This window comes from Perissodus microlepis, chromosome 20, assembly GCF_051167445.1.
Source record: "Perissodus microlepis isolate ML-2025 ecotype Zambia chromosome 20, ASM5116744v1, whole genome shotgun sequence".
Classification (NCBI taxonomy): domain Eukaryota; kingdom Metazoa; phylum Chordata; class Actinopteri; order Cichliformes; family Cichlidae; genus Perissodus; species Perissodus microlepis.
In genome coordinates this window covers 8,016,875-8,123,453 of record NC_140480.1, presented here as the reverse complement: position 1 = coordinate 8,123,453, position 106,579 = coordinate 8,016,875, and the positions used below count along the sequence as shown (strand labels likewise).

The window sequence follows — 106,579 nt, the reverse complement described above, 5'->3', positions numbered from 1 at the left end:
GAACAGAGACGCGGGACCAGGAGAGACACAGACACTGACTGGACACGGGGATATCGCAGACATGGGAGACAGCAACTAAGGATGCACAGAGACATAAACCATAAAAGAGAACTCTAACAAAGAAACCCAAGATTAGAAATGATAAATAGTATAATAAATTCAAAACCCTGGGTCAACGACCCAGGCATCCTAACAGAAGTGTTATTTTTTCCCCTCAATAAAAGTTAATTTGAGGTTCCCCAGTCGGCAGAGAAAATTCAATCATATGGCAGGAAGAGGACGGTGAAAACAGATCAAACTATTCATCATGAGTCTTTAGTATGCTGCAGCGTATGAAAAATCTGTAATCCTGAGCTTCATCTCTCAATTGAAATCCTAGTGAGCCTCAGAGTGATTCTTTCCTGCAGTGTTCAGATATTTGATGTTTGGTAAACTGTGAACTGATGTGCTGTAGGTACACCTTAAGCTTTTGAAAAATGAGGTTTGCAGTAGTGTTGGATGGGAATAATGCTAATAAAAAGCCAGAGAGGCAGACAATAACCACTGAGTAATTTTAGAGGCTTGTTTATAATCAATAAAACACAATACAAAGAATTACAACGCATTAAAAAGACAACTGCCTCAATGAACCCAGTAGTACCTTGGACCCAGAAGCAGGGTTGGGATATCATCACTTAACAACCAAAGCAATGAAACTCCGATATGCCTTTTTTATACCACATGAAAATTTATACTGGTTTGATAGCAGACAATATAACATGGAGACACAGGGATACACAAGCTGGCCTTGAGATAATCTCTCCAGCCTGTCCTGAGTCTGCCCTGGGGCCTCCTACTGGAAGGACATCGTCAAAACACCTCATTTAGGAGACATCCAGGAACTATCCCGGTCTGATGCCTAAACTGGCTGTTGAACTACGTCAGTAGCCAGTTGAGGTGGTTCAGGCATCTGACCAGGATGCCTCCTGGCTCCTTTTCATGTAGAGAAGTAGCAGCTCCAGTATCAGTCCCTCCCAAGTGACTGAGCTCTCCACTCTGTCTCTAAGGGAGAGGAAGCTCATTTCCACAGCTTTCCAACCTCTGAGAGCTTGTGACCATAGATGAGGGTTGGAGTATAGATCGGCTGGTAAATCATCAGCTTTGCATCTTTCTCGTATGCCATAACAGATCACTACAGCATGTGGATAGCAGCTAGCAGTGCATCAATCCCTCTGTCAGTCTCCTGTTCCACTCTCTCTTCACTTGTGAACAAGACTCTGACATATTTAAACTCCTCCACTTGGAAGACCAACTCATTATATATCCAGAATGGGACCTCCACCCTTTTCCAGCTGAGAACCGGAATCAGAACTGGAGGTGCTAACTCTCCTTCCTGCCACTTTACATTCAGTTGCGACCTACCTCAGTGCAAGCTGGAGGTCACCACAGCAGAAACCCTCTGCTGCTCGACTGTGTCTGGCGGAGTCCAACACCCAAAAGTGTCCCAGAGGTGCTCTAAAAGACAGGATTGAAGAGGAGATCGTCTAAACTTAAATAAGCTGTAGTATTTTTATGACTAGAGTCTCATAAGTTTTAGATCACACCTTATACAGTGGAGTCCTCACACACTTTTTTCGTCAGGGAATAGTTATAACGGCATTTGTGGTTTATTCATGCTTTCCCCTTCTAATTAAGCGGTTTCAATGACATAATTGTTGAAGTTAAGCTTTAAAGGAACTCTCACTTTTTAGGTACCTCCCACTGTTTGTTATCTCTGAGGCTTTGTGTCAGAGTTTAATATCATGCAATGCCAATTAGTGAGAACCCAATTCTTTGTTGCACAAAAGCTGTTTAACTACTTTATGCTCCTTATTTCTTACTTTCTTTCTTTCTGTCATTGCTGCTAAAAGACACTGCAGTCAGGCTATCGAGCTAACGTGATGATCTTGCCATGCTGAGATAATAAAAAAGTATTATTATGACACTAATTGGAAATTATTCCTTTGGATAGGGCTCATTAAAAGCGGTAGGCTGCCACAAAGGTTCATACAGGAGGTGTTGGTGTTTGGTTGGGTCTGGATCAAATTTTCTGGCCCATCAAACTTTGAAAGGAAATGGCTGTTATGAGGTATTGTTAAGCTGTTACAAATCTCTCATCTGGAATTCAATTTTAGAATTGAAAGCTGCTTTCACCTTTATGTGGTGAGCGTAATATGACACATATGCACAAGGACGCACACTCTTCTCTCTCCGTGACAGGATGCAACCAGCAAAAGAGCGACTTTGAGAGAATTATAGAAGAAGACAGAAAGACCCTTTGGATGTCTTGAAATGAATCATTCTTTTCTCCATTTGCTGAGGTCATATGGCAGAAATGATGGTCTCATGGGTCACAAATGAAGTGGGCGGCTCTGGTTAATAAGCGGCCCAGATCACTCTGAAATGCGGGATAATGTGGGAGATGGGAATTTATATGAGAAATTTGTAGGACCCTTATCTCCGGCTTCCCTCGTAATCAAACTGAAATTGTTTGGTAGCTTTACTAAGTCATCATGTTTACAAAAGCAAGAGACTGTATTGTCCAAAATTACCAGTTCAGAATAATTACTTCCTTCCTCACAGGCTCACACCTTTAATTCATCTTGGGTGTTACTTTGTCATTCGCCATGAGACATGCGGTTATTTTGTCATCAGCTGACAGTTGTGTTTCACTGGTGACTTCACTGTTGACAAAAGTAAATGGGTGAGCTCACTGCTATTCATCACAACAACCTCTTTCTGTTATAATTTCATGCATTTGCTCTTTGCTATCTTTCCATCTACCAGCCTTTGGATAAGATAAATATAGTCCGTGAGTGCGTGACAGAGAAAAAGAATATATATATATGAATAAAGTGAGTGAATGGATGTGATGGCCATTTCTGATAATCATCATCTAGCTTCTCTTTCATGTTATTCACAGTGCTCCACATGGGCTCAGTAACTAATGAACAGCGTTCCCTGATGTACGAGGAGTGACATCATTCACTCCTGTTGTGGCTAATTTTAGGCTCTGTGAGGGTCTGCTGTTCAGATGGCAGCGTGTTTGTGTTTGAAATTTGATGTTTAAAAGATGTCGGTGTTTGTTTGTCTCTGATGGAAATGTTCTATTGGAACGTCGCAGTGCTCGCTGGCTTGTATATTTTGTTGTATAGCTGCCTTTTAACTGCCTTTTAAGTTTCAGTCAAATTCAGTTAAGTCAAAAATGTGTTCCTTAAAAACTGTCAAACAAAATTTGTGCTTTTGAACCATTGCCGAAACTTTACGCATGTAGTTAATCTGCAGGCATAACTGCAGGTGAGGACTGTGCTAGAGATTTAGTTGCTGCAATCTGGTGAATTTTTGTGGGATTTTGCAGGATTCAAAGCCCATCATTAAGACCTGGTCTTAACAGCTACACCCGCATTTTTTCTTCTCTTTTTCCCTTTCTCTGGCTCTTTTCTTTCTCTCTCGCTAAGGCTTCTGCAGGTGTGCCAGTTTACGACGGGATTAACGATTTAACAACAGCTCTGTTTCACCCGTCAAATCTGCTGTGCCTGTGAGGAAATCAGGTAGGACCATTAGTAAGAATTTAAACAAGGAAGCCATTTTTTTTATACTTCAAATCCTAGTCAAAAATAAATAACTAGTATATAACTAATACCCAGGGCATATAATACCAATATGCTCTGGTTTTTGGCTGACCACTTTGTGGAGTGATATCAGCGGTGTTGCAGAAATTCTTTAAAAAGACTTTATGTTCCCTCCTAACAACAGTGGTACTCCTTCTTCTTCTACACGACTGAGCTGTTAACCTTCACATGTATTATTCAACATTTTCTGGCCTTTGAATATCTTTATCTTCAGCCAGTTATCTGACGGAGCACCAAATTCCTGACCAAAGGCTGCATTTTAATGTTAATCTCCATGGACTTCTTGTTCCCTTGTTATTATCGCATTATCCCTCTTATTATCTTGCTGTGGATTTATATTCTAGTTCTTGTCTGTCTCTCTGTATCAGCATTTCTGTTCACAAAGAGTGCGTTCCTCAGACCCTGGCCTTTGTCTGAGTGTGTCATTGTGTTCATATATTTAGGGGAAATGTCTGGGACGTTGGCCGGTGTGTCAGTGGGTCTGCATGTGTGTACATGTGTGCATTTAAACAGAAGTAAATAGTGATGACTCTCGTATGGCTCTCGGCCTTACATAAGCCTATTTTGCCCCCCGAGAGGATTCTCACCTTCTTGCTCGTCTTCTCTCTTTTTACTCTTTATCCTGCTAACCCACCCACTCATCCCTTTAGCGCACAGACTTCAGCAAAGAGTTTTACCCATGCTTAAGGGTTTTTGGCCGAGACTTTAATCATGTCTGGCACAAGTTCACAGTCTTCACCAGTGTCGATACCCATCCCCGGTACCTTTGCATCTATTTGTCTCTCCTCTTTCGTCTCCCTGTGCTCTATCGCTTTCTGTCCCAATCGCTCAGCTGATCCATCTGGCATCCATTCTTCCCCTTTGGGTCACTTTCTTATCCCCTTTGCACACATTCATATTCTCCCATCCTCCCTAAAACCCCATTCAGTCTACCCTCGCCTCTATCTCCTTACACTCCCACCCAGCATTTACTGTACCTTCTTCCTTTCCCCCCAGCGCTCCCATTCAATCCCTTCATCCAGCTGCCTTTCTGTTGTTGTTTTTAGTTCATTTGTTTTAAGGATTGTGTGAATCCGAACTCGTGTCTATTCGTCATTTATTTATAGCTTGGCATGTATGTAGCCTTTGTATGTATCCTATTAAAGGATATTCCCTCAATTTTCCATATTTTGTTTTCCTGTCTTTCACTGTCTTCCATATGTCTTCTGTCAAAATTGTTCAACAAATCACTTTAACTTGTCTGTCCTTCAATTTCAAAGCCAAGCATTAAATATTGTTTTTGTTACTGAGGAAAATGACAAACAAAATATTCAATGAAAGACACAAAAGGACCAAAAAAAAAGTAAAATGTTAGTTTGTTGCTAAAATAAAGAAAAGCAAAAAACCTTCACAGCTGAGAGGTAATGTAATTCAGTTTTTAAAGCTTTAAAAGCTTTAACAGATATGCAGAACATTTAACAAGTCAAACGTACAGTGAGTCCCAATCTTGTTAATTTAGTTAGGTTTAGTTAAGCTCGTGTAACTGTAAGGACGGGCGTGGCAGTCAGAGAAAATGAAGAGAAAAAATTATACATCCAGTTGTGAATATTAATACACTGAACATAAAATACAAAAACATTTTAGATTTTTGGGGTGTGTACTCAAGATCTTAACCTTCCTAATAACAAAGATTTTTCCTTTAATCTTTTAGTGAAGTCTTTCAGTTTAATGAAACTGTTCTGTCTCATTTCTGCTGTGTGCCTTGTGTTTTCTCCTCCAACACCTATTTCTCGCTATTTATTTATTTTATTAAATGAATGAAACCCAAAGATTTTTCCACAGTCACGCATACATCTACACAAACCTTTGTTCCTGTATTAAATCAGCACACAGTGCGGTGAAGCCTCTTAGAGGATGGCAGTTGTATCTGGAGATAAAGCAGGAAAGGCACACAGATACAAAAAAAAAAAAAGGAAAAAAGCTATGGATGATAATAGGAGCAGACAGAACAGGGATCAAGGGATGAGAGCCAAGGACAGGAGAGTGAGAGAGAAAGTGAAGGAGAAAGTGGCATGAGAGAAGACAGAACAGAGGGAAACATAAAAGACAAGGACAGGACAGAGACAGAGAGGAAAGTGAATTAACAGAGAGGGAAGGGAAAAGGAGAATGTCACCTAATGTGTGTGTTTGTGGTGTGTATTCAGACATTAACTGCTTTCTACTGTTTATTGCTGTTGCACCTCATCTTCCACATCATGTTCATTTGTCTTCAGTTTCCAGTAGCGGCCTATTTTATAACAATAATAGGAGTCAGTTTCTGTGTGTGTGTGCGAGTGTATGTGTATATATAGGTATGTTTATCTGTTAGCGTGTGAGACATCTCGGCTGACTGCTCCCAAGGTTCCTACATGTGCGTCTGTTGTGCCATGCAACTTATCAGCATTTAAGCGTCCTTGAGTTAAACTGAAGAACATACACATATTAACACACATCCAGACAATCGCTCTTAAAGAATGTGACACACAAAGAAAGTAGAGACGACAAGTATGTGTGTGAGGACATTCAATGACCAAACCCATAAATACACTTTGTTGAAAAAAACAAAACAACATTGGCATAAAATCAAACACACACACACACACACACACACACACACACACACACACACACACACACACACACTTGTTTCCCACGGAGTAGACGAGTGTATTTAGTCTGTGAGCGCCAGACTTATCTTTGTCCTGTCCTAAAAGAGGTATGCTGTGACACTGTGGGTACAGCACACACACACACACACACACACACACACACACACACACACACACACACACACACACACACACACACACATAAAGAAAGACTTGGGCACTTGGCCTCTGAAAAGGTCAAAGAGACCTTACACAGGAAGCAGTGATATGGAAACTAATAGCAGCACTCCTCAACAAGATCTGGAAACGTACACACACATACAGTTTTACTGTTTGTGCATTTCAGAGGTCAAGAAAATTTTTTGTCAGAAGTGATGAAGAATTATATGCCTTATAGGTCTTGCACATGTGCTGGTTTACCAGTACTGGCTACAACTGTGTGATTTCCAAACTTCAGACTTTCACCATCAGTTTTATTGAAATCTGTTGCTGTATAAAAACTGTCTTTTACCATAAAACAGTAAGGTGTTATAACTTAAATGCATAGTGTCCAATGTGCTTTTGATTTCTCATGCATCTGCACATTCACATCATATGATTTACATGGGGTTCACATAGTATATAGCAACATCACATACTGAGCATTTAACATATTGTAGATGCAAGTAGTGGTATGTAACTCATTAATCCACCTTCCCATAAGAGTTCAGGTCTTATAATTGCTGCTCCATGGAAGTGTGGTGCGCAGTGGCATGCTCCACCTTACAAAGACCCATTCATCGCCGCTTGCAGCTTTAATGGTGATTGTGACCAATTTTCACAGAAATTTATGTGCAGGGATTTCATGAATGAGGTTTTTTTTAACCGTTAACCCTCTACACATTTGGAAATTGGTGCCACATGGTATAAATTTTCATTGAAAGAAGTGCTGAAACATTTTTATAGATGCAGATGTGTCTTTGCTTAAATTTGGGACCAATCCGGGGAGCCAAGCGATATGCAACCATGGGTTCAGTTTGACAGAAAAGGTATGACTCTTGCATACAAAACAGACTTTTCACACCCAAATAGCTAAATTGTCTTATTTTATCTTGTTTTTTAAAAAAAATTTTTATACATGTAGGTGTAGAAATGTTGTACATGGCTGTGGGCCTCACCTTGATTTGTCATTACAATGAAAGAAGGTTACTTACAGTTTGAATACTGGTAACTGTGTTACTGAAAAGGTCATAGCTGCATAGAGAGCTGTAAACCCCGAGCATCAAAAGAAAGTTTGGATGATATGCTCGTATGCTCTTCCTTCCTCTGACTCTCACTTAATATTGAGTTTTGTTGATTTCTATCTCACTCACGATGTCCAAGCAAATCAAAGAGATCAGGAGAGGAAAGCAACTCAAGGCTACGAGAAGAGAGGAAAGATGTACCAGGTGAAAAAAAGGCCTTAGGAAAGACTGCCTTAAGATCATGTTGCACTGCCAGTAAGGTCAGTCCTACTTTGAGGTAGAAGGAAAGAAGGAAGTTAAATGTCAAAAAATCACAAAAACAGCACAAAATTAAGGTGTGCAAAAGAAGTCTGCAAATACTGCCGTGTAGTATTTGTCTCTACAAGACAAATACAATTATCCATGTGCAAAGTGACAAAATGAAGAGTTTTACTCGCAGATGTCTCCTTTGATTAAAAAAAAGGGTCAGAGTAGCACAAACCACGTAAATTTAAAAAAAATGAAAAAGCTCCTTGCCAAGTATGGACATCATGTGTCTGTAAAACACATTCCGCATCTTTTACTTATTTATAGTTAAAAATAAAAACAGCGTTCAAATGAAAATAACTTTTGAGCCTGTAAAATACATGTATAATTAATGAAAGACTTAAGACAATGGGTCTAGGAAAACAAAAGTTCAAAGAAGAAATATTTAGAGAAAAACAGAAGCAAATTTTCTTCTGAAATTTTTAGAACGTTATTCGATTTGAAGTCAAAATGCACTAATAAGGACTTTGGAAAACAGATAGTCTAAGGAAGGCAAGTAGTCAGTAGTGGAAGGAAAAAGATGGCGCCAGTGATGGATGGATAGGAGTGGTAGAGATAAAGAGGCGTACCGTGATGGAAAGAGCCAACCAGTTTAACAGAGCTGGAAAAGTCAGATAACCAAAGCAGAACTCGCTAAGAGAGGAGTGATTATATATGTGGGTCAGTTATAGTTGGTACATTTAAAAAAAACAAAACAGTACATATAGTGTTACAATTGGACAATGATTGTGGTAAATGATTCCAGTAAACAGAAAATAAACAGTGATGTCCTGTGTTGGAGTTTATTCTTATGTTCAACCATCCATCAACCCTGACCTCCTCCCTATGTAATTCTACGTATAATACCAATACCTGTCTTTTTTTCTTTGCCACTGTAATTATTGCATGATTTAAGCTAAACTTAAACTCTGTTGATCCCTGAGAGACTTTCCTGAAGAGGGTAACATGTAAGAAACGAGGTGTTAGACTACACACTGCAGAGAAAACTTGACAGAGTACCAATAAAGAAAAATGAGAAAGCAAGAGGAGAGGAGCTGGTGACTGGGGGGGGAAGGGTGACGTTTAGATACAGTAGCTACCAATTTCACTGCTTGGACAGGCAGTTTATCTAATTAAAGGGGCCCTGTGCAGTGAACTATGGCGGGAATGAAGGATGATCAGTCAAGTGTGTTTACCTTTGGACAATTCTGAATTCCTGTCATTACTTAAAGGTCTGGACAAAGGCACAATGAGAGGGTTAGAAATAAAATGAGGCTGGCACATGTGATGTGAATCTTTTTTCTGATTTTGTGCAGCAGTAATGCATTTTTCTGAAATTGATGAATCTCACAAGCATTTGTTTTTTTTTCCTTCTCCTTTTTCCATATATCTTTCACCTGTCTGCTCCTCCTGTTTATGGGAGCTCCTCCATTCATGGGACTGTGCCACCGCATTCCAAAGCCATTCACCTCTAAATATTGTCTCAGCTCTGGCGCTTTGGACCTAATGTGCTCTGGCAGTGTGTATTTTCCCCTAAGCTTCATTGTCATTCAGTCCTGTCCTGGCTCTCGGTTCTGGTAACTTGGTTGACCCCCAATCCTGGGAGAATCGCCCAGAACTCTGGAATTCATAAGGGAGCACAGGGAACACTTTGTCCTCTCTTTCTCTTCTTATCATCCTTCCATTTTAATTTTTCCCAGCTTCTTCTTCTGTCTCTCTGTTCTGTACACTTCTCTTTCACAGCTCACTCTTTCAGAGCTCAGAGAGAGAGAGAGAGAGAGAGAAATCTGTGGGCTCAAATGTCAAAAAGTCAAGGGTTTCCCAGCCAAGCAATTACACAGACTGCAGGACAACAGTACCACACACAGCAACACACACACATACACGAAGGTTTACATCAACATCAAACAAGCATGCAGTCTAACCCCACCCCCCCAAAAAATACAATTTCCATATGTCTAACCATGCGCATACTTTCCTGTTGGCCACCTGTCACTCATACGGAGGCCTGCAATACTCACACACACACATGCAGTGCAGCGGTCAGGTGGTTTTCCCATCAAAGCTGCTGTGTGCTCTCCAGAGCAGTAAAATGATTTTTAGGTCCACTGTTAGCAGACTTTGATGGGTCTAACACACCAGTGCGTTCTGGTTCATTCTATCTGCCTACAAAGGCTCTGACAGACGGCTGGTCGACTGTTGTTTAGCACTGCAGATGCACCTGCTTGATATGTATGAGAATGCACACACAGACACAGACACACACACACACACACTTGTCAAGAGCTATTTTATAATGTACACTTACAGATTACAGGAGAATACCTCAGTGTTCTCAGTGTTTTTTCCTTGCGTTCTTTAAAAACACCCTGGCCTCTTCAGAGAAGACATAAAAAAGGCCACAAATTCTCTGAAAATAAATGGTTAGATAGGTTTAAAAGCCACCATATGAAAACAATTGCAGCTGTTGCTGAAATGACTGATTGTTCAAGTCTTCAATGGCAAGAAAACAACTCTTCCGTAAGAAACTGAAGGCCAGTTTACTGTCAGATAAAATTAACATGACACTACGTCTGAATATTTTCTTTTTACTCTGCTGATATGATCGATTCATACTTCTATATCGCTTGTCATCATCTAGATATGTTACTAACTCTTTAACTGATTGTTACTCATGAACCTGGTGATACTATAATGGTTCATGTAGATCCTCATCAAGTTATTAATTTATTTATTTCAGTTTGTTCAGTGCTTTGCTTCATGAAACATACCAAACATGCGACATCACCCTAGTTATAACATTCTGTTAACCAGTGGTGGGCAAGTTACTTTGAAAAAGTAATTAATTATAGTTACTAGTTACTTTTTCAAAAAAGTAACTGAGTTAGTAACTGAGTTACAATATTCTAAAAGTAATTAATTACTTGAAAAGTAACTATTGCGTTACTTTAAAAAAACATTTAACCCTCTGGGGTCCAGGGTATAATTGGCCATTTTTAACTACTTTTGATTTTCCCTCCACATTTTACCTTTAAAAACTATTTACTTTGCCTTGTTTGGTATCATTCTTTTCAGCACAACCTCACGTGTCTGAATTTACAGTTATGCTTTCATTTTGACATACTGTATTAACACAATTGATCTAAAATCAGACAAAAAACATAAAATCAGAGTAGAAAAAGTTATATTTTTTACTGTAACAACCACAAACATGTTTAATGAATCATATTTCATAACTTTAAATGCAAATATAAATTGTCAATTTTAAAATCATATGCACAAGTTTTGCAAACAACAAAGTTATTTGCATCCATTTACCTTTTACCTTGATTTTTTTAAATAACCATTTCAAACTATTTACAGAACAATCAGGTGTTCTGCATTCAATAAGATGCCACACAAATTATTTGTGCCACTCCAAAAAAAAATTTCTGTCCACCATAAAGGAGAACATCACAGCCTGATGCCTGCAGGTCTGACAGCAGCAGGTGTATCACTCCTGTTTCTACCTGGAGACAGGAGTCGCTTCATTGTTCTGACACACAACACAAAACTATCCACAACACTACACACTAACTACACAAGACAACACATTAACTACACACCCCAAACACGCTAAACGTCACAAATCTTTCACATCTCAAAACTCTCTCTCTCCTTTTCTGCTGTCCTTCGCTCTCTCTCTCTCCGTCACTCCTAAAACTTCCCCTGTTTTTTTTTTGTTTTTTTGCTCATAAGCAGAGAGTGCTTGCTAGCGCTGTCCTTAGACAGTAAACGTGACGAAACTATTGAGGAAAAAACGCTGCATATATATTGTTTATCATGACTCTGGTTTTACGTGGCCTATCAACACAATTTAAAAGCTGGTATATATCACCTTGTTGCTTTGTCTTTAAGTGGTCATGTGATTGGCTTACCACGACTACTTTAGTCTTCCTCAGTCAAACAGCAGCACTTATGCGATTGTTTTGCCCCCTTAGCTCCAGGTGTTGTGCTAGAAAGTGATCGTGATTACCGTCCGCGGGAGCGCGTGCAGCTGCTTAAAACTGTAGCGTCCAGATTACTTACGTAGACAGCTACTTCCATGCAACTGATATAATAGCTGAACACAGCTTCAACCGTCTGTTTGTTGAAAAATAGTAACGGACAGCATTTGCTTGTTTGTAACTGTAACGGCGTTGCAATGATAGGAATAGTAATTAGTTAGATTACTCGTTACTGAAAAAAGTAACACCATTAGTAACGCTGTTATTCCCATCACTGGTGCTAACATGCAAACTCAGACGGGGAACAGCAGTAACGTTATGGTATTGATTTTGCATTTTAAGCATGTTAGCGTGCTAATGTTATCATTTAGCTGTTGTTTGGCTCACATTAATAGCTAATTGTGTGTATATATATATATATATATATATATATATATATATATACTACACAACACCTCACCCTAAGAAAAGAATCACTGAAGTTATAAATATGGTCAATCTTAGTGTCTGCTGGTGTCAAGACGAGTTTTATATAAGTATACAGTGTAAAAAAGAAGTACATCCTGAACTTTTATAATATAACTTCTATTTTCCTCAGTCCTAAATATAGTCAGTTACTTTATTTTTCTTAATAATCTAAAAAATCAATTTCCATTTACACATGTTGGCTCAACTACTGTAAAAGCTTTCTATGATCTATTTTTAAATTTGGTTAAAGCTGGAAAATTTTTTATGCCCCTTGCCTATCAAATGTAATCCAGCCATTAGATGTGATGGTTAATATTTTGATGAAGCACGGTCTCATGTTAGATATACATAAATATATATATGAGACCCTCTGAGATATCTTTTGGCTAAGTATGGAGCTACAGGAGTCTTTTGGAGAGCAGAATCTATCAGCTCTTCTCATCCTCATGACATGAATCATTAATGGGGTGTGTGTATCTGCCTTCACCTCTGCCTGGTCAGTATTTAGTGTGTGTGTGTGTGTGTGTGTGTGTGTGTGTAGGAGGGATACATACATTGGGGTCTTTGAAGTGTAAAGTAACAGGCCTTTTTAACTTTTGGATGTGAAATATTTATTTGGGCAAGAGTGCTGCTTTGGGAGAACGGGGCAGAAAAAGAAGAGAAAAGAGAGACAAACTTAAACAAATAAGCAAAGATCCATTAATGAATTGCATTAAAACAGTTTGTTCATGTTCTGTTATGTATGTGCTATATTCTTTCTCATTGCCAGAATTATTTTAAACATTGTGACAGGTTTTAAGAATTTAAAATTACACTGGAATTCACTTATTTGTTAGACCAGCTTTCTGTATTTCCTGTATTTCCCTAAGAATGAATTCTAATTATTCACATTGGAAGAATTTTTTCACTCTTCAGTAGTCTCAGACTTAAACCTTCAACTTAGAATCTATTTCCTTTTTTCAATCGTTGTCATGAAGTCACTGTATTTGTTTTTTTTTTTTTTATTCCAGTTTGGTTCATTTGTTCTTTGGTCTTTCTTTTAATTTTAATTTGAAGAATTAAAAAGCACTTTTTTTGCTTTTGTCAATTTTTATTTTTTATTTGTTTGAATAAAGTGTCACAAAGATGACCGATTCACAATATCATCTATCCATAGATACACGTACAATTCAGGGTCACAGGAGGCTGTGGACTATCTGATCTATGACTGGGCTAGAGACACGCTACAGCCTGCACAGGCTGACAGTGCATCACACAGGTAATATCAGCACCTTTCAATAAAATCAAATATAAACTTCAGATTCAAGACACGGTTATATGAGCTGGTTTTAATAACAATGAAGAGTATGTATTCATATTGAATTGCAGTTAATCTTGAGATGCTTCTCTAAATGTACATGTCTTTGGTGAATTTCCATTGTCAATGCTGCTCCCCTCCCTCCAGTCTAATTGAAAGCGAGTATTAAAAACTAAACCCAGCGATTAGAGGACATGACAAAAGACACAGGAGGCTGAGACCTTTATAGAGAGCCATGTGTACTTTCCGGCGCATGTTTATAAATGCATGCGTCTGTGTGTTTGAGCACACATGAGTCTCAGTGTGCATGTTTGTCTCTGTTCTGCAGGCCAGACGTCAGTATTGACAAAGGGCTGACCTGGGAGGAGACTGACTTCGTTAAAACAGGCCTTGAACAGACAGAGAATAGAGACTGAGGGATAGAGGAAGGGAGGGGGGGAATGGTGCAAGGGCAACCTTTGGTGGGGGGTAAGAGAAAGGGAGGGTAGAAAAGGGAGGGAACGGTGCAAATGAGGGAAACGTGACTTTTCAGCATTTTGGAAAATTCTGTAAAGAGTAAATATTGGCTTGGAGGTGTGTAGCAGTGAAAAATAGGACTGAGGATAGATTGATAGAGGAGTAAATGAAACAAACAAGTGGAGGCAGAGGGGGGGATTAGGGAGGTAGTGGGAAGCAGTGGGAGAAGGGGAGCTAGAGAGGAGGCAGGTGAAGTCAAAATATGAACGTAAATGGTTAAACAAGGAGGAAGAAGGAGGGCAAAAAAAGGGTGGGGTGAATGAGAGCCAAAGGTGAGAAGATTGGGATGGAGAAAGCAATTTTAGATAAAGGCAGGAGAAACCTAAAGAAAAACCACAATCTTCTCTGAGTAAACGTTAGCTGTGACCAAGGAAAGGGTCAAGCACGAGTCTGTGTGTGAGTCTGAGAACGAGAGAATGAAAGAGTAAGAGACAGAAACACAAAGACACAGGAGAATTCGCTTTACTTTGCACATCTGTTTCTGTATGAAAGAAAAGGCTTGGCGGGGGAGAAAGGGGCTGAAGCTGATATGTGCGCGAGAGTGGGCTGCTGTAGAAGGAATCAATAACTGATAAATAAATTATAAGCCACAAATTTCAAAAGGCACCGGCAAAAACTAATGATCCAAGCAAACAAATGATTTGAGCTAGAAGAGGGAAAAGATGAGCGGGAGGGCTGATCTTCAGTGTGTGTGTGTCTGTTTGTGTATCTTTTGTTGCAGTGGAAAAAAAATATGGGGGACTCTGTTGTGGTGGTATTGATGATGTCTGACATCCTATATCAATTAATGTGGAACTCAAAAACATGCAGCTGCTGGTATGATCAAAAGGCAGGAAAGGAAGCAGGGAATTAAAGAAGTCCAAAAAGAGGTTAAAAATGTCAGTGAAGGAAAATTTTAGCAGAGAAACCAGACAGCAAGAAAATGCTGCTAATTAATTGTTATTGAAAACAGTAAGTTGCTGTAAAAGCTCATGTCTTTGGTACAATACTGTATCTTTTCTCTGGCAAATGTACATTTTTATGGTTAAGTAAAAATTAAACTGTTTGATGTGCTTAAACCTTGGTTGTTCTGTCAGTGTGATGTGATTTCCAGTCAGATCCCAAACAGTGCAAAGCTTTAGCTAGGAACAGTCCAACATGACTGAGACTCTTGTAGTGATTAGTTAAGTCTGGCTAGTGTTCATCTTCAGGGTCAGACACTGAATTCATGCTCCATAGGTGAGGAGACGCAGATTATTGTAGTAACAATCAAATAACAGCATGACTATTATCCCACTAAACAGCTGACAGCATTATTTTGTACAGCTTTTATTCATAAACGGCACAATATATAGTACTGTGCTGTTTACACATGAAGATAATGCTACTGTAGTTTACAGTAGGCACACTGTAAAATCACAGTAAAACGCTACCAGATCTTTACTGTAACTTAGCAGGGAGAATTGTTACTGTGTATTTGCACTATATTTTCAGTCATCTATCTTATGGGTACATTTATTTGTTAAACACCATTAATTGTGAGATATTTTTTTATAGTTTTGGTATAGAAAGGAACAATTACCAGGGCAGGTTTCATCCTGTACAGGCCATCTGCTGTCTTACTAAACGACACAAACAAGATTTTTTTATTGCAGAACCAAGTGGACTCAAACCTCGGGTGTGCATGAGGAGAAACAGTTACAGTTTTGTACATGCTATTAGTTCCTTGCACAATAGCAAACATGTTTTTAAATATCTACACAAAATTATAAATGGCACAGTTATAATTGTTCTTTAAATCAAAATTTCACTTGAGTTTTGTATGATCCGTTTTCAAGGGAAACTGCAAACTAACATGGATGAAAAGACAAGAAACAAACAAACAAACAAAAACTTGAAATGAAACATGGTTAACAAAAATTCCTGCCCAAATCTTTACATCCATATCTTTCTGGCCTCATAAAGCATATGTTATAAAGATTTTAAAGGAGTTTAATATTGTGTACTTTCAAAGAAATGAGGTCAACATTTGCCCCACAGTGACACTGACCTTCAACCCTCATGAAACCCTCAGCAAAATATCTTCGCTTATCTAAATTTTTTTCATTTGATCTAATTTACTATTTATTTATTTTTTTTTACAAAATTTTGTCATTAGATTATGACTGATTGAATTATGAGGCAACAGTGATCTTTGACTAGCAGGTTTTAACCCTATAATGCCAAATGTATCATATTTGATACAGGAGTTTATGTGAGTTTTTGAGACTTCTGCATCATCACTGTGATTTGTTTTTCTCTGAAAACCCAAAATAAATTGTACAATCCATTTCTACGCAATAAACTAAAAAAAAAAAAAATACAGGATGTAGCAACGACAAAATTATATGAAACAAATTAAAAATCGTAAATGCAAATTATAAATATACAATGCGATAAACACCAAAAGAATTTCTATAAATTATTTAATGGGTCAGCCTTTACAGGGTTAATTAGTTCATCCTGTAGTCCAAGTAAATGTTTTTATTAAATGTGACGAACTGAATCTGTTAATGGTGTTCAAGCGATGTACTTACCTGAAAACAAACAAGTCTTTGCTGCCAATTAATCCTATAAAGGTATTGATGAAATGCTGGCTGGTGTTTAAGATTTAATGTATAAAATGAACTGTTGTCCAGGCTGCTGGTTTCTGTCTAAAAAGTAGAAACACTTAGTTAAACTCAGCGCAGCTGCATTAAAACTGATTACAGTAGAAAGACAAAATCAGCATCAGCTAAACGGGGGCACATCTGTTGATACCACATCATTATAATCTTTAGCATTTGTCAGTTTTCTGTGATTGCATTGCCTCATTATCACATCACACTCTGTTGTGTTTTGTTGTCTAATTTGTTTCATTTTATTTGACAAACCGATTTGCAGATTTGCATTTGAGTACCCACAAAAACATGTGTATACACACTTATTCCCCCAGTGTGGACTCTCTAAGGACCTGCCATGTGTGTATTACATGTGTGTGATAATGAAAGCTGCTGACTGGCAGTTGTGATTGGCTATGTAAGCAGCCTCTAGAGATGGCTGTCCGAATGGTGCCAGCTAGACGCCAGACAGACTGCACAGCGTGTTTGTGTGTGTGTTGTGTGAGGGTGTTTGCATGCAGTTGTGCGTAGATGAATGTATCATCAGCAGGTGTTTGTGTGTGTGTGTTAATGAGAGTGTGTATTTTTGTGCATACTTTATGTGTGGGCTTGTGTCTCCAGGTGTAAGTGGGAATGTCCATATTGCCAGTGTCTACATAACTAATACAGACGTAGACACACACACACACACACACACACACACACACACACACACACACACACTGATACCATGCTGCATCCAACTGTCTGGAGCCTGATTATAAATACAGTGAATTAGTCCATGTTTTTTTGTCAGTATGTCCCATGAGATGTAGGTTTCCACTCAGGATGTTTTCCCTTTCTCTTTCCTCTCTGGTTTTCACCTTGATATAATATTAAAACAGGGCTTTAGTGAGGAGTGTGGTTGTTGTATAAGTACATCATTAACTTTAAGTGTAGACTCAATGGTTAACAAAAAAAAGAGTATTATTTAGTTTCTCTTCCTCTTCTATATTTATCATTGTGTGGAGATTCTTTCCACTAACAATTTAGCGATTAGACAACACCGACTTGTGCATCTTCCATAAGTGTTAGACAGCGAGGACTGGAGATAACGAAAAATTCCCAAGGGTTTAAGTGATGGCGGTGGCTGATTTGCACAATCGTGTTGAGATTTAAAATGAGCCTGGGCTCGTTATTACCAGAATTTAACCAAATATTTTTAAAAGCCTTCTGAGAGAGCATATTTGGGTTTATTTTAACTTAATCTCATCATCTGAAATCATGACATGAGCCACAACATAACAAGGATTGAGGATTTGATTATTAGGGTGTCATTGTTGAATTGAAAAGCTTTGACCAGTTCTTAATTTTCCGCCCACAAAAGAGCAACAAATTCGCAAAAGAGCAGTGCACTCATGGGTGAGATGTTTAAGATTGTGTGACCCCCGCGAGGGAACTTCAAACTGAAATGAAATCCAAGTTTTAAGTGCATCCGTATCTCCTCTCGCCCTCATCCTTATCACTACTACATCAGGCAAAAACTTTGCAGGATCACTTAGACGCACAAACACAAAGATCCGGCTCAACCTTTGAGGATAAGGTGTGCAGGATAACAACGGTGAGAAAAAGACACTGTGGCTCGTTGACAGAGCAAGGGCGACTTTACCTCTGGACTGTGGCAGAGGGAGTGGCATTAAAAGAAAGAGGAGGGTGTGAGTGTGACAGGGAGAGCTTTGCTTTCACGCTTTGCTGAGCAATGAAAGAGTATCTGTCACAGAGAACACGCCAAAAGACAGAGTGCAAAAGTTAGGCAAAATAAAAGAGACACACAACAGAGGAAGGGAAAGCAGGGGATAGGGGAACAGACAGAGAAAGAGTTGGCTGAAAGCAGCTTCTGTCTTCTGTCCCACCCCCTGACTGTCTTCCCCTCCTCTCTGCCCGGACGGGGAAAAGGAAAAAAGAAAAAGAGTGCAGGGAGAGAAAGACGGAGAGGGAGCTCAGCCACGCTCGCTCTATAGCGCAGGACTCAGGAATTCCAGGACCTTTGGAGTTGTGAGCTCACACACACACACTATCACACACACGTGCTGCTTTTCTCGTGGTGATACAAATCGAAACAAGACTGAGAAAGGGAGGAAAAAAGGAAAGGCTGACAGCAACAAAAATTAAAAATTAGCTATTTCCTGTGGACTATCTGACCATGATGGCACCTGCCAAGGGGAACGTGGCTCGGAGGGACTGAGGACTGAAACGGGACACAGCCAGAGGAAGCTGCTGATGAAGGTGAGGTTTTCATGAAATGGCACAATCCCTGAAACTGAAACATCTCCCTTTGTCCTTTAGACAGAGTCACTGTTTATATGACTACAAGTAAAGTATTTACTCTAGAGACTCTGATTTAATGATAATCTGATATAGGTGGGATTATTGTTTTTATTGTACTGCTATTTTTTATTCATTTTTAAAAATTAATTAATAAGTAATAGCTAAAAGATACTTTAAACTACTGTTAAGTACTGAAGCTGGGGAATGCCCTGTGTAGGTGTTTGTACTGGAACAGATCTGAATGCGTGGCCACTCTGCTGTATTTGTGATTTCATATCTGTGTTAATCATTAGGGTGAGTTCCATGAGTAACACAATAATGCTGCTTGATGGTGCGTGCGTGTGCGTGTGTATGTTTGGACATATTGTTTTCAGAGGAAGTGAGAAGGTTTTTTTGGGCATGTCTTTAATTGGATTTGATCAGTGGGCGATTCATCTGAGCATGAATCAGGAGAGGAAAAGAGTTTTCACGCATGTGGGAGTGTCTGTGTGTTTTGGATGTTTTATTTCCTGACGGTCCATCAGTGGAAGTGGGGGATTTCGACTGAATTATTATTGCTTTTGCAGGAAATCTGGCAGCACTTATCAGTAACATTGAAGTTTCTGTTTCAAATTGAGAACATGATATGGTCTGATAAGGCCTTTGTGCAAAGTTTAAAGCTTTGTGGTGGAATAATAGTGACTGGAAATCACTGCTGCCATTGGTGCTTTTACACCTGCTGTCCCCTCTGACCTTCATCCCACCATACTCTTCTGCTTTTGTCCTCTAATCTCATTGACTTCTACCTTTTTTGGGTTTTTTGCAGTTTTCTACTCAAATCCCGCAAATAACAGGCCAATTCACTCTCATCCTTTCTTCCACCTCTCTCTTCTTTCTTTATCTTTGTCTTTTTAACTACACCGTAAAAAAAAAAATCCTAAAAAAACAGTGATATTCCGGCAGCTGGGGTGCCAAAATAATACCAGAAAATAACAGAAAATAACTTTCTCATGAAAATACGGTTATTTTCAGTAATGACAATACAGTTTGTTGCCCTAATTTTACATGGGATTTTGCCTTTTTCAAGTGCTTTTAAACATTAAATTAGGAACAATTTAATGTGATTAAACAATGAAATTACCTATAAACAAGGTCAATGAATGCATCAATATGAATAATAATACTTAAATGTACAGAAATATACAGTTAACAGTTGGTTTAAATAATAATGGATTGCATTCATATAGCGCTTTTTGAGACCCTGAAAGCGCTTTACAATTCCACTTTATAATTCCCCTTTATAATTCCCCTCTGGCCATCACCAGTAGGTGAAGTGTCTTGCCCAAGGACACAATGACCGAGAGTGTCCGAGCCGGGGCTCGAACCGACAACCTTCTGATTACAAGGCGAACTGCCAACTCTTGATCCACGATCGCCCTAAATAACATTAATAATAATAATAATAATTTGATGTAAACAAAGTTTATAAGAATCATTTTATATATTTTTCCATAGCATTACATTTGAATTTAACAGTTCAATCTTTCAAATAACGGACAAATATTTGTGAAATTATGATGCATTTGTGAATGTATTCTAACAGTCTAAATATGCATATGTACAGACAGATACATTTAGAAAACAAGAAAATTATGTTTTATTACATTTACATTGATTTTATGTTAATTTACATTTGACATGTAAAATCACAGTCTATTCATGTGAACTTAATGATATTCTCAGTACAAAACTGTAAAATACACAGTAAACTACTTTTATATTACAATTTTTTTTTACAGTGTATTCATCTGCCTTCATAAAGCTTGTTTTATGTAACTGCAGAGGCCTACTTTTTAGTATTCTTTCTCACTCAGTATCCTTGGTATTTTGCGTGTGAGCGGATGTATACGTGTTTTCAAGCTCACAGGTGTGCATTTTGTCTGTCATTTTACCTATTCAGTCCTATAATCCGTGGTGTCACGGGTCTTTATAAGCCCTCCACCTCTCATCTTTTACCTGCATACTAACCCTTCCATTACCATACCATTAAGTCTACACATTACACCTTAATTTACCTTTTCAGTCTTCGTCCAACTAAGAGCTAAGTGATCATTTTTGAACTTGTACACACATTGTTCTTGTGTTTTTGTGATGTCTAAGTCAATAAGCAGTAGTTTAGTTATAGCTTAGCCAACAAGTGTGTCTTGTTTAAACAGAGGCCTCGAGTTGATGCAGGTTGAGTTAAAAAGATGTTTTATGACAGAGAACCTGTTTAGCCGTCTTTGCTTCCATGAAGGAAAAGAGTATAAAGCCCCCTTTTCTCTCTTATGGGAAGTGGACATTGAACTCAAAGATAGCACCCACTCGCTTACGTAAAAGCGCTTGCCTAATGCGTGAACCAAAAAAAAGTTTTTTTTTTCACTTCCATGTTTGCTTCCATGTGTGCATTATGCAGTTTGGTGCGCGTTAATGTTGGTGTGCTGAGCCGCCAATGTTGTTCACATGATCGACTCTGGGAAGGTGTGAAAATATGAAACCTCTATGGATTTAAATAAATTATGTTGTTTGCAGCTGGGGTAAAGTTTTGCATATGTCTTCTGCATACTGGTAGTCTAAAGGGAAAATGCTTTACAGAAACTTTTTCATTGTGGTTGAGGATGATACAACAGTGAATTGTTTCGGGATGTGTTATGTGAGGGAAGCAAGGGTGCCAGACATTTCAAGCCTCCTTCTCGTCTCTGCCTGAGGTTAGCTATCCCTTTCTTAATATACTAAACTCTCTAAATAAACTGATCAGGTTGCATTGTTAATTGGTAATTGCATTGGTAATTCAGGCATGGGAGAAGAATTTGCCGAAGTACTGAAATATTTATGTTTATGATGGACAAAAACTGTCCATTTGGGCAGTGGTTGAAAACCAGTCACTCAATGCATTAGTCAGAAATCTCTGATTTGCACTCAGTTATTTGTTTATCAGTGTGATAACATATACTATGGTGAAAGCAGATATGGAGTGATACTTTTGTGACTAGGCCTTTCACTTTAAGGAACATACAGCAGTCTAGTGTTTGTGGTTTACCAGTGTGTAATATAGGTCCAGTGTTGTGGTGAATTAAGTAAGTACACTGTGCATGCCTACAGGGGTTTTTAAGTGATCATCCAGTGTCAGATATGCTTAAATATTGTGTGTTCTCCTGTTAGAAAAGAAATGTTTTAAACAGTAAAGATCCAACCAGACTGAATACAAAAGCTTGAAAAACTAAGTACATGCATGCTGCCTGTCTTCTTATTCAAACATCACGTCAACCAAAAGAAAAAAAGAAGAAAAGGAGTGTTTGAGTCATCACAATGAACGGCCAAGTCCAATTCAGCTTAGAAAATTATGGATCCGCTTCCATAGTATCCATTGTGTGTTCAAAGACATTATTGGAGTGCAAAAATAGCTTGTTGAAGTCCAAAGGCAGTTATGCTTTGCTTTGGTGGCTTGTCTTGATATTGAGCAGAAACATTTCCATAGTTGACAAAATCTTAATAAAGTGTTGGACAAAAGAGCTTTCCATTCAAAACAAAGGAAACTGGTTCTGTATTGAATTTGTTAAAGACTGTGATTGGTTATTAAGCTGTTAGCTGAATCTGATGAAACATTTGTCTGACTAAGACAGACAGAGGCAGACTCAGTGAAGAATCTCTGAAACACCATCTCTGCTCGCAAACTAAATGTCCTGCTGGAAAATGTAGTTCTCAAACGTCCTCTCTGTTTGCACAGAGTAGATTTAAATCTGTGCAATTTAGACTCTTTCACTTAGGCTGACTGTAAACTGTATACAGAAAACTTACAGACTAAAAACAGATATACTAATAGAGATAAAAGCTTGGAAAATCTTATGGAAAAAAACTAATAATCATAATAATAAACTAATAATGATTTAACATCAGAGTGCACAAAATGTATTTAACCTAGAGTTCAAGGTGGGTTTGCTGATTGTCTGCTGATGAATTGACCACCAAGGTAACTGATGGTTAAGGTGGTTATACACTGATCAATTGCCACACCTTAAAACCCATTAACCCCTATCTCAACCCTTGCTGAACAGAAAAACACATTAACCTTGCTCTTAACCTTGTGCTAAGCTGGAAATATCTACCAGGTCAGCGGAAAGTAGGTAATAAATGTATAAAGCAAAAATATAAGGATTAAGATAAGTTACAATACCTATAGGATATGTCTGTGTAGGCCATTGCTTTCATAGATCCTGTTATTCTGGCCTGTTATTCTATCACGTGTTCTCTTAATGTGTATGAAGTAAGAAGAAAACTGGACAGACCTGATGAGTCTAGGTGTGTGAGAAAGACAGAGAGGCCAGGCAGCGATGTCTTTGTTTGAAATATTCAATGAATGCCTCTGCTCTCTTGAAATATTGACTTTTTTCCCATATAGCCAGAGGGGACAGGCAGGAGAAGAGGTTGTTGTCCCATTCAAATAAAAAGCAAAAGGCTGTTAGCATCAAACTTTTATCAGCTTTTCCTTTTATTATTTATTTTATGTTTTCCTTTTCAAACCTTCTAATTAAACACGATACCAGCCCTTAATCTGAATGCAGCAGCTAATGAAGGGTGTAATCTGTGCATGTGTGTGAGAAAGTGGGAAAGAGAAAGTCAGTGTTTAGCTCTTAATTCAATTTGCTGTTAGCAAATATGGACATGTACAATATGTGGAAATTTGTGTCCTTTTTGTGTGTGCATATTAATGTGTGCTGTGTGTCTGTGATGCATTTGTGAAAATGAGCATATTACAAAAATTGATTCTAAGTGTTACTCTGTCTCCTGATCTTCTCACACGTCTGAAAATCGCTCTTTTTTTCTACATCAGCAAACATTTAGTCTGCGACTTACAACACTGCTGAGGAAAGAGCTCAAAATCTCCTTTAACGGAAACAGCCGTTGTAGTATGCTGCAAGTTAGTTAGAGTCCTTCAAGTATATGGTAAACCATATAATATTACACAGTGTGCTTTAGAAATGGATTAGTGTTACAGTTATGAGAGTATGAATGCCTATGTACACGACTTATTGTCGGCTGCAAATGTCGTTAAAGTTTAATATCACAGTTTACCCAGTCAAATGAAATATGTGCGTTATAACACATAGACAAGAGATTTGCAAAAAAATATGGAAATTGTGTAAGATGATCAAACTCGTGTTTTAAGGGTGTCATTTGATATGTGTGGCTAGCCTGGACCTTAACGGATGGCTGGATAACAAATGGGTTGAGCTTGAGGTCAGCGAGGATAGTTTCCCTAATTCATCACTTTGTTAAAAAGGTAGATAAAGCATGTAGGTACCTGATGTTCTTGAATGAAGCTCAACCTTTCAAGGTGGAGTGATCCTAAAAGATAAGACATTGTGCACAAACACTCAACACACAGCATTTGTTTAACAACTATAAGCTAAAGGAGAAAAAAAGACAGTAGCGCCAATATGAAAGGATCGACTTAGAAAAGTAAAGTAAGTCTAAATAAGGTTAATTAAGATCAGAATGGAGTTAATTAGGTTTGTCTGTGTGCACAGATGTTGTAGATACAGGGTGGTTAATGGGGCCGTGGCTCTATGTCATCAGATAAAAGGAGCTCACTTATACACCCCGATGGCCTAAAGTAAAGGTTAGACTGGGGACAGCACGGTCAACTCACAATCAGTAGACCGCTCAAGACAAAATGATGTATGATCCAGCCATATGTTTTTCTATTGACAGTTATAAGGACTAAGAAGTTAAAAATCAAAGAATCAAAGCTCTTCGGTGCAATCGATTTGTTAAAAATGTGTCCGTAGGTTGATTGAGTAACATATTTTTCATTTAGATTCCACTGGGTTAATGGTTTAATATGCTGTACTGCTTTCCTCTGTCAGATTGTTGCACTTAGTTCTGCAGAGTAACGGACTCCGAATTACAGAATTACATTTTTATACTAGTCAAATAGTTGAGTATCAGTCATTGCACCATTTTGTCAATGAGCGCAGGAGAAAACCTGCATTAGTCGAACACCATCGGATCCAGTCTGCCTCAAACACTGAATATACAACATTTTAACTGAACAATATAAGCTCGTAATGTATTTTAAAACCCAACATCATTCCCTCTAAACCTTCTTCCAGAGTTACCTTTCCTTCTTTTATGGCCTTATCCTCTGATTCCCCTTCTTGTACACAAAAATACACACACACACAAATACTTGCTGTCCCTCCTAATTTCTTCTTTTTCACCACATGCTCCAGCCCATCTATCGGTGTTGCAGAAGAGCCTCTTGTTTGCCAGACTAACCTGTAATTGCTCTCTTGATTTGTGTAGCTGTGTGTACGCATGCATGTGAGAGAGTGTGTGGGTCTGGACTCCAGTCCTGTCCTGTCCTGTCACCTTGAGCAGTCATGCAATTTGGAAGGTGAGGTGGAATTAGTCAGCTTTACACAGGAAGACAGGAAAATAACGAGTTTCTCACCATCCCTGTCACACATGCATTATCACACACACACACACACACACACACACACACACACACACACACACACACACACACACACACACACACACACACACACACCCTTACAGTTTCAGGAACTCTTTCTCTCTCCATACATACACACACACACACACACTTTGGAGTGTCCCAGTGGAGTGCTCGAGGGGCTTATGCAGAGGATTTTGCTGTTCTGCAGTGTGCCTGTCAGATAAGGGAAGGAGATGCAGGCGTGCCTTGTGACACAAGACGGAGCGTGAGCAGTACAGCCTCTTCTCTCCTTCCCCTTTCCTCTTTAACCTGTCACTCAACTACCTGCCACACTCTGCTGCCACTGGTGATGATACCACACGCAGGAACCGTCTGGCATCTCATTTAGTAAACTCATGAAAAACACACACACACACACACACACATAGGAGGGGATTCTCCTGAGTTCCCTATTTTATCTGTGTCTGATTGGCTGATTTGGTTTTGGGGAATGACTGCACAGCAATCACCAGACTGACATATAACCACACCTATATTTTAACATTGTAAACAATCCTAATGACCATACTTGATGATAAAAGACAGACATTTAATTTTCACAAGACTATTTTTGGCTTTTTTTAATCTCTTTGTCATTCCAATGATTATTTCATCATCAGCCTCTTGCTCCTTTGTACTCGCTCTTCTCTTCCATGCATTCTCTCATACACCCATACTGTTTCAGGTTTATTTTACCCTTTCTCCTATATCTACCCTTCCTTCTTTACCCTTTCTCTCAGCCCCCCTTCTTCTCACCACCTGTAATCCTGCTTAACGCTATTCTGAAGCTGCTTGGGATTGCAAATACAGTGTCATAAAGACATACCAAGTTTGCATATCTGTTGCAAGGATCTGTTTATGCCACTGTTTTGGGAGAGGCTAGTTGCCAGTGGTGATGTTGGTACATTAATCCACTCCATGGATGGCAATAAATTTGCGCACTGTCACTATTACATTATCATCCCTATATTTCTTTTTATTCTTCATCACTCCGTTCTTGGATTTCCCCAAAATCCTCAGTTCTCGGTCTCCGACCCAACAATGAGAGGAAGGTTGTTATGTTTTATGAGGATTATAACTGCAGGATTAATCAAGAAATAGTTATTTTTGTTATCTTGAATAGAACTTGAAAAGATTAAGGATATTGGTTTTACTACAGATCAGTCTGCCTTGGATCAGTCTATTCTTGGCTTATTGTTTTTACACTTTTTAATAAAACTACGAAGATATGAAACAGCTGGGAGGCTTGCAGTGAAGGGTAGATGTAGTGCATCTATTCTGTCACTCGGCTCATTCATCTACTTACACACTGGGGACAGTGAGTGACTATGAAAGATACTGGGCTGACCATTGGGAGCAATTTAGGATTCAGTATGTTCCCCATGGACACTTAGACATGTATACAGCAGGGACTCTAATTGAACTGCTGGTACTGAGATTAGTGGACAATCTGCTCTACCTGAACTAGAGACGGAATATATTTGCTATGTAATTAACATTTTTTTGGATAATATTCAAAAGCAGGATATATTTCTGTGTTTGGTAGACATGTACAACCCCCCCACTCCCACCCCACCCTTGTCTCTGTTGGGATTTAGTGCCCAGTCTTTCATTGAACAACTGCAATTATATATACTGTAGGCTCGGTGGGAAGGTCTTGCACGTGCTCTACAGACATCAAAATATATCACCGTTCACCTCTCATAGTCTCAGCTTTCTCAGGTTCTCACAGTTTTCTCAGTGCGCAGCAAGACGCACGCTGATCTAGTCTGTTTATTCTAGCTTCGTACCCTCTTCATATTCCATGGAAACCCTCCTTTCTACCGATGCCTTGTCCTGTCTCAACTCGTCAACCCACCAACGCCCCCATGTCTACCATCACCACCCTCTTTACCAGCACCATCCCCCCAGCCCAAGCCTCTTGGCAGCTCCTCCAGGCAGGCTAATTGACTCACTCCCAGGAGGGGGGGGGGGGATCATGCCACATTTCTAATTTGGCTTCCCCTCCTCCAGATAAAAGCTGCATACATCCATTCTTCTAAACCCCCCTCGCTTAAAGCCCTCAGTCTCTATCAGTGTACCTTATCTCTTCTCTTCAATTCCCTTTATCTCTAAATTTTTGTATGTATTTATCCCTTTTACAGTTATGTGAGTTTAACTGAAAGACAAAAAATGAAACGAAATAAAAATATATATACCGTATATTCTTTTTTTGTTTCATTCATTTTTCTTTTAGCTAGCTGTCTGATCACTAACAGCCTAAAATACAGATATTATAGACAACTGAATACATAAAAGGGCAGATCGAGACACACACACACACACACACACTCATAGAGCACAGCACCCCGCCTTTGCTCACCATGGGGTTCACCTTCAGAGAGCCTCCATCTTCACAAACTGCACCTGGGGACTTTGATGGGCGTGTTTCAGTGTGTGAGTGTGTGCATGCACATGTGTGCCTACAAACCAAGCTTTACCCGGCTAACATGCAGACTGATGGAGAACAAAGATGCTTTCTGATTTCCAAAATCTGTAGAAATAATAAAAACGTCTTTGATTTCTACATTAGAGAACATAGCAACATATTAAATGTCGCGTTATTTATCATACAGTGCATTGGTTGTGCATCCAAAGCTCACGCTTTTGTTGTGTGTGCATACTCATTGCACATAGCAGAAGTGCTATGTGACCTGTTTGGTTTAGAGTAAGAGCTGTAGCTGTCAGTGAAATGGTGTTTTCAGATGTACATAAATTTTCTTTCAGGTACTTTAGCTGGATGGTTGGAGTCAGCTTGTGCTGTGGAAAGGACATTTGACAAGAAGAGAATTGTTACCTACAGTGCAATATGTGGAAAGAGTTTATGCCTGCTCTACATATTTTCAGAAGAGTGGAAAATGCATTCCTGCTCCCAAATAACAAGGGAGATTTGGATGGGCTAATACTTTCGTACTTTTTCTCCTGCTATGCTTTTTTCTCTACACCTAAAGTTGCATGAGAGGCATATTTTTTTTTTCCTCCACATATTTACTATAACATACAAATAATGAACACCCGACAAACATAGTTCCCATTCAGGAGTTGTAATGGGCTGAAGCAGAACGATGTTATGCCATTCTCCTTCACCCCAGAAGCAGAATGGGCCGAAGCTTTTGTTGTGAAATAGTTATTATGTCATAACAAGTATTTTATTATCTTTATGGCTTGACAACTATAGTAAAAAGAAAGTGGGAACCATTTAACAGTTGTTTTTTTCAGTAATTTTGCCCTGTTTCAGGTAAGTTGTGAACTTATATGTAGTGGGAAGTGGTAGTTTGTGTCACTAATGACCAAACAAAGAGTTCACTAGAATTTTTAAAGGTCATCTGCTTGAGACAACTGGTACATAGATCCATAAAACCTAATGGTGCGCACATACATAGTAGAATCTATGTCACTACTATGTTGCTGTCTAAGGAGCTTGGAAAGAAAAGCGTCTGGACTTCTTTAAGTTGCTTGAAAAACCAAATGTGAACCCGAGCAGTGCAAAGCAATAAGAGGTAACCAACCAAAATTGTATTGTATTCTTTGCTTTGACGTTACTACCAGAAATGCAACTGATTGCTGTTCTTTTTATTATTGTGCCCAGTTACAATATCGCCTTTCCTCCAGGTTAACAACAGGGGTGTCACCAGAACCAATCCTTCCACTACCCTTTCAATGCCCAAATTTTGATAACGTGACAGTACTTATTTTACTTTGGTATTGTACAAAGACAGCTATTCTTCCAGAACTGAAGGGGGCAGCATACAGCTACAAGTGTTCTAGTCGATCCTTATATAGAAAAGAAGAAGAATAAAGGCCACAAACATAGGAAAACCCTACAAATGGAATATAAAAAGCCCACATGTAAGATGGCAGCTAGTGCAGTTGTTGTGAAGGGAAGAAATACTTCAATTTAGCGAAGCACATGTAAGTCTGACATCCAAGTCTGTTCGAATAATTCAAGCTGAATAAGTTTAATTCACAGTAACATCATCCAAAGTATTATCATTCTTATTTTATCCTGAAATGCCTCAAAAAAGAAACCTCAAATTCAGCCAGTCTGTATTCAGAGTAACAAAACAATTCGAATGTGCTTGTGCAAAGCCATGCAATAAAGATATAAAATACCATGAAATAAGGAATCAGTTTCTCTTTTACTGCATGAAAGTGCAGAACCTGAGATATTTCCAGAAGAAATGTTTGTAACAAAAACTATCATTATTTTACTTCCTAGTTGGTTTATTTACTCTGTTTTCTTCTATATAATCATCTCACATCATTACTAGGCAGATGTTGATTGGTTTGGTTATGTAAGAATAATGAAAACACGCTGATAGTATCAGGGTTTACGACATCCCTTGATATGTGGGTATGCTTTAAAGAACTAGTAAAGCATTATCACCTGCTCATGCTAGAAGGAAAAAATGTTTACGGCTGCTCTGAAGAATTACTTGACCTCTAGACACCTGGCAAATCATCGTGTGAAACGGGTGTGAACATCTCCGGAAAGTTTCAGGAAACTGTCAGAATTAGCCCCAAGTTAGAATATAGGAAAGGTGTGGGGGAGTAGCTTTCTCATCCCATTGGACAATCCAATATCCTTTCTGTAGGAAAATACCATTGCCTTCAGGGACACTGATAAGGAGGTTGGACATCTGGTGGAGCTTGCAGGAGGACAGCTTTTTTTCTCGCTTAGAAAGGACAATTAAGGTACTTTAGCAAGGACTTGTAAAGGGATTCTTGGTAAGTCCAGCTTGAGGGAGAGCCCCAGGCAGCCCTGTAACACAGTATTTTATATCCCAATAGGACTTGCATAACCCCTTTACTGACTTAACTTAATTTATAGCTAATATGGTTTAAAATAACTTTGCACCAACAAAATGATACAACCTATAACAGCTGGGTCGTTTGCCAGAAAAAAGCATATACGGAGGTGGGCTGAGATGGGCGCTCGTTGTGTGTCTCAGTAAAGCTTTTGTCCTTTTCTATACTCACATATCTTCTGTCGCTGCGATGTGTCATTAAACATCCCACATGAATAATGAATAAATGCACATTTAAATGAGATAGAAATTCACAGTCTGGACAGTCATTAATGTGACCACTAACTATAAAATGGAAGAGAGTTGGCCGGTGCTTTATGTGTGGGTGAGGCAGCTTCAAACAGGAAAGCCTTTCATGCTTCAAATCCCATATGTTTATATACTGCTCACTGCATCCCTCATTAGCAATGATCTAGTGTGTGTGTGTGTCTGTGTGTGTGTGTGCGCATCTTTAATGAGCATCTATATGAATTTTCATGTTGATAAAAGAGGAAGATTCTCTTATTGCATATATGCATTAAATTGCCCAAATAAACTTACCCAAATGCATCTTCAATGCATGTCTTTGTGATATAGCACGGTGTTTTACTAATTACTGGAACTTACAGGAAAAAGTTTCCCTATCCTACATGATCATATTTTTCTTAATTAAATTATATATATATATATATATATATATATATATATATATATATATATATATATATATATATATATATATATATATATGTATATATATTTGTGTGGAAGGTTAAGGTTGAACCACATAGTCTAATCAGGACAGAAGTCCTGTTACATAAAAAAGGCTCTCAACCTTTTCTTGAGAAAAGAAAAGAGAAAGAGGAGAAAATGAGGTGGAAGATGTGAGTACGAGCGAGGATAGAACAGTGACAGATTAGTGTGAAACTTGCTGTAGCAGGTTGTCTGCTGCTTGACGTAAAGATGATAAACCACATTATTCTCAAGGAAAATTCCTTGTTTAGGACAGAACCTTGTAGGTGCTTCTTCTCCATGAAAGTCAGGAAAGGTTTTCTTCTGTTCTTTACTGAAAAGACCTTTTCCTCACTCTGTATTTTCTTAATTCCTTGCCTTTTCTCATCTACCCTCTCATGATTTTTATCTCTTCTCTTACTGTTTCAGTTTCAGTCTTTGCATCCCAAAAAGAAATGGAATGGGAAAGAGGGAAAGACCGATGAATGATGTAAGGAGGGTAATGAGGCGGGTAAAAACTGGGGCAACTGTTTGCTGATAGGGTCAGAGTAAGAGGTCATAAAAGTGATACCTGCCTGAGGGCAACATAAACACACCCTGTCCATCCTATTTAACTCTCTTTTTTTTTTATCTTTTTTTCTCATTTATATCACTTATTTGCCTTTCAGTGAATGCAAAAGTGTAGTTCATATGGTGAATGTATGTTAGAAAATTTAGTTTCATTTTTACTCCAGTTAAAAAAGTCTAACTAATTGTGTGTTCTTGTAAATTCCTTTGCGTGTGGTTTTGACAAAAAGCCAGGGACTTATGTAGTGACTGTCGTCCTACAGGGGGTTTAGTCTGTGTGCAGAAAATATAATTGGAAGGGGTTTGTGGGGGAGAGCAAGCAGTGACATGTTGGTTTCACCTACACACCTGGACACACATTCATGCTGCAGACAAGTACTTTCAATGGACTCTTATGAATCTATGTGTGTTTAAAGTAGAAAAACATCTCAGAGTGTGAGAACCCCGTGCTTAACATGTACAGTCAACATGTGTGTGCTTTTTATTAAGAAGTTCAAAATCTTTGTTTAACTCACATGTAAAGATAACATAACTAAGATAACCAGCATTGATTTTGAGTAGAACTTTTTTCTGTTTTTGTCATGATTGTAATATAATAATAATAAAATAGTGGTTGTACACATGCACGCCCACACTCACTCACTCACAGACACAGTACCTGTTATTAACATGTGTAATATAATGCATAATGTAATATATGCAGTGTGGTTACTTTACAGACAACGCTAAAACATTGGTCCCTTGTTAAAAGTTTCAATTATTGCTAGCAAACTCCTGAAAAACACTGACCACTTAGCTACCACGATTTTGTTTTCCCAATTCAGAGCAGTTGTTGTACAACTTGCAGGGATCATTGATCTTCTTACTTATGTTGGAAAAATGACAATTTAGCAGCAGTAACTTGAAATATGATTTTAACCAATTTTAACCATCTCTCACATTATTGCAAAGGAATGCTGGTTTTTCACTTGTACTGTGGATGGAGGTTTGGACATTGGCTGGGTCACTGCAACACCTTGATCTTTTTTTCAGCCATTCTGCTGCGGATTTGCTGCTGTGCTTGGGATCATTATTCTGTTGAATGACCCAATTTTTGCCAAGCTTTAGCTGTCAGACAGGCGACCTCTTTGACTCTATAATACTTTACTAGTACAGAGGAGCTCATGGTTGACTCAGTAACTTCAAGGTGCCCAGGTACTGCGGCTACAATACAACTTCTAATCATCACCTCTCAACATTTTGCTTGACAGTCAGTGTGAGCTTTTTAGAGATGTGACCCTTTTTCCTGCCAACCTTTTAAAACAACTCATAGTCTTTTTGGTATTGTGCTGTCCTGAACTTCAACGTGCTGCATGAACTTTAACTGCTAATTAGTCTTTTAATTCCTGTGGAAGCAGCAAAGGTTTACCTAGTTTTTCACACAACTCCATTGAATCCTGTGAAAACCTTTTTCAAGTGACTGTACATTCATGTGAAATCATAGCACCCAGTATTGGATGGACATGGTTTTTCTTTTACAACCAATGGTCTATTGGTTTTCCAAGAGCATATACTCAAACTCTGCCGCTAAACATTCACTTCCACACAGCAGTCCCATGATAACATACACCGTAAAAAAAAAAAAATCCTAAAAAAACAGTGATATTCCGGCAGCTGGGGCGCCAAAATAATACCAGAAAATAACAGAAAATAACTTTCTCATGAAAATACGGTTATTTTCAGTAATGACAATACAGTTTGTTGCCCTAATTTTACATGGGATTTTGCCTTTTTCAAGTGCTTTTAAACATTAAATTAGGAACATTTTAATGTGATTAAACAATGAAATTACCTATAAACAAGGTCAATGAATGCGGCAATATGAATAATAATACTTAAATGTACAGAAATATACAGTTAACAGTTGGTTTAAATAATAATGGATTGCATTCATATAGCGCTTTTTGAGACCCTGAAAGCGCTTTACAGTTCCACTTTATAATTCCCCTCTGGCCATCACCAGTAGGTGAAGTGTCTTGCCCAAGGACACAACAACCGAGAGTGTCCGAGCCAGGGCTCGAACCGGCAACCTTCTGATTACAAGGCGAACTGCCAACTCTTGAGCCACGATCGCCCTAAATAACAATAATAATAATAATCATTTGATGTAAAAAAAAGTTTATAAGAATCATTTTATATATTTTTCTATAGCATTACATTTGAATTTAACAGTTCAATCTTTCAAATAACGGACAAATATTTGTGAAATTATGATGCATTTGTGAATGTATTCTAACAATCTAAATATGCATATGTACAGACAAATACATTTAAAAAACAAGAAAATTAAGTTTTATTACATTTACAGTGATTTTACGTTAATTTACATTTGACATGTAAAATCACAGTCTATTTATGTAAATTTAATGATATTCTAGAAGAACAGTACAAAACTGTAAAATACACAGTAAAATACTTTTATATTAAATTTTTTTTTTTACAGTGTAGTTTGAGAACAGCATATGCATGTGTGTGTGTGTGCGCATGTCCGGGCAAGTGGGTGTGCACAATTCCAAGTTATTTGTGTTTTGACAGGGGTGTTTTTTTGACAACCATTCAGCCGATCAACTTCAAGTAAAATGACAGGAAGCCAAGTATGTGGAGTATCTCGTTTGCGCTAATTCGAATGAGGGATGATCCCATTAATGGGTTTTCCCCCTAATCGGAGTGTGATTTCATCTGAAGACTGATGAACTAACAACTTGAATCTTGTTAGTTTGGATCTTATGGCAAAATCAATGAGCAGCAGTAGTCAAGCCTGCTATCTGATGTTGAAGAAAACACAACCAGGGCCAACAAGATAAGTTTTTTATGATAACAGACCAAAATAAATGGATCAGAAAAAAGAAAGTACAGAGATCTGCTGAATCCAAGCCCGTATTTAGTTTCTGGCCTTTTGTCCTCCTCTCTGCTCTTCTTTCCATCCTGACATGAAATAGTCATTAGATGTAGTGGTAATTCAGCCCAGCCGTCTTTCCACATTAGCTAATGTGCATCAGATAAGTCAGAAGGGTGTAGGTGTGTGTGTGTGGTGTGTGTTCATGTATACAGTATTTGGAACCCTGTATATGCAGGTCTGTGTGCGTCAGCATTCAAAGTGTGGTTCTGTCAAGACTACAGCTTTAGCACTTGTGTGTTTCTACGTCAGACAGTTTGCATGACATGGTTTTCTGTTCTGTTGTTGACAGGTGCTAAATAATAAAAGCGCCAAGAACAAGTACGAATGACGGAAAAGGCAAAGAAATACACGAAGAAGAGACACGGAGAGGCAAGAATAGAAAATAGAGATGAGAAGAAAAAAGTGAGAGAAGGCTGGAGATGTTGCTTTTAAATGCAGTTGCATAATCATCATGGCTGCCTTTCATATCCTGCATCCATTTAAAGCATTTGTCATGTGCACCATTAGAAATAAGGGTTCAAAATATGTAAAATGCGGCTCTTGAAAATGAACAGTAAAGGTAGTATGGACAAATGTCCATATCATATCAGCATATCAGCAGCACAGGTCACGAGGAACATCATAATGATGTGGAAAAACTGCAATGTTGGCAAATAGTGGAGAAGAAGAGTGAGGATCACAGGGATAGTATGCTTCTCGACCAGTTAACAAACAACCCTTTGACACTGACATTAGTTTTCCAAAGAAATATAGGAAAATTAAGCTAATGGAGACAAATGCAGTTCCTCTACTGGCCACTTGGGGCCAACAGAACAAGAGCTCGTAGACCTTACCTATTCTACTTTGTCTCTTTGAAGTAGACCTTTAAACCATGTTTGTACCTTTGGTGGCTTTTGAATTTGGTTTTCTTTTTTTAATTGCAGTTACCTAACATATATTATGACTTGGTGGATTGCACCCATACTGTTAATACTAATGGAGCTTGCATCGGCTGACAATTTGGTAGACCCCTCTCTGTTCTGCATGTGGTCACTTCTGGCTGCACAAAAACCCAGAGAGGCTAGAGAGAGTTGCACAAAGACATTTATAGCCTGTTGTATATACTGTAGGTGGTTAAAAAGCAAATCTCTGGCCTGAAAGTCCAAACCTCTCATTCACATTATAATATTCTACTTCTCTGATACTTTTCCTCCCTCCTTATCTCTCCCTACCTAATGAAAGCATTTTTTTTTTCATTCCTTCTCAGCTGCTGCTGATGAGAGGTGCCAAGCAGCAGGAGCAGCAGAGTTCTTGTAATTATGGATAAGAGAGGAGTTTGTGAGAAGTGGAGGGAAGCCAGCACTGAAGGGCATAACTAATGGTTTGTTGGTATTGTGTGACTATTGTGAAAAAGGTAATTTCCCTCTTTGAAACATGAACTCCTGCCATAGAGAGAGGGAGAGAGTAGTGTGTGCAGCTTAAACTGGAAGAGAGACACAAAAGAGAGAGGGGGACATCACAAGGTGACATCACCTGTCAGGTTTCTGCGTGTCGCCTCTGTGCCTGTGTCCTTAATTGTGTGTGTACAATACATTTATGGGTGCATTTGTATAATAGTATAATAGTCCAGTATGCTGTCGAGTCGAGTATGCTTTCAAATAATTGTGATTTCATATTAGCAGTTTCGTGTCTAACTCAACCAAAGATTCACCTGTATCTGATGAAATGCAACTGCTCTGCTCAGCATTAAGCAGAGGGCACAATGACAGTGTGTCAACAGAAAGTGTCAGTTATCTACCAGTGTTGCATTTCATGGATTTAAGCAGATCTAAGACAGCTGTACTCTGGGGCCCCTTAGTAACTCTATACGCAACACACACATGATCTCAGAGGCACACACCTGGGCACGGTGAATCCTATCCCAAGGGCAGCTTAGAGTGGGAGAAGGAGGCCAAGATGAAGTACCGGAAGGGTTAAGTGTTACTGAGAAACTTAAAAGCTACCACACTGAAGTGCTACTGTTTATAGTCTCAAGATTGTTGATTACAGATGAATAACGGTGCTAAAGGTGGACACTTTTTCCAGCTTCTTATTAGAATTAACGTCAGTAATTTACCCTCTACAGTTAGATAAATAATTTTACAATTTTTTATAATTTGAAGTCAGTTCGCCGATTCACATTTGGCTGGTGATGTCAAAAGAACTCCTAAATGAATAAAAAACAGCAGCAAGCAAGAAACCAAAAAAATCAAGCCACATATCTGCCTTCTTCATGAATGATAGGAGGGTTAGATAAATCAATACATCCTACCCTTTCCAAGGCCATGTAAAAGGAGCTTCTGAAATCATTTTGATTTCTCACAGTTGGCCAGGAAGAACTCTGAGATATGGGATTTACTGGAGGTTGGCAGTGAAGCATTGTGTAGACAGAATGATTGCTATGTATGCATCTACAGTGTGTGTGTGTCAGGATGGGTGAGTAGGCTTTGGCCTGAGGCGCAGTTTGGACAATTAAAAGAATTCCTGACTGCATTCTTTCTCCCATAAAAAACTCCCATACTCACCACTACGCAGTATCTCTCTCTCCTCCTCCCTTACGCTGGCCCTCATTGTTGCTCTCTTATTCACATAGTTACTCTCTGTCAGTGTTTTCATGTACTTGTTTCATACTCTCTTTAAATATATTATTTTACTGTACTATTTTACATTTACAAAATACTTTAAAAAAACTGGAAAATTTGAATAAAACCAACATCCATTACCCTGCAACTCCTTAAACCTTATATTTAACTGAAAATAGTAAAACGGCTCCATATTACATTGAAGTCAGAAATATATGCTGAATTTGACTTAACAAGTTTGACCAAGGGCACATTTGTCACTGTGTAGTATTATTTCTTCTTTTAACAATCCTCTGTAAGTGTTTGGGAACTCAAGAGGCAAGAGGGGCGTACCACGAAGTGAGAATAATGAATTAGTGACGTATGTTGCAGTTACAGTCAAAGTTTTGAATGTCACTAGCACAGTTGTCTCTAAACCTTGTTAAATCACCATGGTTATGCCGAACACATTACCTGGTTAGGCCCAAGTTATGTAGTTTATTGCCATTGTAGGTTACAGAAGCACAAACTGCCCATTGTATCATCACTTTCTATCTAACATGTGTGGTGAACACACTAGGAGTAACTCAGGATTTGGGATTCTTGCCCAGGAATACTTTAGCATGCAGACTGGAGCAGGGATTGAACCACCATTCTTCTGATTAACAGATGACCTGCTGTACCTCCTGAGCCACAGCAGCTCCAAAATGCATGGATATCTTTTCATATTTGGTCCTGATCCGCTGCCTATACCAATGACAAATGACACTGCTGGGATTGCAGCAACACAGATTGCAAAAATAAATAAATAATTCAAATTGCTCAGTTTCACCACAACATTTTCCCTCATAGTACTTTATGTTTCATTTAATTTGGGCTTGGAATGAGTTGCTAATTTTCACTACTTGCTTTACCTCTCTTCCTCTCGTTCTGTTTGACAAAAGGATGAAGGGACAGAAAGAGAGAGTTAGTGACAGTACTGTGCAGTTCCTTCCACCGTATGTGTGTGTCACTTCATTATGACACCATCAGCTTATTACCTCCCTGCTGCTTTCCTCCCCCAGCGTGTTTCGTGCATTCCTCAGCGACTATAGATGTTAGCTTGTGTTTACAGTGTGTATGCATGAATTTAACATGTGATTTCAGATTATTTCTCAATGAAAGCCCAAGGTGACTTTATCTTTACACAGCATATTCCCAAACTGCTGACGGCAGATACCCCGTGTTGTTGCTGGAATCCATTAATGCTCCACTGCCATGTGAATACCCCAGCATGCAACACTGGCTGACTTAATGTACCAAACACATGCATCAAATCTGCTTTTGCTGTAACTTCTTCTTTTTCTGCAAGATTTCAGACATGTTGACACTTATGGAAATGAAGTGAGCTGAAGATAAGGGGATTTCCGTCCCATCCCATCTGTCATCTTTCTAAGTGGTCTCGAATCCCTGCTTGCAGTGACGGATTATATACTAGTACCTCTGAGAGGATAATGAGCAGGAATGTGACAGAGGCCGTTCACAGGTTTCACTTTTTACTGCTTATATTGAGAAAACTATCATTGGAATGGCTATATTCCCAAGAGTGCCGTGAAAAGATATGTGAACAGCTGTTGGGATGAATTGCTGAAATGTGTTACTGTTGACTGGTTTTACAATCGCAATTCTAAAATTTCCACACCATTCCTGGTTCTTTGGAAACGAATCTGTAAATCACAAGAGCTCTTCAATTAATTTATTCCTAAGCTTTATTTTCTGATATTTATTTACTCTCGTAAAGACTTTTTAGTTAAAGAAAAAAAAAACCCAAAAATGCAAAAAGTCTTCTTCTGCCCGGTAACCTTTAATTCTTCACCCTCCTGAGTCAGGTCTGACATATTGGAGCTTCTTTGCAGACGACTATGCTTCACGTTGTCACTATAGGAAATGAAATGAGCCAGAGCTGCTTTGGATTTGTTACAAATCCCATCTGCCATCCCTTTTAAGCATTTTCAAATCCAAGGCTGTTCATCCTTACTAAAGCAATTACATTTTTAGGATTTTATTGCTAGTGTTTTGACAGTAGTGGATGTACAGCATCTTCAAAGTAGCTTCTTAACAAGTGCTGCACCTGTTTGGTTTCACTGCCAGAGGATATTTTGTGGTTTATTAACCAATTAAATGTCATAAAACGTCTTGAAAAGTGTGCAAATACTGACATACTGGTAAGGATGCAACATGTGAATGTGATTGTTACATATGGCTGAAGTTATGTTCTTTTATTTAGTCATTCATTTATTTATTTATTACAAAGGAACATTTTGAAGATTTTATAATTCATACTCTCCATTTTCTCTGTTGTCACTGTCTGTGGACACTGCAGTAATGTATACACCACAAATACTGCCCAGTATGCAGTATTTATTTCACTCTCACTTCTTGGTCAAATATGAAACAGGATATTTTAATTCAGTGTGAAGTCAGTTGCATTTGCAGTTGATGAGATACAATCGGTGGATGTGTTCAATGTGTTTCAGACTCATTTCTCCAAAATGGCCACAAGCACGGTGGACCTTCAGTTAGCCTACCTCACTGTGATATTCTTCTAAAGGAATATTAAAAGTGAGGGCAGCAAAGGACAAGCCTCTATCCGCCCCTTCATGTTTCAATTAGCCTTCTTGATCATGTTTACAGAAAATGTGAAATCAAAGGGAAACAGTTTCATGTTCCTCTGACAGAGGTTTCCTTCTAGTCTCAGGATTTAAATTGCTAACTCAGAAATTGAAACTGCACCGCTAACCTTTTGACCCACTCCTTTCCTTTACTCTCCATCTCCTTCCTTAATATATTATTAAGCTCACATGATGCTTTTCAGAAAATGAGTAAAACTTGTGATACTGGTGTTCCATGTTTTGCTCCAGAGTCAAAGTGAATTATTTTGGAGTCTCTCCTCACTGTTGTCTGATCCACCCAAAATCAGGAGCATAAGCCACAGCGAGGCTTAGCTGGCAGACCGAGACGATTAATTGGCTAATTAACTCCATGAAGCCCCAATCAAAGAGCCAATTAACATGGGACACATGCAGTTTGGCATGGCCAATTAGTGCCAGTGTTCGTAATGAACTCGTTATGTATGAAACTGTTAAGTGTGTTAATGAATTAGGCAGGGTGAATGAGGGGAGCAGTGAGGACCGAGTAATCACACATTTTATTTCTCAAGTATCTCCCTGTGAAGCAGATACTGCTGAGGCTTCTGTGTATGCATGTGCAGCTTTTAGATTTGTGTGTACTCGGTACAATGTGCAGATTATAATACAAAATATATGCTTTGCTGCTCAGATGTGAGTCTTAAGAGCCACATTCACTGAGGGAAATTAGTACTACTTGTAGTTTTTTTGTAAGCTTATCTTTGTGTTTTCATCTGAATTGTAATTATATGACAGTTGGAGAATGATCTAAATATATTTAGATCGTTAAAAGTTAAATTATGTTTTTGTATGGCTCACCAAATGATACGCAGGGAGGCATGGCTCCCTTCAAGCTAGAGCTAGAGCTCCTGCACCAATTTTTCAGTAGGTGCTTATTTGAAGAAGATTCGCCAAATGGGGTATTGCTATGTTTGCAACAGGGAAGTGAACTGAAGTTTGTAAGTATGAAGCCTTTAAGTGTCACTGTGCATGCATGATTGCAGTAATCAGGGATGACTCAGCCGCACTGGAGTAGGAACAAGACAGCAACTTTCTGACGACTAGGAAAAATTGGTCATTGCCCGGTGGTTGCATTGCGTTTACTTTCTAGTGGTAACTGGAGACCAGTTACCACTAGAAAGTATAGTTGCAGCGACAAACTGCTCGGTCAGATGATCTGAACTGTAATGGTCATTGAACAGAGTGACTAAAATTTCACTTTTTCAACAAATAAACCCACAAAATCAAATTATAAAACTGAAATTAAATTAAATTAAGAGACACAAAGTTTTGTAAGTGTGCAGTAAAAACTATTTAATGGTCCAGTAGAGGGGATCAGAGGGAGGTTTCTGCTCTGTGAATCTCATGTTGAACTACTTATATTAAAACCTGAGAGAAATTCCTCTGCTCTGCTCTGACCTCTTTGTGTCTTTTTTTTTTTTTAGCTCATTAGTTTAAAGATGGCGTGGCTGACATAATTATTCAGCCATACCAGGTTATGCTGGGGTTTATTATTTCAGTGCTTGGCACTCAGTGTTTGGAATAAACACTGCACTGGCATTACTGTCATTGGGGCACACACACAAAAAAGGGTCTGCAAAGTACAGCGGTATTTTTAACACAAAGAATAAAAAGAGTTCACTATGTGGAGTTTCATTCGCAGGTGTCATCTGTCAGCCAATCCCGGCCAATCGTTTCATTCAAAAGAAAGCAAAAGTGCTTTTTTAACATATAAAACCAGCAGCACACTTTCAGACCACTGCAGTAGTTGTTTATCAATGTATCACAAGTGCACTACAAGTGTTTTTGATACTGTGCGATTTTCACTTGCCAACAACAAAGGCAATAAACTCTCAAACACAGCAGTAAAGCAGGAAAGCATGAACTGGGAATAGATTATATTACCTTATATAGCAGCTGGTAAAATATAGTAGGAATCCAGACATTCACAATATACAGTAACATGTCACAGACTGTTACCTTAACTGATGTAGTTATGTGGTGCTCCAAGTGGGACTCTGATATTTGGCAGCCTGAGAGCGCCACAATTGAAGAGGAGTGAGATGTGTAGTCAGGAGGGCAGAAAGTGGAAAAATAAAATGATTTATGAGCCGGAACTATTATTCTTTCCCTGGTTATTCCTCGGAGTCTCCCGTCTTTCCTCTTTCCAGCTGTTTTCTCTTTCTCAAAGTTTTTCTACTGTTTTTATCATCTAGTCCTCTCCTCTCATTCCTCCATGTTGTCGTCAGAGCCCACCTCTGTTTAGAGAGCGTGTGTTGTTTGGCTAACCTAATTAACTATGTGTGGCCTTTAGCCACACATACTCTCTGGTGAGCATAGATAGTAGTTCCATTATATCACCCGTCAGCCACTGTAAAACGGGCATGGGAAATTAAATTACAGATAAGAGGAATAATCTGTTTTTATGACAAGTTTCCATGCAGAGGAAATAATCATTCATAATAAGGATTGTCTTTATGTAATGCTATCTGGCCTTCATTTCGAGGAATTGATTAATTGCACCAGTTTGCCGTAAGTTTGGGGACTAACAGGTTGTTTCAGATTTAAAGATACTATTTTTTAAAACTTTTGCCTCAGTAGTCTTTTCAAAGATAACAACAGACTGACATAAAGTAAGACTTCAGATTGACTTTTAAAGTGATATTTATATCCATTCAGATCAGAAAGTAACAGAGTTAACTGGAAGATCTTGCTTCCTCTTTTCCTTGAATTCTGTCCATGTGGATTCAGTTCAGTGTCTTATGAAGTAGATGGGGCATAAAAGCAGTGCGGCCCGTGTTTCACGTCTACAGCCTTTTGTTATTCAAGATGGATATTTTAACTAAATTACTTCTAAGCTCTGAAAACCTTCTGTCTTTAACAAATCTTTGTTGCAGGTGTGGTGTGTTTATCTGGCTTTGGACAGAGCGCAGATCCGAGTGGCTGTCAGTTTCCACAGATCTTATGGTGTCTGATGCATTCTCCATCTGAGGGAGTGAGCGGATCCGCTGGCCAGAAGCTGCACGCAGGGAAATCCGTGGCAATATGAAAGGCAGAAATAATTAACCACAGTGGATACGGGCTGCATTTGCAGTTAGTTTAATTTATACTTATTTCATTTCATTTTATTGTATGAACTCTTTTAGTGGAAAAGACAGGAAAGGGAGAAGATAAAAAAAAGTCACCAACGATGGAAAGTTGATCTTTCGGGGCGGAGGAGAAGCAGGCAGAGGAAGAGTAAGAGGGAGTGCAAGAAGAAGGAAAAAATGAGAATGACAAGGAGGGGAAAAAATGAAATGATTTGTGAAGAAGAGGAAGACACAGAGATTCAGGACATTTTAGAGGACACGTAAGAGATTCAAGAAAAAGGAAAAGGGGAGTCAAACCTACTCTGATCTTCTCTAGATGGCATCATGCTCTTGTGGTAGTGGACCGTTGCCAGACTCTGCATGTGTCTGTGTGTGGTTTTCCTACCCACTGTACAACTTATTCACAACTTTGCTCCTTCATTTTTTCCTCTAACCATTATTGGACAAGTCCTGACCACATATTTACAGTTTTGAAAGGCACCACCTATTTTACAATCTTTCCTTAAACATAATGGTGGAGAAGCAATTTGCGGGCGAATTGCTGTGCTGACCAACGTGCTCGCTATCAGTTCGCTGTGGTGGCCTTGACACGTGGGACATCACTCATGGGGCATCTCCTTTTATGAATTAGTCTTAGATTTAGAATAAGCCCACCATGTGACGGTTTTGCTAAAGTTACACTCGTGAGATGCACAAAAGGGTGGGGAAAACATGAACATGCTAGCATGCTTGAAAACTTTCTTGTTTATTGGATACTCATTGAGCCAAACCGCTTATATGTAACTGTTTTACATCTTTAAAAATAGAAATAAAGACTAAAGCCACTAAAAACATTTACAAATGAGACAGACCCTAGCAAGCAAGCTAATCACACAATCGCACAGCGCTGCATTACATGAAAAAGTTTGCGGTAAATGAAAGAATGTATATGTTGGCTCATTATTTCTATCTTGAAAATTCACAATTTTTATTTCAAGGGCTTTGACCAAGCCTTGGTAAACCACAGGCAATGTTCTTTCAATATCCTAAAACACTCAGCATATGCAAGGGTTATGTGAGGTTGCATCCAACACACACACACGCAGAATGAACACACACTGTCATAACATCGTCTAAAAGCCTGAGTGGAAAATTGAAATTTACCACTTCTGGGCTCGTGCCAGTTATCTATCATGTGGAAAAATCTGAAAAGGGAAATTAATGTAACATATTGTGCATCGCATTTCATCCTCTGTAAGCTTACCTACGTCAAGCGGCTTTGAGATCGTAACCCCCTAGTTACTGGTTGTCAGCACAGAGTCTTTTAGGAACCTGTGTTGAATATTATATGTTACATTAAATATTTTCTTTGGGGAAGTTTATCCTAATCACTTTAATTTAAATCACTCCTAAAATTCATCACATCAGATTGTGGTTTTGGAGAGAACAGAAGCTCGGAATATGATAAATGGTCAAAGCACAGATGCCAAAGGGGAAAGTGAGTGTAGTGTAGAAAATACTGAAGCAAACAGAGGAGCGTGCAGCAAGAAAGAAAGCAGGACAGAGAAAATATCAGAGGGAGAATCCCACTAATGAAGAACAGATGTTTGAGATGACAGACACAGCCCACTCCTGCTGCAATCACACTAGAGAAACCATTTGTTGGAGAACATGGCACAGCAAAAAGTTCTGCACTGAACTTAAGATCTTGTTGCATTTGAAGACAAGGAAGAGGTCTGCAACCACCTGCAGTTAGTTGCCAATTTTTGTGCATCAACACAGCATTAAAGCAGCAATAAGACTGAATCAGTCTGCTGTCAGTCTGATGCCAGAAGCAGCTGAATGGGGTCTGTTAACATGCCAATTACATACAATCTGTTATATATAAATGATAATTAGAAATCTGTAAGTATCAAAATTAACTATGTACAGCCAGAGCCCAACCGGAGACTCGTAACTGAAAGAGAAATTCATAAGTATCTCCACAAAAGTGACAAAGTTGCTGCAGGATGGCAATTAAACTGCAAAAATGACAACTGCTCGTCAACCTTCCTCTTATAAAGAAAAATAGCCTGAATACAGTATAGTGGGCAACCAGCTGACTTGAGTCCCCTTTTGCAAAAAGAAAGATTTGCAGACTTGTTTTGATTGCAATGTTTTGGTAACCTGTGTTCAGAAATTAGACAGCAATATTTGCAAACCGTTTGAGTCAGACTGTGATTATTTATACTCCTACCAGATGACCTGTGCACTTGGGAATGCAAGGCGTGCTTCACGCTCAACCTCTGGCAACCAACTTGCCAAAGGGTCCACAGTATCAAGCCAAATGAAGAGTGTCAAATGAGGCCTGAGACTAGGAGCATCCTCATTGGATTTCCTATATTGAGACCGTCATCACGGTGCTCTGCTGAGGTGTTTGACGAAGAACATGAGGAGGATAGGATCTGAACTGTGGCGTTGCCAGTATATCATTTTGAGCTGGTTTAGAGGCCATTAATGCAATTTTTGCTCACCTCCTGGACCACTAATCAGATTTGTCTCTCTGCAACATCATCCATGCTGTAAAAGTAAAAATGGATTTCAGGCATCACAGTTATGACACAGCTGGAGTGCAAGGGACTTCCACTGAGAGATCCAGAAATAGTAGCAACAATGAAAATGGTCCGAGGTGGATAAAAATCTATCCCCACAATGTAAATAATGAACCGTAGCACTGATCTGTAACCTTAAGACCTGTCCACATGTCCATCAGAATTTTTTAAAAACAAAACTTTGTCTATTTTTAAAGGTAGACACTTTTTTAAGGAAACTGAAAACTGAGCTTGCAGAAAAACAGCTTGAAGCATGAAGCTATTTGGAAACTGTGTTGACACGAAGAAACTGACGCTTTTGAACTCAGTGAAGTGACCACCAAACCTTCGCTTCCTGATTGGGTCTTAGGTCACACCACTCTGTAACCAAGTAAACAGCCTTCTGCTTCTTGTTTGCAGCCAGTCTTACATGATTAATGATTTGAAATTGATCTTTGATCTTGAAAATTATTTCTGAAACCGCGCTGCAAGATAGAGATCATTTTTCTTCAAACATGTGATTTTAAAAGTGTGGATGTAGCCGCTAACTTCACTTAAACCTACAAGCAAAGCTCAACATCACTTTCCAATGCTGTCCCCACAAGTTTGAAAATGATCTTGACACTAAAAACAACCCATCTCCCATACACGCAGACACACATTCCTCTTTATCCACGTCATCTGCTCTATCTCTTATGTGTTTAATTCAGATCGTGTGCATCGTATTGGAAGAGAGATATAGCCAACAAATTGTAGCCAACATGGCAACTCATATTTAAGCAAAAGCACATGAGACGAAGATGTACTGTTATGTTTTTTATGGGAGCGGGTGTGCTGCGGTCGCAGGAGGGAGGCTGCAGGCTGTGTAGTTAATATGCTCGGGAGTAGTCGCTTCAGCCAAGTTGGCTGCAGTGTGTTGGTGAAAATGGCTTTGTGGTTTCATTTATACAGAAAAGGGGATAACGTACCATGTGAGGCACTACTGAAAGGTCTTGTGTCGTGTCCAGGTGTCCTTACTTGTGTTTCCTCCCAAATAAAAAATCCTTTTTTTTTGATAAAATTATTTCACTGAAACCTTTAAAAACTGCTAACATCTGGGTGTTCCATAAATGATCCACTCAACAAAATTCAGCGAGAGCTGCACACAGAACTCAACTTTGATAGAATACTGACACTATGAAAGGATGGGACTAAATCAGAGACAGATGGCCTCCAGAGACCCTGCAGCTGCTGGATGAAACGAAGTCTCTGTATAGGTTCTGAAGGAGTGTCTTCCAAGTTTTATGTTTACTTCCAACCTGACTGAACTGATTATTTCAAAAGAAATGTGAAATTCGTCTATTTAAAAGCTAAAATAAAGGACTGTGCGTGTGTTTGTCGGATGTTTATTACGTGTGACCCATCCTGATGGTGACAGTAAAGCTGTTTGCTGACTTGAAGAGTCAGTGTGTCCTGTCCCAGTGTGGTCGTAACACCACATTGAGTCCAGACCTAGATTTTGATTGGTTTCTGCCATGTTTTTCCCTCTGGTCTGCAGATTTTTGCATTTCCATTTCTTTTATATTTGCCATACAGATTCACGTTTAAATCCAAGCTTTTGACTGACTTAAAAAAAACACTCACGTTCAATGCACGTGTTTATATTGACTTCACTCACTTGTTGAGAAATGCAAGAGGGAAATAGAAATAGTCAAAACAAGGTCGTGCAGCAGATTAGGCAGGGTGTAATGTTGCCGTCCTGGCATGTTTGTGGAAAATTATGAAGTAATACAGCTCTTAAATCTTATGATTGACTGCTGTGTTCTGTGCAATAATTGAGATGGTTTATGCTGTTCTTGCCACTAACACTTATATTCAGGATGCCAACTCTAAATCATGCCACATCCACTTTATTTCTAGCATTGATTCTTAAAGGTCATTTGGTGTCATTACTTTACTATTAAGATGTGTTTCTTGTGTTGAAAAGATGTCAGGAAAAGTGAATTAAACAGTGAGGATTGTAGTCTGAACCAGAGGACTTCTAGTTATGAAAAGTTATGACATGTGTATGACATGTGTAAAGGTAGGACCTTTGAAATCAAACACATCATTGGCGAAACTTTATGCTTACCTATTTTTGCAGCAAGATGACTCTACAGAGGATTTTGCTGGAAGAAATATTCTTTTTATAGGATTTAAGCATTGCCTCCCTCTGTACCTTTCTCCTCTCCTCCTTCCCTGTTTAAACAGCTTTGTTTTTTTTCTCCTTGACACGTTGGCTCTGAAAAGAGGGGAGGAGTAGCAGGAGGGACAGAAAGAAGGGGAGGAAGGAGAAGATTTTCAGCCAAAACAGAGAGAAATGACAGTTTGTTTGGTTAGGGCAGCCTATTACTTAGAACACACTAATCTTCCTCCACTTGGCTGGCTACCTGGAACCTCAAACAGGAGGCATGGAGGGAGCCTGCAGACAGATGCTGTGGTGTAGAAATAATTTCATTATATACTTGTATATTTAACCCACTTTAGCACCATAAATAGAATAAACTAGCAGGTTCTGCTTGAAATAGAAACAGCAAGGGTATTTCCATAAATTTTAGTCTTAAAATAGCTGGGACACATGAATGAGGCAGGAAATATTTGACTTATTTTATAATCAAAGGAACACAAAGATGACAAGATAACAGACACGAGCAGAAGCACCACATTTGTAACTTTCCTGAACTCAGAGTTGCTATGTGATGCTTCAGTAAAGCCTCCTGTTAGCCAGCTGTGACCGGACAGCTTGAAGTGATATGCTTGTCCAACGCAGAACATGTTTTTCTATCTTTATCTAAGTTTGGCATACGATGAAAATGAAAGTTGGTGAACACTTTTTTCTAGGATATATGGATTCCAGATTTTATTTTTGGTGTGTTTAGACATCAGTGGGTGATCATGTGGTTCCTTTTTTGGGGGGGGAGCGGGTATGTTAATGACAGCTGTTACCCCTGCAATAATGAGGTGATTTCCTGTTCCCCCGGTAACCCAAAATCACACCTCATGTCCTCTACTGCTGTACAGTGTGTCTGTGTGTTTGTCAAACTGGTTGACAGACTTCTATTTGCCCTGCTTCGTGTCTGGAATAAATATGGACTCAATAGTTCCTTTAACAGCCTTGCCACTCAGCTGCACGATGATAAAAATCTTTTGTTCTCTGTTCAGGATCTGTACAAGGTCTTAAAATTTGAGGGGCATTCAAATCCTAAACATGTGGAAAATTTTCTGCAAATTCTCATTATGACTTTGTTAAATTCTTGGTTGTGTGAGAAGTTGTCATTGCCAGTCAACAGAATAAAAAGATGGTGTGCTGAACATAATAAAGAAGAAAAGGTTACTTACTTTTTTGTACTTTATTTCTCTACAATCAGACATCAAGTGTGTCCACCCCATTCTATTCCTAGCGTGCCAAATGCTGGCGACACACAAAGTGTCCTTTGGTGTTTAAGCAGCTGCAGTGAGTGGGATTCAAAGACCAAAAGCTATAAAAGAGCAAGTGTCTGCTTAAGGGAGCAGAGGGATAATAATTTGTAAATCAAATTCATGCATGAGAAAGCAGTTTGGGCAAAGACAACATGCTGCACTCTAAAGGAACATTAATGCCAAGTGGCGCAAGTGAGGTTGACACACAGATTTAAAAATCACTGCAAATACTTTAACTCTATTGCTGTCAGATGTTATTAGTACCAATTATTTGCTGAAGATCTTCTCTTATGAAATAGCACAAAGAGCATGAGGGGAGTTTTTGAAAGTTTAGGGATGAATTAAACCATGATCCTGTTGGCTTACTGTAGACTTGCTGATGGAATTTCTGTAGAGTAGAAAAGAACTGTATCATCTGCATACATTAAAGAGCAGCTAAAAAACATTGTGAGGCAGAGCATTGTGTTCACCGCTGCAAAAGAAAGTTTCTTAGGATGGTAACAGTGTTTTCACATTTTGATTTTTCAAACTTCTGCTCGGTGTTATGCAAGTTTTTTTGGTGCCCATATTTAATGCACTACTAGATACTTTGTGTGTCAGATTGTAACCCCTAACATGTATGTATGAGGTTAGCAATATAACTGCAGTTTCTCTTGTGCTGCCAGGGAAGCTTTCTGGCAGTGCAATGTTTGCTAAGTACATTTTTGGATTTGAAGTTATTTATTTTAGTAGATACATGTTTTCCTTTGCAGACGTTAACTGCTGTCTTCCTGAATTAGAACTTGGTCTCAAAAACTCAGAGAAACCCAGTATTACTGCTGCGTATTTTTCTGTAACCATTCTGACCTGCAGTAAGACAGTAATTAACTGCCTTGAAATGTTCACATGATATTACTTACAGTACCATGAAATAAAATAGTCTGAAACTGAAATGTTTTAGGTTTTGAAGATTAAGAGCTCTGCTGTACAAGTAAAGTTTGTATTCAACATCACAGAAAAATATCCTTCGATTGCCTGCAGCATAAACTGCGCCTTGGCTGTGCATTTGAACAAACAGCTGCCTGTGTTAATGGGTGGCGGTCTGGTGCAAGATCATGCCCTTGTCAGTGCATTAGTGGTCGACCTACAGAGTTGTGTTCGCTCTAGGATGGATATCACCAAGGAAACTCGTGTGTCATGACATGTTTCTACCTTCAGCAGTGAAAAGCCCTGCAGTGCGGGAGAGGTGGACATTTTAAAATGTAACACAACAGGCGCACAAGTCTGCAGCAAGTCTCTCCTTTTTTATTTTATTTACATACTTTCTTAATTTTTCAATTTGATGAATGATTATCATGTATTTGTCTTTATATTTCCACATACGTTATGGGTGGCCTTAATAATAATTGTATAACTATTACATTTCATTTAACCTTCCACTCATCCATTCCTGCATCTCCCACCCACTCCTTTATTCATTCAACACACTTTTTTTCTCCCCCTCTAACTATCCTCAATTACTGGTTGATGGTGGGGATTTCTCTTCCCTGACAGACACAGACAGCTGTCAGTGCACCTGAGAAATAAGTGTATATGCGTGTTTTTGTCTAATTGTTTGTTTTGTGAGCAGCTGTTTTGACTGCCTAATTTACAGAAAAGTGAAATTTTGATTATGAAAAGCTGAAGCCCTTCAATGTTGCCCTCTGGCCCTCTGCGTCTGGCATGTCAAGTTTTGTGAAAGTTAAGGGTTTGTTCACAGTGTATTGCATGTAAGGTACTGAAAATGGGTTGTAATGCATTTGTATATATATATATATATTTTTTTTCTGACTTTAATCTCAGAATTCTGACTTTTTTCTCAGAATTCTGAGAAAAAAAGTCAGAATTCTGAATTTTTTCTCAGAAAAGAAGGAAAAAAAAGATGTGCCCACTTTTTTTTTCCAGTGGCCCTAATCCTCTTCCGTATATAATAGCATGTAGCATGCATAATCTTGAAATCGGGAAATTGGATTATGAATAGTAAACTCACTCAGCTACTCAGAATGTGGTTAATTATAATACACTTCATTAAAAAAGGGATTTTGTAAGGTATAACCAAGCTGTAGGATTATTGTTGCTTCCAAAACGGCAGTAGCAATAGCAATACATGATATATGACAGAGACATTTCTTCATTGTGTTTATATATGTATTTAGTGGCACTGAAGAAAAATTTCAAGCTTTAATAAAAATTCTGAAAAGCAAAACTGTCACACAGTAGCAAAAATAGGACTAATAAGACATTATTAAAATTTGTGGGATGACCAGAATTATTGCAATTGAGACAGCAGTAAAACTACAGTAAGACTGAGTAAGTCTGCTATCAGTTTATGATTGAATAGGGTCAGTTACATGAATCCTGTTTCTAATAATATGGCAAATAATTGTGATAAATCAAGAAAAATGCAAATCTGTTGCAGTCTATAAGAAAGAGAAATCTGCATAGACCACTTTTATTCAGAATTCAGGCAAAACTTCATAGATTTAAAACAAAAATCCAGAAATTTCCCCACAGATGGAAACAGACTTAACATAAAAATGATGCAGGTGCTTAGCAACCTTTCTTTTATGCAGAAATAATCAGAATAAACCAGTTTAAGTCAGAGATGAGTCTTGCCCATCAGTGCAGAGTAACTCAGCATTATATGTCTTGAGTTATTTGCGGACCTTTGACAATTTGTCTGTGACTGACAAACTGAGGGACTTGTACAATCATGATTAAAAGTGATCACCAAGACGGTGTTGGAACCAGCTGGTTGCCCGTCTACTCGAATCAATTTGCAGAATGCAGATAAATATGATTCGATCAGTGGATGAGTACTGTCTGTCCAGTGATTCAGGTTTCTGTCCTATTTTCACTGTAGTGTGACTGAATAAATACTTTTTATTGGAAGTTATATTCACCCATTGAAAATGGCATTCATACAGTACTTTGTTCCACTTATACATATTAAATTGAGCACCTTTGTCAGCTGGTGCCATTAAATCTGTTCATTACTAAGCTTGTTAGATTTTCCCTGGGGCGGGGCAAATGTGCACACTGTCACACTAATAACTGCACATTCTAGTGTTTCAACATCCCCTCAAGAAAGTGTGTCTTTTCATACGGCTGCGTTTATGTGAGTGTGTGATAAATCCTCGAAGATGCTGAGAGTGGCCTGTCTGGGTGGATCAGTGCCCATCAGGATCAGGAATCATTTCACTGGATCTGCTCACTGCTATCACGGCTCAGGTCCTAACGAGGCAGCACAGCAGTATTGCAGTACTATCTGCGTGCCACATTTCCTTCAGCCTGTATGTCAGCAAAACTGTCTCTGCAATCCAAAACCCTCTAAGTCTCAATTTGTGTCAACGACAGCTTGTCAATTGGAAAACTTTTGTAATAAAAAGACATGTCTGTGGGACGATATTACAGATTCCAGATCTGCTGCAAGCACTGGTGCATTTAATCACTACAGGTATCTGAGAAAATATTCTTCATTTTAATGAGCAACTGCTGGCCTACAGATTTGCTTTAAATCCTAATATATACATGTAACATCCACTAACATATTTGGCACTATGTGAAATGTGCGCTAAAAGCAGAATTCGCTGATCTTATCTGCCGCAGTGACTCATTAGAAGCAACATTTTCTGTACTAGAAAAAGTCTGCATCAGACTCGAGGAACAGGTTGAGTTGAATGACAAAAGGAGGAGGTATGTGTATGAGATGTATATGAATGGACCATGCGACAGGCATGATATGAGAAATATATTCAAAATATTAAAGGCAGAATTTCAAAGCTTCTGTGTAAATAAAAAATAACTTGTGACATCATTTTATAGCATGCAGGCACTGATACATGTGCGGGCTTCTAAAAAATGTGTGTTTGACTGTCTGCGTGCGGGCTGAAGTTTCAAGGCTGTCTTTAAGTAGGTGATTTCCCCGTTTTTTGTCTTTTATCTTTTATCCAATCTTCACTGTGATCTGTAGAATTTTCCTCCGAAATAGTAACAGTGCACCGACAGCACCACTTTGATTAAAGTGGAGCTCAGAATTACAGGGCCCTTTGTAGAACATCTGGCTCAGAAGCACCCTGTGCCTGTAAATATGACACTGTTCTGTAACATTCGTCTGTATTTAATAAAAAAAACTAGTACCTTTAGTCCGATTTTGTGCACCGATGTCTTAGTGAGTATGCTGATTCATCATAATACAGTATTTCAACTGTCAGAGTGACAATCCAATAACAGGGTGCACAACCCAAAACTTATAATTACATTAAAAAAAGAATACATCAACTGAGACATGTGCCCTCAGTGCAGAATAGCAACTGTCACAATCAATGTTGACTGAAAATTATTTTAATATATATTTTTTTTATCTTTTTGTCCAAAACTAGTTGAACTAGACCTTCATTATCTCCCGATTAGTCATTGAGATTTAATAGTGGTGGGAACTAGTGCAGAAATGTGCATTCCACTGAGAAGTAGTTGATGAGCTGTCAAGCTGTGTGTGTGTGTGTAAATCTATATTTGTGTGAAAAAGACAAAGCCTTGGTCATGCAAGGTGCTGTAATCCACTCGGTGACCTCCAGAGCCTGCTCGCTATGTGAATGTGTGTGTGTGAAAATGTGTCACCAGAGCCCTGCTTATGTTTGATGGTGGTCTTATCCACCCGATGACCCTCTGAACCAGATGGTGTGTGACTGCATGCCTGTGAGAGTGTGTGTATGTGTATGTGTATGTGTGTGTGTGTGTCCCACCTCTGAGCCTCCTGGCACTCCAGTCAGTCCCCACACTCACCAGTCCTCCAACGCCACACACCCCACTTCCCGCCCTCCTTCATCCTTTCAGTTGGGTGTGATCACATCAAAGCAAAAAAGGGAGGATTACAGGTTTGTGCCCCAAAGGAAGCTAGCATCTCTCTAACTGTAACTCTCTCTCGTTCTCGCTCTCGTTCTCTCTCTCTTTCATTCCTGCCACTTTCCCAGTGGGGCCCCTGTAATCCCTACGGTGTCAGAAGGTCAGGGGACCGTGTCATGGATAACCCACTGGGGCACATATAATACAGCCAATGCTATATAGATAGTTAGCTAACATGAACATAAAGACAGGTCCAAATTTTTTTATTATCTCTTTTTCCCCTAGGCTCTATTGTTCATTTTTTTTTATTTTATCATCTTTGTTTTATTTCAAGTCGTAGTAAAAACCATAATTCCCGGCAAGAATGGGAGTTCGCTGCTGTTTAGAAACACTTGTATATGGCTACAAGTGTTTCTGAACAGTAGACAAATGGTTCAACTCCTGCTTTTAAACATAAATTCACACATACGCAAACACACACATGCAAATAGATAAGATCGGTATGGCGATACAACTGGCAGAATGGACTCGACAGTTGTAATGATGCTAATAGTGCACTTAGTCCTGGCATTTGTTTTATGTTGGGTCAGTGTGCGACACGCACATAGCCTTCAAAACACAAAGAGAAAAAGCAAAGCTCTTGGTTGGGATCAGTGCTATTTTATGCTCTACTTTTGCAGCCGTGGCATCTCGGCCCTCATATTTATGCATCTGTTGAGCAAATGTTTATGATGCGACGCCGCTAGCAGGTGTCACTCTAGTCTCAGATCAGTTTTCAGGGTACAGTTGGTCCACTGTGGATGTAGGCCAATTGAAACTATTGTTTCCTGTTACTCTTGAAGAGTCTATTGGACCGTGCATCTGTCCTCAAGGATTTTCATAACATTCCACATCAGGGTGCAGCAGCAGTGTAATGCACTTGAGCATATTTGTCTCAGTTTCCAGATAAATTGAAAGAGTTGTTTAGGAGAATGGATGTATGGTCACTGGTCGCAGTGAATGCCAAAAAGTGCGGGAAGCTTTATTCTGGGTTCCTCACCCATCTTCATCTATAAGTAGGAAAGGAGCCTCTGCTGAAACAATTCTCCAGTCTCGATTTCAGATAAACACTCGACCATCTGTTAACCGGTCATGTAGCCTTATTGCAACTCTGTGTGACAATTTAGTGACAATTCACCAGATGCATTAAGATTTTTCAAAAGCCATGTCCAGCTGACTGAACTAAAATGAGTTACTTGGCAGTGCTTGCCTTCTCTTTTGAGAAACAGGAAGCTGCTCAAACTGGACACAGCTATAAGATACCCTGTAAAGCCCAGGACCAGTGAAGTTCACTGCTGCATTAAAACATGTATGCATTTTATTGTTAAGATTGTTGAAATTATCACAAGTTTCAATATTTGGCCAAGTAATTTCCTTCCAACAGCAACCCACTGCTTCCCTCAGCACTCATGCTAATGGGTGCACCTTTTAAAGTCAGTATGGCGTCATGAACTTCAATGAAGTGTAGAAGCACTGGCAGATTTTCTTTGTTTCTGGCTGGTTTCTTTACAGTTTCCTTCAGAAATCCTTCCTCAGAAATGTTTCATCACTACATTAATATTAGTAGCGTGGATGCCTCATGCCATTAAATAATCTGGCTACCTTGCAGACTTATTCTGGGGTTTGGCCTTAAGGACAAGAAGCCAGACTCTAGCCTGGCTGTACTTTTTTTCAGGCACCAGAAGTTGTAGGTAGCAGAGCCTTAGGCAGCTTCTGTTGTTCCACATCAGTATTAGTGCTGTTCTCACAGCTGAGTAACGTGTTTCCATAAAGAAACTACATCTACAAACTACAATCTTCTACAATATAAAGGTGATATATATGCAGGCTTAAGCAATTTCTTCTTATTTTTTCAGGACTGATGTAATTCAAAGTGTTAGCTTTTGGTGGTCATGGTTTATCATGCCGTCCATCATAAATACGGTGCTTTATATAACACAGAGACATGGTAAAGTTAATTAATCATCCTAAGAAACCAGGAGTCTGTGGATCCATTTCTGTAATCTTAGAAAAAGATAAATATTTTTGTGTCATAAAATATGCACTGAGCATATTTCAAAAACACTGTAAATGATTCTGATTCATCAAATTAACAAATCTTTCATGAGGGCGAGGATTAGAAATAATGTGTCATCAGGACTTTTTCTGCAACTGTCGCTCTATGAATAACTATGTATGAAAGGAACATCTGTCAAAGTATAATTAATTATTTCATTATAGTCAAATTAGAAATCATGCCCACATCATGCACACTGCTTAAATGGTCTTAAATACATACAATAGCCTAATTAAGTCTTAGGCTCTCCAGTCTGATTACACAACATGAAACTAACACAACCAAATCCCACCCTCAGTTTATGAAACTCAATCCAGTTAACACACTTTAGCTCAGCAAACCCTGTTTTTGTAACAAACCATTGAATCTAAATTACTGCCTGTATCTATATTTTTATATTTTAATAAGCATCGTGTCATGAAGAAGCATTTTTTAATTATTTATGATTTCATAGTTTGTCACACTTGTTTCAGATCATCAAACAAATGTTACTATTAGACAATGATAACCTGAGTAAATACAAAACACTTTTTAGATGATTACGTTTATTAAGTGTAAAACCTGCAAAGCCAGAACTGCAGTCGAGCATTTGAGATAACTGGTAAGGAGTTCATGTTTGGATCAATTAGAGCGAGTTATAGGAGGTCCTGAAGAAGCAAAGCAGCCCAGACCACCACACTACCACCACCCTGCTATGATGTTGTTTATATGAAATGCTGTGTTTTACACCAGATGTAACTGGACTCAAACTTTCTAAAAAGTTCAACTTTTATCTTGTCAGCCCACAGAATATTTTCCTAAAAGTCTTGGGGATTATCAAGAAGGGTTTTTTTTGGCAAATGTGACATTAACCTTTGTGTTGTTTTTGGTCAGCAGTGGTTTTTCTCCTTTGAGCCCAGTCTCTTTCTTATCACTGAATCATGTAGACTACACTAACTGAGGCAAGTGAGGCCTGCAGTGCTTTAGATGTTGCTCTTGGTGCCACTGTTCACAGTTTAAAAGCTGCATTTTGTATTTCATCTGGTTATCTTTGCCTAATAGTAAAGCTTCTTTGATCTGGAACGTTTAAGTGTGACAAATATGCAAAAAAACGTAGATCTCCGAATGGGGCAAATACTTGTTCACAGCACTGCAGAGCACAATGAAGACCCCTGCGTGGGAGACACTTGTCTGATGGTGATCCCGGGCAATCTAAAAATCATTTCAGTTCAGTGACTTGTAATAAAACAAAGATTCACTAAGACGCTATTAGGAAACTGAGCCCTCATCTTCAATAGCTCACAAGCTTCAGCTGGGACAAAAGCCTTTGTTGGGACACAGAGCTCACTGCACAGCCTGTAGAGACATCAGACTAGTTTATGATAGACGGGTCAGCAGGGGGCGGGCGGTGGGCTGAAAACATACATATAGCTTTAATTGTACTCATGGCAGTGTGCATGAAAGTCTTTAAAGCGCTGAAGATAAGTGTGCATTGTTTGTAAAACTGCGAGCAATCAGGGAGACAAGACACACACACAAACTTCAGTGAACCCCTAATGTGAGACCCATGACCTGGTGAAAGGGGTTTTCTAGGTGTGTGAGAGAGTGTATGAGTGTGTGTGGGTCAGGGTTGCCAGGCACAGTATGCCACCTGCGACTGGAATGAAGGCTAAAGGAGTGGGACAACAGAGAAGAAGATGCACAACACAATGTGACTGAGTGCTACACTTTCAGTAGACAGGCCCTACAGAGTGCTTTACATCTTATGAGTGAAATATCTTACTGTTGGGCCAAAAAACCTCCTACATTAGAAGTTGAAAAAATAAATAAATAAATGGTACCCTCTGCAACTGTCCTGCCCACCTAGTTAGCAAGGCATCAGTTTGAACTGCCTTGGTAAAAACTTCTCTCGTTAAAACTTTTCATTTATTTATTTGTTTATTAGAATTTCCATTAGCTCAGCTCTAAAGTGTAGCTACTCTTACTGAGATTGACTTTAACAGCAGTAAATTAAATTTGAATTGAATTCCAAACTTGAAGTTTCAGTGGCTTCTTGAAGGAAACATTTGATGCAGATAGAAGTCATATACTGTAATCAGTCAGTGTGAACTGTATTTCCAGCTAGCCAGTAGTAACTTGAAGTCTTGTATGTCCTTGTTGAAAATCCTGTATGTCAGGATTTCACTTATCACAAAAGAGCTATGGTTTATTCTTACCATTAACTTAGCTCAACAGTCAATTGAACTACATTTAACTACGTACTCACATCTTTTATTGCTATCAAACATCCAAATTGTCAAAAGTGAAACTCTGTGAGCTTTCAGGTTCTTGAAAGGAGGCTATGAAAGCTCTGTGATTAACTTAATACCGTAAAAAGCCTTGACCAAACTCCAACAACGCTCTGGTCCTGCCTCGGAGTATTTGGGATGTACTGTCCGTTCTGTTTGAATGGACGGACGAAAACATCGTCCTGGAGGAGTTGTTGCAGTTGAATGGATGCTTTTATACTTTTTTCCCCGTGAAAATGTATCAAAGGAATACATTGTAGCTTACCATATAGAGACTGACCCCAGAGAGCGAGAGAGAGAGAGAGAAGACAAGGCTTCTGAGCCCACCATCACATCAAAGACTGTCACTAAAGATTTTATGCAAAATATACATTTTTGGTCCATCTGTAAACCTAAAACATGTGTAAGCTGTTTGAAAAAAAGAAGCATATTTATGAATTTGTGTGTTCAAAAGGCCGGGCATCATGAATGGTTGACCAAAGCTTCAACTCTGATATGTGTCTGAATGATGTAAACCCTCATGTTCTATAAATGTGTGCCAATTACCCTCTTACCAGCTTCAGCGTACGTGTTCTCCGCATCAGCCTGAGTCACTCTTATGTATCTGGAAATCTCTGTTTCTCTGTGTGTTTATAGTGACTTTAACTGATCTCTTATCTAAATGCATCAGTAAACCAAGTCATGAGTCATTCACTGTAAGTGTCAAGTCACGTCTCACAGCACATATAACCCTGTTTCAAGGCTCACCTGAGCTCTCACATAATCTGCATGTTTATGTGCATGTAACAACACCAGGAACGCACCAAACCAAACAGTTTTTAATAGAATGTCAGAAAATGCAACGCAACGCAAAAGCAATGTGAAAAGAAGAAAATCTGACTGGTTTATTGGGATAACAGCTGGTAGCATGAATTCTTAAGGCTCATACCATTAGACCTGTAGCTCTCAAACCGTGGACTGGGCCACACTGGTGTTGCAGAGAGCCATTCAGGTTGGGTGTCGATGGCTAGGCAAAAAAATGGTAAAATTCAGTTGAATAAGTATGTACTTTTGTATGAAAACTGGTTTAGCCAACTATATTTAAGCAAAATTTTAACATCAGTTCTATTTCTTTATTTGGTACTTTGGTAAATTATCAGGTGGGTGGCGAGGCTTTTGGCTTCTGAAGCATTGCGTGTCAGAAAAAGTCTGAGAACAGCTGCATTAGAACAGCTGTAGAATAAGTGGAAGCAGTTTAACCTGAAACAGTGGAAAAAATGTTGAATGGTAATGATGGACTCTGAAAAAGAAAACGTTTCAGCCAGGTCCCATCACAGATACACAGTAGCATATCCACACACACTACGGACAGCTCAGTATGTGTCTCTGCCCCCTTTGACGCCCCTCCTTTAACCTCCCACCTTTTCTTCAACCCCTCCCTCTCTCTCTCTCTCTCATCCTTTCCCTCTATCTCTCTCTCCCTCCCTTAAATTAAGTCCATTATCCCAGCCCGCTCTGCCTCTGAGCAAGTCTACTCTGCTCAGCTGCTGCGAAAACTCCGTGTATGTGTGAACTCCTTGCATGCATGTGTTAAGAAGAGTTTTATGTGTGTGTACAGGCTTGTGTGTTTTTGTAAGTAGAGCTGAAGTGCAGCCGTTCATCAGTGGAGCTGACTGCAGGCAGGGGGAATACTCAGATCTCGCTTTGCTGCTTTTTAACTTCACTTACTTACTTTTTGGACTTTTTGAAGACTCACTGGACATATTTTGCACCATAGTGGAACTCTGCTGTTATTCTCTTTCTGTTCATGCACCATTCCCATAACTGGAAATAAAGGATTTTTTTCAATTTTTTAATCAGATTTCTTAAAATAATTTTTCAGGTATTTCCACCTGTTTAGCTGATCTCAGCTCTCACTTTCTGGACTGGTCAGTAACTGTTTTTTCATTACTCCATAACTTGTCTTATCTTTCTTGCTTAAATCAGATATGAAAAATCTTGGGAATGGGTTTTTGGAAGCACGCAACAAAAACTGAAAAGGTTTGTGTTCAGTGATTTCTGCATATAAGTAGAGGAAAGACTATGAGAAAGTAAAATGAAACAGAACAGTGTGGTAACAATGGATACTGTCTGCGCTGCCAGAGGCATGTTGGGCTCAGGTGGATGCTGATCCCGACCTGGAATGTTCTGAACTCCTGTGGAATTTGGTTCCCCTGGAAACGGATAGGCAGGTAAGTTAATTTGGACTCTGTTCCAGTAAGATCACCATTTAAGTCCGTAAAGTCAATAAAATTAGTTCAGTTTAGTGAAAGACACTTCCAACCACAAACGGACTTAACTTGTAGATGAAGTGATAATGAAATCATGACTCCTGCTGTGCCGTTAAGTTCCCGGTTCCCTGAGCCTGCTGTGCCTGTGACATGACCACGTGCAGCACTGCTAATCCCGCACCACTTCAAACTAAAATATCTTTCTAAAAGTCATGCTGATGACATGTGGGATTTCTCTCAGAGTGTTTACTTGAAATCTGCTCTGTTGTTTCATTTGAGAGAGTCAACTGAGTTGTCTTTCCCCTGGGAACAGTTTGGAGCAGATCCAGTCAGGAGACCAGAGGCTGCTCTGTAAGGTCTCGCCTTACTGCTGCTTCAGGGCTTAACACAGCCAAATGGATAGCTACCAGGGACCAGCAGGCTGCCCTCGCCTTAGTGACTCCTTCATTATCTCTTATTTCAGAGTTTCTTCCATGAGATGAGAGATTTAAGCTGCATGACCGCAAGGCAATTTTCCCACAGTAATTAAGCAGATTTCTTTCTTCAGTAGTATCACTCCAATCACCTCTTCTCATCCCGGCGATACAGGCAGAATTGGTGAAAGACTGAAAAGTTATCCATCCTCACAAATGAGACTGGTATGAGCATGAGCATAATTAGTGAGGACAGCAAACACCCAATTAGCAAGTTTTAGTGACTCCAGTTTCAATATTTATTTTTCCCTTCACACTCTGAATAATAAGAATAGTCAAACTGAATAAATGCTAGCCATGGGGTTTGTAGACTGGGAAGTTTTCCATTTGTGATGCTGGGCCAAATGGCTCAGGACCAGCGGACTGCCACAGCATCTCCAGCTCCTTCATTCACTTACACTCTTTTAAAGGGACCAGAGGACTCTGCTTCAGACTGTTTCGCTTTTCTTTCTCAATATGTTTCAGCTTAAATCCCATAAAGACCGGTGCTCACTTTTGGCTTAAAGCTAAGGCTTACTTTGTTTCTGTTGAGTGTGTGTGTGTGTGTGTGTGTGTGTGTGAAGCTTCACTTTGCTTCTATGACTAGCATTGCCCAAAGACTTAAAACACTTCAAATAAGAATGAACTTCTGAGATGCTTATTAAATTCTTTTGTAGCCTTCATATGACTCAGGCTTGTGCCCTTTTTTCCTATGTACTTTAAAAGTTTTTCAACTCAACTTTTAGTTTTAATTTTTTTACATTTATGGGCCATTTATATCATAATTATAGCAGAAAACCGTCATTTCAACTTACTGCTTTCTCACTATAGGTGGTCTGTCTTTATGAATGTTTATTTTTATAGTTATCAAGGGAAATGAAGCGCTGCGCACCTCGTTGTCCTTCCCAGAAAAAGCAAAACGCTGTCATGCTTCAGACCAAAGCGCTGTCACAGCTGTATTCATGGTTAAAGTCACAGTTTTGCATGACTCTTGTAGAATTTGTTTGTTAAAGTCTGCAGCATTTACATTAGGCAACGCCTCCCTGCATCACCTGCCCCGTTCACACATCTAAGACTTTATGCTTCCGTGCTTCTTTTCATTCTTGGAAATGGGGCAAAAACTGGCAAGCCAAAGTTTTTCAGTCAGAACTGAATCAAAACACAACTGTGCTTTAAAAAGTATTCTTTAAGTGCCAAGGTGGTAACTTAGATTGGAGGTCCACGATTTGACATGCTCACTATACTATGCTACTATATATTGTACAGATGCATTTGGTCCCTGGATGGGTTCACTCTAACCATCACGTTTACACCCTGAATACCGTTTCCTTACTAGTGACTTAGCTGTCACTAGTTAATATTTATCCTTTTAATCCGAGAAAAATAATGTGACACAGACTATTAGTGCTTTGCGTTCTGACACGTATTATGATCACTTCATCAATACATGAGTCAAATTTATTGCAAAACAATTTCTGAATTTGATTAAAACAGCAGTAAATAACAAGAAGGAAAACAGCTGGTGGCATAACATTTGTGCTTCCAGCTTCAATTCTTTTCAGATGTGTTTTATTATGTCAAAATGACATGTTTCAATGAGAATGCAGTTAACTCTTTTATGTGGTCATATGATTTCAAAACTATAGACTTTATAGTATTTCTGGAAAAACATCTTGGTTTCTTTGGAAAAGACTTATCTGTTCACCTTACCAGCCCTCTTCTTAACCTTCTTCTCGCTCTTTGCGTCCATCCTTACTCTTCTCTACTGTCTTCTCTCTTGCATTCCTTCCCTTCCTCTGATTTACTTCCACTATTTCACAATTCAGCAGTACACATAATTATAAATAGCCATAGATTAAAGGAGCTGCATTGTCAGTGATAATGGGAGAGAAGCAGATCTTTCTCTGGACTGACTTTTAATAAAGGCTTTTGTGTGCCAACATATGTTTTCCATATATATTTTAGCTTTCCTGCAGTCAGTGCTCCACAGAAAACCAATCAAATTAGATAGTATAGATGGGAGGGGGACTCATCACCGTGATGATAAGCAAGTATCTCTTTTACACTGAGCCAAGTTTTTTCTTACACCTGACCGAGTTGGGGAGCTAAAAATCATAAAATAAGATGGAACTATGGAAAAATACATGGAACTCCAATGCTGTTCTCCTGCCGTATTCCTCATTCATATGTAAAACACATTTTGTAAGAGACAGAGAATTCAAGTGAGAGCTTTGAATTACATACGAACTTTTAAAAAAAAATCTTACTGTATTCTCTTTCACCCCGTCGCTCGTCCCATCTGTCGCCCCCTTAGCAAATTAACTGGTGCAAAAGCCACCAGTTACCTGCTGTTACAGCTATTTTGCTCTGTAAAGCTCTCCCTCCCCTCCTCACCCTCTCCACTTATTCTTCATCATCATCCATCCATCCCTCCCGCTTTTCATTTCTCACTTGCAGGGAGGCTTAGACTTATTGCTCACAGGCCAGGGAACTCTTTTTTTCCCCTAGGGGAGAAACAATTGGCTCCTTTCTCTCCATCACCTCCTGCCTCACTTGTTTTCTTCTCCATTCCTCCCTCCCTACCTCTGCTGCATTCTCCTTTTTTGTAAGACTGCATGCATGCAGGCTGGTTGCAGGGTTGAAGTGCAGAAATGTCTATATCCTGTTGTTTTGTTCACTCCTTTCCACGTTCTCTCTTTTGTTGTCTTTCCCTGCCTTTTCAATTCTCCCCTCCCCTTTCTCCCTCCTTTTAGACTTCTAATTCTCCTTTCCTCTCCCTTTCATTCACATTGCCTTACTGCTTCATCCACAATTCATCTTTCAACTCTTTTCACACATTTTCCTTGCTCTGCTCCTGTTGTGATTCCCCTCTCTTAACCGGCCTCTCAACAACTTCTTGTCTTCTGTCTCTACATCATTTTGTCATCTCTTCATTCTTCCCTCTGTAATGTTTTTATTTGTCTTTGCTTCCTTTTCACCTACCTGTCTCTTCATATATCTGACCCTCATTGTTTCCCCCTCTGGCTCGGCTTGCTCTTGATCTCCACTGTGACCTGTGGCAGTGGTGGTCTACAGGTTAAACTGCAGATATCCATTTATTCATTACTGCATACAATACAGTAAAGTTGCACTCTAACCCCGCTCTGAAAAAGCCGTTTCACCCTGGAGGCGGGCCGCTTTGACAGGACAGCCTGCCCCCCCCCCCCCCCACGCAGATCCCCCCCCACCCAGAAGCTCTCTCTCTCTCTCTCTCTCTCTCTCTCTCTCTCTCTCTCTGTCTTTCTCTTTACTTTTAATCCATTCCCTCTTGGCATGCTGCTGCTCCATGTCTATTGAAGCTGAACTGAATGCAAGTGTCAGCGGCCCCAATGGCTTTTTTTTTTTATTAAGATCCATTATGGAACATGCAAGGACTTTGTGTTTGCCTCTGCATGTGCATGCGTGTGTGTGTGTGTGTGCTGAGAAGGGCTAGTTTTTTAGATGGGGATATATTCTCCTACATCCTTGTATATGAATACATACAAACGTTTGTGTGTGTGTGTGTGCCTGCTCACAGGGCTGTGATGTGATGTGATGAAGAGGAACAATAATAGACTCTTCAACTCATGAAGCCAGAGTTATAGGATGCACACAAACACTGAAACACACAGCTCGGGGTGTCTCGGAGGAACAATGGGACCAGTCGTTCCTTTTATAGCAGCCAACAGGAGTGTGAGGGTTTCACTGCTCCTCTTGTCGCTTCCAGGGAGTGTGACGTGAATTGCGCGCGTGTGCGTGCTCGCTTCTGTTCTTGTGTCACATAGCTGCAGCTGATGAGAGTGCTGACGTCCTTCCCCTTGAAATACTGCAGCATCTTTGCAGTTCAGTGCAGAAACTTGAGCGTGCATAGACATGCAGCCTTGTGCTTCGGCCTTTCTGTTTCACAGACCTCAGCACAGTTTGGTGCTCTTGTGATCACTTCTTTAATGCTAGCTGGGAAACTTTGCACTCAGCGAACAGCTGTGAAATCACCCAAGACCTCTTCAATTCGAAAACAGCGAGTTAAAGTAGCAGATAGCAGGCTGTGCTGGGATCTAGCCTTGCATGTGTGCTTTTGTCCATTCACAAATGTGCGTGTGTTTAGATACTGGAGGGTATGTGAGAGTTTATGTTCCTGTTAAGCTCTGTCTTGTTGTGTTGTGGCCTGGGAGCCATGAGCTTATGAGAGCTCTCCTGTCTCTACGCTTCAATAGCTCCATTATTCATAAAACTCTGTGCCAACAGCGCGGACGGGTCTATGTCTGTATAGTGTATGTGTGTTTTCTCATCTTATGTATATTGTGCTTTAAAGTGATTCTTTAGTTTTCAGTGATAACCAGGAATTTGAAATTAATAAGAAAGTTGTTCCAGCTTAGAGCAAAGTGAGTATTTAAAAGCTTGGCATGATTTAAATATGGCTGAGATGATGTTGGTGATGACAGGCCTCACTCTGTTCACACAGTCATCCTCGCGGAACGTAGACACAACACCTCTACGTACACTGAGGTCAGTGGCATCCCACTACAACTAATGGCTGACAAATCTCAGATAGATTCTGATGTTAAACTTCTGCCTGCATCTGCAAGCCACTTTACAATCCAAAATCAAACCATTTGTGTCTGACAATCAGTATCATGTCTGTTGTTGCAGATGCCTAGTCTATTCTTCCCGCCTTATTGTTTCTGTAGTCGTAGAAAGGTGAGGAGGGCTGTGTACAGCGCCATGCTGGCAAATCTAAATTACTCCAGGGAGAAATACTGCTTCTTCTTTTTCTTAGTTGCTCTGACTGATATCTTTTTCTCTCTTGGATCATCTTTTGTAGTTATTAGTGGAAAACAAATGTTGTATTCATTTATAGTGCATTACAAAGTCAGCTGATTTGGCTCTAGTTGAAAACATATGGCTAGCAATAGACTGCAGTTTAAATATATCCACAAATCTTTTTTGGCCTTACCCCTCATTTAAAGTATCCCAAGCAAAGAAAGACACTGTTATTTTACGTCTAATATTGCCCCAGTCAAGACAGGGAGATCTAGTCTGCAGTAAAGAGCAGATTATTATTGAACAGCTGATTATATTGCCAAGACACAAGAGGGGTTTTTATAGAGGGTGACAGATGAAGGGAAGTGATAGAGGTAATTGTTAGAAGGAGGAAAATAAGTAAAGATTGAAAATGAAAAGAGGGGAAAAGCCAACTGTCTGCCTGTTACTGAGTGCCAACTGTGAGGTGCAATATAATAAAGGAGACTGTTTCTACTGAAAGGCTTTATTGTTCCTGCTGCCTGCAGAGTCCAAAGTACTGAAAGAGAGGTGTGTGTTCACTGCGCACTTTTTTTCCCTTTTTTTTTTTTTGCAGCACAACATTCATATAGATGTAGGACTACAAGCCACTGACCTCCCTCATGCTTTGGCATTGACAGTGCCGTGAGATGTTATTGGGGAATTTTCTGAAACAATAGCAAGTCTGTCTCATTAATTTCCACAAATCCAATACATCAGGAGACCGAGAAAAAAAAAAACATTATAGAAGCCATGTGTAAACCAGATTGGGGAAAAAGCAACACTGTAAATCTCTAAATAACTTGTAATTTCATTTATCTATTACTGTGTAAGTCAATATTGATACCAGAAGCCAACAGTCGCTCATTTTGTGAGGCTGGATTCGCTCACAAGTGACACTGTTGTAAGAACTGATGTGCTCATCCATTCATCCATCTTTATCACTGTCGGCTCATTAGTTCCTCACAATGAAGAGATCTCATTCAGTGACACTGTCTGCCAGTGTGGAGGGAGCGAGGAAGAGTGTGAGCAAGCAAGCGAGTGTGTGAGTGCTGGATGCGTATATGTGTGTGTGAGCTGGCAGGGCCACAGACATGGAGAGTTTACGCTTGGCTTGGCAGTGCGCAAAGCATATCTCTATCTCGCACACACAGTATTCGTCACACAAGGTCAGAGATTATGTGTGTGTGTGTGTGTGTGTGTGTGTGCGCGCGCGCACTTTGGATACTGTCCCTGAGTCTTGCTGTAATGTGAAGAGATTATAGTGTTGCCATAATGGAGGCTGGCATTAACATAGCCTGGCAGGAGCATCAATCTGAGTCTGACTAAAAATACCTCAGACAGCAGTGTGTGTGTGTGTGTGTGTGTGTGTGTGTGTGTGTGTGTGTGTGTGTGTGTGTTTGTGCATGGGGGCATCCCTGGCATAAGCACACGTGTGCTAGCAGTGCACATTTCTAAATTTGTTACTTCTCTGTCTTTATTTTCAGGTCTATGTGTCCATGTTTAATGTTTATGGCCCATCTTTGATGTGAGAGTTCAGCTTGATCATCCTTCAGAGTCCCAAGAGAACGACGTTACGCTGATTATTGAGACTCTAAAAAGAGAAAACAAAGGAAGAGAAAAAAATAGAAGCCAACACTTTTTTAAGGATCCTTCCAATAAATCCTTAAAAGGCCGGTCCCTGCTTCTGTCACACAGATTCTGAAGACTGAATCAGAACCAGGACACAACTATAGCTTCTATTAATAAATTAAAACTTAAATAAATAAATTGACAGACTCCGCTTTTGAAAGAAAGGAGTTTGCTTCACGTTTGCCAAGATGATGACTATGATGATGATGGTGGTGGCCACGATGGTCACCTGCAGCTCTCTGTTCCTGCTGGGGCTGGCCGCTGCCCATGCATCCTCCAGCACCGTGACCCGCACCTCCTCTTCAGCTTCTTCTTCTTCCTCCTCCTCTTCATCATCCACCTCACCGCGCATGAAGTTATCATATAAAGGTAAGAACAAAAGCTTTGAGGATAAAAGTTCTGGTTCTTTCTAAAAAAAAAAAAAAAGGCAATTTCTCTCTTCCACTGCCCGTAATAGTTAGAAAAGTATCTACACAAACCACACGCACACACACACCCCACTTTCTCTGTTTCATGTAATATTCAGCTTTATCCTTTTGAAAGTATATGCAGCTGAACAGTAGCCAACTGTAATTTGTGGCTGCTGTGATTCACAGCCATAGACACACACACACAACTTAAACACAAACACACACACACAACTTAAACACGCAGTAGCACGGTTTTGTGTTTCATCTTGGGTATTGTATGTTAGAAGAAGGCAGCTCAATGCCCAACACAGCCACATAAACCAAGCTGGTAATTACAGCCTGAATGAACTGGCCAAGGCCATGAAGCTGACTGCAGACCGTTTGCACAGCTGAGACATGTACCCGCCTGAATTTGGGCTGAAGGTAACTTGAAGCATTTATTATGAGAAGACTTAAGACTATTCTAGTTTTATTTGAAACACAAATGACAAATGAGTGTCAACAGTGAGAGTTTCTTGGTTCCTAATTAGGCTGTAGGCGGTTATTAAAATACTACTTTGACATAAAAGTAGAGTCCTATAAACAATTTTAGCCACTTTAGCAATGAAGCTAAATTGCTGATGCCTTTCTGTGTGTTTGGTAATGTTGCTTTTGTTAGGATTTTAGCTAACATAAACATAATATGTTAAACATTAAAAACAAGCATGCTCTATTGTTTCACAATGACATGCTGTACAGCTGATCTATCTGAGAATATATTAATTAATACTACTACTTTTTGTTTTTAGTTAGCAATGTAGCATTAAATAGCATTTTTGACTGCTGCTTTTTATTGAGTAGAAAGCATTATTACTTGTTTAAAGGATGAAGTAACCATTACTTAACTCAACTACTTAAAGTAGATTTGGGCTGTCAAATAATATTTTCTTGACAGATATTCTGTACCAGCACTCAAGAAAGGAGCAGTAAAATATTAAACACCAATACACTTGGATCTCAAAGTAAAAGTAACTGCATTTAGCAGAAGGCAGGTATCATACGCATGTTTTTAACACACTATGTCCTCAAGCCCAGGGTTATTGCCACCACAGTATGGTGGGGCTGAATAAAAGTCCCTGATGTCATGCTGGCGGCTATTGGGTGGCGTCAAAGACTTAATTAAAGTTATAAATTCACATTAGAACAATGGCAGACTAATAAAAGACATTTTAATGTCGAAGTGAAGAGGGCTTTGGTCTTGTTTTCTTAAGCTCCCAGTTTGAGCTGAGCACGTAGGGGAGGATGTAGTCCCTTTATTTCTTAGTTTCCTCAAGCCAAGAACACAGTTTTTAATTCTTTTTTTTTTTTCCATCAAGCTTGGGGTGACTATTATAGTTTAAATTTACAAATACAAGCTAAATTTTCCTGGGCACTGTTCCTCTAGAACTTTTTCTTGCCAGTTTGGAAATGGTAAAGACATTCAGTTTTTCCAGTGAAACTAATATAGTGTCATTACTGTCAGAGGATTTCATCCTGCTCGTTTCACAAGTCACTGGCCTTAGGACACAGCTCAGAAATATACTGAAATACATAAGATGTTGAGGGTTTTTTTTTTTTTAGCAGCGTGACTTGTGGAAGCCCTGTAGCCAACTAACTGATGTGGATCTGAAGACGCTGATGACAGCTTTGAACACAAAGATTTTATGATTCTTTACTTACTTTCTGAAGAACATAATTAATAAAAAAGTTTACTTCACTATACAGCAAAAAAGACAAGTAAAGACCAAAAGACTGGTCCAAAACTAAAGCCCCTGCAAAGTTATCCGAGTTATCTCATTTCTGTATGTCAACACATAAGCACATTTCTCCATAAATACAGGCAAACACATTGGCACCTACACACTAACACAAATGCATAGGCGGGTTCTCCCATACTTAATATCTTTATCTTTAAGTTATGTGGAAATCATCGACTCATATCAGTGTTTGACTGAGGTCCACCCTGTAAATCTACATTTTCAGAGTTGCAGCAGTTCCACGGAGTGCGACGGTTTGAGCTGGAGCGTTCCTGCTGCTTTAGCGCCCTGCTGTTGGATGAAGAGAGGGGTCGACTGTTTGTGGGAGCCAAGAACTTCCTGCTGTCTCTGTCGTTGGACAACATCGCCAAACAAGAACACAAGGTTGGCCAGAAACAACCCCCAAAACCAAACTTGTACAGCTGTAAAACATGTGGGAGTGTGAGCGGTCTGTTGATCAAAACTAAGTTACTGCTGCTGAGATTTCAACATTGTCAACTCTGTGTTTTAACGGTTATGAGTAGATTTAATTTTAGATTCTCATGTGCACAAGGCTTTTTAAAAAGTTATCCATAAAATAAAGAACTGTTTTATAAACACAGCATTTTCCCTGGTAATACACAAACCATTACCAGAAGAGATAAATCTGAACAACTCCAAATACATTTGCCATGAAAATATTTTGTGGCCTTTTGTTAACTATCTTAGGTGATTATACTGGCAGCAGATGAAAGTGAGTCATTTTTACAACCACTGCAACATTGTTTACTTTCTAAGAATCATTTATTTTTTTGACTCACAAAGTTAGTCACCTGTGGTTTGTATTCTTGCATTCCTGAAGGAAATATTCAGAAGTGTGGAAACATTTTTACAAACACACCCTTTAGAAAATAACATCCGTGCACATATGAGTCTACTTAAGTGTCTGACCTGAGGGGAAAAGAGAAGTGTTGTAGCCATAGAGGAAGGTAGAAAATCAAAGAGCTGGACGGAGATAAGAAAAAAACATTTATGCAAAAGAGGTTATGATTCATATCAAAAAGGTACACTTTGTGAGGCCTTTGCCTTTGGAGTATAATCAGAGCTGCAAAAAGACTTGAGTATACAGTACACACACTGGCAAAAGAACTGAAATGTATAGACACTATAGTTACACACAAAAAAAGCCCACAAAAAACATCTGTCCACAGCTGCTTGGAGTAAATTGCAAGTTTCTATCTGTTAGATATGAAACCTCTGTTGGTTTTAGGTAGATGAGGGAGTTTGATTTATGAGCTGGGTGTGCAGATTCACTGTAGCTCTCCCTGTTTTTTTTTGGGTTTTTTGCAATGTTGCTGAGTGGCTGCAGGATAAAATAGGTTAGAAAGAAAGAGATGGATCAGACTGTTCTTACACTTGATGGTTTAAGTCCTGATATTATGAGGAAATGCATCTCTGGTACACTCTAAATAGTCTAATTTAGCCAAATTAAAAATCCAGAGTAAATTTACAAGATGGACTGATCTTTGACTGCCTGTTTCAGATCTATTGGCCTGCCCCTGTTGACTGGAGGGAGGAGTGTAACTGGGCTGGCAAAGACATCACTGTAAGTGATCACACCACACGTCACCTTAGCCCTGTGATTTCATGTTTTCATTTTTACCAGAGAAATAAAAATTGATGTGGGTACTGTGATATCACCTGGTAAAGCCCTGTTTTCAAGCCTTCCAATAAATGTTTTTGCTGTCACCAGCTTGGTTGAAAAAAGGAAGGGCGGGTCTGACTGTGAAACCACGCGCTCATTCACTAATGACTTGTGATTGACAGCTAGTTAACCAATGAGCTTGTAGTTTCATACCAAAGATAATCCATAATTCTGAAGCATAGAATGACTGAGATTTGCAAGGTAGACTTCATTTTTTATTCAGTATAACACAAAACAAGTGACCGGGAACATAAACAAGGCAGGAAATTGTTTACAGAGGTAAAGACAGAGAGCTGTTTCCAGATAGGCTTCAATGGGGCTGGAAGTCCTTTTGCAACCACAGCTATCACCATCCAGAAGCCTCAGATAGAACGATAGAAAGTTTTTAAGAACACCAGGTATTGGCTTTATTGGCCCGACCCCACAGCTACGCCTGTGTTTTATCTTGTCTGTGATCTCTGCTTTGATTTATAAAAGTTTACAGCTGATACAGTTCAGATGTGGAACCTGAAAGTTTTTAGAAGTGTGTTGTCATCATCCTATGCAATAATACACACTGCATTATTATTATTATTATTATTATTATTATTATTATTATTATTATTATTATTATTATTATTACTCAAGGAATATTTAACTACAACCTGTTAGCTAAACTGAGTTTTTATGACACATAATGCATCATAACATCCACTTTAACCATGTCCCATTTTACATACAGTTCAATAAGCATTGCTACTGAGCTCCAAGTGCAGAATGTAAGCGTCCACTCCTACCCAGCCTAACACAATGCTACCTTTTAATCCACTCGAGTCATGGGAGTCATCACAAGACAGAAACACCACATTTAAACAGATAACATGTAATAATAGGTGCAGCACTCCTACTTTTGGACCTGCCATGTGGTGAGATTACTTCCTCCAAATTTGTTTCTTTGGGCCCTATTTGAATGATATCCACACAGTCTGATGTAGAGCTCACACTCAGTGTTTACACACACACTGTCTAACCAGACAGGTTTGGGATCAATGCAAACATTTCATTTTTTAAATGTCACTTAAATATTAAACTTTGTATTGCACTGGGTTAGGGAATCAGAGAAACTCAGTTGGAAACACAGTTCTTGCTGAAGATCTTTGATATATTCACTATGAGAGCAACTCACTGGGTTCTTCCTCACTGGAAGAATATGTGCAGCAGAAAATAACAGTTGCATACCTTTGCTTTGACGATATGATGCAATGCAGTGAGGTCACAGAAATCTAAATATTGACCCGTTGCTTGTAAAAATGTGGCTCGTTACATTAGGTTCAATTGGATGTTTATTATCTATATGAGGATGGACGGACTGAGTGAGGTTAATAAAGAGCATCTTGGACATGACCTGCAGCAGTAACAATAAGATGCAGATTAACAGGAAATGAAGCAAAACCCTGATTGTTAAAGTGTTTCTATTTGGATGATTTGATCTGATTCTGATTCCGTTCTGAGATGACTGCATGCACAAAGTCTCCATGACTGAACTCATGACCTGCTGCAGAGCTCACAGCAGAGTTTTCCAAAAGATACGCCACCATCAAGTTCCCTTGACTTATTATTTAAGTGCCAAAAAAAGATTTTCTATGTAATGTTCTGCATGTGGATGTAGTGTGGGCAGGGGGGGCTTGGCTTCACTGACCAACATGTAGAGGCCACCAAGAACCTATAGACCACCCAAGATTACAATTAGATAACTGTACAGGTCAGCGTGTGTGTAGGTACTTCGTGGCTTTAACTGTTTAAAACAGTAACATCACATCTGCTTATGCAGATCTACCATAAATGTGTCTATTTATAGTGTATTTATACTCAAGTGTTTGACAGTGTCTGTGTGTACATTTATCCCTGTATGTGTAAGTTTCCAGTGTGTGTGTCTAATGTCTGTGAATGTGTCTTTATGTGTGTGTAAAACAAACCCGTCATCAGTGTGATTATACAGCTGTAGCAGACAGACAACGGGCTCCATTCATACAAAAATCCAGGCTCTAATTTCACCTGACCAGGAGTCTGTGTGTGTGTGTGTCTGTCTGTGCATGAGTGTGTTCAGTTTTCTGTATGCATATGTCCTGTTCGAAAGTGCGAGTAACTGTGGAGACTGTGAGTGATGAAGAGAATTAATGTAATGAAGAAGATAATGAGTTATTGTGGGAGAAAGAAAGTGATAAGACAAAAGTTCAAAGAAAATGACAGATTTTGCATTAAAGTAGTTTTTTTACTCACATTTCTATCCTTTGAAATGTTATTTTTATCCTCTTTTATCCTTTTCTGTGTGAAAACTCACCCAAACCTCCAACACGCACTATTGACCCTAATTACAGAGAAATGTGTTTTCTATAGGAAGAGGTCAAAAGCTCTCCCTGCCACTTGATCTCTTCCCTCCATTCATTTTCCATGTTTGGTCCTTTCTTCATATTCCCTGTCCTCATCTAATATTGTTATTTACAACCCTCCAGTCCTTCAAACAGTAAAACCACCTTGCATGTGCCAGCACACTAAGACAAACACAGACACATGCAGATAAACAGAATTAGAGCGGGGCAGTAAACAGTTGACAGTTTACCCAGACACTTGGTCTGACTCAGCACTCTGAGGCGTCACTGTAAGACCGGAGTCATATTCAGAACCGCAGAAGTGATAGATTGTGTTTATGCTGTCATTTCAGTACCCACTTGGTAACTTTCAGTGCCTTCCAAGACCCATTAATAAATCAATGGGTAGGAATTAATAATAAAAATCCTTTTCTTTATTTCATAAGTATATCATTCAAAGCAATTTCTTATGTAAAATGCTCTGTGGAAGATGCATTAATCACAATTGTAAATCAAAATAGATTTTTTTTAAAGGTATCTGAGAAGCTGCATGTTGCACAATGAGTTCTGGGACATTATGAATTAGATTATGAATGAAGTCCAATAGCTCAATGGGAAGAATTAATTTAAAAAGGAGAACTCTTACAAATACTCATGTTAGTATTTCTGGAAGACACAAACTGAATTGTGTTAATCTTTAACTACTGAGAGAAGAAGCTCAGTGACCACCAAGTATGTCTGAAACCACCAAAGAACATTTTCTTTTCCAGCATTGCGTAGACGATCAGTGTGCAGGAATTCACACACAAACAATGGTGAAAAGAATTGGAAACAAATGGAAAGAAGGCACCCTCTTATGTATATCACTTAGAGAGTCGGATTCCAGAAATCAGTCCATTTTTAGGAGAAATGTGGCCTGCCAGTATCCCCTGATACTGCATTTTCCCGTTTAACAGAGATGATCAAAGGCATTCCTATGTTATTACACTGTGATATGTTGTGTATCTAATGAACATCACCATTCCCATCAAGTCAAACCCTCTCTGCCATTAACTTTATTAAAGCTTCCTGCATCTCTTGGAATCTTTGCTTTTACACACATTCAAACAGTTTGTTCTGGTTTTAACCAAATGGAAAATACAAGCTTCCAGCAGCTTTTATAACAGCCTAGTTGTTTTTTAAAGTTAAGTGACCTCCAGACACCATGTCATGTCTTAGATGGAGTGCATCTAGGCACCCTGGTAACTTAGCCAGTGGAACGAGCTAGCCAAATAGCTTTGGTGCCTCAGCCTAACCAAACAACAAGTGAAAGCAAAACATAAAAATGGTCTCACAGTCAACACTCCAGTCTCAGTGAAAAGTCAGTGATGTTTCTACTTCCACACTCTTCCTGATCTCTCTGATCGTATTATGGATTTTCTTTGTATTTCAAAAGCAAACTACCCTGTATATATATTTAAGTAATCCTTACTTGAAGTGTTTCAGATGTCGAGGACAAATGACAAAATCTGATTTAGTACAAGGACATGCTGGTAGATTTCATTTTATGCACCTGACAAACACAAAAATAGCCACTGAACCAGAACACGTTACACTTCACATAAAATGCTCAAAGAAGCATAGTTTATATGATAGCAATCGATATGGAGCCAAATACCATAAACAGAGCACAGATAGTGGCTAAAATACTACATTAATGCTGTAGATCAGGTTAATCATCTACAGAAGGAACAAAGAGAAACAGAGAAAAAGACATCTACAGCAGAACAATGCAGCATTATAAAACGTGAAGGCAAGACTTGGAGCTCAAGCTGCTGTGAGGTCACAGCCCTCATTTTGCTCACTGTTTCAACTAATGAGTCAGTGGCATGTCAAAGGTTGTCCAGGGAACCCGCTAACCCCCCCCCCCCCCCCCCCCCCACACACACACACCCAACCCTTCCACACACCCAAACCCTTCTGTATGTATGCACACACACACACACACACACACTGATCAGACAATGAGAAAAAGTGATTGCTGTCATCATTTCACCTCATTCTTTTTGTATCTTTTCAGGGTCGCTCATGCATCTTTTCCCTACCCTCCTGATCTCTCTCCTTTGTCACATCAAAGACTTTTCTCTGTCAGCCTCCTGCTCTGCTGAGTGCCTCACCTTTCTCTGCCCCCTGACACACACACACATATCTATAACCTTCAGTGGTTTAGAACAAAGGCTTGCCATTCAGCCTTTAAAACCTACCAGGGGATTAGAGATGGAGTTGTTGTGTGAATACACAAGTTTACTTGTTGTAGTGTATACACGCACACATAAAGGTGGTTAACCAATCGATTGGCTGACTAAACTGTTGCCGTGCACAGGAGACCTGGAAAACAGCAGGCCAAACAATTCACTTTCTATGAACGCTTACACAGAAACTGATATTCTGCATATTTACTCCAAAAATGATTAATTTGTCTTTTAATTGTCCAAATGATCCAGGCTCTGAGCTGTTTGCATTATGACTGTCTGCTGTTGACAGTGAGATTCATGTCTTTCCAAACCTTTAGATCCACCAATACTCACAACAATCGACAGACAGATGTTACAGTGACCTGTCTGGGGAGAAGTAGACAAGCGCAAAATGGAAAGATAAAAGCTTAGATGTGTGCTACAGTGTGTGAATATATAAGAAATAAACAATGTACTGATGACATGTTGTTTTGAACACTTTCGTAATCACAATACAGAAAATCATTTATAAAAATTCATATTCAATATAAATCTGTGGTGTGAGATTCTCATGATAATGGCAATAATTGTAGTATCCACAGCAGTCCACATATAGTATCATCTCTTTATGGGCTAATCACCTCAAAGCGTGGTGTTTGAAGACAGGAAGAAAAATGTACCATCCATTATCTTAGTATACAGCAAATCTTTTTTTCCAGCACTCTCTTGAGATCCATCTCAGTGTAACCTGATTCTGAGATGAACAGATGTGTCTATGAATCAATAACATGTTCGCTTGTTATTAGAAAGAAGCCAGGATAATGGAAATAAGAAGACATAGAACAAAGATTAAAATGGTTTGAAAAGATATAAGTCTGGCAAAAATAAAATCGATAATGAAATATAAGTTTATCTTATTTCTTTATGTAACTATTCTGCATTCTTCTCTATAAATGTATAAATATAAGTCAAAGAAACTTGACAGCAAGGTTATTATAGAGATTGGTGATATTATAGCAGTTTAGGAAACATGGTTAAATTATGTGTGGATATTCATTTGACCATTTGATTGTTAGTCAATCGTATTAACCAGGACACACATGATATCAAACCTGTGAGTAGGAGGTGGATCTGGGGACATCATAGACTAAATGGCAGACAGGTATTTACTGTATTTAAAGGTAAACACTACCACTATGTCAGGCTTGGAAAAAAGGGCATTGTATTTCATGCAAGAATTGTGTTTCAGTAGTGTACCTAACACTCTGTCTCAGAATTTGTAGAGTGCCAATCACAAAACATTTTCCTTCCTAAAGCTTCCTAAAGATCAGCCTTTAAGTTAATAATAAGTACTATATGTGTGTGTGTCTTTCAGTCTGACTGTGTGAACTACGTGAAGATTGTACACCACTACAACCGCACCCACTTATACGCCTGTGGAACGGGTGCTTTCCACCCCACCTGTGCCTTTGTCGAGGTGGGACACAGGATGGAGGTGAGGAATGTACAAAACACAACCTACACGACACTCACTATGCAACAGTGTAACAAGAAAGTCTAAAAATATTATACAATGTCTTTATCTGTTCTCATCTGCTGAAAATAAGATGTTTCAAACACAGAAACTCCAGTCCTCTGCCAACCAATTTAGTCTCTATTCAGTGTACCTGTCGACAGACCCTTAAAATATGGTCTTAAGTGTATAAAGAATTTGGCATTTACATCTACTTTACAACAAGTCTCAAAAATAAAATTAAACCCCCAATTTATAGAAGGACTATGCAAATATAATCACACTGTAAAATCCCTTCCCTCCTGTGTCCATCAGGACCACGTGTTCAGGATTGACCCCTCTGAAGTGGAGGACGGGAAAGGAAAGAGTCCGTATGATCCTCGACACAACGCTGCATCTGTGCTCGTCGGTAATTGAACCCATGCAAACTAATATGAGATGACTGAATAAGAACGTTCATTTAATGGGTCTTGAAATTGGGCTGATTTGACGTACTACAAATATATTATCCAAACAGTCGTTGACTAATTCTGTCTCCTAGGTGATGAGCTGTATGCAGGCGTGGCCACAGATTTAATGGGAAGGGACTTCACCATCTTCAGAAGCCTGGGGAAACGCCCCTCTATCCGCACTGAACAGCATGATTCAAGATGGCTTAATGGTGCACTTTTGTCTTTTTTTTTTTTATCAGATTATGTGTTGAGACGACTCACATGAAGAATTACACTGTGTTGATAGGAAAGGCTATTTTTGACTAATTTTTTTCTTTGATTTTCTTTACCAGAACCAAAGTTTGTTGGGTCCTTTTGGGTCCCTGAAAGTGAGAACCCAGATGACGATAAGGTCTTTTTCTTCTTCCGGGAGACAGCGGTTGAGGCTCAAGGGTTGGGAAAATCTACCTACTCCAGAATCGGACAGCTGTGCAGGGTAAAGTCCAGCAGCAATTCCAGCTGGATTGTTGACAAATATAAATAAAATAGCCTCTTAAATTTATCTTGGCTATTTTTTCTCCAATCAGAATGACATGGGCGGTCAGCGAAGCCTGGTGAACAAGTGGACAACATTTCTGAAGACCCGTCTGATCTGCTCGGTACCAGGAGCTGATGGCAGCGACACGTACTTCGATGAGCTGCGTAAGTACAGCTGTGCAAACTGTCAGTAGTACAAGTACGGTACTGTGTGAACTATTTTAAGATGAAAATTGTGCTGATGATATAACATAAATGAAGTAAACAAAGCTTTCACTCGACATCCTCCTCCTGTTAGGTTGTTTGCCACTTTCACCAAAAGACTTTGGTCATTACTAACGTTTTGTTTTTCCTGTCACCGCTTCTAAGATATTGTGCATTATAATCTGGTAGTCTCACTTTTCAGTAGACAGAGAACAGAAAAGCAAAAAAAAAAAGTGCTGATTTTCCTTTTTGGATTTTTATCCAGAAGGACATTCTGCGGGCAAATGGAGAAAAGGTTCTGGAAAGCATAATAAAAAAAGAAAAAGGATTTCTGACCTCAATTGTAGATTACCATTCAGTCTAACATTCCTGCAGACTTGGAGCAAGCATGAGTGACAGATTAATTGGTAATAGATTCTGGCCTGATCGAAAGCCAATGTTTTTGCTGTGGGTTTAGAGAAAGTTAGAGGCTCGTCTCTGGTAACTCTTCATATGACAAAAACCTATAATGTGTTTTCAGGAGATGAAATCCAGAAGTGAGAGTAAATTTATAAAGCATATCAAATGACAAAGAAGCCACAATTTTCCTGTAAACCTATATGAATTTCCACCGAGAAGTTATACTTTTCATTATATATATGTATGTATGTGTATATTTTTAAATGCCTTTTCTAAAGACTGTCCTGTACACCTTGCACACCAAGCACACATTCCCAGTTTTGTGGTCTGTTTAAACCTTCCATATCTTCCTCTGACATGACGGTGCCACTGTTGCCCTGCATTGCTGCCTGGTCTTTCAACCCCTATCCTTTGGCTCCAGGATGATATTTATGAGTTTGGAGCATAGACGCCAATTTCTAACCACATTTTGCAGTTGTAATAAAATGAATGTCTGGTGAAATATAGTGTGATTCTATGAGGGATCCTTGGACTTAGAGGACAAATGTAAATCATGTTTGTTCCTCTGGAAAAAATGACCCTTTTTTGAACCCATCCTCAGAGCAGTGTCCAGTACTGACCCATACCCATAAGAAGTTATAAAATGCAAGTCAAGCTGATGAGTATCCTAAGAGCAATGTTAGGCACATTTTTTGCCTTTTAAAGCTATCTGTGAATACAAAATGGACATAGCTGTGATGTTTGGTAGTTTGGCACTCCTTATCCTGTTCATAATAAATTTAGCATTAACCCGCAGTGCAAAAACTAATTGTGGAAGTTATTCCATCAGAGAATAGACACTAACAGTGGGTCTGTCATGAAGATCAGAAGAGCTCAGTATCACTTTAGCACAAAGTCATAGTTTTTATCAGAGACCTGACATTCAAACATGATTTACAGTCGACATTCAGAATTTTTCTGTTGTAATTTTTAAAATCAGCAATAGTGCTTTAAAATCTAAACAATAAAGCATTTAGGAACCTTTTTATGGGGTTTTCACCTGTATAATGAGTCAGCTAGGTGTAATAAAAAGACATGCAGAGACTGGATTTTCAACCTGTTTATGAGGTTAATGTCAGGCCAGTTATTTAGCTAACTATACCTGAGATGACCAGAGATTTCTTTCAAATAAAAAACAAGTTGCTTTTGGTTTGTTTCACTCTATCTGGAATTCAGGATTTACTTTTACCAAAATGAGAAATTACTTATACGTATTACTGAAATTATTATTGGAATATATTTTTAAAAGAATGAGCTATTTGTTGTTATGCAACGTCTCCCCGAACCTGTAGTCATGTGGTTTGCTGAGCAGCTGCACGAGTTTCAGCTCTCAAGATGTTTCCGATAGAGCTTTCTAGGCTGTATCTGTGGGCTATAATATGATCTGTCTTTGTGCTTATCTCATGACATAGTGAAAGGAAAAGTAAGTGGTTTAGGCTAAAGTCTAAATTACCCTTTGGCCACATCTGTCCATCAGATTCCCTCATGAACTTTCAGTCTCTTGTCTTGACCTTGACTATATCCATGTAAAAATAAATAATTGTTAATCTGAAGTTTTTGTTCTATTAAAATATGTGCACCATGTTATGTCTTTAGAAGCAGGAATTGGAAGCACATTTTGTGGCTCAAGACTAAGAAATACGCTCTCGTTTTTTATGGAGATCTCAAACCTGACAAGTGAAGCAAAAACTTAATGAAACTCAGTTTGTTTAAAAGATTTTTATAAGCTGCATGAACCTGTGGTGGATTTTGTTCCATGTCATGACCCTCAGTTATCAGTAACATGTCTCGTTAAGGTTCTTAGACATGGCCAAAGGGTTTTGTTTATCTTTCACTCAACCTTTGACCGTTAGTCTACTGCCACCTGACCAGTGTGTGTGTGTGTGTGTGCATGGCCGTCCACCCTTAGGCGATGTTTTCCTGCTGCAGACGAGGGACAGAAAGAACCCTCTGGTTTACACCGTCTTCTCCACTTCCAGGTCAGAATCTGTTCATATTACGTGTGTGCGTTTGTGCATGTCTGTGTGTGAGGAGAGACGTTTTTGTGTATTTTGCGTGTTTTTGTTGCATCTAACCCAACTCCCTCTGTCCACCAGCAGCAGTGTATTTAAAGGCTCAGCTGTGTGTCTCTACTCCATGAATGACATCCGGAGGGCCTTCCTGGGGCCATTTGCTCACAAAGAGGGGCCCAACTACCAGTGGGTCCCCTTCCAGGGAAAAGTGCCCTATCCCCGCCCCGGAATGGTATGTCAGTAATCATAAAAGCGCATCAGCGTCACAGTATCTAGAGTTTCCAGCAGTGCAGATGGAAATGTATATTTTAGATTACGTTAATGTTTAGTTATTACTTAAAATCTGATTTTAAGTACAAAACATATATGCATCCTATAATATATAACACATTGCCATAGATATAATGACCCAATAAATTAATAATGCTAGACCATCACATACAGTGGAATATTCTTTAGTATGTCTTCAGTGTTGAATTTGTTGCCTCAAACTAAAACTCAAAACAAAACAAAAAAGTTGTAAAAAAAATGGCCTCATAGTCACATTGAGGCAGTATTCACTATTAAATATTGTTTTCTTCCAAACCCCCCTTTCCTTTCAATCAATATGTGCTCATTATGGGCCTTTACATTCAGCTAAGCACACAAGTGTAGCATCAGCAGGATTTGTTATGCAGAGCTTCAGCTGTTACTGCTGCTGGAGAACAATCCCTATTGTATGAATGCAGAATACTAATTGTATTTGGCCTACAGAAAACCCTCCCTCACGCCATCATTACCTCGCTGGATTGTAAAATTAGCAGAACAAATCAGATTTTAAGAACGCGATCATGCTTTCAAGTACATTTATGCAAAAAGTGCACATAATGCACATTCTGATTTAAAATGCATAACCCACAAAAAAACAACAAAAAAACAGTGTGGCTCAATGTAGTGCAAATTAGTAAAAAGAAAAACATGGAATTGTATGAGAATAGACGCTGCATGATGCTAAATTGAGTTTTCAGCATTTAGAAAATCCAGGACTGGAATTTTAATTAAAGAGAGTGGCTGGACTCTGACCTGGTGTAAATCTCTTTTAAGTCCTTGAGACCCATCACACCATAATCACCTCTCTGTTGAACTGTGCTTTGTGTACTTCAGGTCAGCTAAAGTGCTGAGAAGTTCGGCATTTAATTTCAGTTTACATCCAGAAAGACAAAACAAGTTTACTCATCAAATATCAGTCATTGTGCAATGACCGAGTCCAAACATAGTAAATAGGAGAGCACTGACTCAGAGTCGGCTGTTTTTTGCAGAGCTTTACAGCACCCGCATGCATGCACGTTCACGCATTCAGGTCCTGAGAGAAATTGTGTACTCACAGTAGTTTCACTGTAGTAGTAGTTTTTTTAAATCCTCTTTTTATTTGTATCCCCACTGATGTTCAGTGAAGTGCACTAACCTCAATGTAAACTTTTTAAGTTCCCAAAATACTAATTCGATTTTTTCTGCCCTTCTTTAGTGCCCCAGCAAGACATTCGGCAGCTTTGAGTCAACAAAGGGTTTCCCAGATGATGTGATTCAGTTCGCACGTCACCACCCTCTAATGTACAACCCGGTCTACCCTATGAGCCGAAGGCCCATCTTCATCAGGACCAATGTGGACTACAGCTTTACACAGATCGCTGTGGACAGAGTCAATGCTGCTGATGGACAGTACGATGTCATGTTCATTGGCACAGGTGAATGAGCAGTGGTCATTTCTAACTCTAGGGTTAAACAGGAAAATGATGAAATTAGTTATTAAGCGGTTGTGTGTGTGAAATTTCAGATAAAGGGACAGTACTAAAGGTGATCAGTGTCCCCAAGGAGAGCTGGAACAACATGGAGGAACTTTTACTGGAGGAGTTGGAAGTTTTCAAAGTAAGAAAACTGTGCCAACAACAATACATGAAAGTACATGTATTTAGCACATTTAGTCATCATGACATGTTGTATTCTTACAAGCATTAAATCTCAATGAAGTGTTGAAATGAATGGATCATTCAAACTTGCATGCCTTTTATTAACTGTACTGTACTCCCTGGACATGACCTAAAGAGGAAAACAAAGGATAGTTTGAAAGAACATTGTATACATATGCATGTATACATCCATTGAATTTTGTATTATTGTAGTATATTTACCTTACCATATAAAGCACCTTAAAGTTTTGATTTGGTGCTATATAAATAAAATTTAACTACATACCGATAATTTTGGTCAAATCTAAAAAGTATGTTATTTAGTTTGGTACATCTCTTCTCCTTCCCAGGACGCCTCATCTATCATCAACATGCAGATCTCCTCAAAACGGGTATGCTTGTTTAATTCTTAAAAGCCCCAAAATCATGTTTTTAAGAGTATGTCAAACAGTGCAGCACTGTATTATCTTTAGTCAATTATTTCCTCTTCATAGTGGAAATGGTTGACATATCTAGACTTAGAAATTAATCGACCTGTTTATCTGCACAGCAATATATTTATATGCCCCAAAAGAGCAATATAGTATGTGAGGCTGTACTAAATCAGAATGGTGATGATGGATAATGCACAATATAACCAAAGAGAGCCAACATAAATTGCCATAATGGACACATGGATGGTATTTCTGGCACATAAGCTTTTGTGCTGTTTCAGAATAAAGCGTGTTTTAAATGCTTCTCTTTGCTTGCTTTGTTTTCACAGCAACAGCTGTATGTCGGCTCTGACACAGGCCTTGCCCAGATTCCACTTCACCGCTGCAGTGTATACGGGAAGGCCTGCGCTGAGTGTTGCCTGGCCAGAGACCCGTACTGTGCCTGGGATGGAACTTCCTGTACTCGCTACCTGCCAAACACAAAGAGGTCTTTGACATTAACATGACCTATAACAGATTATCTTTACTTAAAAGAAAAAAGTGAATTTGCAAATACTGTCGCGCAATAAAACATTCCTTTTCTTAAACTAAAATGTCAAACTTGTTACAGACGTTTTCGCCGCCAGGATGTAAGAAATGGAGACCCTAACACTCTGTGCTCAGGAGGTACAATTCTTTCATCATTTCCATATCTACAACAATGATTTTTGTAGACATGTTAGGAAAACTGGTGTTAATCCTATTTGTTAAGACTAAACTATGCAAGCTGTAGTCTGATGCTTCTTGGACTCATTGAGAAGCTTGCCATCTGAAATCTTACAGTCCTTATGCCAAATAATCTAAAATATCCCCCGCTTTCACCCCTGGTGACCTCTGTCCGCTCAGGCCACAATACCAGCATTTTGTTGCTGTCTTGCTGCCACAAAACTGAATCAGGCTAATTGCTCAAACTGAAGGAGCTCCTGAGTAATGCGATTACATCATTTGGCATGCAAGCTGTGTTGTGTAAAACTAATGAAGGTCAGAGTAATTGTCTGTGTTGAGATCGGCACTACCCCAAAGTACCATAAAATGCTGATCAGGAGTCTGTTTGGCAGTTTGTAGACCATTGTTTCACCAGTAATCTGTGTAATTCTCTCCCCACCTCTGGCCTTGATATAGGCTGACTTTTAAGTCTTTGAGTACTTTTGTGCAATTTTATGGCTGTGGTTAAGATTTAGGGTCATATCACTCATTTTAGAAAACTATATGTCTGCCTGTCTGTTTTTTCTAGTAACATTTCTGGATTCACCATCCTATCCTTCCAGGTTCCTCTGTCTTATTCTAACCTGGACATGTTTTGTTATTAGCGAGCACATGTGCTGCTCTACATTGACTCATTTTGTGTTTGTCTCTGCTGCCCCCTGTAGATCATCATAAGCATCGTATTGCAGAGAAGAAGCTGTATGGTGTAGAGGGAAGTAGCACTTTCTTAGAGTGCGTCCCCAAATCCCTTCAGGCCAGAATCACCTGGACCTTCCAGAAACATCCACAGAATCGACGAGAAGAGGTGAGAGGAATGGCTGACACTGGCCAGAGATGATGATCGAGAAGTCATTAAAGTATACTGTGGCATTTATAGGTCATGAAAATGTTTTGTGTGTGTTTGCATCATCAGATCAGATCAGAAATCAAATTCTTTCGTTTATAATTACTTTAGCAAACAACAGCTTTGCAGCTTTAGAGCTTATTTCTTTTCATGATTTAAGTTGATTTTTTCTTGCTTATAGGTCCGTCTAGACGATCGCATACTCCAGACAGACAGAGGTCTTCTGATTCGCCGTGTCCTGAAAAGAGATATTGGCATCTACCAGTGCCATGCAATGGAGCATGGCTTCACCCAAACTTTACTAGGCATCACCTTAGAACTTGTACCTTCCACACCTTCATTTGTCTCCAATCTACCCTCCGATGCCCCTGTTCGATTAGACCCCCGCAGCGGAGGCGGACCCCCAATGACCAATCAAAAGCTTTGGTACCGGGACTTCATGCAGCTGGTGGACCATCCGAACCTAAACACGGTTGACCAGATTTGCGAGCAGGTTTGGGCACGCAGGAACACCGGTGGTGACCAGGTGGGTAAGGACATTGCACCTCTGCGTCCTGCTGTCCGCCCACCTAATAAGAAATGGAAGCATCTTCAGGAGATAAGGAAGGGGAGAAACCGTCGGACCCACGATGGGAAACCAAACCCACGTGCGCCACGCAGTGCAGGGGAGTAACGATGTGGAGAAAGAAACGGAGGGAGAAAAGAATGACTGAAACAAGAAGAAAGCAGGAGAACGACAGAGACTGAGAAACCAAGAACTCCTGGAGGTGTTCACGCATACAGATACATCCACATACGCACACACTTACACACATGGACACACACAGCACCTCCTCTATTGTGTATATTTATCTATGGATGCCCCCACTATATGGTAGTCCAATCCCCGAGTCCTCATCCCACTGGCCAGTCCCTGCATGTGCTGCCTTACTGCTCTAACTGATTCTGCACGATCCCTTTATAGTTCCACTAGATTAGTGAGTTTACTAGCAGATACATGGGAGTAAACACACCTTTATGTGTGAGCAATAAACTCACTTACCTGTCATGGGTTCATAGCAAAGGATTTCCACATCTCAAAAAATCCAATTACACATTGCGTGTAGTTAGTGCGTCACAGTGTGCACACTGTTTTAAAGGACTGAACCACAGAAACAAATGTAAGCCCAAAAGTTTTGGATTAACTCCTAACAGCTTTTCTGCCCTGAAGATTTCATGCCAGCGTAGCAAAAGTGTGGACTCTTGTTTTATGCACAATGGGACCGAACGGAGCAACTGGAACATACAAAAAAGTAACTGGAAACACATTACTATTTAAGTTCAATTGCACAGGCAGTTAAAAAAAAAAGTAACATTTGAAACTTGTTCATAGAAATGAACAACTTCCTGTGGTGTTGTACACAGCAAGTGCATTCATATTAATGTCACTTTTCCATGGTTTTGCGCATATTACATAAAGCAGTCACAAAAGATCCTGTGGAGCAGATCATCACAGCAAATAACTGGTTATGTTATATTTTGCTGTTTAAAAAAAATATCTTTTGCAGTTTCCTCGGGCAATTTGAGGCATGTCACAGCAAACTAAATTCAACAATGCAAAGCAGGTGGTCATAGTTAGAGAGCAGGCATATGTGGCCTGATGTGATTACATATATTGTTTTACATACTGGCTTGAACCACTGTAGAAAGAGTAGAGGAAAATCTACTCGAATTCCATGAAATGACAAAAAGATGTTTACAGTACAAAGACACAGGTGGAGCACAAAGAAATCAGTTTGAAAGCAAATAATAACCTAAATAAGTATGTCTAAAACTAACCTGGTATCTGTTATGTGTAAAAATACAAGAAATACAGTAGGAAGAGCTCTGACATAATCCAAAACCTCACTCCAAAGATTAAAAATCAGCTGATTTCAACATTTTGTGCGCAAACATTAAGACGAAATGATGACGGGTGTTTTTTGGGTGAGGAGCATTAATATGGCAAGCAGGATGAAGAGGAAAAGGAAAGATATTAGTGGACTCCAAGTATGACAACCTGTGTTTCTGGGCTACGTTGCGGTATATATATTAGCATGATATTTATGAGTGAGTCTATAATTTTAATTTTAATTTTTTTTTTTTTTGGTATTCGAAGCGGTACTTCTTTTGTTTTACACTGTTCTTGCATATATTGTTTGTTTTTAAATAGTTATGCAAAGATTTAAATTAAGCGAGTCACAGATTCTTCGTCTAGCATGGTTATAAAAACCACAACGCATTTTCACTGCAACAGAAAAGAAAAACAACTCTATCTGACTTCATACACTGTTGTAATCACTTCTCAGTTTGGTGTTCCGGTCATTAGTATCACTGATTTCTGCTGCTTAATTATGTCATCCCTACATAATGGACAATTAGTACTATAAGGTCTTCCTTCTCATGTCTTAGTCTAATCTCTCGCTGTGTACTGTCTGTATAGAAGTCTTTGTTTGTTGGTTGTCTGTGCTAACATTGTGTGTGTAGCCCTGCCCCTAGTGTCCATTGTGTGTACAGGCTTAGGTGAAGCCTACCTGTGGTACCATACTTTAATGTATCATAGTCTATCCACATGAAAGAAACTGGCTGGCCTTGTAAAATAAAACATGCTTTTTATTTGCGTTCAGTCTGTTTTTCATGATGAATATGTGGTCTGTTTATGTTTCATGGCATAAACTAGACCTGTGAGTGGACTTTTGATGTTTGGATTCATTGTTGCTGTTATTTATATACCTTCTTTATAGAGATGTAATTAACTCGTTAAACTGAACTGAACCGACTGACGGCTGTAAAAGGGACACTCTGCATTTTGACACCACGTCCAGGTAGAGAGGGGTTACTGCATTAAAATAAGTAAACTGATTTTCATTGCAGGAGCATGCTGTTAGTCTCTGCATGTGCCAACGCCTGCTTTTTAATCACAGAACTACTTAAGTTGTGCTAATATTAACTCTATAGGGGTTTTCCTTCTTACAAAACTGCATTTTTTTACACTGGTAGTGATGTCAAACTGCCTGAGTATTCCTTTTAACCCAGCTGTTGTTTTGTGCTTGAAATTGCATGACCAATGTTAGTGGCTAATGCATTTGACAATGGTGTGGTGGCAAGAAAGAGATGGAGAGAAAGAAAGCACAATGTTGAATATTATTATTATTATTCGTATGTATTTATGTGCAAAGATAAGCTGATATGTTGTGGTGGATTTTTATTTTTCCTATACATGTAGATTTACATCTGTGTTGTTTGTGTTTTGCTTAAAATTACTCATCCCCAACAATTTTGTACATTACAGCCAATGGAGAAGCTCTTCCTTAAAGACAGTGTCCACTTAGAGTCTTTGATGTTCACACAGTCCTCCAATCAAATAGTCCTGTTGGATTCCATGTCATGTGACGCACCCCTGTTCAACAGCTCACAAGGAGAAGCTTGTATGTGTGTGTGTGTGAGGGTGGGTGAATTGTGTGCTTCTGTTTTATGCGTGTGTGTGTCCGTGTGTGAGTCTCGGGGGGAAAAGCAAAGCTCTGTATATAATGGCAAAGGAACAGCTGTGTGTAGAGTGGTCTGTAGATGAAAGTTCAAAGGTCGAAGGCCAAAGTAACGTGGTGCACTGTAATACTCCCAGTTATTTGTGAAATGTCTTGTCAAGTTTTTTTTCATTAACACAATAAAAATATGCAGTTACTTCCAGATTTGCTTGTAATCTCTCCTGTTCAACTATCAGAATGAACTGATTTCATGAGGTTACATAAATATGAAAAAACAGGAAGTTAGCTGCACATAAAATAGTAACTAAATGCACTTCACACTACAAAAACATTAAACTCAGTACCTCAGAATGATGGTCCAATAAAAATGATGACAATTTTAAAGAACAGAAAAAAGGAAACAACTAAATTTCAAACACTGATTTTTAGTCTCCTTGCAGGTTAAAGAAGCATAAATATTACATTTTTAAGTGACTTACTTGTTTTATATGTTTTACAGAGAGATACATTTAGATCAATCTTTTATTAAATTTAGTTTATTTCAACTTTTAATTTACCAGGACTGGAGTGTCATCTGTGTTTTGACCACATGGTGGCAGTGTAAGAACGCTCTGCTGTAAAACTGAGAATCCACATAGAGGGCTGGACATTGGAAAGGCTGAATGGTGATGTTTTATATAGTAAAACTGATAGATGTGTAACATTAACAGTGTTAATCATTCCTAGAAATCGGAAGCAGAAACACATCATTTGGATTTCCAGCTGCCAAAAAGTGAACTATAGCACTCAATAAAAACACACCAACAACAAGCTGCTAATTGTTGTCTTACTACTATTAAGCCCACTGTCTGTCCTGTTATTGCTGATGAAAATTGTTACTTGTTCAGATAATCAGTGGTGTTAGTGCAAACAAACACAAATACACATTTAGCACAGGCATGTAGAGTAGAGATAGCAGCAGATAGCTGCTTTGGATGATTGACCTCTCTTTTTGTAGCTCTCCCTATTTAACTGTTTAACTGCATCTACATCTTTGACATGTAGACCCACATTCTTCATCCTGAAATCGTCACGGCAGGCCGCTTAGCAATGGGAACATGAACACACATGCACACTGGGACTTACAACACAGCGCACACAAAGAAACGAGCAAGACCACGACCATTCCTTTATGCATGAAAAACATTCACATATGTTCAAGTTTTCAGACGCTTACACACACAAATGGAGTATGCGGTCACCAGTCATAAACACATAGGAAGGCAAATTGGGTCCATATTACTCAAACTGGCAACCCATTAGTTCCCCAGTGCTCTCAATGAGCTGCATTATTCTGCAAGTGTTAAAATGGGTCTGCTGTGCTCTGTGGAGTTATAATTGAGGTATACTGATTTTACTGGTTACTATTTACCACTCTGTTCCTATTTATGTGTTCCCTGACTCGTATGTTGAGTCAGGGTTGAGATTAAAGAGCGAGGATATTTTGAAAGAAAAGAAGTCAATTGTTGGTTCACTAATGAAGCAACAGGGGTTTAATGATAAGAACGTGGATTAAACATACACACAGTTACCTGTCTTCTTAAACGGAGGAACCTTTGTAGGGTGCAGTGGTCAGTACTTACGTGCATGTGTATGTACACTGTATGTTTCTAACTGTGTATCTTTATCAAGATACCGATCTGTATGTGTCTGTATCAATCATTGGCTCTGGGTCGTTCTCTAGTTAACAAAAGGTATGAGCCAGTGATCTGTTAACACATAGTAAACAACTTTTTGCTAAAATTTGTTACCAGCAGCCTATTAAAATGTCATAATTTGTTCTCATTTAGTTAAATCCACGAACAATGTCAAAGATAGGACAGTTTAAGTGACATAAAACAGTATTTTTATAACAACAACGTGATTCCCAAAGAGCTATTAGGTGAAAGCTTAGCATATCATAGCATGCTGTGGAGTGTGTCTTTAAACGTTTTGAGGAAATTGGTCTTCTGATGAGGCTTCAGTGAACAGTAGTTGAAGCAACTGAAGGGCTGGATGGATCTCGCAGGTCTTTTGTCAGGTCTTTGCTAGATTATTTCTTAAGTACAAGTACTTCGTCACTCTACTTAAGTAAAATGTTCAGGTATCTGTACTTTACTTGTGTATTTATTTTTTGGACAGCTTTTTACTTTTATTCCTTTACATTTTTAAACAAATATCTGTACTTTCTACTACTTCAAAGCAGGCTTTTGGTTTAAAACAGTTGTTTCAAGTTATTTTTTCATGTCATTGTGGGCCCGCATATATCAAACCAGTCTGAGCCTGAGTTACACATGAAAAGCAGTGCTATTCATGTTTTAATCACCAGGGGATGTCGCATTTAAGGAGACCAACGAGGCAAAATCAAGTGACACAGTAAGGGGTTAAAGTGTTTTTATGTTTTTTTTAGCAGAACACTGTGATGAATGCAGATGTTCATGAATTGTGGTTGCGAAACCTCAGGATCTAGCTAGCACTACATAATTGGAGTGAGAAGCATAAAGGGAGTCATGTTTTAAGTAGCAGGTAATTTCAAATGCAGCGTTTCTATCAGCTTAACAAACATCAGCAAACACAAACTTTGCGTGCAGTTTGTCGCACAGTGTGTTGCTAGCTAAAGGTCCAGCTGCTGTTTTTCACAGGGAGAGAAAAAAAGAGAGCAAACTTCACTCAGAGATGGAGAAAGATAAGAAAGACAGGATAAATCATATTTATAAGGCAAGGACTGCTCAGTGCTATATGCAACACTGGAATTTTAAACCTTCAACTAACTCCTCAAGTCAGTACGAGCAATATTAATTACCCCACATGCTGAATTCCACGTTAACCCCTTCCCTACTCATTTTCTGTTCAAAGGCAAAGTCACCCTCTACCATTTTGGCAACAGAAAATAGAGGATTTTTAAGAAAGGTTTTCTTCTTTTTTTCTGCTGATGTTCTATTTAACTGATTCAAGCTGAGTAACTTTATTACAATTAAAATTTAAAGATGTAAAGTATGTATTCTGATTTACATAGCACAAGGTTCAGGTAGCTTTCCACAAAAATAGCAGAAACATCGAGTTTAATTCATTGCAAAAGTCAAAACCAGCACAGGTTTTTGGAGCCACAGGCAGACGATGAGAGGTGAACCAGGTTTAGAAGTTTTATTACACAAGAGAAGGTGTTGCAGCCAAAGGCAGACAGGTGAACATCCACAAGTGAGTTGTTCTTTCCCACAGAGAAGGATTGTTTTCTTTGGGCACACCAGAGGGAATCTAAGACAGATGGAGAAAAACAATGAATGAAGACAGTTTTCTAAAATGACACTAGTTACTGCAGTGAGTAAAAATCTCTTAGTCTAAGTCTAAGAGTACTGCACTGGACAAAAAGAAGCAAGTAAAAGTGGACATGCCATCACTGTCAATAAAATTATATAGCTAGGGTAGCTTCTGTTTCACCCACATTCATTGATGATGATTTCTCATTCTAAATAGAAAATATGAGTTGACATGAATGTAGCTTTTAACTGAATTCGTATCACTATAAACATGCATTACATTTTAGTGACAGACCACAAAAACAGTCTCCAATCTGATATCCCGTGTTTATTCTGCACAAAAACAGGAAGATTTACAGTATATGAATGAGAAAACTTTAATGTAAAAGCAATTAGTTAGCATTATGTCCAGATGCATAGAGTAGAAGTGTGAGTTTTTAATTGCTTTAGGTAAAATGTACTGCCTTTGTGTTGTTAAGAGACTGAAAATAAACACTGTGCACTTTTCTCTGCTTATCTCGTTTGCTATAATATTGTGGTCACATTACTGAACCTTTCCTTTAGATTTTATAACTAAAGTGCCACTCTTTAAAATTTTTGTTTTATATTGAAAACTGTGATTATTTATTCTTAAACACCACAATGGGTACTAATTGGCAATTAGGTTGCTGTTAAAAGTCACATTTTAATGTGTACTTGATTGATTTAAGGTGTGTAAATGTGAAAAGGACTGAATATTTTTTGCAAACAACATATTCCATTGATAATTTTTGCAAGGCAATGTAAACATGACTTTAAGATCAGGGGCTGAGCCCTCCCGAAAAGTTTGATCCTAGAGGTTCCCCCCTGCTCTGTACACAGACACAGGATATCAAGACTTTTTTTTTTTTTCCAAAAAAGTGAGCTGATAGATTTGCAGAGATTTTTAGTAATAACTAGTCAATAATGAACACAACTTGTGCAGAAGAAAATGGCTAGTAGAATTGTCCTTTACTTTCTTACTTTGAGTACATTTCAGAGCCTTTACTTTTTCACTTGTACTTGAGTAAAGAAGTTTAATCAGTACTTCAGCTTTTGGAGTATTTTTAAAGGCAAGTATCTGTACTACTTAAATACAGAATTTCTGCTTAAGTGCTCCAGATCCAGACAGTCGTCCGTAAAATGCGGTGGAGGCACTGCGGCTCTGCGGTTTGGGGCTGCAGTTCAGCCAGTGGTGTTGGAGATCTTGTCAAAATTGAAGAAAAGTGCCGTCAGATTTTGATCCACCGTGCAACACGGTGCATACCATCTGGGAACTGTTTGATTGGAAACAGCTTCATATTTTATCATGGCAAAGATCCCAAATGCACTGCCAATGCAGTAAAAGCATACCTAGATGCAAAAAACACACAATTGAACACTATCAGTCATGGATTGGACCTCAACATTATTGAAGCAGTTTGGGATCAGCTCAACAGAGAACAGAACAAAAGGAGGAAAGATCCAAAGAAGAGCTTTGAATGTCCTTTGAAACGCCTGAAAAACTATTCCTGAAGACTAATTAAAGAAATTACAAGAAAGCTATATAGCAAATATTAACTTTCAAGCTTGTTAGAGCTATCCAAGCTCTGTTTTTTACTCATATACTATTATTCCATTTATATTTTCATGATTCAATAAATCGCTGCACCTGTTTCCCATTTTCCCAGAAAAATCTAAAAGAAGGGGTGACTCAGTACTTTCACACAGAACTGTATTTTCATATATAGCTATACAGAGAGCATCTTGATGGAATGAATGGAAGCTGGCACACAGTGACCTACAGGAAACATGATATCACTGAGACTCCTACACACACGCAAACTAATGCCCCCTATATTCACTATGTTTTCATTCAATTTGTCCCACCAATAAATAAGTATAGAAAAGGCGTTGTCATTCAATACTAAAAAGAGTTGAATCCTGTACATTAATGATCTCATAACATATTTTAAATAATAATAAAAAAAACAATATTTTGATCTAAAAGTAAGGCAGTGGATATAAGACACAACTCTGCAGTGTTGATGGAGAAATATTTAAATATATTGGAAAGTTTTTGGACTTGCAACAGTGTAGCAAATGGATATATCCATGGCAGCTTGTATTGAAAGAGGAGAGCATACACAAAGACACTGCGCTCCAGTACTGGGAAACATCCAGAGACATAATCAATAGCTTGCATCAACAAAATTTCAGAAACTTCCCACCATTCTGTTTTCTTTTAAGCTTTGCTTCCTTCCTCCACTCTGTTATCCATTTCAGAGTTAGTCGGGGAGGGTCTGGAGCTGTCTTAGGGCGAGAGGCTGGGTAAACTCTGGAAGGGTCACCAGTCTGTCGCCATTCATACTCTCACTCACGGACAATTAAAAATCAGCAATTAACCTAACCCCACTAACTGCATGTCTTCAGCCTATGGGTGGAAGCTAGAGTATCTGGAGAAAGACCCCAGCCTGGTAGCAGACTTGAACTAGGACCCTTCTTGCTGTGAGGAATCAGTGCTTATCACTGCACCACCGTGCTGTAAAACTTTACACCCTTCAGAAGTATAATGTTAAGATAATCTTTATTAATACGTTAACATTATTACGATCATGTGATCACTGTGTCTGGTTCTGTTGAAGGCTTTAATATAGTTTACATTAAATGCAGCAGTAAAATCATGTTGTATCACTAAAATCTTTATATTCTTTATAAAAAACATCAAACTTAGTTTAGAATATTGAGTACATAATTAATTGTAAACCTGGATAACCTTTTACTTTAAGCCTTTCATACTTTCACAAACAAAAGAGAGACACAGAGTTGTGTGCTACTAATAAAATCTCTTTTTGTTAGGATGTGTGCTGCCGAGATTCCTCCATTGAAATTTTATTTGTAAATTAAAAAAAACAAATTACCTTTAGAAAAAATATCTAAAAAATTGAGTTAATATAAACATAACTCTTTGGAAATCTGCGGTTAAACAGAACTTTAACTTCAAGGATATACAGGTAAGGTAAACAAAAACAAAAAACAAACAGTATGCTTACCAGCCACTTTGTTAGGTACACCAGTTCAGCTGGTTGTTAGCACAGATCATCAGTCAGTCACATGGCGTCAACTCAACGCATCTGGTTATGTAAACATGTCCAAGATAACCTGCTGCAGTTCAGAGCTGAATCTGGCAGGTAGTGCCAGACGGTCAGATCTGAGTATGTCAGTTTTTAATGAAAATGGTCAGAGAAAGACTTGTGTTGAACACACAACACATGGAAACTTGAAGCAGATGAGCTGCAGCAGCAGAAGACCACACCAGGTGTCACGCCTGTCAGCTAAGAACAGGAAACTGAAGCTACAGTTCACACAAGCTCACTAAAATTATACAACATAAGTCTGATGATCTTGAGTTCGGCTGTGACATTCAGACGGTAGGGTCAAAACTTGGTGTAAATAACATGAAATCATGGATCCATCCTGTCTTCTATCACTGACTCAGGCTAGTGGTAATGAAGATGAGAGCTTTAGGTGGATTCGTTGGAGGATGTGACACAACGTAAGGCTGCCTCTAATGCTTGATTTGCTTGTTCAGATAGTTCATTATTCTTTGGGTGAAACCCTGAAGTCAAGCTATCCTTGTCATGAAGGCGGAACACATGCTGCACAGGCAGACTGGTAGTCTCCACAGCTGCAGGCGTTTAGGAAGGGGTAAATAAATAGCAGGGCTTCCACTTGGTCTGGTTCGTCTGCTTGGCTCAATCAAGGCCTCCCACAAGGGAAATGATGGTTTCTGAGGAAGCTGGAACATCCCTAAGAGAAAACTGCTGAAAGACGGTGTCAGACTTAACAGAAGAAGCTAGGGACAAAACTCAGCTAGCCTGACAGGAGCTTGACCTTTTAGTGGTTTGGATGCAAGCTCCTATAACGAGTTCACTCCACCAAAGGTTGTTTGGCCTCTTCCAACCAGTGCCTCTACTCTTTTAATGCTAACGCAATGGGTTGTTGGGTCTATGGCAGAGATTATCCCTTAACACGAGAAAATCTCTCTCTTAGTAACTCAACAAGACATAACCACAATTCCTGCGCAGAGAAGAGACAAAGGTAAGGCAACAACAAAAACCAGAGCATACAGCAGTACTGACAATGAAGCCAACAGCACTGTTGCCAGTTCAACGATCAGGCATCAACTGAGGGGTTTCCTACATCTTGAATAGCAGGCAGTCAGTCATAGGATTGCCACAGGTGAGTTCGTTATCTCAAGCAAAGGTGAGAAAAAGGAAGGAAAGAAATAAACACACACTCACAGAGGGAAAGAAGAGAGACCATGATGAGCAGAGTTACGTAGAAATGAATCTGAAGGACCATGTTATTACAGCATAGGGCAGCCCTGGTGATGTCCAGCGTCACACAGGGAATCAGTCTGACATTTTACCAGCAATGCAAACCAAACTCTTGTTCCCGTTGTACAGTGATTGACTGGCCTGGAACAGTGGGCCTGATATTCCATGCTTCCTAAGCATTCCTCAAAAAACACCCACAGGGACACTTTCATTTGCATTTCCATGTCCACAACCAAGACCTCCTCCCACACACAGACACACACACGCACAAACACACACACAGTAAAACTCACTGACAAGTATAATGATTAATGAGCCTAATTAAAAGTAATTACCTTGGTGATTAGCCTTAACAAGTTAAAAAGCCTGTTGGCACAACCGAGACATGGTTCCCACTAAATAACCATAGTCACTCATTCAAATGCACACACACCGACTTCGAGCCAGTGCCAGATTTGTGGTGATGGAAACCTACCACCCTGACAACACAAACAAACAGCAAATTGTTTCTACAGAACACAAGTGGCTCAGACACGAGACAGAACGACTTCATACAAAAGCAAAGACGCCCTTTTGAAAAGGATTGATTCTATTACAAGATTAAGATTGAGATCTATTAATACTGATTCTATTTAAGATTAAGATTACAGAAAATGCTTCCAAATGCTTGTTTGACCTGAAATGCTGACCGTTGGCCAAAAGTACGGGCTACTCTGCTTGGACATAATTATACATCATGTTTTGACCTAGAACCAGTCAGAGCATGTCTTTTCATTTTGAAGAATACTGAACTCCAAAAACACAAATGTAATCTAATACTGGGAGTGTGTTACTTAGTGTTTGCAGCATGTATTGTGTGTAAGTTGAGAGCAGACCATGAAAATCAGGCTATTTCTAAGCTCTGTTAAAAAAAAAGTATATGGACTCGTGCATATGTCCTGCCAAAATCAAATATCCCATGAGCAAAATCAGGTTATTTAATCATCTATGCCAGTGAAGGGTTAGCTGTGTCCCTGAAACACACCTCATTTGACCAACTATTTACTTTATAAAGGGAAAATGGGGGTTAAGTGAAAAGTTCATACCGCGTACCTTACTGGTGAAATAGGTGGTTTGCCGGTACTTTCCAAAGTGACACACAACTATATATTTTCCAAAGAAAAAAACTCTATAATTAAGAAGACTACTTGGTTAGAGATGTTAAAGAGGTCCATATCTAGATAGAGGGGAGACCAAATTAAAAATGATATTTCCATAGTCAGACTCTCTTGGATGCGGAATTCTTTCATCCCAATGTTACTCTAAGATAGGAAAACCCTCATTTCTATTCCAAACTAGGTGTCAAATCTCTTTTCACTGATGCTTTCTATGTTCTGTGCTAGCGTCCTGCTGATGCTCCACTGCATATGGACAAAACAAAACTTATTGTGACTACATTGATTCTGACTGAAATGATGTTTGTGTAAATCTATTACATTCCAGGTGTTTGATCGTAGACCAAAGTGTTGGATCAGTTTTGAACTGAAGGTGGTGCTAGAGGAAGTTCTGCTCGTGATAATGAAAGAAAAAGAAAAGCAACATTCAGTCATTTGCAGGGTATAGCTGAAATAAGCTACCAAGGTCACTAAAAGGCAGTAGGTAGTACAAGAGTTAAAAGGAGGGGAAAAAAGAAGACAATCAAAATATTCTTTGAAACAAAGCTTGACAATAACACATCACAGAAGAGAAACACTAAGCGGACGGTGTATTAGTGTATGTATCTAAATATGGAATTATATGTTCCAGAAAACTATATAACATAAAAATAGCAATAAGTCAACAACTAGCATGCACTGACACATAACACAAAGCTGCACACAAATCTCTGGATGACAAATATCTCTACAAGTACTTATAGGAAGCAACATGTCCTGTTGATCAAGGTGTGACTGTCCCTACAGGAAGGAAGCAGCTGAATGACCGCTGCGTTCTATACAAGACACTTCCCTTGACAGACGCACGTATATAAACATGGATAATGGATTAAACTTACATACACAAAGCACATGGCAGTTGAACACACAGCTGAACTTCATTGAAATGTAAAAGAAAACACATCTGCATGGACTGTAAGGCTTTTGAAAGAGGAAAAACAAGGGACAAGAGGAAAACAAGCAGATAAGCTTATTTAATCACTATATGAATCCTTATTTAGATAATTATCCAATATGTTTTGATGAAAACATTACAGCAGTGAATTGTGTACTGAATTATATGCGAGGGGGTGGAAAAATAATGCAGGGTTTTTCTTCTTCTTCTCTTCATCACCATATCTGCTCTCTTACCAGGTACAGTTGTTGTAGCAATCAAACACACACAACTGCCCAGTGCTCTGAGACTGTTCATTACCTTTGACATAATAAGGACAATCTGGAAAGGACAAAATCCTAATGCAGCACTGATCCCAAACAGGAAAAAGAGCAGGAAGTAGACTGAAAGTGGTATGTCTGTTATTCACCGGAGTTTCCAGATTTATTCAAACATTTGCCACGAACATGTGTGTTGTTGTACTGTTTACTTCCACTTTAAATAACCAGGTGTTTGTTCTTCTCTGAGATGTGTTTTGCGTAACTACAGTATTACTTTGTCGCCGATCCAATCAGTTTCCAATGCCTAACAGATGACTCTCCTTGCCAACCCACATGAAAACACGTTCTTTTTATCCGTGCAGCAAACATCTGTTCAAGGGTCAAAAACAAAAACAAAAATCTTGCTAATATCAGGAAATTAAAAAGCCCAAACATCATCATGTATATCTCTTAATGACAGGCTGCGTTATACAGTGATGATACAAAAGCCCTGTCATCTGCTTGGTAAACAGTTCAAATGAAGTGCTAACCTCAGTGATGACTCATAAACGCTGATGCACTATAAATCATGTTCAGGATCAGGTATGCAAGGGGTGGGTGAATATTCTGAGTCTGGATTCTGGACTATTAATAATCTGTTTTGCTTTAAGTCTACACGTCCAGACATGAGCTCAGCGCGGAGCAGGAACGGGCCACAGTGTCACTACACCCCAGATGCAGCCAAGTTAGCGCCTCACCACCACAGAGGTGAAGCAAATTGCTCTGTCTCTCATATTTTCTTTCAATACCAGCAGATAAACTGAAATGGTGCAGTAGTAAATCTATCCTATGCTTCCTTACTCATCTTACCCAGGTCCATAACTTCAAGTCTATCACCACAATCAGGACAACGTTTACACCCTCCCTCTCCTCGCCTTTGCCACTGACCCAGACAGCATATCTACAGCAGCAACTGTTAATATAAAGTCTTATGCTTTACTATTGAAGTATTAGACTTTTAGACTATTAGACCTTTCACCCAAACACAAATCCACTAATCTATTCCTCCTGCCTAGTGACCAGATTTGAATGGATGTTTTATTTTGTTTATTAGTAAGTTGAAGTTGTTAGTTAGAATTCACTTGCCTTATTTGTACTCTTCAGAAGTCATTAAGCCTTTATAATCCATCTGTGCTTCCAGGAGCTAAGAAATTCTCACAATTTACAGACACGTAGACTGTTCATAAAGTGTGACTAAGAAAGTGGGTGGAAACGTCAGCATCTAATATGATGTTTTTCATATTTCATTGATCTCTTTCAAAAGAGATGTTGGTCTCAGTGAGATTTCCAGAAGAAGTCAAATTCAACATCAAATAAATGTGTCACAGCGAATTATGATTAACTTGATTCCAGCAGCAGAATGAATCCAGACGTCTCCATATCGGGGATAGTCTTAAAGTCAAGAGGTTTGTCGTGGGTTTCCTGTCACTCATCAAAGACACAAACAAAACGATTCAAAAGATTCTTGCTTCCTTGCGCTTCTCTCCAAGTTCACTAACATAAGACAAAAGAAACTGCTGGGATTGAATTTAACAGTCCTAGTTTATCTTCAAGACAGTAAAATCTGATTATTATTTTTTTTTTTACACCAAACACAACCTTTTATTAAATTCGGAAAGATCTGAGTAATTAAACTGGAGCACATGCTCATGGGAAAGGTTTTCAGTTAGGGAGGTGCATTTAATGGAAGTTTTTAGCAAGTGATGACAGACTAATCCACAGCATCTATTTCCACAGGAAGTTAAACTTGATATTAGTTATAAATATGGGGGAAAAACATTAAAAAAATGTTGCTTGGGATTGAGTTAACAACTTGAACTACATTATTCATTAAACAGAAAATCGATCAACTCTGTGTTTTTCAGCCAGATGTTCCTTACCCCCTTGTTCTATAGGATACATTTTTGGTGACCCTGCAACAAACCTATTATTTGTCTTATTAACTTTGAAGCTGCAATCAAGTCTTGTCATCTTAAATCTTAAAAAGGAAAAAAAACTTCTCAGCGAACAGATTATGTGTCTGGAGGATTTTTTTTAGAGCTCTGTTCTTTTTCAAATGAAACTTAAGTCCGCACGGATTAAAAAAAAAAACGATTTCCACACTATTTTAATTAAGCATCCTTTCAAGTTGCATCAGTGACTTCTTTTGTGGTTTTATGAAGTATGCAAGCCTAAGGACGTTCTTTGGTTATGTGAAACATCAAGGAGGGTCAGTGAGAGATAAATGAACCTGGACTGTGTACTGAAAGATAAGTAATATATAGTCCAGCTGAGAGTGGGCCACGGTGTTTAAGTGCGTCCAGGGACTGCGTTTCCTGTAACACCGTGGGATAATGACATTAATGAGTAATGGTTCTGTTGTATACAGAGTCCCATTCCCATTCTGCTAAAGGCTTTGACACAAAATAATCTTTTATTTTGAATGTCTTTTATTTCTTTCCTTCGGGATGACTGAGACCAAACATAAAAGACTGATGCTCAAGCTTGGCTTCATTTCTCATGAGTCTTCCTTCTTCCCTTGGCCATTTCCCTTGTTTGCCCTTGATCATCACTTTCTTTTCAAAAATTTACTATCAAGTGTACCCCACACACATACTATTATGTTTTCCTCCTCCGTTTCCTTTGTGTACTATTTCTTTCCTGCTTGTTGCTTTGATACAATTAGGATGATATGTGCATATCCACAGTCCACTGGTTTACAGTTAAGAAAAAATAGCAGTCATGTATGCATGTTGGGAAAGATCCTGACATGTGGAAGTTAAGGACAACGTGACCAACCAAAATTTCATTTGGCTTTGTTCTGTTTTCATAGTTGCTTTAAGTTGAGCTGTAAAAAAGTAGTCTGTTAAGAGCTTCCCTTGCAAAAAGAAAAAAGAAAATGAAAAGTGGTTATTCTAAAAATGGGATTTTATCAAAATGTTCAAAAAACGAGTCAGAAAAAATATTAGAAACATCCTTTTAAATTGACACATATGAATGAAAGCTCCCCATTTCACAATAACTACCATGGTAGTAACAGGAAAAAATGATTTAGAATGAAGACAGATGTCATCCACTTCAGCGTACTACAAATACATGTGGATTTTTAGACTTGTTTTTTTAAAGTGTTGCTGATGTCAAGTCCCCAGGGCAGCCTGGTTTTGCTGCTGATGGGTGATATTTTACTTTAGAGGAAAGTTCTACAAAAACCAGAATGTTCCAAAATGAAATATCACTTCACCATCTATCCAGCACAGCCGGCCCCGTCTCTGTGGATTAATCTTCATCAGTCAAAATGGAGCCTCCACATCTATAGCCAGCTCCCTGTAGATTGCTTGAGCATGCCAGTACTTCATACACACACACACACACACACCTGTGTCTCTTTATGATTTCCTCTCAGAATGTAATCACTACCAGCCTAATCTAAAGCTCACAAAAGCTTCTCATCTGCTTTTAGCAAAGTGCAATCAGCATACATTTTCTAGTGAGAGCCAATACATCTAATGCAGATAGCTCTGTTTGAAGATATTGTATTATATCCTTACTGCAAAGGTATGTTTTGCACAAAACGCAGAACATAATAATGAAATAAGTAAGTCAGTAAAATATGGCTCTCCAAAGACAAATACCGGAAAGCTCAACGGTAGTGAATCTGCCCACATGTGAAACATGGTGCTGTTATGAAAGAAGGATAAGACAGCAGGGATGCAGATAATCTGAAATAATACAGGCACCATAGTAAATGTGTACTGATCTTTTCAAAATCACTTTTTTGTAAACAGGTTGCTAAACTTGGAAGCAAAACGTGGATTCGAGGCAGAACAAAATCACAATGAAGCCAAAAATTAAAATGAAATTAAATTGTTTAATATATCATTTAATATGATGTTATAGAAATAATGGCAGTATTGGGCAGGTCATGCTCTGCACTCAGTCCGGGTGACACTTTCCAGCACACAGAATTAAAAAGACAGCCTAACCCGTTATGATCAGTGAGTTTAGACTGCTCCTGAAATGGCAAAATAAGCTCAATAAGTGGACACTTGTTTGTAGTCCTCCAGACAAAAAAGTGGACCTACTGAGGCCAACATGGTGAGGTGGGAAAACTGAGCTATAAAGTTGTTGTTGAGGTGCTGTGGTAAAGTTAAATCAAAGGCTATAAAGCTGCTTAGCCCAACCTATTTGAACGCAAATGACACCTCAACACCGGACTGTGGCTAAATCCATCCTGGGAAAGTAGCAGAGACAGTATCGCAACATATTTTGGGTCTTAGCAAAAGGAAACAGCGGTGGCAGAAACATGAAGGTTCATCTATTACCGAGATAATATATACCTTTTCTAGACATGCAGCCAAAGCATAAAACAGCAGTCGTGTGCTGTATTTCCTTTCCAACGTTTACTACTTTTAAAACATGTTTATTGCCCCGGGAACCGCCAGCCTTCAGCAGCAATCTTTTCACTGGAATAAATGATTGCTCTTGATTATATGAATTTAACCACAGTGGTGTCAAATATTGTTCTATTATATTTGTCTCTCTTTTCCTTTTTATTCTTTTTACTGGTAAGTGATGCATTGCATTAACTGCTCAGCAGTGGGCATGTTATTATTAAGATAATTAAAGTCGTTCCAGTGTGATCCATTATAGCTATTAAATATATCCCTGATCAGCTAATTTAATATCATTAAACATGTAAAATGAGAGATATTGTGATAAAGATAAGTATATAAACATACCCAAAATTTGACTTTAACAGGCCAAGTGTTTTTCCATATGGTCACAGTTTAGTCAGGCATAAGAGGGCTGTGTACAACAGTTTCAAATGAAACATTATACATATGCATATGTGAATCAGATCTGTAATGGTGGCCAAGCTTATCCGTGTAGATTCTTGCTTCCAAAAAATTCAACTGCGAACCAGAAAAAAAGCTTTAATCCATCTAAGTGAAACAATGCAGTCCGAGCTGATGAAGACATGGAAACTCAGACATTCCTCTTTTTAATCCAAAGTGGCTTCAATCAGTCAGCTTTAAATCATCTGATGGATTTTTATGGCGTGTAATTTATAACAAAGAGTTATCATTCAGATTCACATTATAAATTTTATGGTTACAGGAACTGTGAATAGAGGAAACGAATACAACATGATCAAAAACACTATTTTCAATAGTTAATTGTCTGTGAATATGGGAAACTGTCTGAACCCTGGTCGTTAAAGTTCACTTCATTCCTCATAAACATGTTAATATGTTTGTCAAGACTGTTGATACCAGTGCATGTAATGGTTATTTTCTCTGAGAGAGAAAAACCTTTAGTATTAGTATGCAGTGCATACACTAAGAGAAGAGCTCAAGAAGATGTGGAGGATGAAGGTAACAGTGGTCCCAGCGGTGATTGGAGCACTTGGTGCAGTGACTCCCAAGCTAGGCGAGTGGCTCCAGTAGATCCCAGGAACAACATCCGAGATCTCTGTCCAGAAGAGCACAGACCTAGGAACAGCAGAGATACTGCGCAGGACCCTCAAACTCCCAGGTCTGTGGTAGAGGACCCGAGCTTGAAGGATAAAGACCACCCACAGGAGGGAGAGGGGAATTAATTATGTATATAGTTGTTGATGCATCTATTTTCAAATTAAAATTAAGTTTTCTTTTACAAAATATTGTAGAAATGCAAAGTTGCATTCAAGCTAAAAAGACCCATATCTAGTTCTATACAGTCCATCCGTTTCTGCAAAATTACTATGTACTAAAAATCTCAGAATATTTCAAATCTCAGTGACCTCAACCTCAAGGTCAGGGGTCAGATTTCAAGATTTCAGAAAATCTTGTGAATGCTAAGATTTTGAAACTGATACCATAGGTGTATATGCACGCATATGTATTCGTACGTATGTACACATTTTTAGGAGGCTGAAAGGTACCAATGGCTGCTAGTTTCTTTCTTTTTTTTTCTTTTTTTTACTGAAAAGTAGGACATGAGTGTGATAGTAAAATGCAAATAATGCAAATGGTATCTGGGACATAAACAATCATGTTATGCTCCTAACAGAGCTTCAGCTCTTTGCAAGTACAGACAGCATGCTACCACAAAGCTAGCAAAGAACCAAGAACGATGACAAAGCTAAGCGAAACTGAACCCAAGCAGGGAGCCAGAGCCTGATCAGCAGGTAACAAGAGCAGTGGTGTGCAGCCTCCAGTTCTCCCTGTTCATAGTGCTAAAGTAAAATCACTGTGGCGATTAGTTTGATGGCTCTTTGGGTTGGTTTTTAATGTTTGCTTTGTGTTGTCAGCTTTGTGTTCATACATAAAAACTAAAAGAAAGATCTTCGTGTCTCCTCATTGGGATAATGATTTGTGGGACTGCAGTATAAGGTTTCTTTTGTTACATGGTAATCATCAAAAATTGTGCTTCAGATCATTTTACAGACAAGCTAATGTGACAAATTACTTTTTTCATTGGGTATTTAAATAAGATACTGGATTACTTTAAGAATAGTAATGACTAATGTGTAAAACATAACTTATTTTGAATAACGGCACCAACACCGCTGGTTTCAGGGATTGTAAAAAGCCTAGCACCTTGAGAGAGTTGTTCTCTGATATAAGGGGAAGTAAAATAAGGATGTAATAATAAAAGTCTGAAGCAAAAGTTTATCTTTTCTAGGTTAATTCTGCAGAATTTTCACTTTTTTTTGCCCAGTAAAGCCATTATATTTAAACATCTGTTGGGAGGCACATTGAAATCTGCAGCTTTATATAACAGGACAGATTTTGTTATGATTTAAATGTCTAGGATACACCTGAACATGTCACAGACAAAAGAATATAAATATTATTTTACCATTTTAGCACTTGAATTTAATTGTTATTACAGGAGACAGCAGCAGCTCCCTCTGAGCTGTAGTCATAACAGGAAGCAAATATAGGTCATAACTCAACGTAGAGAGATAGGGCTGGCGGTGGCAGTGCAGCAGCATCAGCATCATGCTGTTGTGGATCAGGGTTATTTTAGTTAACTAAAATTAAAGTAAAGTGTAAAACAATAATTTAGTTAACTGATATAAAAAAGACAGACTAAAGCAGCAAAATAAAGTAAAATATAATAAACATATGCTGGAAATATCCTTAGCTTTAGCCTTTGCTTGGACTTGATTTATATGTTTAAGATTGGGAAGTCCATTGTGTTTGTTACACTTGTACAATAATCAATATATAGTCAATAATAGAGGTTAAACAGCCAAGGTGAATTTGATCATTAGAAAATTTATATCTCCTTTTTCAGTAATAGCTGACCATGTTTATGTCTATCAGTGATACAAAGATGGATGTGGCCAGTGTCATGGCATCCATTGGTTTTGTGGGCTCTCATTTTGAACCCTTGAGCTTGTTATTTCTTTTCAACTTTATTATTTTCAAAACAGGACATCGCAGTATTTGGATAAAATCGTTTTAATCTGCCAGTTAATATTCCCCCATGCTAGTTTGCCATAAGTCGCTGTGACATTAAACGTAATATGCCAGACTCAAAACAAAATGTACCTTCCTGACAAAGTTAACTTAACTTTTCAACCTCAGAGATTTCTGCTTGATGTGCCCATAGCCTGGAGGTAAATCTCTGCACAACCAAATGAAATCTCTCAGTAAATCACTGGAAACCAAAGCATAAAGCTATTTTCCGCAGGCTGTAAGACTTTTACATGTTAATGAGATGTGTCCAGAATTTGAACATTTTGGAATCCACAGACACGAACCTCCTGAGGCTCCTGTTGGTTTCCCTTTGTTGATTTCTGCACATCAGTAAATCCTCAAACTTACTTCAACAACCGAGGCTGCTTTACTCTCTTTTACACGTTGACTGACGTCAGAACTGGTATTTTGAAGTTTTATAGCGATCTGTGTGCACGCTAGAATTTCTCATCTGCACGTCAAACGCACGAGCCAACGTTCACTCGGGCTTGTTTGCTCTGTGGTTGTAGTAATTGACAGGGTGTGAAGTCGTTTAGTGGGTTCAGTTGCAGGTTTGATTTTTATGAGATGGTCTGTTTGCTGAAGCGACAAGCAGCCATTGTTACCCCACATTTCCAGTGATGTTACAGCCCAATTACCCTCCAATCACACGCATGGCCAGAACCAGTAACCGGGCAGTAAAATAGGCAGACACTTGGTCTCTAAGTCTCCAATGACCTACATATGTTTTCCTGCTATTATGAAGACTTTTGAGAGAGTGCACACACACACATACACACACGCACACACTCATGAGCATGTGAAGAGCAGATACTATTGCACTGAGATATTTGTTATAGTATGAAAACCTCTTTTAGCTG

The 106,579-nt window shown here is 38.9% G+C and overlaps 1 protein-coding gene across 2 annotated transcripts; it reads left to right on the top strand.

Moving 5' to 3' along the window:
• Positions 1 to 18,448: 18,448 nt before the first annotated feature.
• sema3b (sema domain, immunoglobulin domain (Ig), short basic domain, secreted, (semaphorin) 3B) lies at positions 18,449 to 88,476 on the top strand. Of its 2 annotated transcripts, none has more exons than XM_084917308.1 (18): positions 18,449 to 18,935; positions 67,092 to 67,605; positions 69,648 to 69,805; positions 70,944 to 71,006; positions 77,042 to 77,161; positions 77,495 to 77,588; positions 77,721 to 77,840; positions 77,964 to 78,106; positions 78,198 to 78,312; positions 80,699 to 80,768; positions 80,889 to 81,033; positions 82,306 to 82,525; positions 82,615 to 82,706; positions 83,098 to 83,139; positions 83,511 to 83,668; positions 83,792 to 83,847; positions 84,591 to 84,730; positions 84,951 to 88,476. In XM_084917308.1, the coding sequence occupies exons 2-18, from the start codon at positions 67,425 to 67,427 to the stop codon at positions 85,440 to 85,442; spliced, it is 2,409 nt and encodes an 802-aa protein (XP_084773434.1). In that variant the 5' UTR covers positions 18,449 to 18,935; positions 67,092 to 67,424; the 3' UTR covers positions 85,443 to 88,476. The 2 variants fall into 2 exon arrangements, with proteins under 2 accessions (XP_084773434.1, XP_084773435.1); XM_084917309.1 differs by lacking the exon at positions 18,449 to 18,935 and adding an exon at positions 59,561 to 60,316.
• Positions 88,477 to 106,579: the final 18,103 nt, after the last annotated feature.

Excerpts from the sequence above, each read along its gene's own strand:
- sema3b (XM_084917308.1), top strand. The coding sequence starts at position 67,425 with ATGATGACTATGATGATGATGGTGGTGGCCACGATGGTCACCTGCAGC. Across the intron at positions 82,526-82,614 it reads TGTCATGTTCATTGGCACAG|ATAAAGGGACAGTACTAAAG; the intron begins GTGAATGAGCAG and ends GTGAAATTTCAG. Across the intron at positions 83,848-84,590 it reads TAACACTCTGTGCTCAGGAG|ATCATCATAAGCATCGTATT; the intron begins GTACAATTCTTT and ends TGCCCCCTGTAG.